A 125,612-nucleotide genomic window follows, 5' to 3' on the forward strand; every position below is an offset into this window, starting at 1 on the left:
TGGGAATCTAATATAAGACGAGGCAATGGGAAGTCCTAGGACAATAGCTTTGTGGCAGACACGAGAGGTGACACAAGTGACTCCAGGAAAAAAAATATGTGATACATCATTCTCCAGGGTTAGCAATGTGGAAAAGAGGATTGATAGGCAATTTCTACAACACCTGTAAGATATTGGAAGACAAAATTGTGTTTTCAAAAATAAGCTAATAAAGAATAAGAAATTATTAAAAGTTTTGGAATACTACTGAAGATGGTAAGAATGAATTTGACCAAACACTCAGACATAATTATATTAGAAGGATGGGGAAAAGGAAGCATGGGTTTAACAAAGCTATCATGCTCCTCATCCATAATATGAACAGAACAACTAATGTCTGCATCTTGCCTATGATTCTAGGTGTCTCATAATTTTCCCCACTGAGCAGATGTTCTTGGCCACAAGAGAACAAGTCTATTACACACACATAATTTTCTCTGTGAAAAATGTCATTTTGGAAGATAGAAGGAGTATGAGCAGATAAAGAATTAACACGTGCTGGACTTTGGCAGTTTAAGTGGCCCAGAGGCTGCAATAGTAAATAAACCCCAATTTCAGAAAGGATTCAGAGATTTTAAGCACTAAGGTAATCTGTATAATTCTTTCTCTTTGCATTTCTGAAGTCATGTAAATGAAAAGACAAAGGTTTTCTTAAGTTTGCACTCGGTTCTAGCCCTTTTAGAACTGCCCATCTTGTTCTGTAAACAATATTTTCTTGTTTTTGCAACCAAATTTCCCATGGGACACTGGAACTTCATGCCAGTCTCAGCCTCTTAACCATAGTTATTGAACTCATGATGGCTCTGGGCTGTAGAAATGAGAGAGCGAGAGACTATGATTCTTTTGGGAATCTCAGAAAATATCCTCTAAGAGATGGTTTTAACACCTACAAACATAGTTTCTTACCCACCACACAAGAGGGGCCAAATAAAAACTGGAACACCAGCCTTATGGCAAGAAAAGGGTTTTTATTTTGGGTGACACCATCTGGGAGACGAGAGTGAGCCATCAAATTTGTCTTGTTTCCTCTGTCTCCCCAAAAGAGGGGAGGCAAGGGGTTTTAAAGGTTTGTGAAGAATGTGGCTACTTGTAGATGGTGGGAGGAGTCAGTGGCCTGGCTGGTTGGAGCTTTCCCACAGCCTGCGTTCAGCCTGGGGAGGCTGTCTGCAGGAAGGAGGAGGAGATGATAAGGAACCCAGGTGGCTGTCCTTGGCTGTGTTTGTCTCCATGGCGATAGAGCCAGGGAGCCAAGAGTAAGCAGGGAAAGAGTGCTTTGGTTTTAACCCCATATATGCTGGGTTTAATGTAGGGGAACTGATACCAGGGCCAGCATCAATGGCAACCTTCAATTTGTAACATGGAAATTTGTGCATCTTTATATCGCTACTCAAAATTGGGGCTCTCTGCCTGATGCGCTTAAACAAGCCAATTAATTATGGCATCGGCCTTTGAAGGGGAATCAGCTTTTATTCTGTGAGATTGATCTGCAGGGAGGTGGGGGCGTGGGGTAGTGTGCTCTCAGATCTGTCTCTCCAATTCAGGATTTGGGACAAAATTTAAGAGGTTAGGGAGAACAGGTTGGCACATGGAAACACCGGTGGGACAGGTTTTAACTGGTGGGTTTCAGACATTTATGGTCAAGTTTCAAACATTTATGATGAGGTTCTAAACATTTATAGTAGGGTTCTAAACATTTTTTGCATGAGATGAGGAAAGAATTTTAACACTGGATCTTCCTGAACGAGGCTACCCCTCGCTTCTGATAAGAATCCAGCTTTAAGATCTGGTCGTGTCTTAGTCCTTGCGTTCTGTGGGAAGGAAGATCTTAGATTCCGAGATCGTTTGAGGTCACAATTTCGTCTTTTGCGCATGCGTTGGCTGTGTGACTTTGCAGTTTTTCTGAAAGACAATCCTTAATCACTGTGTTGATAAGAGATGGAGGTCTGTTCGAGTTGGCTCTAAACGGGCCGATGGTTACATTTATTTTAAGTAAATTGAGCATTCAGTTTGAGAAAATAATTGTTCAGCTGGCATTTGAAAGCAAATTTCTTTTGAGTCTAGGGACATAAATCTAGGCTGTAACTGAAAGAAGAAAATTGCTTGTCAAAGAGGAAGCCAGATGGTGAGTGGATGAAAACTGTGCAAATACGTTGCAAGAAGGAGGAAACACATGTGCTGGGGAAGAAATGTTAGCTCTATTATCTCTTCCTTTCAGGCAGAGGCATGATTAAAACTCATCTTGATAATTTTGCCCCCACCAGGAAAAAAAGTCATTTTGTCGTATGTTTCAGTGTTCACTAACGTGAAAGATGAGAGAACGTGGCTGTAAGGACCCAAAGTGGGGGCACTGAAGATGACAAGCAAATCAGAAGGGGGTATGGAGAAGCTGGTGAAGATTGGAATATGAAACAATTTGGAGGTCAAAAGATATGTCTCAGTTTCTGATTTGCATTTTGCAAGGTTCTGTTGAAAATTCTCACAAAATAGCATAAGGTCCAAATAGCAAAGACCATCTTTCCTGTCTAAATTGCAAGTCTAACTTGTAATTATTTGCTACACACGCAATAAACTAGTATATACTCCCAGACAACACCATAAACAGTCATTTCTTCAGGCCCATTCCTAGCAGATGTGATGTAATTTCACTAAGGGAGAGGCAAGCAAATGAGGCTATGATTTTAAGTGCTGGCTCAAATGTTGTTTTCTCTGAAAATCTCTTTCTTCAATTCTAACATGCCCCTTATCAGGTAGAATTGTTCTATGCTCCTGTGTGTTCCTACAGCTTATGACGTATTGGTAATATTCTATCATTTATCTTTGTTCTAGTCTGCTAGACTGTGAGCTGGACAAGGGCTGGGACCACGGTGTTCATCTCTGTGTGCTCAGTGACAAGAGCAGTGCTTGACATGGAGCATTAAGTCCTTTTTGGATGAATGAAGTTTATTTCTTAATTTCAATAACATGTTGGTGAGGTCCACCAATTCCTGGAGACACAGTGGGAAGATGGCATGTAGATTAATAAATTTTTGTTACACAAGGTATGCTAATATATCTTTCAATGTCCTCTGTTCACACAAATGTCTTAGCTTCCCAGAGAACAAGAAGTTTTATCACATCCCAGAGAGACAACACAGGTGATTAGAGGTACGGTTTGTGGTATCTTACAGTTGACTGAAGAGTCGTTCAAGGTTATGTCTATAATTAAACTGAAATAAAAGAGATCCAAACCCATGAATCTCACCTGTATATTCATTTTGCTATGGTCTAGCTAGTTATGCTTTTTGATCATATCAGCTTAGCTCCAAAGCTAATTTGGGCATACTGCTTAGTCCAATGCTGCTTAGACCTACTCATAGGATTTGTCATCAAGTTCATGCTCCTCCATGTCTCCATTGTCCCATCCTTGCCATTACAAAAATCAAAGCAGCAGAGAGTCAATCTAATGGTTTAGCAGACAATGGAGTGTTTAGTGTGAAAACTTCTTAGCTTTCACACTCTATCAGGAATGGTTCATAGCAGTTAGAATTCTGGCTGTCCAGTTTCTGAGACCATCTGCTGCAGAGAGCCATATAAATACAGTCCAAAAGACCAGAAGACAGAGAGAGACAATAAATATTGAAGTCAGAGACAAATCCAGAGATTTAGAGACTTAGACACACTCATACTTGCAAACAGTACTTCAGCCCTAGATTACGTGTGAAGCCAAATATGCCTTAAACAGGGAAGACAGGCTTTTCAAATGTACAGTTGGAGAATTTCTGGCATATAAGTGGCTTAAGTGGGACACAAGTAGAGAAATCCCCAGAAGAGAAGAACATCTTTTTCTGTTTTGCAGTTCTTTCTCATCTTCTCAGTCTCTACTAAACTATCTCATTTTTAGTTTCTCTAAATTCTGCTGGTCTCAGGCAGAATTGTTCTCCAGGAATCTCAAATTTCCTCATTTCTTACTAGTCCCTATTTAGTAGCTTACTGAATTTTACTCTTCACTATAACAAGAAAAACCCTGCTGATCTTAACCAGTCAGGAAACTTATCTATCTGAACCAACGTCTTAAGTATGAAGATAGTCATCAATGTCATGAGTCAACCTATTGTAACTGCCCATCTGGAGCACACTGTGAGAGGAAGCCCACCAAGGCTCATTGTAACAAGATTCTTCACCAGTGGATAGATCAGTTAATGAAAAAATGGACCCAGAAAATAGGGCCAGAGCAGAACTCATTCTCCCAAACCCACAAGGGCCCTCCAGGTAGGTACAGATCATTATTATTCTTTTCTATTCCCAGTCACTTAGTGGGACAGAGATAGTTGAAGTGCTGGTGAAATTCCAATTCATGGACTTGGGCATGGACCCATGTAGTTTAAATAACATATTGAGTATAAAGAACCTATTTGTTATACTTTTCCAGTAGTTCTCTCTAGTTGATGGGGAGGTAGGTTTTCACTCAGCTTGTGAACTGGGAATGACTTAAGTTTTCTCACAGTAGAGGCTCATCTTCTGGTATGAGGTAAGGGAGTTTGTACGGTCAATATAGATCTCTTGCCTCTGTGTCTGATGTGTGTTAAGGGACAGAAGCTTTTCAAAATAACCTTGGGCTCCTTCTTGGTTAGTCTTTGTGAATCCCAAGCTGTGGGATTCTGCTCTGTTGTTTAGAGGAGAAGTGTCCTTGGACTCAAGGCTGGTAGAGGTACATAATTTAGTTTTCCTTTGAATAGCAAAGATGAACACATGTTAAAACTTTCCTTTTAATGATTTTAGGATAGGCCAGAGACAGAGCTTTGAAGATCAATATCAGATTGAATATCATTGCAAAATATTAAGTATATTCCAAAGCCTGGGAAGGGACAGTATTTCTAGTTAGCCTCCTCTGAGCATGAAAATAGGAATAGAGATTCAACTAACCTTTCAAAGCCATTCTTTTGTGCACATGAAATTGGGTGTGTCATTGATAAAATATATTCAGATACATCTCTATGTTAAAAAGATTGAGAGATGCATAGATAAATGCGTTTATTTGATTGCTTTCAGTTTTACTTATCCACATAGATTAATGGGAAACAACTTGGTAGTAACCCTGGATTAAGAATAAAAAAGACTTGGCATGGTTTTTGTTTCATTTTGTTCCATCTAATCATTGTTTAGATAGTAATCTCGACCACTAACTTGGACCCTCTGAGTCTCAGAGTTTCTTATATGTTACAATGAAGATTTTAATTCCAGGATTGTTTTGAAAAAATAAACAATCCAAAGTCTCCTTTCTGTCAGTTGAGAACTTTGCACAGGGAATTAAAGAATTTTTTCATCACTGAATTTCTGTTTAAATTTCAGAGTGTCTGAAATTGAACTTGCAGAAGTCTCTCTCCATGATACCACTTTACTGCGGAAGGGTGCCCAAATCCAACCACGCCCTACATGGCTGACATTTTTGAGGAAGGAGCTGGAATTCCTGGGGGTGAGTGAGCCTCCTGCAACCTCAACTAGAGTAAGGACTGGCTCTAGGAAAGAGTATTTGGTGGCATCAACAGTTTCCCCACTTGGATTCATGAAGAGTAGAAAAACCTGGTAGAGGAAGAGTTGACATTCACTGGGCCCTGTTGGGTAGAGCGAAGCATTTCCTCATGAAGGCTAGGATAAGAATGACACATGGGAGTTGCCAACACTGGTCAGTTGGTGCTGGATTAATGTAATATCTTGTAGTGAAGGATTTATAATCTTTATCTTCACGTAGATGGAGAGAACAATTATTGATGTCCATCATGAACTATGTAAATAAAGGCACATGAGAAATATATTTGCCAATCCCGCATTAGATCATGCCTGTATCAATTCTTAGAAGAGTCAGAGAATACTGGAAAATATCACATTTGGATCCTTTCTCAGGACTTCCTAAGACGTCAAAGCAATTTCTCATGCTTGGCCTCAATTATAAGGAAATGGATGCCATCTTGTGAAAATATCTTCTTATTCCACAAAACGTATACATTTTTTGACAGGTAACACAAATTCTGATTGGTTTGACATGCCTTTGGTTTGGAACATTTGTCTTCTCCATGCTCACAAAGTCAGACTTTGAGGAAAACATATTTTCATCATTTGAAGCAGGCTACCCATTCTGGGGAGCAATATTTGTGAGTATTCATCTACAATTGTCTCTGAAATAAAATTGCACATACATTTTCTCTTACCCAGATCAGATCTAACTGTTTATCTCCAGTATTTAGATTATATATACGTGTGTGTTTGTGCATATACACAAAGTACTTCAGATTAAACATGTTAGGATGCTTTTATCAGATGAGAAATTTGGGATTAACAGAAGTTAAATGAATTGTCAAAGGGATATTTAGTTAACAAAAATAGAACCTAAACTTTCAGAATTCAATTCCACAACACTGTCACTAGCACTGTTCAATGAAGTTATCTTAGTGAAAGGAGGGGAAAGAGATGACTGAAGTGAGGAGAACAAGGTCAAAGGCATTTGATGAACTTCTACTGGCCCTAGAAACTCTGTTAGGTGCATCCTCATTGTCTCTTTTAATCATTGTACAGTTTAGAAATTAGATGACTGGATGAGATCCCAAAGATATATAGCTTTATTGTGGTATAATTAACATAGAATACATTGCACTTATTTAAAGTGTACAATTTGATATGTTTTGACACATATACACACATGAAAACATTATGACATCAATATAATGAACATACCCATCACCTCCAAAGTTTTCCTTGTGTCCTTTGGTAATCCCTCCCTCCTTCCACTGCCTGTCTTCCCATCCTCAAGCAATCACTGATCTGCTTTCTGTCCTACAGATTAGTTTGCATTCTCTAGTTTTATATAAATGGAATGGTACAGCGTGTTCTCATTACTGTCCAACTTTCTTGACTTAGCATAATTATTTTTTATTAATCCATATTGCTTTTTGTATCCACACTTCATTCACAAAGATACATTTTAACTCTAAAAAATATCACTCTGTTAAATACTTAGGACTCAGATCACTTATTCAGGACTTTCTTTGAATCTCTGCCATAGTTTATCTGAAATTTCTCCCTATAGCCTTTTCGTTCCGAACACTTAGCTTACCAAGTGTCTCTCAACCCATCATAAATCTGAATCTTTGAAACCGTTTTGAATTTGTGCTATTTGTGTTTTCACTAAATCTTTCACGATGTACATTTTCACAATTACTGCATGTCTATATGATGTTTATTACCCTCTGGATATACACATGTCACAAACATGTTTTTTTTGCCCAAAGGAACAGACACTAACACACAGGATACTCATACAAACAAATAATTACAGTAAAATGAGAGGAGTATTATAGTAGAGTCATGCACCAGGTGCTGCTAGACATTGTGACTCCAAAAGAGACCCATGGACTGTCAGCATCAGCATCACCTGGGGGTCTGGTGTAAATGAAGAATCTTAAGCCCCATCCAGGACCTACTGAATAAGAATCTGCGTTATAGACCCTCGCATAATTTGTATGCACATTTAATTTTGAGAAGCACTCTATAGGAAATAAGAATAAGAAAATAGCAAGCCCACAGGGAACATTAATGGGTAGCTTTATAGAGAACCCCAAACTTTACCTTATTTGCAGGATGGGGGTAAGAGGGTCATAGAGAAAGATAGAGACTCACTGTGCTTTTTCTCCCCCTCCCTTTTGGACAGTTTTTTATTTCCGGATTTTTGTCAATTATGTCTGAAGAGAAACGTGAAATATATCTGGTGAGTTGCAATTCTGTATTTGTCCATCCTTGAGAAGTTAATAAACATTGAATTTTAGGAGTCTTGAAGAAGACATGTCATTATCTCCTATATGATGAGTGAAGGTGGATATATAGTTTTTTCCAGTCTATTTTGTGTTGGATATCGTCCTTAAAGATATAACCATTAAAATATCAATTGTATCATTAAAAAAAATAAAGTGTAATTACCTTGACAATTGTTTAAAAAATACCCCTCCCACTGGCCTTGTCCTTTTAAGTATAGTTGTATGATCAAATAAAATGCTTCATTTCTAATTAAGGGGACTGCTTGAGAAGAGACTGTGTGTATCCATGTGGGTCTTCCTGAATGCAGTCCTGGCAAGAAAATTGTAGATGCTTATTGAGCAATGAGTATATTTTCAAGATTTTCCTTTTTAATCTATATTTTGAACCAATCCAGGGTTTACTGGATGCATCCAGCCCTGAAATGCAGAGAGCTTTGTTGAGTGAGCTTGTAGGTGCAGGTCCAGGTCTGAGTGTTGTTCTGTACCATCAGCTACAAGGAAGCCTGGGGGCAAACACTGTCAGCAGCATGGCTGCAGGAACAGGAATCATCATCCTGCTCATCAACCTGAAGACGAGCATGGCTTACATCTACAACTGCCAGGACACTTATGAGGAAGACTTCTGCCTTATCGTTTCTTTTTCCACTGTATGTATTTCCTGTGGGAAGGCTAAGATTCTGGGTCCTAATCTGGGTCCTTTTTCATGAACACAGTCCTTTTTGCAATCTCTATCACATAATGCAACGTTCTGTAGGTTCATGGCCAGAGATGTTGGCTGCCCCTTCTCTCCCCACCACCCCCCAACTGAATTCTGTAAGGTTGGAGTGATCTGCCTTGAGTTACTATTTCCTGGTTTTTCTTTGTGTGTGTGTGTATGTGTATGTGTGTGTGTGTGTGTGACTTTATAGGGACTGATCATGTCGCGGGTGATGAAAACAGAGTCTTCTGGAAGGCAACACACTTTTGGATACCTACCTTGTGACTCTACTTATCTTTTTGGTTGTTGTTCAACAGGAAATCGTGGCAGTGACCCTGTTTATCACCGTTCTGGGGTTTTGCAGTGCTGTGTCACTCACAATCTACGGAGTGGGAGAAATATTCGAAAGAAGTAAGGTAGGTAGAAGCCTGATCCTAGATCCTAAATGACAAGCTGAAGAATGTGAACTTTGTCACTTAAAATACCACCTGGCTTTCCTGGAACACTTCTTCCAGAAAATTATTTCTCCAAGTTTCAGTGTTTTGGTTTCCAAATCTCATACTTTAAATCACATTTTCCACTCATAAGTGGCACAAGTCTCTGTATATCCCCACCACAGAGGGTTAGGAAGGTAACATCTTCATCATTTCAGAAAATACAAATGCTACAAAGTGTGTTGACCATGAGAGATGAATGTGCAGGTAGCACGTAATGGGACCACTCAGATATCTGGGCTTATTTTCTGTTCCAGAATAGCTCCCTTGTACTTGTTCCTGCTCTCTCTCTTTTCTTGGCTTTTGCCTTCCCACTTGCTCTGAAGCCTCAATTTTCTTTCCTGCCTAACTCGTGACTACCAGCTGCATTTCCACTTGACTTACCTTACCCATCCATTACACCCTTGATGTATGAAAAAGAATCACCAATACTTGATATACGTATACTTACTCAAATATTCCAGATGAAATATGCTCTCTCCACCTGTCCACTTGCCAGAAACGTTCAAGTCTGGCTGCCTTTTTTGATCACTTTCCTCCAAAGCTATATGTGACAGCAGATATACCAAAGTTCAGACACGTAGTAGTCTCACCAACTTGCCATTGACTGACATCATTTCTCTTGGGCCCACTTGGCCAGTCAATCTGGCTTAGTTTGTTGGAAATGGAGGGAATAATTACAGCATCATGGGAAGAGTATGAGAGATTCAGAAAGACAAAAGGAGATGAGATATGCCTCTTGAACAAGACTTCTAGTGGTGGAAAATTCTTGGTGGTTGATTTTGAATGATATTTTTTCCCCATCAGATTCCAGAAGATCGTCTTTATGAAGAATTAAACATATATTCACCAATATACAGTGAGTTGGAAGAGAGAGGGGAGATATCTTCTCCCAGTGACTCATAAGAATGCTGTGCCCAGAACATTCTGATTCACAGCAAAGGGTCCAGAAAGCAAGCTCTTTGTTTAAGGGGCTACAGGCAAAATTTATATTCTCTCTATAATCTGCTGATTTTACATTATGATTTATTTTCCAGATGGCAATATTTTGTTTTTGTTGTTTCTATTCACCTAAACATCCCTCCCCACCATTTGTAGATATGATAGACTCTTATTTTCCTTATTTTCTCTCACTATCTCACACCCATCCCTTCTGAGAAGTCAACATGTAATAAGTAAAATTTATAGTGTACCTATAACTGTGCAAATAGGGAAAATAAGAGGAAGCCTGGTTGAGAGTTGAGTTAAACTTTAACACTTCGATAATAGTTGATTCTTAGCCCTTTCTAGAGTTCATAAGAGCTACAGATGTGCATGACATATGTCTCCCTACTAGACTGTGAGCACCTTGAGGGCAAAGTCCAATTCAGAAAACATATGCTGAGAACAGTTAAGTGTTTGAAGTTTTCCACACTTGTCTGTTTCACAGTATGTATCCAAGTATTTCACAATAGTGGATGCTCAGTGTGTATTTATGGAGTAGATGGGTGAGGGTGAGGATGGGTGAGGAGTCAGGGAGGATATACCACCAGGTCAGGCCGGAGGGAGAGGAGAAAAGGAAAAAGAAATGATTCTGAAGTGAGTTTGGAGGTGATAAGGAGACCATATTGGTGTGTATTAAGAATAGAGTAAGGAGGAGAGTTAGATGGAGACTTGAATAGAGATTTTGCAGGCTTGTATTAAACACGTTGCTGGATCCATATCAGGTTAGCAATGGATTCTTCCTGCTTATGTTTGATTGTATCATATGGAGAAAACAACATGGTATTTTAGAAGGATCACTGATCTTATCAAATGCAGAGAGTCTGCAATGGAATCCCAGGCCTATTGCTTACTTATTGAGTGAGTTGTGGCAAATCCTTTAACCTTTTCCTCAATCTGGGTTTCCTCATCTGTAAAATTAAGATATTAGGAATAATTTATCTGCCAGCACTAAATGTCTGTGAAAATACACACACACACACACACACATGCACAGTATAAATTAAAAGTGCTCTAAAAAAGAAAGGGATTATTACATAAATTATTTAATTCAGATGTATATAAAAGTAATCTGCAAATTTTACTGATCTCTAATGATATACATTTTAGTCTATTTTATTCTAACTTTAAAGGTCTCACTCTCTAATCCCACTTCAACTTTCTCTTTAATATGCTTTGTGCTTGACCACCTTCCATCAGTTCCCTGGCTTGAACTGTTCTGCCCTCTCTTCTGTGCCTGCTTGAATTTCTTCTTTCTTTAATGCCTATCTTAAATCCGAGCTCACTCTTTAAGATTTTCCAGTCGCGATTGCTCTTCTCTAGATGATGAGCTTTTCAAACTAAATACTCACAGACACAACTTACACTATATATAACTTTCCATTTGCAAATATTTTATGTCCCCTCAATGATAATACATTTTTTCGAAGACACAAAGTCTCATAAAAATCTGTATGTTGCCCGAATCACCAGTGCCTTCATCAACACAATATTGTTCAATTATGTTTGCAGATTGATGAATGGACAGTACGAAGTTTTATTAAATTACTCAGTATCTGGCGAGATGGAAACTATAAATGCAAAGATCATTTAATGAGGAATTTGAAATGAAAGAAGAATCAGTTTGTGAAGATCTGAGCTAAAATGAAGTCAGTGGGAATAGAGAGAAATGGTTATATCTAAAACAGGGAGAGAAAGAGCAATTGGTCTTCTTGTTAGTTGAATTAAAGGACAAAGTTAAAAAAGTAATTGGTTGATTAATACATTAAGTGTTTGAGTTTAAGGTCTAAGGAGAACAGTTTGGAAGGATCATCGATCCATGTGGGTGATGTTGAAAGAAACAATAGGAAGTCAGAAATATGGCTTGATAGATGAGGAGTACAGACAGACCTAAATTAAGCTTAATTTCAGATGGTCAGTTTTAGGAGAATGAAAAGAAATGCAGCTGGAGAGGGCCTCACAGCATCCAACACGGAGTTCTGGTAAAGATGAAATTGATGGTAGAGATTTGGTGTCATTATAAGCGAGGTCACTATTAAATGAAGCAGATTAACACTCTAAGAGAATTATTTTGAGACAAAAGTAAAGCAAAATTAACCTTCACATGCCTATAATTAGAAGGAAAAAGGAAGGAAAAAAACCCTGAGGGTAGAAGACACAAGAATTAGTCAAAAAAGTGCATCATGAAACGGTAGACAGAACACAGCCCAAAGCAGAGAGAGGTTAGAAAAAGAGAGAATGATTAACCGTCTGAGACAGTATCTGCTAGCTTAGGCAAGAGAAAAGTCTACAATGATCAATCAACTCCAGGTAGGGCGTGGAGATGGGGCAGAGAATATAGCATTGGTGAACAGATGCAAAAGGTGCAGAGAAACTGAAAACAGGGTTATGGAGATGAGCAAACGAATCAAACATTTGCAGAGGTGTTTAGAGGAAGAGGATGGGGGTATATGTGATGTGAGAAATACGAGAGTAGATTGTGAATTGAAAATAGCAAAGAAAAATTACAACAAGCAAACTGATTTTGTTGCTATTGATGTTTTTAGTTTTATTAAAGGAAAAAGTATTTCATGTCTTTAGCCTAAATAGAAGAGACCTGTGAAGGGACTGAAATATCACTTTGGGGGGATTAGCCACAATTTGTTAATAAAATAATTATGTTTTATGTATTTAGAATACCAAAATGAAAAATTGGCAGGTAGATACTAATTTCTCCAGACTATAAAGGTGATCACACAACCACACAAGAGACAATTAAGTGACAGTATGCTTATCTAACCTCAGGCCCTCAGGTTTTCTATTTTCTCTTTTCTGAAATAAAATTGTGTTTCTCAAAATTTGCAGCCTTTCACTGTGTAGCTTGTTAAGCTGTATCTCCATTCTTGATCATCCATAGGTATTAATCCCATCACTTCCATGGCATATATATTCACAGCCAAACTCCTCAATCTGTCCTACCAGGACCTCTAGAAGTGGATCCAGTCTATCTCTACAATTGTGGAATACTTTACACCACTCTTCCTCCCACTGAATTCTTATTTTAACCACACAGTTGACTGTATATTTCCAAGGTCCATAACACAACTTTTGTCTCAAGACCATTCTAATGGTTGTCCTGTCCCTGCCTGCCTTTTATCACATACCCATTTCAGGCATACACTGAGCACACAACTGGCGTGTTCTTCACACATTTGTCACTCCAAATTAGTTGTCTAAAAATTTCAACTTAAAGGTCATCTTCTCCATGAAGACTGCCTAAGGCACACCTATTCATCCAGCCTTAATTTCTTGATTCATAACCACTTTACCCCATACTGTAGTATATTATCATTTATTATTCATGTACTTGTGATATTGTTGATGTATTCTCAATTACTAGCATTTGCGCAATAAATTGGCATCCTTTAACTTGATTTCTTGTCTGTGTTTGTGTTTGTATATGAGAGTGAGGGACTGATCAAGGATAATGGAGAATCAAAGCATCAATTCAATGATGCCAAGGACCAGGAACAGTTCCTGGAGTCCTCCTTTTTATCCATGCTATATCAAATGGGACAATCTATAAATAACCCCATAGACAGAAAACTGTTATAAGAATGATCGTCAACTATCACTTGTCAATAAATTGTGGGGTAAAGTTGAAAGGAAACTGTTATCATGAGTCACATTTTACTAGATAGTCCTGACTCTAATTTATTTGCTGTGCTACATGAACTTGGGACAGGCTTTTCCCTTTGTGGACCTCAGATTTTCCATCTGAAAACTAGCAGTTTGCAACTAAAGATTTCCAACTGATCTTTCTGTTTCTGTATTCTGCACTTTTGGTAATCATGGTCATTAAGTGTATGGTTGAGATGGCAAGAGCAATCAGAGCTAGTTGATGTTACTTGATCTATTGTCCAGCAAGGCATCTGGGACAATGATATTTGTTCTAAATTCCTCTGACAAAAGCCAATCAAAGGTTTCTTTCTGAAAATTGTCTTAGAAATAAACTTTCCCAAATAATTCCCATTCTATGAAGCATGAGTCTACCTACAAAAAAACACTGATACAATAGGGTACCATCTTCATAATTTCAGCTTGATTTAGAGTATTAAGGTAAATTTAAACATGCAAGAGGGTGAGAATCCATCGGCAGTCACCATGTGTGTTTCACGACTATTTCCCTCCACTGGAAACCCTCTGCTCACTCCACAAACAGTCAAGTAGGCTCAATTTATGTCTTCCAAACAGCTTCTATCTGCAATTTCTTGCATAGGGTTTTGTTGAGTAACATTGACAAGAAGTGATTGTTTAGAATGTGGACTTTGGAATATAAAATACTCAGAAGCAAATTGCAATAGCTACATTAGATACTAGCCCTATGGTCTTGGGTAACGTTTTTTATTTTATCTTAGTTTCTTCTTCTTCTCTCTTAAATGAATATATTAAACACAATTACTTCAAATACATATGTATGTTCAAAGATCATGTAGCCAAGTGCTTAGAATGGTGTCTGGAACATATTTTTGCATTTATAAATGCTTAAGTTTAATCCTGAACCTGAAATTAGAAAAAGAGACTGCCCCAACTTCTCAGGAGCCTTTGACAAAATTCACCAATACTTTGTTATTTCTAGTTGGAGAAAGTGGGTATGGGAACCTAGAAAACACAAGGGAAGGTAATTATTAGTAGCCTCTGCATAGAATATTTCCAGGTAAATTGAAGTGCAAGAAATAGACATCACAAGGATATATTGTCTTAGTCCTATACAAGCAAAGAAGTAGATGGAAAGAGGCTATAGGGAAAAGGCTATCAGATGAGCTTTGGGAAACCTCTAAAAACATATATCTTCTCTTCAGCAATAAGAAATAGCTAAACTCATAATATCAACCTATTGGGAATGAGCTGCTAGAGAACCACAGTGCAAGATCCTCAACTTACAACAAACACAAGGAACAGAGAGAGAATCAAGGGTAATTCTTGGCTCTAATAAAAGCTGTGTCAAAAAGGAGCCCAGACAGAACAACTCATCTCCTGTTCTTGTTCTTTGGGGCCCCGGATAACATTTCTGGGTTGGATTCTGGCTTGTGGTTCTGTAAGGTTTTGGTATTGGGATAAATTTAGCCTGAACAGAAGGAAGGTTGGCAATTACTCTAAGCGAGAAAGTTAGGAATGGTTTTTTCCATGGTATAGTAGCTTTCAATGGTTTTTTTTCTTTTCATGAGACAATTGTCCTAGGCTAGACACTATGCCTCTAGCTATATCTTTTGCCATTTGTAAATAAATTGATATTGCCTCCAATTCAGCTTACAAGGGCCCCCATAGCCCAGGCACTCATACCCCTCCACCAGATCCCTTCTTAGAGACCAAGCACAGGGCTAAGATGAAAAATTGTTTCTTCCTACCTTTATAACTCCTCAGAGCAGACAAATGAGAATTACTGTCCTTTCTGGTGTGTCATCTCTAATTCACAGCCCTCAAAAAGAATGACCTCAGGCCAGCTGCATGGCCAAGTGGTTAAGTTCATGGCTCCACTTTGGCGTCCCAGGGTTTCACCACTTTGGATCCTGGGTATGGACATGCCACCGCTCCTCAGGCCATGTTGAGGTGGTGTCCCACAACCAGAAGGACCTACAACTAGAATATACAACTATGTACTGGGCAGGAGGGGGGACACTTTGGGGAGAAGAGCAAGAAGAAGAAGAAGGAGGAGGAGGAGGAGGAGGAGGAGAGAAAGAACGACCTGCTCTGATGCATGATGTGTGATGAAAACATTGCCAGGAGTCCTGTTGGCCATTTGTTTCCTGTGATTTATCTCACTCAACTTGCCAGATGAGTATCTATAATGTTTTCAAGCTTTGTGATATGTCTCTAAGATGATAATCTCACTCCACTTCTCAAATACTAAAGACTGTGTCACAGCAAGAATGTCTTCTCAACACTAGCTCCTCCCCAATGCTGTGTTCCTCCCGAGTACTACATGTAAGTCTGGCTTGCAAGAACCACAATTAACTGGGCACGGTTAAATGTCTCTCTGGCTTTATGTATAAAATATATTCTTCTTTATACGTTCCTTGATAACACTCTCAGACAACGGGCAGTGTGGTATTCAGAATAATAGTCCTACAAAGATCTCCACATCTGAGTCCCAGAACTGTTGAATGTATTAATTGGCAAATCAGAGTCAAAAGTTGTAGAAAGAATTAAGATTGCTAATCCTGGGTTGTCTCTTCGGCCCAATATAATCATAGGTTCTTAAAAGTAAAGAATTTTTCCCAGTTGTGGTCATAGAGAATTATGCGACAATGGAAGGAGAGTCAGAGAGATGAAATGTGAGAAGGACCCAACCCGCCACTGCTGGCTTTGAAGGACCTGGAGCCAAGAAATGTGGTTATATTGAGCTCCAGAGACACGCCAGGATCATCTCCCTATTTTAAGGTTATGTGTAAACAATCCCTTAAGAAGCAATCCTCACATATCCTGTTTGAGTGTGCCACTGGTTTTCTTTCAGGTTAATAAATGACAGATGACACTGATGTAAACTGAGGAGAAAATATAATCACTTAAATAAATGATGCTGGACCAATAATCTTAAGTAACTTTAAGAAGGAAAAAAGGTGAAATTAGACTCATAACTTACCTCATAGAGAAGGCAATTCCACATGAATGATGGATTAATTTTGAAAAGAAAACCATTACAAAGTCTATAAGGCAATATTGAATCATATATTACCAAGTTGAGGAACAGAAAAATTTCTTAAACAAGGTGCATAAAATTTGACTGAAAAGCATATTTTACATGGTCTGTGTAAAATTAATTTTTTAATCAAGAAGAAACATAGAGTGAAAAATCAAGAAATAACTTTCTAGAGCATAATTGCGATACAAAAAATGTCAACAAGATTAATATGCAGAATCTTTACAGACTGCAACAAATCAATTTTCTAAAAAAGATATAGAAAAGGGCAAAAAATATTAACAGAGATTTCACAGAAGAGAACATGCAAATAACAAAGAGACACAAGAAAGATAATCAGCCTTACTAGTATTCAGGGAAATATAAATTAGGTCCACAGTGTGATAGGAATGGACACCAACCAGGGAATCTGATAATGCCAAGTGTTGGCTAAGACGTAGAACAATGTAAACATTTACTCTTATTTTGGGGGAGAAATTTGATTTAAAAAGTCACTTTGTAAAACATTTTAACTTTTCTCATAAATTTACATACTAAATTTCTTATGAACCAATTATTCCACTCCTAGATATATACACAAGAGTAAACTTGAACATATGTAGACTAGGACTCATGACAAAAAGGTATTTTAAAGCAAGGATGGTGATAGCAAACAACTGAAGCAATCCAAACATCCATCTATATAGTATGTTGGATAAAACACACACATGCATGCACGCACTCTTAGGAACATTATAAAGCAGTGAAAAATGAATGAACCACAGCTGCATGTGACAACCTCAATGAATCTGCAGAATGCCACTAGTGGAAAAGCATGAGACTGTCTTCATTATAATTCCACCCCCCTCCTGAAAGTTTATGTTGGGAATATACATGTATATATACACCCACTAATATTTTATACAAAACCAATAAACAATTAAGAACGGCAGTTATCTGACAATCAAGTTACCTCTCTAACCTTGCCTCTGTCACCTCTCACAGAGTCACCACTTCTAGCCACAGCTTTCTCACGGTGAACAAGTTATGCTCACTGCACTGTTACCTCTTCCTAGAAGACTCTTTCTCATTCCTCAACTATTTCAGAAATGAGGCCTTTTTAGGGAAACTTGCTCTGACTATTCTACTTAAAATTGCAACCCAACCATAGCACTTCCAATCCCTTTAAACTTCAAAATTTGATCCATAGCATTTATTGCACTCTAACATAACGAAAAAATGTGCTTACTTTGCTTGTTATTTATTAATATCCACTAGGACATGTGCTTCAGGAGCGATTTTTATGTTTTATTCACTGATTTTTCCCCATTTGCCTAGACCAGTGTTTGCCACATAAAGAATTCTCAAATTTTCCTTGAGTAGGAGATTAACCAACTCTATAGAGCAAATAGCCCATATGATGCCCTTCAGATCTTTTTAAAGTTCTGAGAGAGCATACGCCTGAGGGTTTAAACAAAGCATATCTCAACGTGTTTGGATTGTCTCAGGAGGGGTGTAATCAAAACTACAGGGCCTGACGAAGGAATTCAAATTCACAACCAACTTTTGTGACTTCTGGAAGGATAACCATAGTGACTTCCTGTAATAAAATCAGCCCCTGACCACCAAGAGAAGCCTGTGGAACCCCGAGACTTCAAGCCTGTAGGGACAGCTTCAGCCAGTCCCTTATCATTTAGTAGAAAACCCCTTAGAAGCTTCAGACATGTACTAGGACTTTTGGCCAATCTATATACTGACTAGAAAACTTATGCATAAGTTCAGCACAACTATTGTTCTTGATATTTAGAGGGTCCTCAGGAAGGCCATGTGCTGGAAACAGAGTATGGCTAGGAAAGTTCTTTGGAGGGAAGGTGGACTTTCCACCCCCTGCTCAGGGGCAGTGTTCTCTGTTCCTATAACTGTGGAGCAGGTATGCTTAGCCTGCTGATGGTGTGGAAGGTTGGCACTCAGACTGTGGAACAGGCCTGATGGGGAAGCTCTGACCTTAGAAACTCAGCATGTTTGTTCCTAGGGAAGAAGTTTTGGAGGCAGATGCCCAATTTACCTATTAAATATTCTGTTCTATGTGGGGTGTGAGAAGGATATAAACCTAGTCTAAACCCAAGGAAAGTATGTGTCCTATTTTCACAAAGCAGGCCTGGGGATAAAAACAAATTAGGTTTTACTACAGGAAACCAACCCCAGAGTTAGATAAACACTTTACACTGGGATGTGTGCATAGTTGGATCAGAACGACTGTTCCTTATTCAGGAAAATGGCACTAAGAATGTGTCATTTCCTATGTGAGCAAAGTTGGCATCTTAGATAACTCCAGAAAGAGGACCCTGTGCCCTCTTATAAGCATGTTGTCTGTTGACCTCTGCTGCAGTCCCTGTATTTACAGGGTAAACAGTGAGTCAAGACAGACTGACTCTGGGGGAAAGAGAAAGATGGATTTCACCAGAGTTTCTGGTTGATTTTCTTCTCCAGGAGAAAGGAATCTAGACGCCAATTCCTCAGTGTTCCTAAAGGGAGCATCCTTGGAAACCTCTACCTGTCCCCCACTTCTTCCACTTTGGCTGCATCCTTGAGCATGTAAGCAATCTAAAGGACGTCAGTAATTAAATTTGAAACAAGTCCTGATTCTGCCCTGAAATCTCATGAGACACAGTCTTCTTCTCTTCAGGCAGAAGTCAATGCTAGAAGAAAAGGAAGAATCACACTGAGAAACAGAGATGGGATTAATGTCTCTCCCCTAAGCCCTTATAGGACCTTAAAGTAAACATAAAAGTGCTGCCACATTTACCAAATCACCACAGAATTCCTTCCACACGTCTTTGTAAAAGGGTCTTAAATTATTAGTGTCACCAGTTGCTACTAGTCATCATAGAATTCTTGGAATCTTATGTTAGAAAAGCATCAGAGGGGCCAGCCCGGTGGCCTAGTTCAGCACTCTCCACCTGAGTGGCCCTGGTTGGGTTCCCGGGAGTGGACCTCCACCACTCATGGTTGGCCATGTTGTGATGGTGACCTATATACAAAATAGAGGAAGATTGGCACAGATGCCAGCTCAGGGCAAAATCTTCCTCAAGCGAAAAAGAAAACCAGGGAAGATTGGCAATGGATGTTAGCTCAGAGTGAATCTTCCCTGGGAAAAAAAAAAGAGGAATGGCATCAGAAATCAGCATGCACAAACCTGCCGGATGCAGATGTTCCATCTAGTAATATCCCTGTGACCTCAGGAGGATTTTTTAATTTTTCTTTTTATTTATTTATTTATTTATTTATTATTTTCTCTTCTTTTTTTTTGCTGAGGAAGATTCACCCTAAGCTAACATCTATGCCAGTTTTCCTTTATTTTGTATGTGGGTCGCTACTACAGCATGGCCACTGACAAGTGGTATAGGTCCATGCCCAGGAATTAAACCCAGGCTGCTGAAGCAGAGCACATAGAACATAACCACTAGGCCACAGGGCCAGCACCTTAGGAGGACTTTTGAATAAAGGCCAGACCTGGGGGCAATTTCAAAGGGCTGAGATACATGATCTCAGGTAGAAAATAGGCTTGCTCCTGTCTGGGCCCTTCTCCACCATGTATTTCCTAGGAATACCTTTACCTCTCTGCTTCTGCCTCTACTTTTGGCTAGGCTGTAGGAGTGAAAGTGTTCTCCTACAGCAATAGAAGAAAATTAGTATGGTGGGTGGGAGTAGGGGATTAACACACGTCATAGTTTCCTGAGGTCGCCCAATGCTGAGAGTCTATTGAGTTGAGGAATGGGGGCCCTAAGTGGGCCAAGGAAAGACATGCCAGTCAAAGGAGGAAGAGCAATGGTGCGTGTGGTCTATTAGTGTGGGGAGATGCTCAGACCAAGCAGAAAGGGGATTTTGATTATTTCTGAAAGTGATAATTAGGCCTAAACTATGTGTAATTAACATTTAAGACTTCCTCATTCTTTTTCTTTGTTTTTTTTGTTTTGTTTCCTTCAGTTAATCCAGTTATAACAATCTTTCTCTAAACTACCAGACCATTGTCTTTATTAGAACGAAAGTGGGTACTTGCAATGCTGCCTCCTTGAATCCTTCAGCCCACATTTCATTTGCATAAAGTGTGTAAAAAGGGGTTCTCTATTTCCTCTGAAAAAGGAGTGTTATTTTGTAAAGAATAGTACATGGATAGATTTCCCCAAATAGATGGACTTGGATTTGAACTATAGTCAAACTATTTGTTAGTGGGGTCACCTACAGCAGCAGATCTTATCTTTGTTAAACTTGAATTTCCCTATCTACAAAACAGTGATAACTATTAGGTGTTGTGGGGTGGTGAGAGGGCTGCTTTTCCCCCCAGTGGTGTTTCCTTTCATGGGGAGGAAGCTCCACCAGAGCAACTCTCCCGGCCTCTTTCTTAGCCATCGCTTACTACTTCCGCAGAAAGGAGGAAGTGATCTGATACATTTGGGAGGAAGAATTAGGCGTAATGTAGAGAGTCACTGTTCCCTCTGTGAGAATGGGCTGGCTGCAAAGCTTGAAATGGAGCATGTGACAGCGTGCTAATCCTGTGTGGGTCCAGCCCTGCCATGACTTTGCACAGCTGTGTCATTCTGAGGCCCACCGTTGGGAAATCTAGAAGCCACCAGGTATAAGCCGCATCTGCCAGTATCAGACTTACCGATCTATGGGGGATGCATTTAACCTTTAGCTGTCCTGTAGATGGGCCTTGTGGGGTTTCTACTTTGATGGTCATTTAACTTCAAATAGCATGGTCCCTAGGTGAATAATTATTTCTATAAAGACAGGGCTGTGGACGTTAATTTAAACAGAAGAGTTCTCCAGAGAAACAGGACCAATAGGAGATATCTATATCTATCTCTCTATCTATCTAGAGGTTTATTTTAAAGAATTGCCTCAGACAATTATGGAGGCTCGCAAATCCAAAATCTGCAGGGTGGGCTAGCAGATTAGAGACCCACCCCAGGGATGTTGCAGTTCAAGTCCAAACACAGTCTGCTGGCAGAATTCCCTTTCTTACGGGAAATGTCTTTTTTCTATTAAGGTCTTCAACTCTTTGGATAAGGCCCACCCCCATTACAGAGAATAATCTGCTTTACTCAAAATCCACTAATTTAAATGTTAATCTCACCTAAAAAACACTTTCAGAGAAACTCCTAGAATAATAGTTTGATCAACTGTTTAGGTACTGTGGCCCAGCCAAGTTGACACATAAATTAATCCTCACAGTAAACATGTGGGAACAGTTTCTCAGCAAAGGTACTGGTAAAGATGTTAACAAAGGCAGTAGGGTATCAGCTGCTGCAGGAAAAAGTATTCCCATAGTAGATTTTTACATATTAAGAAGCATAAAATTATTATTATTTTATTTTTATTTTTTGTGGGTGAGGAGGCTTGGCCCTGAGCTATCTTCCTCTTTTTGCTTGAGGAAGATTGTTGCTATGCTAACATCTGTGCTGCCACAGTGTGGCTTAATGAGTGGTATGTAGGTCTGTTCCCGGGATCCGACCCCACGAACCCCAGGCCACCAAAGTTGAGCATGCAAACTTAACCACTATGCCACCGGGCTGGCCCCAGTAGAAAAGTATTTTATCCTGCAGCTCAGGAGATTCTTCTGTGTCTTTAAAGCACTAATGAGCTTGTAATTCAAACTGGCAGGTTCAGGTCTGGGAAGGCAGTCTGAGGCAGGCACCCCTGAGAGTAATCTGCAAAGTGAGAAGCAAACAGTAAAAGGCAGACCTATTGACCTTGAAACCCTGAGGCTTATACAGAGGCTCAAAAGTCATGCTCAAAGATTATGACTGTGCATTTCCAAAGAGTATACATGTTGTAGATAGGCTGGAAGGCATTTAATGTTTCCTGAATAAATATGCCAGAGAAATGTTGGCATTAACCTCTAAGGTAAGGCATTCTGACTAACACATCCTCCTAGCCTACGTGTTAGAGAAGAGAAGGCCCAACTCTGGAACCTGTCAAACTACTACAAATTTGGTTGTGCCTTTCTAAAAAGGAGAAGAATTTAGATAGGTACAAATCACTATAGCATATGCCACTTTGGAAAGAAATATAGGAAGAAAATGCTTCTCAAAGCCTGGGACATTCACGAGTTAAGAAAGGCAATGTCTTGAAGAAGTCATGGCAGAAGCCTCAGGGACTTATTAGGCTCTTAACCTAAATGTTAAACAAGTGTTTCAATTTAGGAATCTGTTCAGTGTGATTCTCCAGCCGAAACAAATGATGCAATCAGGGAGCTACCGTCCATGTGGGTAGGTTTCGTGGACCTAAATAGTTCCTAGTTAGACAAATGAAAGCATTTATTGTGGCATAGAATTAAAAATTGCAGTTCAGAAGAGGTAGGAGAGTTCCTGCCACTGTGCAGAACCCACAGACCACATAGCATGGGGGAAACAGAAGCTAGAAGTTTATGCTAATAAGCCTAGAACACATGCAGTGAAAGAATGGGAAGCTATTATATTAACCCGAATTGTCTTTGACCCAAGGCTTTTGTTTTCATCCAGATTCTCTGCTCAAAAAAAAAAAAAGAAAATTTCGTATAGCCTGAGCTAACAACTTCGGTAGTAGGATGGCATGAATGGGACCATATCAGAAGCTAAGCCTTGGTCAGGGAGAAGGATGCATAAACAAGAATGGAAAGCACAAAGGATGATAGCTGAGGTAAGATAGAGAATTCAAGACAGAAAGAGAGAGAATGAAATGACAAAATCAAGAAATTCACATTGGGAGAAACTAGAGGAAGAGATTTGAGCACTGCCTTGTCTTTTTTATGCTGACTTGGAGCAGTGATGTAAGAACCCTATTACTATGTGTTAATCTTTAAGTATGACTTCAAATGCTTAGACTCCCATAGTAGGAGGAAATGGCCATCTTCCAGGAAGAGGCTAGTCGCCGGTCAATGTCTCTTTTCACATCCTCCTCCCATAACAAATCCAAGAGAAATTTCAAACCAAGCTCATACTGTATTTTGTTTTTCAGTGTTTTGAGGTGAAACTCACATAAAATAAAATTAGCTATTTTAAATTGGAAAATTCACTGGCATTTAGTACATTCACAATGTTGGGCAACCATCACCTCTATCTGGTTACATCACTCCAAAATAAAACCCTGTACCCAATAAGCAGTTTCTCCCCATTACTCCCTCCCCCAGGCCCTGACAACCACCAATCTGCATGCTGTCTCTATGGATTTACCTATTCTGTAAATTTCATATGCATGGAACTGTACAACATGTGACCTTTTGTGTCTGTTTTTTTTTTTTTTTTTTTTTTACTTAGCATGTTTTCAGCCCATGCTGTACTTTAAAAGGAATTTAAATAAAGCAGAGAACAGGGCAAAATAGGAAGTTAGTATCAGGCCTGATAGAATATTGGCTAATATTTGTTGAGCTTTTAGCATATGCCAGCCTTCATATATGTATAACATATATTTTAGATAAAATGTACATTTGCTAATTTAGATATGAAATTAATAAAAATGGGCTGTAACTGACCAGAATCTTTGATTAATGGTGTGTTTTACTTTTAATGGAGTTGCTGTTCGATCTTTTAAACTCTACAAAAGATCAGATTTCTCGATGACCAAGGCTGCAAACAGGCCCTGGTTAGTTATTCAGGCCCTCATTCAAAGATAGAAGATATCTAAGAAGATTAGGATCTTTGTCTATAGTTCATTCCTTTTCATTGCTCCGTGATAGTATTCCATTGTATGGATATGTCAAAATTTGTTTATTAATTTATTTGTTAACAGACATGGAAGTGTTTCCAGGTGAGGGCTATTACAAATAAAACTGCTATGAACATTTGTGTACAAATCTTTTTATTAACACATACATTTATTTCTCTTGGGTAAATACCCAAGAGTGGAATGGCTGGGTGATAAGTATATATGTAAATTTTTAAGAAACTGCCAAAATATTTTCCAGTGTGATTGGGTCATTTCATATTCCCACCAGCTGTGTCTGGGAGTTTCTGTTCTCCACATCCTTGCCAATATGCGTTATGATCAGTCTTATTTTATTCAGTTTAATAAAAGCATAGAGGCTTCTCATTATGCTCTTAATTTGCATTTCCTAACAACTAACGATGTTGAGCATCTTGTCATGTACTTATTTGCAATCTCTGTATCTTCTCTGGTAAAGTGTCTGTTCAATTATTTTCCACATTTTTTACTTGCGTTGTTTGCTTTCTCATTATTGAGTCTTGGGAGTTTTTTTATATAATCTAGATACATGACTATTATCAAATACATGCCTTACAAATATTTTCTACCAGTCACTGTCCTTTGTTTTCATTGTCCCAAGGGCAGAAGTTCTTTTTTTAAAAAATTATTTTATTGAGGTCGTATTGGCTTACAACATTGTGTAAATTTGAGGTGTATATCACTATATTTCAGTTTCTGTATAGACTGCATCATATTCACCACCAATAGTCCAGTTTTTATTCGTCACCATAATATGCGCCCCTTTACCTCTTGTGCCCCCCTCAATTCTCCTCTCGTAACCACAAATCTGTTCTTATCTATGAGTTTATCTTCCACATATGAGTGAAATCATATGGTATTTGTCTTTCTCTATCTGACATTTCACTTAGCATAATACCCTTGAGGTCCATTCTCATTGTTACAAATGGCACAATTTTGTCCTTTTTTATGGCCGAGTAGTAGTCCACTGTATAGATATACCACCTCTTCTTTATCTATTCATCCATCGATGGGTACTTGGGTTGCTTCCACATCTTGGCTATTGTGAATAATGCTGTGATGAACATAGGGGTACATAAATCTTTTTGACTTATTGATTTCATGTTCTTTGGATAAACATCCAATAGTGGAATAGGTGGATCATACGGTATTTCTATTTTTAATTTTTTGAGAAATTTCCATACTGTTTTCCATATTGGCTGCCCCAGTTTGTGTTCCCATCAGCAGTGTATGAAGGTTCCCTTTTCTCTAATCCTCTCCAACATTTGTTATTTCTTGTCCTGTTAAAAGTTCTTAATTTTGATGAAGCCCATGTCTCTTCTTGATAGAATTCTGGAATGACTTCTTAAATATGTATCTAAGTTACCTGCATATTCTGTGGATTTGGGGCTTTGTCCTTTAGACTACTAAATGTATCTTTGAGCCAGTGCCTATTATGTGTTGCTATAATCCTAATGGGTAGAATACGATGACTTCTCTCATGAAATATCCCAGCGACCCACTTACAGAGTTTATGTTTTTGTCCCCGGAAGTTTAATCTCTGCTGAACTTGGGGCTCTGGTTCCTGCAGGGCAGGGGTGGGGCATTCATCCAGAGACATGGTAAGGGTTCCACCAAAACTAGTAACAGTAAGTCATTTTGGAATCTTCAAACCAGTGAATCAGAAGAAAATATAAGACAGTACTCTACTCTACAGAATTCACTTTTTCCTGAGGAAATGGTATATTCTTAAATAACAGAGTCATAAGGATTATGTCTGGAACTCATAAACTTCACTGGGTTGCCTCTTGGTGCATCCATGTCTGATAATAACTATAAATGGGTAAATGAAACAACCATAGCCTGGCAAAGGCATGAAACTAGAGGCTCAGACCTCTCAAGGAGAAACATCTGGGTTACCCCAATGGAAAAGAAACTGAGACAAGCAGAAGTACTGGGTGAGGGTTAGTAGAGTCTAACATGGAGCTTTAAAGAAGGAATTGATGGATATTATCGAAGCTGCAGAATAACTGTAGCTGTGGGTACTATAGCTTGTTCCACTACTGTAAATATTTTTTTTAAAAGAAGTTCTGATGAGAAAAAAGAATCTAGTGTGGGAAGTGAGTGGAGTTGAGCAGTACATGGTTTGGCCAACACAGTCAGTGCCCCATCCATGTCTCACAGGCCTTATTTCTACAGTGCCCTCTGGATTCTGTGTCTGAGGCCTTTCTCCAAACCCACAGAATGATGCTTTGCCCATGTACATGGCAGGAAGACATTGCCAGGGAATTAACACCCCCTTGGAACTGCCTTCAAATAGTGATTACTATGAGTTGATATATAAATACAGTTTCCAGAATTTTCCTTCCAGACAAAGATCCACTTTGCATACAGTTTAAACTAGCTCAATAATATATATTTTGTTGGTTGCATTTCCTTCTGTTATGGGCTGAATTATATTCCTCCAATTCATATATTGAAAACCTGATCCTCAGCACTTCAGAAGGTGACTGTATTTAGAGAAAGGGTCTTTAAATAGGCAATTAATGTAAAATGAAGTCGTATTTCACCCAACCCAATATAACTGGTGCCCCTATAAAAAGAGATTAGAACACAGACACACACAGAGGAGAGACTGTGTAAGCACTCATGGGCAGGCTACAATCTGCAAGCCAGGAAGAGAGACTTCAGAAGAAACCAACCCTGCTGACATCTTGATTTTGGACTTTCAGCCTCCAGAACCATGAGTAAATAAATTTCTGTTGTTTAAGCCACCCGGTTGGAGGTATTTTGTTAAGACAGCCCTAGCAAACTAATGCACCTCATCTGACTCTCTATCTTCTCTTCTCCCCTACTCATGTATTTATTCACTTCTCAAAAAATATATATTCAAATCTTGGTCTCAAAACTTGTCTCTAGGGAACCAAACCTTAGATAGTGCCTTATAAAAAACACTGTGATACATAATCACCAAGAATAAAGCAATATTATTTTTATAAGAACATAATTGGGTGGCAGGATGATTAAGCTGACATTTAGACAATAATGATGTTGTGGGGCTGGCCCTGTGGCCAAGTCACACACTCAGCGTCGGTGACCTGGAGTTTACTGGTTTGGATCCTGGAAGTGGACCTGCATATCGCTCATCAAGCCATGCTGTGGTGGCATCTCATATAGAAGAACAAGAATGACTCACAAATAGGATTTACAACTATGTACTGGGGCTTTGGGGAGAAAAAAATTAAAATGTAATTATGCTGCATTAGATTTTTACTACATCCCATACATTAGAATGTGGTAACATACATTTTGTATCCCATTATATTTTTTCAAGATCACCTTGACACAAGCAGAGAAGGGCTGGTACATTAAACAGTTGGAGGAACTTGGATTGGACCCAATGTCAGATGGTATAGCACTGCTTATTCCAAACTATTTTTATAAAGACTTCAGTGAACTGTCAACCAAGAAGGAAGAACAGTTTCTAGGAAGCAGTAAGGGGACAAGACAAATTCCTCTGTGAGAGCTAAGAACTAAAATTTTCCTAGAAATGGTAACAGATTATCCAAATTAAAAGAGATCTATTAAGCTATGGAGTGTAAATACTAGTATTTGCTGGTCAACCATAAAATAAAGCACATATATGGGCTAATTGTGCATGTGTGTGAAACTGCATAATGAAAGACATGGGGAGGAGGGTATTTACAGAAGATTCCTATCAAAAAAATCTGTCTTTTGGTTGCCATCAAGGATCCAAGATGCATCAAGATGGTAAAAAAATGTCATAATGGTGCCTCATGGATCATAGTTAACAGTATCTATACCTTGCAGCACTAAGTCTTCGTAATTTTCAGGTTGAGTCAAAGTCTTGATAAGAATCTTCAGAATCTATCTGATCAAGTAACTTAGTACAGAAACCTGGAAATATGACATCATAACATCCACAATTATTTCACCTAAATCTTCAGAGATTTTTGTCCTGTCTTGTCAATTTATCTCTGCAGTGCTCTATCTAGCCCACTGTTTCTCAATGAAATAGAGTGGAATATCCAAATTTTGCGTCGGTTTGACTTTGTGTAGAGTCAGAGTCAACCGTTCTTATTTAACCATTAACTGAGCAAAAAGGAAAATGATACTCACCAGAAATTTTGTGGTTTTTTGTACCTAAGACAAAAATCCAGAAATGATGAACTGTTATAAGACAGAAAAGACATCAGTGAGGGAGAGCTCTTTCCCATCTACCTCACCCACCTCCACCCTAGATGACCCAACCTAAACCCCATATCTCTCCCAGTCAGTATGTATATTATGATGAAATATTCCTAAAGAACAAATCATTGAATTGAACTGAACTGAATATGCATCTATTTTGGCTCTTCTCAGGTTACCGGGAAGACATGGAAGCATTGTTGGAACAGAGACTTCTTGAAGTGAGAGTGAACATAGAAAGATAGATGGAAGGGTTAACTAAAACAAAAGAAATATCTTCCATTGCAGCTAAAAATCAAAGCAAAGCCATAAGAAAGACAAGCATATGGACAGAAGAATGTTGATGTGGAGAGAAGGTGAGGCAAGAACTCAAGGTAGATGCTATTGATTGTGATAAAGTTAAATGGGAAGAATGATTCGTTCTTACACACCCCTATGCTAACCTATCCAAATATATGTCAACTTGAAAATTCACTTGCTCTCTAAAATGTACCCGGATTATCTCCTTATGGATGATGTCTCCACTCAAAGGAGGAAGCATGTGATTCAAGAGCATTTTTTTGCCAAACACTTATTGGTCCCCAGGCTACTTTTGTCTTCTCTCCTACAAATTCCCTAAGTACTCGGCTCAGTGCCTCTGCTAAAAAGTCTCAGCTGTTGTCTGTGAAAAGAGTAGCTAGACTAATTAAACGTATTTTTTTCTTTAACTTATTTATAGTTTCTATATAGCTTCTTTGATTTCCAAGGTGCTTCAAACAGGAATACTTAGAGACATTGCAGAGCAGAATGAGTAGCCAACATAAAAACAGAATAAAATATTCCTGATGTTGAAGGACTAGTAAAAACAAAAATCTCAATTATTCCCAATAGGAAAGGTTTCAGGCCAATCATTATCTGAGCTACTGAAGGAAGGGAAATAGAACATAGGGATGAAGTAGAAACTCTCTACATTAGAGACATCTTTCCCTCACTCTCAAGATTACATAGGAATCCCATTTTATCTTTTCAACCTTCAGTGTCTCTTAAAAATAATCTTTAGAAGAGTGAAATCCAAGAAATTTGTATTAGTTTACCAAGATCTGTGGATGGATATTGCCTCAGGGGGATATAATATTGGGGAAAACTCACATTTTGTATCTAGGAGCCCAGAACACCGTCAAACCAAAACATTTGACTTAAATTATTCTCAGACATATTTTCTTGGCCTATTTTTATCTAATTTTATAAACTGGCATAGCATAATTCATCGCAAATAAAATTACAGACAATTTAATTTTCCATACTCACCCCCAAATGTATACAGGACTAAAGATAACTTATGCCCAGGGATTGTAGATTCTTTTTAAGGAAATTATGCAGCTTGCTGTGTAGATATTGAGCGGATTCAGACATGTCTGCTTGTCCCATCTGAATGCTTTGAATCTTGTTTGTTGGAATGCCCTCAACAATCCCGCTGGTACTCAGAACATTGCTCATTCTGAAAAAGACCACATGCAGTCAAAATTTGTAGTTAAGACCCGCCACCTTCAATGTTCAAAATACTGTGAACATTTCTGAGAGGCATTTCCAAAAATGCAGCCACCATGCTTCTTAGTACTGAAAGGATTGTATTCAACAGCGTTGTATTTGCACTGGCAAAATGTGTCATGTGTAAAACTTGTTAACCCATCTCTCAACAAATCCATAGGAAGGAGATGATAAGCAATCCTTACTCAAGGTCTGGAAGGGCTGGTTCTAAGGTCCTGCAAGATGGGATCCATGGAATATGGAATTCTGGAGTGCAGTACTGGGAGACAGTAAGGAACAATTAGGTGGAGTATGCTGGGGTTTGAACCAGCCTCATTACTACATCCAGAAATTAAGGATGCTCACCATTGTAAATGGACATAGCTATTTAGTTTCTCACATATCTGAAAAAGACAGTGGATTTAGTTGAAACAAGGGATACCTTAAAGTCAGGCAAACCCAGGTGTAAATCCCAACTCGCTCACTTACTTGTTCTGTGACTTCAGACAATTCACTTATATTTTCTGATTTCCCATTTCTTCAGCTGTGATTTGGCAATAGCAATGCTTATCTCACCTCATAAGGATTTTCTGATATAATATAATTGAGATAATTCATCAAAGTTATTTGATAATCTGTCGGAAACATGATGAGTATTTCTAGTTAATTTCCTTTTTCCTCAGAGCAAGAGCAATTTGAGTTTTCTTATTAATTTTCTGCATCACTGTCTAAAATTTCAATATCATCAATTTTTAGAAAAGAACAGAATGGAACTCATTTATTGGCCTTTCTAAGCCTGTGTTTTTTTTTTTCTTTCGAAAGCTATGCTATTTTTTAGATATTTAATATGCTAAATGCATGATAAGGTTACAGGAATTTAGAAAATTAGAGAAAAATTCACCTATAGTTGCATTAAAAAAACATAATTGGTAGCATTTGTCACTATTCCGTTCCAATATTTTGATATACATAAATGATCTTTGAGAGTTTAGTTATGGCTTATGTGCATATTTCTATCTAGATTTTTTACACTTAGCATTATATGTTTGAAGTCTTTCTATTTCTCTCTCTCTCTCTTTTTTGCTGAGGAAGATTAGCCCTGAGCTAACATCTGTTGCCAATCTTCCTCTTTTTTTAATTTTCTTTTTTGCTTGAGGAAGATGAAGCAACATCTGTGCCCATCTTCTTCTACTTTATATGTGGGTCACCACCCCAGCACGGCCGATGAGTGGTGTAGGTCCATGCCTAGGATCTGAACCTACAAATCTGGGCTGCTGAAGTGGAGCACACTGAATGTAAACACTATGCCGTGGGGCTGACTCCTCTGTGTTGCTTCTTAATTATCGTTTTTATGTCTGGAGAATATTTTTTATAAAGGATAAAAGTCTAATTTATTAACCATTCTCAAGATGTCATATATTTAAGTGGCATCTTTGTTATTGTAAATTAATATCCATTTAACATTTATAAATGTATTATATGTATTTATAAATTTCCATGTGTGGGAATACTGGATCAAAGCATAAGGATATTATTGTAATGTATTACTCATTCCAAATTGTATGCCAAAAAGGTTTTATCTTTTTACACTGTCACTAGAAATGCTTGGATTATCAGATTATGACACCCTCACTGAAAACCTTCTCTTGTGAAGATTAAATCAGATATTTAAAAATATCTCAAATTAAATATAAAAAGTGGTAGCAACATTTTTCTTTTTCTGCCTGCAACATCTTAGTAATAAAAGACTTTCTTGATCTCTATCTCTTTAGCATCTAGAACATCACTTGGCTTATAATGAGAGAACAACCTTTACTTATTAAATGAATTCATCTTAAGGAATGAAAAAAAAGGTTTGAATTTATTGCTGAAATCTTAAAACAAAAACAAGCAATACCTTTATGGGTAAATTATGAATTTTTATGCAAAGAACAGACAGAATTAATGGTGACACCTGTGGCTCTAGAAATTTCCTGAATTACTTTTGACTACATATCACACACTTGCCTCTGTGAAAAACCTTTCTATCTATGCATTTCAGAATTTAAGAAAATGGCATATTGAGCTTCTGGTTAAGAAAATAATCTTATTTTTCAAAACTATTTCATTTAAAAAGGAAGCACTACTGGGGCCGAGTGGTTAAGTTCATGCACTCCACTTCGACGCCCAAGGGTTTTGCCTGTTTGGATCCTGGACGCAGACATTGCACTGCTCATCAGGCCATGCTGAGGCAGTGTCCCATATAGCACAGCCAGAAGGACCTATAGCTAGAATATACAACTATGTACTGGGGGGCTTTGGGGAGAAGAAGAAGAAAAAAGAAAAAGAATGTAGGCAACAGATGTTACCTCAGGTGCCAATGTTTAAAAAGCAAAACAAAACAAAACAAAAAAACCCCACTACCCTATCATGTGTATGAGCACATAATCATGTGGTAAAAATTTTATATGGACGGGACGGAAACAAATGAAGCTCAAAAGAACGATTGTCTCTGAGTTAAGAAGGGAGGAAAGTAGGATGGAGGCTCAGGGCTGAGTCTTCAACTCTACCTGCAAAGATTTATTTATTTTTATTTTGTAACATTGAAGCAAATATGGCAGAAAAAACTAAGTCTGTTGACTCTGGGCAGTAGGAAATGTATTTGTAACAGTATTGTCTGTACATACGTCATTACTAAACAAACAACATCAAGAGAAAATCCTGACAGAACAACTGCCTTGTTGGCAGAGAAAGAAGTTTTTGCTTCACCTCCAGTCCTCACCCCTCGAGCTTGGATCTGCTCCAAATCCAGGGGTTTTGCATATACCCAGCCCAGACTCACACACAGAATCATTGCTAAGTTCCACCACAATATATAAAACCGAAATGGAGCTGTGCTGACCTTGTTGTCTACATAAGGCTGCTCAGGTTGTAGGTTGAAAACTATCCTAGTTTGCAACATTGTGATACCTGCCCTGATATCAGTTTCCCTACATTGAACCCAGCATATATGGGGTTGAAACCAAAGCATTCATTCCCTGCTTACTCCCTGGCTTCCTGGCTCCAGAATCCACTATCCCCCATGGAGACAGACACAGCCAAGGTCAAGCACCTGGATGTGTTATCTCCTCCTCCTCCCTGCCAAGGAGCTACAGGCTGGTGGAAAAGCTGCTGACCAGCAAGGTCACAGGCTCCCTCCTCTCTGCAAGTAGTCTCAAGGCCAAACACAGGCTGGTGGGAAAGCTCTGACCAGCAAGGCCATATGCTCCCCCCTCCTACCTAAAACCCCAAATAAAAACCCTTACTTTTAGCTTTTTGGGGAGTTTGGGATTTCAGCATTAGCTGCCCTCTCTCCTTGCTCAGCACTGTGCGATAATAAAATTCCTGCTTTCTTCCACTACACCCGGTGTCAGAGATTGGCTTGCTGCACAATGGGTGAGCGAACTCACTTCAGGTTCGACATCAACTTGCATCTGCTTATCTTCCACTGAGTTGCCCTACCCTCTGCAGGAGAGGATTGTTACCGTAGGATTTTTGCTCCAGGGTTCTTCATTTCCAACTTTAGGCTAGGTATAGGGGCAGCAGAGATAAGCTAACCCTGATATAACCAGAAGATAATCAACGTCTACAGTGCTCAGAAATACAGATACTTTAACAGCTTCCTGAACTCCTCTGATGGTCCATATTCCACTGTATTTTTGTTTTCATTTCATTCTTTTATTTAGACTCAAACTCTTGAATTGTATTTCTATTAAATAATTCTGGTTATGTTCTTAAGGTGTTCCTATCAAAAAAGAGACTTCAAACCCTGGCCTCTTCCTTCTGTCAAACCCTTTTTGTCCTGGCAGAGAGTACACTTCTGAAAGGTTAGAACAATGTTTCCTTTTCTGTATCTCAAACCAAACAATAGAGAGTGACATACGTGGAAATTAATAAAAGAAACTTTAACTAAATTGGAGTTGGGAAGGCCTGTAGGGAGAGGTCTCATGCCCAATCATACATATCAACTACACCAAACAGGAGGAGACCTCTGCTTGCATTTTCCACGGTAAGTAAAACTGCTTTATGACTGGAGGAAGATTTCTCTCCCTACCCAGCAACAGCCCAGCCCATGAGAAGCCGTTGCTGCCCTGAACTATTTTCCCCAAATGGACATTCGTTTAGAACAGTTCCTCTCTATTCACCCTTTTTCTCTACAAAAGCAGTTCCCCTCCTTCTTTTGCAGATTTGCCTATGGTTTGCCACAGCATGCACATCCTGAATTACAATTCTTTTGGCTATTCCCAAATAAACTCATTTTGAGATGCAATATCAGGCAAATTTTGCTCTTAAGTTGACACATGTATATAACCAATGTCTAATAAACCAGGTGTAGTGAATGGTGCTCAGCATTTCTTCTTCCAATCCTTATAAGACACAGTGATATACTTGTTATATGTATTTTATAATTTTAAAAATATGGAAGTTGAGAAGTGATCCAAGATCACACAAGTGGTAATTAGTCAAACCATGAATATCAAAACTGTGTTGTTAGAGTTAACTTCAGCAATCCTAAAATTGGCCTGAGCTGTTTTCCTGAAGCACCTGCACAGCACTGACTCTTGGTCAAGGCATGAACCCACTGATTCACAGCATTGCTTTGTAGCCATGGGTGTGAGGAGTTTCTGGGTGGTTTGTAGCAGCTTGTCAACATTATTTATTGATAACAATGTGACTGGTGATTTGCACATGGCTTCAGTGAGACCACAGAATGATTTGCCATTGGGGCTGGTTACATAACAAGAAATATGCCCACATGACCAGCCAGCTATAAAAAGCCCCAACCACCACTAAAATTTGGGGATCCCTGGTTCTGAGTTGTCCTGTTGGGGTTCCTTATCAAAAACAGAACACGCATCACAGAGAGAGAGGAGGACAACTGGAACTTAAGCCTGGCCTTCTGGACCCCTCGCTGTGAGGCAGTCTTCAACTGGAATGCATATCCTTAGTTTAATGCTGTTGCTGCATTCTGTGTATCCCTGCAAGTGACCCTAACGTTGTAAGCATTGTCCGATCGGATCCTGTGAGTCTTCTTTAGAAATTGGACCCTGTCTATCTGCCACCTTTAGAGCTTTTTGCATCAGAAGCGACACTGCGTTCAAGATCCAGACTCATCTCTAACTAAAAATATTGCTAAGGATTTCCCTATAAAGTAAAAGGATGGTTCTGATAAAGGGGCTATTGAGGTGGTTACTGATCCACTCTGGTTTGAAGCAGAACAGGCTTTGAAATAAGTGACTGAAAATAAAACTTCTCAGGATAATATGGAAATAATAGAAAGCTAATCACAGGATCTAGCGAAAGGGAAGAGTCAGGAACTGCAAAAGTGTGGCAGGTCAGCCAAAAATTCATGTTTAGTGTTCTGCTTAGCAAAAGCAAAAGTGAGCTTTGCCCTTTATGGCCAGCAGGTGGAGCTCCAACCTGAGGAACCTGGGCAACCAAAACTGATAAATTGGTTACACCTGTTAAAACGGCGCTGGCGCATTCAGAATTTACCAGAACGTATGGGTACATCATACATACTCAAAAAAGGACAAATGCCTTGCTGCTCCTCCTTTGTCATATGAACAGTCAATGCCTATTTTGCCATAGAAACACTGCAGGTGCTGGCAGGATCAGAATGGCTATACTAAGACCAAAACAAGCTCCCAAATGGGATGCCTCTCACCTAGGGTTGTACTTGACACTGAGATAAAAGAGGCACCACCAGAATGAGCATCTTATCTGGCTTTGACCTTCTGACCTCAGGAGGATGTAAAATGACAGTCATGAGGCATATTTTTCTGTAGCTTTCTTTTCTTCTAACGTCTTTGTCTGGCTTTGGTTTCAGAGTAATACTGGCCTCATGTTCTAGGTTGGGAGTGTCCCCTCCTCCTTTCTTTTGTGAACAAGTCTGTAATGGATTGGTATTATTTTTTCTTTAAATATTTGATAGAATTCAAAAGAGAAATTATTTGGGTCTGAGCTTTTCTTGGTAGGAAAGTGTTTGAATATTATTTCAATTTCTCTACTTATTATATATTCAAGTTCTTTAATTCTTCTGGGGTCAGTTTGACTTGTTGGTCAGTCTAGCTAAAGTTTGTTAATTTTGTTATTTTCAAAGAACCAACTTTGGCTTCATTGATTTTTTTTTAAATGATATTTTTGTTTTCTCATCCTTGATTGTCACTTTAATTTTATTTCCTTATTTCTGCTTACTTACGATATAGTTTGCTCTCCTTTTTCTAGTTTCATAGGGAGAAAGCTTAGGTTATTGATTTGAGGCCTTTTTGCGTTTCTGATACAGGCATTTAAAGCCATAAATTTTCATTTGAACCCTACTTTAGCTATATCCCATAAATTTTGATATGCTGCGTTTTCTTTTTTATTCTGTTCAAAATATTTCTGTATTTCCTTTTTGATTTCTTTGATCCATGGTCAATTGAGAAGTGAGTGATTTAAATTCCAGTTATTTAGAGATTCTTACAATTTCTTTCTCCTGTTAATTTCTAATTTAATTCTGTTTTGTTCAGAGAACATACTTTTTATTATTTCAATCTTTTAAAATGTATTGAGTATTGTTTTAAGACCTAGCATATGATCCGTATTAGTTTTCTATTGCTGTATAACAAATAAATTGCCACAAACTTAGTGTCCTAACACAATCCAAATTTACCATCTCACAGTGTCCGTGGGTCAAGAGTTGGGCATGGTGCAGATGGTTCTCTGTTCGGGGTCTCACATAGGTGAACTCAAGTGTGGACAGGCTTCAATATCATCTTGGGTATAGAGTCCTCTTCCAAGCTCATTCAGGGTGTTGGCAGCAGTCAGTTCTTTGCAACTCTGAGAATGAGGTCCCATTTCTTGCTGGCCGTCAACTGGGAGCCTTCAAGAGACTATAGACTGTTCATTGCCACATGACTCACCCCAAGACATGGCACCACTTCATGGCCAGCAGGAGAATGTCTCTGCTGCTTTGAAGCTCTGACTTTCTGTCTCTGACCTCCAGACCCAGATTTGAAGGACTCATGTGAATAGATCAGGCTGCCCAGATAATCTCCCTTTGACTAATCCAAATTCAACTTAGCAACTTTATCTTCAAAAGCCCCGTTGCCATGTAACATAATATAATTCTGGGAGTGAGATTTCATGATAGTTACAGTTTCATTCAAACTCTGGAAGGAGATTATACAAGAGTGAGGATCATCGATAGCCATTTTATAATTCTGTGTACAACACGGTCAATGCTGGGGAATGCTCCATGTGTGCACTTGAAAAGTATGGATGTTCTGCAGTCAATGAGCGGAGTGTTTTAATATATAAATATATAAATGTTAATAAATATATGTAGTTATATTAATATATGTATATGCAGTATATATATAACTGATATACATTTCATTTGTTGTCTTATTTTAAGATCTAGCATTTGATCTGTATTAGTTTTCTATTGCTGTACAGCAATATACATATGCATATCAGTTATATATACAAATATAAATAGACGTATCTATCAGTTAGGTTACATTGGTTGACAGTATTGTTCAAGACTTTTAATTCCTTCCTGATCTTTTGCGTAGTTTTTATCAATGACCAAGAGGCTCTTGAAACTCAATGATAGCTAGTGAGTTTTCTAATTCTCCTTTCAATTCTATCAGTTTTTGCTTTATATATTGTGGGGTTTTGCTGTTAGGTACACATTCATTTACACTCTTATCTTCTTGCTATAGTGACCCTTTTATCATTATAAAATACCCTTCTTTCTCTCTAATAGTGTTTCTTATATTAAAATATATTTTATACTCTCTTATGGTTATGGTTCGTTTGGTATATCTTTTTGCAGATGCAAATAACAAATAATTTCTGAAAGATGAGTAGTCCCCTCACTGATGACACACAGACACAGGTTGCAGGCACGAATTCCCGTTGTTAAGTGACCTGCTTCCAGTGCACTTATCTGGGGAGACACAGTTAGTATACTGACCTGCCTTTTCGATTTACATGGGGGAAAAATTACTCCTCATTATCACCACTGGATTATCACCACTGGATGCCAGTAGAGTCACCTGTGCGGAAGCTCTGAGAAGACCATTAATTCCAAAATCTTTCTCTGCAGCAAAGGGGAGAGAAAATACATTTACCACACAGTCTGACACTCTCTGTTTAGAGCACTCTACAGACTTTCCTTGAAGAAATGAAAGATTTTATGAGAATAATCAGGTGCAAAATCCTGAAGGTGGATTGAGATTAAAATTGATTTTAGTCATAGAGGATCAAATTGGGGGAGGAGAGGTGTAAGAAAATAGAGGATAAAACTAAAGTTCACTGAGTATCTTCTATGTGCCAGATGTAATGGTAAGTGCTTTACAAATGCAGTTTCAATAAATCTTCGTATCTCAAGGTAGACATCAATCTTGTTTCATTAAGGCTAGAGGAACATTGCTGCTTAACAGAAAAGATAGGGATGGCTGACTTGACAATTAGGTTGAACCTGTAAGTATTGGCTTCAAGTGTTGCCTAAAGGGCTGGCTGCCTTCTCGGAGAAAGAAGTCAAAGCTGAAGAGAGGCCCCGGGGAAACTGTGGGTACTGGACAGTTTTTTGGATAATCACGATGGAAGTGGTGGTGTGGTGGTGAAGATATGGTAGCAGGGATGAGGAAAGAGAGCTAGAGTGAGAGGACAGTGGGTAGAATACACTGATTGTGGGGTCTGGGTCATATTCCTCCCCTGTGGAAGGATGTGGCACCATGTAAATGACAAACCCACTGGGATAATGTCCACTGGGAAGGTGGAGTTCTCAAAGGAAGAAATCTGTGTGTATGTGTGTGTGTCTCTTTCTCATGCGTGTGTGCACACACACACGTTTATCGTCTACATTCTTTTAGGGAGCAGAGCGTATTCTTTATTCTGTGCTCAAGCAGCACCATAGTGCATGTGTAACAAACAGCACATTAGTGCCTTGTACAATCTTTCTCTAATTTTGTCATCTCTATTTTGTCATTACAATCCCAACAGATGGTGAATTCCTTGAGGCTAAGGAGTGTATCTATCTTTTTCACCTTTGTAACCCTGGCATCAAGCATAGTAATGGGTACCCAAAAAGTGTCAATAAATGTTGAATGCCCATAATTAGGCAAATAAATAAGAGGAATGGTGTGCATATGCGTGTGTGTGTGTGTGTGTGTGTGTGTTTGTGTATGTGTGTAGGGGGATGCAGAAGAAAAGGAGGAGACATAATGAGGAGAGAGTTTGAAGACAGAGCTAAAACCAAAGGAAGCACCATCTCACTCTCAGATTGGAAAACAGGACAGGGAAAACGTTGCAGCATCAGATCTGATACAGTGGGACGACCTTGATACAGTGGGTCACGTCGGGAAAACATGAAAAGATCTTTCAAAGGACTGGAGCTCGTATAAAATTGAGGATCTCTTTCCCCACCTGTGTGTGTGTATGCGCACAGGTGTAGTTGTGTGTGTTGAGGCTTAACCTTTACACTTGAACAATTGTTCTTTCTTATTTTGAAATCAGAAAAAAAATGAACTGGTTGTCTCTTAATAACAGTACGCACTCAATTAACTTTTGTTTGCTTGTTTGTTTTGTTTGCCTATTTGATGAGGGGAAGGGGAGTTCAAATTTAGGTTTATATCCATCTTTGTTGACTTATTTTGTGTTTACAAGGAAAAGTAGCAAAACGAGTTTTCAAAAAAAATATGTAATTGTGGTGTTGTGATTTATGATAAGAAATATATATTTGATCTTCCTCCCAGGTCCTGGCACAAAGCTCTCAAAATTCATGGAATTTCCTAAGTGAAAGAGTGGTAAAGATATCTTTTATTATGTTAATGAGGTGACTTTGGGAAGCTCCTAGGTAACCAAAAGATGGTGGCTGGTTGCCAGGGCAACCAACCTGGATTAGAGGGTTGGAACTTTCAGTTCTACCCCTGGACCTCCTGGGAGGGGAGAGGGGCTGGAAATTGAGGCCAATCATCACTATATAATGAAGCCTCTAGAAAAACCCAAAAGGACAGGACTGGGAGAGCTTCTGGATTGGTGAAAGTGTGTAGATTTGGGGAGAGTGATGTACCCAGAGAGAAGATAGAAGCTCCACCTCTTCCCCTTCTTTACCCTACACATCTCCTCCATCTAGCTGTTTCTGTTATATCCTTTTAGAATTAACAGGTAGTCTATTAAGTAAATGTTTTCCTGAGTTCTGTGAACTGCTCCAGCAAATTAATTGAATTGAAGAGGGGGTCTTGGGAACCTCCCAGCTCCAGCCGGTTGGTCAGAAGCACTGGTAACAACCTGGGCTCGTGATTGGTGTCTGAAGTGTAGGTGGGGGGGGGGGAGGGGGGGCAGTCTATTGGAACTGAGGCCTTAACCTGTGAGATTTGACGCTATCTCCAGGTAGTGTCAGAATTGACTCAATTGCTTGGGGGCATTGGAAAAACACATGTCATAGTAATCAAATAAAGATTTTATTTCAAAGCCGATTACTTATGTAGTTCCTGAGGCTTAATTGTAGCTGGCTGGTCTGCATGGACTAATGAATGAAATACATGTGATGAAACACTAGCGTCTACTGTAAAAGAGTTTGAACACCTCAATAAATCAGTTAACTCTCACTGGCAATTAAGGGGTACAAGAAAAAGGTGTCTCCTTTACTTAAATCACCATGATCCACTGAATCACGTTCTGCCTGGTTTTCTGGGAAAGGTCTGACTATTCGGCCAGTCTAGTCAGTGGTAATTTACAGTTCTGTACTTTGACTGAAGCCAATATCAGGCAAATGAAGAGACCCCCATTGAACACATATACTCAATGACAAGAAAACAAATATTGGTTGATTTTTTTTAATGTTCATTATATAAAAGCCTACGTTTCAGGGAACTCAAACTTTGCTTTCTTAAGTTGAGTCTCTTTGGGTGGTTTCCATATATCATCATAAAACCAAATTTCCGATGGATATTTTCCTTTTTTTTCCCTAAAAAGTCATTAATTCTTCATATCCAGAGTCAGAAGGTGCTCTTGGGGGCATGCTGGATTTATCCTTATAACTCTGAGGCAGGAAGAGCACACTCTAGAAGAAACAGAATATGTCAGTTCTTCAGACATCACTCAGGTTCAACCATATATATCTTGATGCCATTTCCACCAAACCTCATACTTGGAACTCTTAGCTATTCCAAGATGAATATTATATGTCATTAAGTTCTTTAAATAATTACTATTTATTAGCCTTGTATTCAGTCTGCTAACTCTAATAAAATTTTGGATAAATCAAAACTTTTTAATTTTTGAAGACATGAGTCCATGATGCTGGTAAGGTGGTGTCTCATGGACTTTTAGTCAACATTTTTAAAAGTGTTTTTTAAGAGTAAAAAAAATTTAAGATCACAAGAAGGGAAAATCAGAGAATAGGATATTTATCAAATCCAATCACATTTGCGAATGCCCTTCACCAAGTCAAGACTGTAAGGAAACTAGTGGCTGTAGTAGACAGTGTTCCTGCCTAGAAGAGAGGCAAACCAAGTTCCACTGAGCTGAGCACAGGCAAACTCATAGCATAATTCTGGACAAGTCATTTAACTTCCTAGGTTTCTGCATTTACAAAAATGGGAAGATTGAACCAGCTGATTTCTCAGATTCAACTATCTTCCCACTCAGTGAATCTTCAGCTGGTCAGCTACTCAATTGCCATCTGTTCTTCCTCATCCAACTGTCTTCCACCACCACCAAACCACCTCCTATGTATATCTCATGACACACATTTGACGGTCCCTTCTGCCACTCTTGATGACATGGCTCAACACAGACTAGAAATGGAGACACACCAGGTAAGACTCAGGAGCCTGTTCATACACTCACCCCAGGGAAGTCAGAGTGAGCCTGCTTCCAGCAAACCACAGCAGCGAGCACAGCTAGGCAGAATTCTAGCACTGTACAAATCAGCATTATAGACATGGTTCCCTGAAATGTAGGAAATATGAGGTTGGTGGTGCTTGAGTCAACTGAAGCCTTCAGGCCTTGTTGAGAGGTGATGGTAGAGATGAAGACTGTCTCAACCATCAGAGAATGAAGTAAGGACACAATGAGGAAGAGAACACTGCTCCTTCCAAGACTAGCAATTGGCTTAAATGAATTCCTTTTTCTCATTTATTTCCTTGAGAGGAAGAGGAGGGATGAGCAGTAACTAAATCACTAGCCCCCTTTATACACCGTGTTCTTACCTCTCTGAGGTATAGCTAAATCTGATCACGTTGTCCACTCAGTGAGGAAGCAGAGTGGTGTAATAATACCCAGAACTGAGAAGCAACAGCTCCCATTCTAGTTTCACCTTTATTGCTTAGTGCTGTGTGAACCTGAGCAGGTCTCTACTTCTCTAGCTTCTATGTTCTCATTTATCAAACGTGCATAATGATATTTCCTTCTCAGAGATTTGTGAGAATCAATGAGATTTTAACTGTGAAAGTTCGTTATAAAATTCAAAATGAACATCCAATTCTGTATATCCGAACTCCTTTGGATGGGCTTCTATTAGCCAAACTCCACAGTTTTCCTTCCTCCAATAACGATAGTCATAATCAGTTAACATTCTCCATCTTCCTATATTTCCAATTTAATAAATCAACCTCTGTAAGTTATAATGAAAACAACACAATGTTGCTTTCGTGCCTGATCTATACTGCGCATCACTTTGGTAACTGGAAGGAGAAACCCTGACCTTCAAATCTCATATTTCCTAGTCTCCATTTCTCAGTGCTGGGCCTGATGTCTGCTCAGACCAAATTAATTCCCCACCGCACATACATGCATGTTTCCTTGTTGACATTTCCTGATCACTTGGGTCTTCCTGCCATCTGCGTCTTTCTTAATTCACTACTCCATGTACCAAGATTGTCAGTTTGACAACCTCATATTTTATGCCTCTAATAATAGAATCAATTTGATTAGTAAGAAACTCTATCAATGAGTTTCAGTTTTTCATCATCAACCTTGCTTGACATTTACTCTTCCATTCCACCCAATTAGTAATTATGTAATCCCATAGCCTAACCCCTTTATCTCAGTTGTGTAGCCCCCTCTCCTTTACATAGCCTTGGCCTTCTCCCAGATGCTCAAGCCAGAAAGAATAAGAGAGGTTTTCAAGAGAAGGGAATATAAGTAGTCACAGCTTTCAGAAACCTTATAAGATTGGAATGTCCTTTATAAAAATACTTACAGCCAGAATAGTTTTGGCCTTGAGGCAGTCATCATTTTCATATAAGCTATGATAGTAAGAATAATCCCGTTCAGTTGGTATATGCTGTTTGTCCAAGACACACGTCCAAAAGGCAGGACCCAAAGAAGCCAGTATGACAGAAAGGAGGATGAAACCCACCAGAGCTGATAGAGAGCTCAGAATGTTTGCAGCTAGGCTGCTCTGAACCTGAAAAAGAAATGTTGCGTAACGATCACTCTTAATGAGCAACACATGTCTCAACCTCTTTGCCAGTGCATTGCAAAAATTTATTTTCTTATCTCTATCTCTTAGGAAGTCTAGGATTGATAGACCTAAACCCAGTGCCTACTAACGTCTCTGAACTTAAAAGGTAAATCTTGGCTAAGTGAAAGAATAAGTGAAGTGTTCCCCCCTATGCAGGACTTCAGTAGAGTAACAGAGAATATTGCTTTTCCTAAATTCTTTATCCTGGACTGACAGCAGGGGTCCATGAAGCTATGCCTGCAAAATCCCCAAGAGAGTGTGACCAAAGGCAGGTGTGGTTTCTCTCTCCCCAGACTCATTCAGAAACCCCTCGTGGAAGTATGGGCCACACAGAGAAGTCAGGCAAATCAAGTCACACCTCCTTGCACACAACCTCTCTTATAATCACACACACCTAAAAATAAGTATGGAGACACAGTTCTCAGTCTCAGGAGGGCCCTAGAGTCTGGACAGATACATGGTTGGCCACATCCAGGGCCATCTAGGTATGGATGGCTGTAGGCGGAGTTCTAGACTCAGGCCCAAGGATGGTGTAACGTGTGAGCAGAAGTGTGAGGTAGAAGAAAGAGTTTGGACTGGATGTCAGGAGAGGTCACAGTGATAGTTTTGCCTCTGACTTTCCCAGCTTTCTTGAATATTCAGCTCCTCAGTTTCATTTCCCACTCTGGGTCTCATTTCTACATTTAAGAAGGGAGGGGAATAAATATACTGATCTCAGAAATGGCTTCCCTTCTACCCCAACTCACAGAGGGGGAATTGAGCCAGGACCATTCTGAAAGCTGTAGTTATAGATAGATGTGGTCCAGGACACACCCAATAGCCATAAATTGGAATATTAGTTAATCCCATCTAGTCCCCTCTTCTTTTAAGCACTCAGTAATTGTAGCTTTGGGGGCACAGTAGAGGATAGGTGGGGCATTTTTCTTCTTCAAACACCAGTTCTCCAAAATAATGACTAAAGCATGTTTCTGGGCCTTCTGATAGCCAGCAACATCCATGATGCCTGGAGTGTATATTTCTTCAAATAATTTAGGTTTGTTCTGGGAGAGCCCTCTTCTTCAACCTCAAAAAGGGCTGGTATAACGAGTGACAACAGTAGAATTCAATACAAAATGGATGACTCTGGTGAGCCTGAGCTTGCCCTAAGATCTCATCTTGTATCCTTGTGCTTGCTGCCATATTCACTGTGATATCGTTCTTTTCTAGAGTAAGAGCCCTATATGCTTCCCCTAGAAACATTATTCTCATACTGTGCTATTCCATATGGTTTTCACTGGCCACACAGGCTACTTATATTTAAAATAAACTTAAATGAAAGTTAAAATTCAGTTCCTCAATTGCACTAGCCACCTTTCAAGTTATTAATAGCCATGTGGGACTATCATATTGGACAGGATGGCTATTGTATTTCCATCCTCACAGAAAGTTCTATTGGACAGCACTGGTCTAGTTGTTTTGAGTGTAAGGGAGGGTTCCAAATAATCACCTCTAATTGTAATGAAAGAAAGAGAGAGATTGTCATTGTTCAGAGCATTCTTCCTAACTTCTTGCTGCCTTTGAGAGAGATTTATAGCCAGAGCTTCCAAATTGAGTTTCTCTGCTACTATGTTAAATGGCATTCTCACACATGACACCCAACATCAAACTACTCCAGGGATATAAGATTGAGTGGAGACTTGGTGAACCTTTACAGATTAGAAAAGCTTCTCCCTATAATCCAGCTTTCCTCTCCCTGCCACTTCCAATTTGATTTTCCCTGGAAAGCGTTAAAGCAGGCAAAGACATTTTCTTAGCCAATACAATTGACTAATGACAACTTTCAAGATTCAAGAGTTCATACTCAAATCTAACAAAGCATTAGCTTTCAGATCAGATAGATAAAAGAAGGAGAGATAATTCCTCACACTAATGACATTTTGACTGGGTTTTCTCAAAGGTTTTGACAGACAGGTTTAAACAGTGACTCTATAACAAATAAACCTCTTTATAACACTGTCAGCTTCTTCATCCTTGAAGACCTAAATTTAAAGGACAGTTACTACCAAAAGGGCATCACATGGAGGCAGAATTTTTCTAGACTGGATTCCTGAGCACTGGTCTAGGATATAATACAATACCCCAAATGTGGACTGTGATTTAAGGTACAGAGGTTGGAGAAACGTGAACTGGGCAGGAATATAGATGAACCCAACTCAACTCCTAACCCTGCCTAATATCTACTCTGAAACTTGGTTTCTGACTCTCCCAAGTGGAGAGATTGACCTTGAAGAGTTCTCCCCAAGTTTCACTTCCTTCCATCAAGTTGTGGGTTATGGTTCTCATACTCACCAAAGGCTTAGTGGACTTTTTCTCTGTGATGATTGATAGAGATCCAGAGATGACAAACTGCTCAGAATAGAGAGAAAATGACCCGGTAATTTTCCATACACAGATATAGCTACAATGTTATTATCATAGTATTTATGGAAAACTCCTATGGGAAAAGCCCTGAGACTCAATGACCAATGATGAAAGACCCAAGTAAATACTTAGATACAGCCTTTTGCCCATAGAGTATTCAGAAAAGCACAAGGAAAGGCAGATATGAGTAGGAATCTATCCCAATAAAAAAAAAAAAGGGCCTTGGAAACCAGGAAAGAAGTTTCTTTTCAAATGAGAGAAGAAAGTTTTGGAGTCAGATGTTATCTAGAAAAGAACACGAAAGCAATGGTATGGAAAAAGAGAAGAATAGGGGAAGCTGACAAATATGGGAGGACAGAGATGTACATTTTAAATTAGTGGCTCCAGTGACTAGGGTATAATGGTAATTGAGAAAAGAGAAAGTGTGAGGCTGGATGGCAGAAAACCTTTACGGCTACATCCAGAAAATCAAACATATGGTTTTCACTCTCTAGAGTATTCAAAAGCTAATAGATTTGGGGCAGCTAAGTAACAGAAAATCTTTTGACAATGGAAAAATGGCACGGAACAAAGAGAAGAGAAAATTTGTAGTTCCAGTGGTCCCAGCATTAAGGGGGACATTTAGGTCTTCCTAAACAAATCCTGGGTCTTCAAAATTGGACAAATGCTTCTCCAAATATGGACTCAGTGACTTAGTGCTTAGTGATTTGCTTCCAAAAGCAGAGTATGAAAAGAGGAGGGAGGAAAGTAACTTTACAGTGGAGAAGACTGGCAAACACTGTCTCAGCCACATGATCAAGGTTAACTTCATCAGTGACAAATCATGTTGATAGTGCGTACCCTTGAAATGAATTGATGATAATGACACTTCACCTCTGTCGTCTTCCACCTAAAAATCCATCACCATAGTCTAAACATGAGAGAAACATCAGATGGACCAAAATTTAAGGATATTCTACAAAAATCATGTCAGTGCTACTCAAAACTATCAAAGTCATCAAGGACAAGGAAAGTCTGAGAAAGTCTAGAGGAACCTGTGGAGATATAATGACTAAATGTAGTATCTTTGACAGGATCATAGAACAGAATAAAGACCTTTGGGAAAAAGTTGTGAAATCCAAATAAAGTGTTGACTTTAGTTAATAAAAGAAGACAAAAGGACCAGTTAAAGAAAAAGGTGGACTTTGGGATGTATCAGATAGAGAAACAAGTGTAGAAAGGCAAATGATAGCTACTAAGTTGTGAGAAGCTGACAGAAAAACTGTGAAAGAAAAAGTTAATTGTGAGAAAGACTCATCCACTTTAATCTAGAAGAAATATGTTCTGTGAGAAAAGAACCACTGAGGTCCTCTTGATGCCACAGATTTGAAGCTATTTCAGAGGAATTTCCAGGCCATCACTAAAGCAGAGACATTGGCTCAGTATGCCCTGGGTGCCCCTAAATGCAACAAAAAGCATTTTCAAAGTGTTTGGAGATGAAAATGCTCCTTCCTCCATGATTCCCACAGATACGTGTGGGTTTCTCTGTAAGTGCGCGATGTCTTTCATTGGTGCTCAGTTTACTGTATAGAAAGTTCCTGCCCAACTTTACTTTACTTCACAGATTTTTACCTAAACCTGGAGAGAAGCCACCTGCCTCATCATAGCTCAAGATGATGGAGTGAAAAGTAAGATGATCTCCAAAAGAAATGATTATTTTGAGTCAGCTATGAACTAGATTTAAAATCAGGTGACTTCTGCCCTCCCACCACACTCAATTCTTCCCTGGACTACACACAGAAGAAAAGAAGTTCTACCATTGACCCCTTGCTCCTGGCAGACAGAAACACAGCAAGGTGACGTGAAGAGCCTAAACTACTGGCTTCGTCCTCCCACTTCCATCCCAGGTTGCCCTCCTAAGGATCTCTACTCACACACAAGGCTCCTATGAATGGGTAAGCAGCCTTCAACAGAATAGAAAACGCTTGGGTAAAATGCTGAGAGAAGGAAGCCGATGCCAAAATAATTCCCAAACTCAACACCATCATCCCACACAGGATCTGGATAGCCTGTTGGAAGAAGTGAGATGGAAGATTAAAATCAGCACTTGTAAAGATCTCTTCATTTCTTCCACGGTGCTCACCTTCTGCAGGATCCCAGCGAGGATAATGTCACTGTAAAAGTTCTGGAGTGAGAACTGTGAAAAGATATTTTGGAGTAGATGCCGTTGTGCCACAGAAAACTACTGCCTTGGACCATCTGGCAGGTACTCAGCGAGCCTTCAGGCGTTTCTGCCTCTCTGCCCTTGTCTGCTCACGACCCTTCTCTCAGCTCATAATGAGTGTTAGAATCTGTTTTCCCTAGCTCTCCAATTCCATTGGTACTAACTTTCCTTCTACCTCTTACAGGAACAGGGAACATCTGAATGCCCTCACACTCTCTTGAGCACTGGCGAGGGAGGAAGCTCCTCCTTACATCCCCCAGACCCCACTGGACACAACAACATAGAGTCTTGTCCTCTTTAGTTTGCATTCCTATAGCTGAGGATTCTGAAGTTCTATATTATGAGGTAAAGTTTTCTTCCTTGACATCCACCTCAGACATTTATAGCTCTATAAATATTTACCAAGCAATTTTCTAAACCATAAGTCATATGAGCCTCACAGTAGCCACATGATTGTATATTTTAGGCAAGGCAATCAGTCCTACTAGATTCTGAAACCTGGTCAAATGGGTTGCCTCACCTCAGATCATACACCTGCAGAGACAAGTCTAGGAAGCAGAACTCTATATTTTCTTCCCAGTCCTAGATATACCCTTTCCTTCCCTCCTCCCTTCACTCTTAAAGAATTTCTTTAATAAATCATGCATGAAATGAGGGAAACAAACAAGAAGTAAATATCATTTCTGTTCTCAAAAGGGAAGGAGAAAAGAGGAGAAGGAAGTTCATTTTTTCCTGTAAGTTGTAGTGAGGGGAAAACTCCCTTCAAAAAATCAGTCAGATTATTAAGCATGCAATAGGTGAACACACAGAAAAAAATGTATATAAAATACATAATTATTTATCACCGTTTCTTTTATAAAATATATATAGATGGGCAGCTTTTTGTATGCCAATTACACCTCAATAAAGTGTTCTTTTGGGGCCGGCCCGGTAGCACAGCAAAGTTCTAACATTCCACTTCTGCGGCCCAGGGTTCGCTGGTTTGGTTCCAGGTGTGTGTGGACCTACTCACTGCTTGTCAAGCCATGCTGCGGCAGGCATCCCACATATAAAGTAGAGGAAGTTAGCTCAGGGCCAATCTTCCTCAGCAAAAAGAGGAAGATTAGCAGCAGACGTTAGCTCAGGGCTACACTTCCTGAAAAAAAAAAAAAAAGAAAGTGCTTTTTTAAAAAATTTCTTTTTCTATGCGGTGGGCTGGCCCCATGGCCGAATGGTTGGGATTCTGTGGGCTCCACTTTGGCAGCCCGGATTGGTGGGTTCAGATCCCGAGTGTGGACCTGCTCCATTCATCAGCTATGCTGTGGAGGCATCCCACATACAAAGTAGAGGAAGACTGGCACAGATTTTAGCTCAGGGAAAATCTTTCTCACAAAAATAAAAAAAGAAAGAAAATGTAGAGAAATATTTTATTACTAAAATACAGAAGCAACAACAAAAATCCTCAATTTCTCATATTCAGAACGGGGAAAAAACATTTTTAATACTATCTTATAGGGAAAAGTTCTGGGGAAGGTTCAGATGGCTCTCTAAGTGGCTTCCTTTGGTCTTCAGATCAACCTGGAGTCCCTCTGGCATAACTTAAGGGTCTTCACACTCACAAGGGATCTCTGTTCCCAAGATATACACAGTTTCTTCCCGTTCTCACTCCTCCATCCCACTCCAACATGTTCTGAATTGGGCTTACCCCGAGAACTTTGACCTCTGCCTTTAGATGTTTCTTCAGGCTGTCCTGCCTCTTGTTGGTAAGTCTGGGATCCTCTGTTTGGAGGAAGCTGATGCCATTTGGTGTGAGAGCTATGAAGGTCTCATTGGTCTTGGGTTGTGACATCATGATGGTGATGCCAAGGCTGGAAGAGAAAATAAACTCTGCACTTACAAAATACAGAGCACCAAGGTTTGACTCCTAAAACTGCAAGCCAGTATTTTCCCATTAGCCCAGACTTGACTTGTCCTTTAAGGAAGGAAACTGGTAGTATGGAGTTGTAAAAACCACAAAATCTTGGTTTCATGAATATTTTTCCATAATGTTTGGCACAGTCCATTGATTTTAGGTAATAAACACATCACAGAGAGGCAGCAACATGAATATTGAGAAGCCTTAATGTTCAGAGGCAAGTGGTCACACAAAAATTGCAATATATAGAAATTTCTCTTTCCCCTAATCCTACCTACATCAATTGAATTGCCATATATCTGATGAATTTCACCCTCAAACTCCCCTACCAGTCATGAGATGTAATAAGGGTTCTATTTGCCAACCTTTTCCAGTTCAGTTCTGTACTGCTCAGACTCTCTAATTCTGCTCATTTTCTTTGGTCTAATAATAATAATATTTATTAGCATTAATCCTAGATATTTTTATCATATTTTACTAGACGTTATCCTGCAGTGTCTTCAATCCTTACAACAACCTGTGTGTTTGTTAGTTAGTTAGTTAATTAGCAAGACCACGTAATATCTAGGGAGACTCAGAATCAAAACATTTACTAGGAACAGAAGTAATACACATTTTGCATATATGCATGGCATAGAGTTAATGTTGAAGAAATATTTGCAGTTATAGTTATGACTCAGGGCTGTTCACACAACTGGGAAGTCGTACAGCCAGTGTTGGACCCTAGCTATCCCTGAAACTGGAGCCTTTGCACAATTCACTAGATCATGCTGCCTCTTCCTCCTTTCCACTTGGCAACAACAGACTGTGTCAGGGTTTACTCAGTGTGGAGAAGCAGCTGTATGCAGTGGTTTGAGAACAGAATTGGAGTCGTAAAACCTAGTTTCAAGGCCTGGATCTTCTACTTGTCAGCCTTAATGAGCAAGATCCAAGATCAGCTTGGATCTCTCTTCACTGCACCATTCTCAGCGTCTGGACTGCAGAGTTTGCCCATGGCCTGAGAACATCTGAAGAGGCAAGAGCTGCCCTCCCATTAATTACACGACCTCAGAGTAGGGCCTCACCAAGACCGTCAGAACACAGCAGAAATGCTTACAACCTGATACGCCTTCCCTTTGCCCATTCTATTTCCAAAATACTCCAGTGTCTCTTAACTTCTCTCAAGGAGCTTCAAATCAAATATCCCCTCTACAGGAATCACAGCAGGGGACTGGTGAGTGAGAAGTCTCCCAGCATTGCCTACCTGTGCCCAAGGATCAGCCCGTTGGTTCCAGCTAAGCTCTCCAAAGCTTCCAGCAAGTTTTAACTCTGGGTTCCTATACAGACCTTTCAGAATTTCTTACTTGTCTTTATCTTTTGAAAGGCACCAGTCCTTCCTTAGTCCAGTGTTTACAGCTACACAGGATGTGATACTTAGAGACTGTCGATTTGTGAAATGTACCCACACTTCCTTTTTTTCTAAACTCCTAGCATCTTCAGAAAAATCACAAGTATAACCAGCTAATGATTGGGAAGATATGGGAGTCATGGAGCTCTATGTGTGAATTGCCACCCCAATACTTACTAGCTCCTTGTGTTAGACAGGGTGTTTTCTTCTCTCAGCTTCAGGTTTCTGATCTGTTAAATAGGGGAATAACATCAACACTGGAGATTTGTTATGAAGATTAGAGAAAGTGTTTACAAAAGGCTTACTGCTTCCAAGGAACATTCAATAATATGTAACTAATAATAGTAATGTTGATTGTAATAGGAATATTGACAAATAATAATATTCAATAATATATAGCTAACCATAGTAAGAATGACTAATGCTTTCCAGGAGCATTCAATAATATATAGCTGATGATAATAATAGAACACAGAAATATATTTGTTATTTATATATATATTTTCTTTTTTTCCAATTCTTTCGGCTCTGGGCAGGTCAAATATGGCCTTCCAGCACCCACTGCCCCCTAAAGAGTCACCTTCTTCTCTGATCTCTCTCTTCCTCTAGCAATAGCTCACCGCCTTCCGGAAAAGTTGGGCACCTTCAGGGAAGTGGTGAAACTGGGTAGGGACATAGATGGGGAAGATTCAGCAGGACCTTGCTAAATTCAACAAACTCAACTTGGGACAGTTTTGTGAAACAGAGGTTCCTGTGCCCCTTCAAGCCCTTAGGTGGGTGTTCTTTCGAAGCTGATTTTGATGTATGGGGCAAGAGCACCGGAGTGAGAGCCAGTCACAGCGGCTGAACCACCCCACTCCACAAGCTCCTTCCTTTCCTCGGGGGATGCCAGAAGGAACCTAGGAACAGAGCCTGAACCATCACTGTCACCTCAGGAGGCCATGCTTCTGCACTTAACTCCATACATTAACTCATCTGGTAAAGAAAGGAGTTAAGAAACACCATGAAGGTTGGCTTAATTCTCAGGACCAGAATGACACAGATTACTAAATGCAATCCACTTGTTTTAAACTTTAGAGATGAGTCTGAAGAGGAAACAAACTTACTCAGAAAGCTGTGGAAGAGCAACAGAAGAACCTCCACCCCCTCTCTCTTGGGTTCTGGCGCCCCCTCTCGTCTCCCAAGTCACTTGCTGGTATTTTCCCATCATGCCTTGGCCCTGATCACCATCCCAGCACTCAGTGAAATAGTGAGGTACAGCTCTCCTCCTGGGCTTTGACAAAGAAGGAACCAGCCCTTTAAGGGACAACCACAACCACTTTCTATAACCAATTAAATCTATCAAACCAAGCCAAGATTCCCTATCCAGTCTATTTTTCTGTCTGTACTATAATAATTTTACATGATTTCAGAGAAGTTACAAGGATTGCATGAGATAACACATGTAAGGTACTTAGTACAGAACCCTACAGAGCCGTGACCCACTAGTGGTCTGTTTAATGTCTTTCCTTTACACTTTCCTCATCCAAACTCCCAATACCAATCTCCGCCTTACAAAGCTTCATCTCCCTCCTCCTTTCTTATTTTTATTTTCTTTTCTCGTGGGTTTCAGTAATGTCTGAACAAGAGACTCCTCTCTCTATGCTCTCAGCTTAGACCCTTCCTGCCTCGACCATTTCTTGCTCCCAGAGCCTGAATTCTGCTAACCCAGCTTGGAAGGAAAAGACGAACACAACAATGACACATGCTGATTAATAATTTAGGACAGGGCTTCTCAAAAGAAGCACTAATGACATTTTGGACTGGATAATCCTTTGTAGTAGGATGGCGGGGGGAGGGAAGGGGTGCTGTCCTGTGAACTGTAGGATGTTTAACAGGATCTCTGGCCTCCACTCACTAGATTCCAGTAACAAGCCCCAACCCAGATATGACAACCAGAAATGTCACCAGATATTGCCAAATGTCCCCTGATGGAAGAGGAACAAAATCTCCTCACCCTCAAAGTGAGAACCACTGATCTAGAAGCACAAGGGTTTTCTGTGACTTTTGTGTAAAGGTATGTGTGCAAGAAACAAGGCATTGTTTTTGTTTAACTCAAGTTAATTTCTTTACTCTTAATTGTGTTTAAAAACATATAAGATAAAATTCACCATCTTAACTGTTTTTAAGCCTACAGTTCAATAGTGTTAATTATATTCACATTGTTGTACAACAGAGCTCTAGAACTTTTTACTTTCTTCTAAAACTGAAGCTCTATACCCATCGAAAGGCAACTTCCTATTTTCTCCACCCTCAGCCCCTGGCAACTATCATTCTACTTTCTGTTTCTATGAATTTGACTACTTTAGAGACCTCGCATCAGTGGAATCACACAATATTTGTCTTTTTTTGACTGGCATATTTCACTTAGTGTAATGGCCTCAAGTTTCATCCATGTGGTAGTGTTTGACAGGATTTCCTTCTTTTTTAAGGCTGACTAATATTCCATTGTATGTCTTTTGTTTATCCATTCATCTGTCACTGGGCATTTGTGTTGCCTCCACCTCTTGGCTGTTGCAAATAATGCTACAATGATTGTGAGTATCTTTGAATCTTTTTGATATCAGGTAATTCATAGATCTCTTTTTCTCTAAGGTCAACTTCTAGAGATTTTCTTTTGGTTTGGATGGGCCATGTTTTCTTGTTTCTCTGTATATCTTGTGATCTTTTGTTGAGCTTTTGGCAATTGAAAAAAAAGCTACCTCCTCCTGTCTCTACAAACTAGCTTTGTAATGGGGAAGATCATCACCAATCGGCATGGCTAGAGATTCTGGAGACCTCTCAAACTTTTTCTGGGGATGCACCTTCTCTGAGCTTGTGCATGTAAGCCTCCCAGTTAAAGAGCTTTGCCTGTTTTTTCCTCTGGAGCCTATACTCTCTTTCTTCCTCTGGTGTGTGTCTGAAGTACTACAGTCTCTGTGGTGCTGTAACAGCCATGGTGTTTGCCTTTGTTCTCAGCGACTCCCAACCTCACATCCAAACTATGCTGATTCCCATCAACACTCCGAGTCAGGCGAGACAATAAACCAATCCTTCTGGCAGGCCCTTGAAAAACCTGAAAGTTGGACACATGGTCCACTTGTCTGTCCCTCCTGAGGAAGAAGCCTAGAGTTGGGAATTTTCTCTCAAATGCACCACCCTGTGCCAGGGTGGGAGTGTGGCTAGAGTGGGTAAAATGCGACATATTTTCCTATCCACTTTGATGCATCTCTTCTTGGTTTTGTGCTTGCTTGGGGTGCTGCATCCTCTTAACTGGTTTCTGGAGGTCTCACAAAGGCAATTTGGTCCACACATTGTTGTTAATTTGGTGTCTCCATGGGTTCATGAGGCCCTGGGGCTTCCTAATCCACCATATTGCTGATGTCACTGAAGTTAATATCTTACAAAATCTTATTTTGCTGAGAGATGAAAAGTCGTCCCTTATACCTGTGGCAGAGCCCCCAGGGCAGGTGTTTATATAGTGACAAAGAGTTGTGATTGGGTATCAGTTTTGGTGTTCATCTAACAATGCAGGTCCTCGTCCCAAGGATCTGTACCTGCCCAGTAAGAAGACCCAAACTCTTTGGACCCAAAAGAACTATCCGGGCCTATGTTTCCTCAGCCAGGTCCCATTTCCTGAGTGCCCTCTGTATGTCATCTCTTATTACTTACCCTGCATCCCTCTTTCCTTCAGGACCAGAGGAATGTTTTTCAAGTCTCCAACGGCTTCTGTTATTCTCTTAATCATGGTTGCTCCTTCCATTTCAAGTCCCCGCTTGTACCCTATACACCAGGAACTCTTCTGTCTTGGTATTTCTTTCTGAAGTACTTATCATAACGTTTTCAATAGTATCTTATTCTTTGGACTTATGGAAAAGAAAAGCTATAAACTAGTAAGAAGCATAACCTTTCCCTTCCCACATTTGTATATTCCTCTACTTACCCCCACCCATTTCTTCACCCCTAATTAATACGTTAACTTAAGGAAAAGACTAAGAAAGCCCTAAATGCTTGGAATGGAAAATAAAAAAATATGATTTTGCAAGAATGTTAGTCTCGTGCAAAGTCTGTGGATAAATGACTATTGGGCAACAGGAAGCCTGCAGTTGAAAATACCATCTAGCCATCTGCTCCAGCCTCAAGGGATCTGGAGAAGGAAGGACTGGAGTTCAGCATGACCTGTTTCATGACAGTAACTGAGACATCTCGTAAATAAATGAGAAGTCTCTTCTTATAATAGCCAAGAAGAGGGAAATGTGACAGGAAACCAGGGGAACGCATTGCCCTTCAAACTGAGAACTGAGCACACTAAAGTGTGCAGGATCCTTGTGAGCTGAGAAATCAACTGCTGGAAATAGGCCTCTAGCTCTGTTCTCTGTGGACATTTGGATATTTCTAATATGATAAAACCTTGCTTGTTATATCTAAGTAATAGCCTCAGGTCAATTGCTTTCTATTTGTGTCTCACATATATTACTTGGTGTTTTTGTTAAATAGTTTGTATCTGAAAATGTCTTAAAATATCCCTGCTCAAATTATTAATTTGGGCCAATTGATAAAGAGAGAGCAGTTTTATGGTTTTGACAAGTTTTATGGTTCTGTGAATAAATCAATATCTGCATTTAGCATCCCAGCTATTTGGGGAAACATTGCCTTCCCCGGAATATATAAATAGGTCAAAGTGTGCTATGTCACACTAACACAAGATCTACAAGAGCTCTCATGAATAATAAACATTGGTGCATAATTAAGGTCCACTTATCGAAGAGATCTTGCTACAATTATGTCTTTCCAAGAAATGTGCAACATGTATAGCTTGATCTCAGTGTTTCTGAGGAACTGTATATTGGGTTATTATATGAATAAATTTTGGGATATAATAATAGTATTGAGGTTATATAGGAGAACGTTATTCTTAGCAGGTGTATCCTGAGTATTTAAAAACCAAGTATTACAATGTCAAGTAATTAACTTTCAAATGATTCAGCAACATAGGCATATACGTGTGAGTCTGTAAAATGGTTTTGCCCTTCAATCCCAACATGTGTGTTTTAGGGGAGCAGGGTTTCCACATCACCAAGCAATTCTCAGACACCAGCAGGGCGTCCTACAATTCAACTCAATTCTGACACTATCTACTCAGAGACAGCAGTGGATTCCACAGATTAAGGGCTCAGTTCCAAAAGACTGTCTCCCCCCACCCACTTCAGATGCCTGTCACAATTCCAGGTTGTTGCCCATGCTTCTGACCAAACAGCTATAGATTGGAGGTTCCAACAACCCCTTCCTTAGTTCAAGTAATTTGATAGAGCAGCTCAGAACTCAGAGAAACAATTTATTACTAGCTTACCAGTTTATTATAAAATGATGTAACTCAGGAACAGGCAGATGGGAGAGATGCACAGGGCAAGGGGAAAGGGCTCAGAGACCCCATGTTCTCTGGGCACAACACTCTCCCTGAATCTCCATGCATTCACCAATCCGGAAGCTCTTGGAACCCTGTCCTTTTGGGTTTTATGGAGGCTTCATTAGGTAGATGTGATTGATTAAACCATTTGTTACTGGTGATCGGTTCAACCTCCAACCCTTCTCCCTTCCCTGGAGTTAAGGTTTGGGACTAAAAGTTGTGTAGGGGAGGAAGAAATATTCCTCTATCCTCTAGGTCTTCTTGCTGGTCTAAGAATTAAATTGACATGAGACAGAGTACGAGGAGAAAATCAAGCAAATTTAATATGGTGCTGGCACAGTGGCACAGAAGTTAAGTGCACACGTTCTGCTTCGGCAGCCCAGGGTTCGCTGGTTCGGATCCCAGGTGCGGACATGGCACTGCTTGGCATGCCATGCTGTGGTAGGTGTCCATGTTTAGAGTGGAGGAAGATGGGCATGGATGTTAGCTCAGGGCCAGTTTTCCTCAGTGAAAAGAGGAGGATTGGCAGCAGTTAGCGCAGGGCTAATCTTCCTCAAAAAAACAAACAGCAACAACAAAGAACAAATTTAATACTACGTATAAATGGGAGAAACCCAGGAAAACTGAGTAACTCACCAAAATGGCTGAAGCTATCACCTTAAATACTATCTTTAATTAAAGACAAAGGAGGATGGTAGGGGTAGTGGCTTGGGACTTCAAAGAGGAGAAAGGCAATTCACATGGAGATGGAAAAGTAAATGTTTGGTAAACAAATGTTGCTGGGCTGTCTATGGACAAGGGGACCTGAGAGAGAACTTTGATAAAATGAGCCTTGCTAGGTGCCTTCCTGTCTACCACACCCAGCATTATCTATGGTGATAGTTCCTTCCTGGGACAGGCCTTCTATCTTAAATTCTTTTAGGCAGTTAGGGAGAAGGTCAAAGTTTCTTTCTGAGTCTTTTGTTCTTATAAATAATCAGACAAAAGAAGTACATCTTGGGGTGGCAATTCCTGATCCCCCACAGTTCCAACCCTCTAATCACATGGTTGTTTCCTCTGGTGACCAGCCCCAAACCTTAGGTGCTTTCCAAAAGTCACATCATTAGCGTAAACCCAGTTGTGGTGGGAAATGGGCTTATTCTGAATAACAAGGCACCCATTTCACCTTCATGGCTATGAAGCAATTTCAGGAACTGAGGACAAGAGACCAAATATTACAACAAAAGACGGTCCCATTGCTCTTATCACAAAAGAAATTCCAAAGGTTTTGGGAGCTGTGAGGCAAGATGTGAGCTTGGATGAAGACCAAATATATATGATAAATATATTTTGGTCATCTGAATGGCCAGATATGTACTTCTTATAAATCACAATCTCACAGTGTATGTGTATGTGTATTCAGCAATATAAAATATTATCCACAGACAGGTAGATAATGCCCATCTAACAAACACCACCAGGGACAAATATATAGTCCAACAAAATATGTTCATTGATTTGTTGCTAAAAGTGACAGTGCACGCCAGAAGAACTGTGAGATGTCTAATCACACAAAAGGAGAGAGAGAATTAGTTTAGGATTTGGGGGGAGGGTGGTGTTTAGGTAAGCTTTAAATGTAGCTGTGTTTTCATTGGCTTAAAGCAAAGCAGAGCTGCGTATAAAGGGGTTACCACAAACTTGGGCTTATTTGTTTGTTTATTTTTTAGGAAGATTAGCCCTGAGCTAACATCTGCTGCTAATCCTCCTCTTTTTTCCGAGGAAGACTGGCCAAGAGCTCACATCCGTGCCCATCTTCCTCCACTTTATATGCGGGACGCCTACCACAGCATGGCTTGCCAAGCGGTGCCGTGTCTGCACCCAGGATCTGAACTCGTGAACCCTGGGCTGCCGAGGCAGAATGTGCGCACCTAACCGCTGAGCCACCGGGCCAGCCCCCCCAAACTTTGGCTCATTAAAAAACGAAATTCAACCAAGTAAATTTGAAAATCTAATCAGCTTTGTTAGACAATTCGTGAATCAGCAGGATCCCATGTAGCAACTAGAAGGGCACGGGGAGAGGTTGTACAAAATGTACTGTTTTTATAGGAAGAAGGGTGGGGCAAGGAAGCTATAAGCAAAAGAAAAGAAAGGATTATTTTTAGGCCAGGACATCTTTCTTGGGGGGAAGGGACCGGAATGTAGATTGCCCCCCTTCCCCCGGGGGCTAGAGAGGGCCTACATGACAGATTACCTCATTGATGCTGACCAGAAAATTCCAGACAGGTTGATTAAGATTTACATTTCTGGGAGAGGTTGAAACTTCAGTTAGGTTAGGTATTAAACCTAGGTTTGGTATTGTGGGCTGTAGCATGGCTGATGCCATTTTGGGCTTGTGATTTTTCTCTTTAACAGGGTAGAAGTGGATTCAGAGACCTGTTTGCTTGGAAACTACAAAGTTAAGAAAAAGCGCGTAATGTTGAATCCCCAAACCACTTATATGAAGCTCTGCATTGGTGATTGTTCTATTTTTTTTTCTTTTCTTTTTAACTAGGAATAAACACTTAAATGCAGGTGTAAGTTTTTGTCCCTGCATAGACAGCCTGGAGAATGATTAACGCATAGACAAATTTGTGTATATCTTATATATCAATAAATCTCTTCATGTGTAATGTATCTGCACAAGGATGTGGAGGGACCGGCCCGGTGCTGCAGCGATTAAGTGCACGCATTCCGCTTCTGTGGCCCGGGGTTCGCCGGTTCACATCCCGGGTGCGGACACGGCACTGCTTGGTAAGCCATGCTGTGGTAGGCGTCTCACATATAAAGTAGAGGAAGATGGGCATGGATGTTAGCTCAGGGCCAGTCTTCCTCAGCGAAAAGAGGAGGATTGGCAGCAGTTAGCTCAGGGCTAATCTTCCTCAAAAAAAAAAAAGGATGTGGAACGTCTCTTTTAAAATTAACTTTTTATTGTCTTAGCCCAGGTTCTCCACAAAACAGAGCCCAAGACAGGGATTTAGTACTCAAATTTTAGTTGAAAGAACATAAAAAGTGCATAAATCATAAGTATACAGCTTAATGAGTGATGACAAAGTGAACACATCTGTGTTACTCCCTTCCAGATCAAAAAGTAGAGGGGTCAGCCCAGTGGTGTAGTAGTTAAATCTGCGTGCTCCACTTTGGTGGCCTGGGGTTCGTGGGTTTAGACCCCAGGTGCAGACCTGGCGCCACTCATCAAGCCATGCTGTGGCAGCATCCCACACACAAAATAGAGGAAGATCGGCAACAGATGTTAGCTCAGGGACCATCTTCCTCACCAAAAAGAAATTAGGAAAGTGACAGAACTTGGAGGCACATAGTTCTTGTGTTCCCTTTATCACTGACTAATTGCCCTGAGCAACTCAAGGGAGGTTTGGGAAGTGTTTAACTGTTTCTCGAAATTGGTTTTTCTTTTTTTGTTGTGTTAAGAGATGCAATCACCAACCACCCTGAATCAGTCCAGACCACCTCAAGGCTGGCCAAAAAGTGCCCAAGAGCTGACCTTTGCTTCATTTTAATGTTAAGATCTCTGCCTCAGGAGGACCTTGGGCCTTATTACCATAACACACGATGTGTGTGGGAGCATGTTTTCCAACTGAGCCTGCGCAAGCGAATGTCCACTGGTCCCTTTTGAATATTCATTCCCCATCCAAAATAAAAGGTCCCTGCTTTCCTGTGCTCTGGGTACGTCAGCATGGGAAATAATTCCCATGGGCTCTTTATTTGTGGCAAATAAACTTTGTATGACAACCACTTCTGGTGAAGCCTCTGATTTCAACTTACCAAGAAGCAGATCCACTTTGGTTCAGTAACACCTTCCAGACACTACACCCCCAAGGGTAACCACTCTATTGACTTCTAATACTAGTGGTTAGTTTTTCCTGGTTTGGTGTTTTACTCAACAAAATCATACAGCCTGTATTTTTTTTGAGTTAGGCTTGTCTTCAGTCTTATTGTATTGTACTATTGGGTAACCTATAACCACAAAACTGAGGGGGTTCAATTAAATGTGTATTATCTGTCTCAAGTCTGTGGGTTTTAGTATGGTGAACGGAGGCTAATTATAAGGAAAAAATGAAATTTAAAGATTATGGCAGGTTTCTGTTGTCATTTTCAGCTGAGAATTCTGCATCGAATGTATTAAATTGACTGCTGAAGAGTAACTCTAGAATATGACTACAGTGTGAGCCCCATGAGGTCATAGACAGCTGGGGTAGTTCACTGCTAAGCACTTGGCATGTAGTAGATGGCCAATAAATATTTATTGAATAAAGATATTGTGCAGAATGAGTTAATGTACAGCTGTGCTGGAAAAGCTCTGTCTTTACTTCTGGTGATGGCTGAATATCTGGATTTTGACTCTTGGTTGAGATAAGAACATTGCCCCCCCCCTCTTTCTCTTGCTGCCTCACATCCTTTGCCTTTAGATAAGAGCCTTATATAAGCATACTCTGTGGAGTCTGCTGAGCCCTTTCAAAGACCCAAATCGGTGAAAATAAGACTGATTTGGGCAATCCAATTAGAAACAGAGAAGATACAATATTTGCAAACAGAGACTTTGAATCAATTTTCTTTGTGGAATAGATGTCTTTCAGATTGAAAAATCAAAAACATTTGAAATATGAAACCATTTACTAGATCAACTAAAGCAAATTTCTTATAAAAACTTCTGATAATATTCAATTGAGTGATGAATACTTGGATTGTATACACATGATAAATTTATACACAAATTTATATCATCAAGAGCTCATTCATAGTTCCCATTTGGGGACCATGGTATGGACACAACTTCAGTGGCTTCAGAACTGGAGGAAAATGTGAAAATTTTCACTACTCTCCATTATATTTAGTCAAATTTAGGAGAGAAGGAACACTACATAGAAAAAACAATTCAAGGAAAAAATAAATTTTGAAAGGTAATCAATATAGGTCAAGGCACTCTGTTGCTGGTAGCAGGAGAAAGGAACCACCTAGATGATTGCTGGGCTACAAGCCCAGTGAGGTGCCTGACCCCCAGTCAGATTGTGACATTACTCCTTTTGATGGTCAGCCCCACTTGGCCAAGCTGAGGGAGTTCGTTCAAGAGGTAGGAGCAAGTTAAAGAGTGATTTTGGTGAAGCTGCATCTGGTATCTGAGAAAGATTAGAATAAACTGTCTTGACCTTTTCACCGGGGGCAAAAAAACCACGCTTTGCTTAGACTGACAATAAAAACAGCCAGGGGATAACTGCAAGGGACTCTGAGAACTTATTCCTCTGCCTGAATGTATATACTTATTGGACATGAAAATTAAAAATGTCGAAGTGGCCGGCCCCGTGGCCAAGTGGTTAAGTTCGCGCACTCTGCTTTGGAAGCCCAGGGTTTCGGCGGTTCGGATCCTGGGCAGGGACATGGCACTGCTCATCAGGCCATGCTGAGGCAGCATGCCACATACCACAACTAGAAGGACCCACAACTAAAAAATACACAAGTATGTACCGGGGGGCTTTGGAGAGAAAAAGGAAAAATAAAATCTTAAAAAAAAAGTCTAATATCATCTACCTTACACAATTGATCAAAATTAGTTAAGTCCTGGGGATCACATGAGTGGAAGTAATCCCAACAAATCTCAGTCATTAAAAAATAAATTGCTGACCTTAAGAGGTTCAAAAAGGAAGGCAAATGTACGTCAGCTTTGTTGAAACCATATCTCAAGTTTAGAAGTTGGTTATCTCTTTTTCCCTATCCACTCAGCAATCAAAAGCAAGTGACTTTATATATCTTTTCTGCATTTATTGTACATTAAATTAAAACATCAAATCAAAGGACATATTTTAATTAATTCTAAAATTTAAATACTTGCCTTGAAATTTGCATAGCTTTTTCTCATTGTGTCATGAGTATTTGTGTTGTGTGAAAGCAAAAACCTCGGAGCATGGATTAAAACTGTCCAGATATTACTACACAAAGACATTGGAAAATATCAGAATTTAATTTAAATATAAAATAACAACTGAAGTGTGCAAGTATCTTTTATGAATTGCTTCTTAAGGAACCTAAACAAAGCGGCTTTAAGAAAATCAGCATATGAAAATTATTACACTTGAACTGGATGGTTGAAGATTCTGAATTATCAAGTAGTATTAATTTACTTAAATTACATATTTTGACATTCTTAAATTAATTTTAAATATTAGAAAATGAAATAAAAATGCAGACATCTATGTTTACACGCATTTTTTAAAAATGAAAGCTCAGTTGTTCCAATCCTAATGGAACCCACTCTGTATAATTAGAAAACTGGAAAAAATTTTTAACAGCTCTTTTCAACATTGGACTGTAGTCAATGCTGGGCTTTCAACATTGCGAAAATGGGCACAAATATGAATATAAGAATTGCTCTGATTTTCTGCATGAAGGAACTTTCCAGACCATGATCAAGGAGATGGATTCTGGCTGATCTGACTGTATTGAGAAGATAGAAATCAGAGTTTCAGGGAGCTCAGGCAGCTAGTGGGTAGAGAACCATGAAGGAAATAGCCATACAGAGACAGAGATACTGAAATCTGTAAGAGAGTCCCCTTAAATTTGTTGTCAAATAGTGAGTTATACATTTACAGGCTGAAATTCCAAAATACCAATCAAAGAATAACCAGATAGTCAAGTAATTGGAAGCTAAATGCTTACTAGAACTCACACAAAGCTGGGAGACATTCAGGTTCCAAACAGTTGGAATGCAGAGACTTCCGTGAATATCCTGGGTATAGATTAAAGACCTCCAGGAAAGTTATGCCATAATAACAAATCTACATGAGCCCAGAGTAATAACAACTCTAAACCCTCCCTATAAAGCCTTTAAAAAGTCTCAAAAGAATCATATTGGACTTCAAGTTTAACCACCTGCCAGAAATAAAGTGCAATACTCTTTGAAAAAGGAAAATTTTAGCACTCAACCATGTGAAAATGATAATATCCAGCATCCTGTCAAAAATCATCATACATGCCAAGCAGCAGAAAAATGACAACTAGGAGAAAAATCAATCAGTAAAAACAGACCAATTTATTCCTGAGAAGTTTAAAAGGCCATGATGTGAAATGCAGGCAGTCTTCTTTAAAAGTTAGAATCATAGCATCTTGCTCTAACAGCCTGGATAGTCACATAAACTTTTTACAACTAAAAATGCACTGTTCTTAGATTGCGTATATAGATGTGAACACAAAAAGTTTAATGTATGCAAAAATTTTCACCAAAGGAAGGCATTCTAGGCCATTTAAAATGAACCCAAAACAACAGCTCAGCAAATCTGAGTGTAGGGTGTTTCACAAAATCCAAGAGATAGAAAAGAATCAAGTGATGTAGAGTCACATAGAGCTTAGTAGGAGTTTTGGCTTTTATTCTGAATTAAAGAGGAAATTTTTGGAGGATTTTGCCCAGTTATTGCACTACTTAAATAGTTCTATTTTAATTTCTTCATATATTTCAAATTTCAGGGATTGACCCAACTCCAAGTGTTGGCCCAACTCCAGGTACACCTTGACTCAGAAACTCAACTGACGTTCTTGGAAATTGATGTTTTCCTTGGAACCTCTCAGTTCTGCTCTCCTCTGTAAGCATTTGTCTCTGATAGGATTCATATAGTAGCATGAAGGCTGCTAATAGCAGCAGATTTACATTCTCGCAGCTCAGCATCCTCACAAGCCCAAGAGGAAAGAGAAAAGAGGCAGACTCTCTTTCCTGGTCAGTGAAGCAAAAATGCCAGGATGAGCTTTGATTGGAAATGTCAGTCATTCATACAGTTGTTCACAAGGCTAAGTGACACAAGAACCAGTCACTCTAGTTGAGTTGATGTAATTCTGCTATTGCCCAGATCTAGGAGAAGTTGGGGGTAAAGTCAGAATAAATTGGGAGAATAGGAATGGAGGTTTCTTAGAGGAAATTCAGGCTATGATTATCAGAAAAATTGGGAATAAATTATGTGTACCAAGAGCTGTAAAATATAAAGGAAGTACTGGAGGGAAAAATTATAAGTGAAGACTGGAAAATGGGCAAAGGACCTGAATAGACATTTCTCCAAAGAAGACATAACAATGGCCAACAGGTGTGTGAAAAGTTGCTCAACATCACTAATCATCGGAGACATGCAAATAAACCACATCAACATATCACTTCATACCTGTTAGAATGGCTGTTATCCAAAGGATAAGAGACAACAAGTGTTGGCCAGGATATGAAGAAAGGAGAAGATTTGCACACTATTATTGGGAATGTAAATTGGTACAGCCATAATGGAAAAGAGTATGTAGGTTCCTCAAAAAATTAAAAATAGAACTACCATCTGATCCAGCAATCTGGGTATATATTCCAGGGAAATGAAATCACTATTTAGAAGAGATAGCTGCATTTCCATATTCATTGTATCATTTTTCACAATAGCCAAGATGTAGGAACAACCTAAGTGTCCATTGCTGGATAAATGGGTGAAGAAAATGTGACATATGTACACATAAATGTATAAATATTTTCAGCCTTAAAAAAGAAGGAAATCCTGCCATTCAGAACAACGTGGTTGAAACGAGAGGAAATTATGCTAGGTGAAATAAGCCAGACACAGAAAGACAAATACTGTATGATCTTACTAATGTGTGGAATCTAAAAAAGTAAAACTCACGCAAGCAGAGAGTAGAATGGTGGTTGCCAGGGGCTGAGGGGTGAGGGAAATGGGGAGATGTTGGTCAAAGGGTATGAAATTTCACTTGAGTAGGATAAATAAGTTCTTGAAATGTAATGTGCAGCATGGTGACTATAGTTAATAATACTATATTGTATACTTGAAATTTGCTGAAAGACTTTATCTTAAGTGTTCTCACCAAAACAAGTGAAAGCTAACTGTGTGAGGTAGGGGATATGCGGTGACCATTTCACAATGTATGCATACATCCAAACATCATTTTGTACACCATAAATACACACAACTTTTATTGGTGTATTATACTTCAATAAAGCTTGAAAAAATTGAAATTTTGAAAAAGAAGAAAATGTCTGGAAAAATGCAACGATTGTTTTTCCCCCTATCATAATGAAACTAACACTTCCTCAGCAACAACTTTCCTGGTTACATTTTCTAATGTCCCACACCCCCACCACTACCACAGGCCATTGTGTAGCCCAGTACCTTGCACATAGCTTCCATGTAGCTTCTAACAACAAATGAAAATGTTAATTGATTGTTTATATGTTTGATTATGTCTTGCCCTATATGTTTAACCTACATAAAAGGAAGGATGTCATCTCTCTTGTTTATCACTATATTCTCATATCCTTAAAAAATACTTGCCCATCATTGGCACCTTATAAACATGTGTTGAATAAAATGATAATGAATTGGTATTACATATATACAAATACGTATACATGTACATATATTCATGTATGTGTATAAATTAAACCTCTTAAGGTTCAGTATGTGCCAATCAGAGCAGCATTTGCTCTTCCTATATTGTATCAAGTAACCATCACAGGACTAGCAGTCTGGTGATATCACTATTTTACTGAAGAGAAATATGAAGTACAGAGAAATGTTATGCTATGACCATGGCCACACAGGTAGCAAGTGAAAGAAATGGAATTTTTGAGACAAAAACTCAGGTTTGTCTGATTAAAAAGCCCACATTCTTCACCACCGTACTGTATTTCCTGATATCAAGACTTTGTCTCTTTCCACCATATCACATCTGAATAGGAAGCAGGAAATACATTAACTTATTCTTTCTAATTTTATTTAATTTATTGTTGCTCTGTAATAAATCAAAGTATTTAACAGACATTAACTAAGTCCCATGTGTTGCTCAATCACCTATATGGCACTGGATACAAATTTGATTAAGATATAACGCTGCCCTGTAGGAGAGAGATTGAGAGAGAACGGGAAGAAGAGGAAGGTGAAGAGAGAGAGACAGAGAAAATATAAGTTGAATCTGACTATTATGTGATTTTGACTCTGTTGTATTTACATTCAAATAATGGTTTGTGCACATAAGAGGACCCACTGTGCTATTTGAAGGGAGAAGGAAAGCAGGAAAAAGAAAGACAGGGAAAAGCCACACATCTCCACTTTCTAAAGGTAAAAACACTGCGTTCCCAAAGGCGGGAAAAGAAAGTCAAACAAGTGGGAGGAGTATTGGCCAGGGAAGCAGAAATATGTAGTCTGCATGGAGGCCTCACTTCAACAATAGTTTTTTGCCCTTCTTCTACCAAATCTTCTTTACCACCTTCATGTCCTTTTATAAAGTCCCAAAGATCGATGAAAAACTTTTGAGGGCTATTTACTCATAATATGCATGATGTATTTATTTACTTTTTGCTATTGTGGATAAAGAATCAGTGAAATGAGTTGTTGAGTACTTGGGGGAAAATGAGAACATAGTTATGAACTAAATATACATATATATTAAAATCAGTTTGAGTCTGGTACTTTTCCAAGTGGGGTTCTTGCATAACTGTCAAGAAAGTTTTCTGAAACCTTTTGCTATTGATCTGCAGGTGGCCTTATATCTCTTGCAACTGGTACAGGAGTTGCTGTTTCTGCCATGTGAGGATTTGATGGCACCAGGAACACAACCTGTGAAATCAATCAGAATGCCATAGGTGAGTCAATCAAATAACCTCAGGGTTTCCCTTTCCTGTCCACACAATGTCACCATCATCAGAGTCTACCCTTTCTTCCCTGAATTCAGTCTCAACATCAGTTTGGTGGGGTTTCTCAGGCATTCTTTAGAGCAAACTAGATCTACGAAAAACACTCAGCCATAGCTCTTGGCATGAGATGCTGATAGCTGGGGCTGTGGTCCTGCAAGTGGATTGATCTTCCATGTGGATGATGGTGCCCAACAAGTTAGGTAAACCAGGGTGTCATGGAAAATATAGACTCTTGTGCCAAAACTGGTTGTTCATACTGATGGCAACAGCATACCCAAATCATTGATTTGCTGGCCATGACTAAAGCATTGCAAAAACCACAGTGATCCAACAAGGCAGAAATCATTAGGAAACTAAGGAAATGCTGGTCATTCTTCTAAAACTTCAATGTGAAATGGAGTGGATGTTGGAGGAGATCCAGGAAGAGATAAAGACTTAGGCATTATATGGCCCAAAGCCATTGCTTTTCTTGATTCACGCTTCCCAGTTCTGTAACCAGTGGAATCAGGGAGAGAAAAACTCAGCTCTGTAACTAATCTAGGAGCAGAAGAGAACACAGGCCTGGATATTATGATATGAATATTACTAAGGAGTTTGCTCCCTGGTTCAAATGTTTCACTTAATGAAATTACAAAATCACTGGGAATTGCTGAGAAACTCTAGCTTCTAGGGTCTTATAATTCAAGAGTCCACTAATAGAGTTAACATGATTTAATCAATCTCTCTGCTATGGGCAAGGGCTGTGGGAGTGGGGATGTGGTGTAGCACGGGCCCCCCAAAAGAAAGTAAAGAGGCACCAAATGGGGGAGAACAGCACCAGAAAAGTAATCTCGTCAAACTATTCTTATTTTATGATTTGGTTTTGGCCTTTGTTTGACTAGGCCTTTGCGTAATGAAACTAATGAGCATCTCCCAGGTTTTAATATCGATTTTCTCACCCTGGAACCCTCAGTTCTTGGAAGATATCCTGTTCTATTCTTCCTAGTTCCTCTTGGTCTCTTGTCTCCTCCCACTACCCAGTCATCTCCAGGAGACATCCTTTCTGCTCAGCAGGCAGGAGGATCTGCTGCAAGTCTCAGGGTGAGAGGATGGGCCGGTGTGCACACTCACAGACAAGTGTGAAAGCCTGACTTTCTTCAACAGCCCAGGGAATCACGCAATAAAAGAATAATGGAGTAACATCTGGCACTCTCCAGGGACCTCTCCATAGTGAAGTATTCTTTGATCTGGACTAAGAAGGGAGGCCCTTTGAAGGATTAAGGATGAAGAAAAATAGCTTTTCTTTATCCATTGTGATAGGCAGAATTGTAAGATGATACCCAGTCACCTATGCCCATGTATGATTCCCTCCCCTGCAGTTTGGGTGGGACCTGTGTATATGATGGAATAGCAAAGTTGTGAATAGGTTACTAACCAGTTGACTTTGAGTTTATCCAAAAGGAAATTATTCTGGATGGACTTGATTTAATTATTCGAGCCCTTTAAAAGAGGCTTAAATCACCAAAGACTTTTGCTCTCCTGTGGGCCTCAAAGGAGAATTAAGTTGTGATGAGTTCCACAGCTGAGAGGAAATAAATTCTGCCATGCGAGCGTGGAAGGGGACCAGAGGCTTCAGTTGAGACCACAGCCCCAGCCAACTCCTCGATTAGAGCCTTTTAAATTCTGAGCAGAGAATGCAGATAAGCTGTGCCCAGACTCTTGACCATGGAAACTCAAAGGTAATAAACGTGGGTTGTTTTATGCCTTTAAGTTTGTGTAATTTATTACACAGCAATAGAAAACTAATGCAGATATCTTCAAGGTAAACCTGATACTCACCCGACCAGGATTACAACAGGTTACTTTACATCCAAAGGCAGAGAGGGACACAGCAATGCAGAACTCCAGCACACTTGAAACGAGCACCATAGCATCCATACCCTAAGAACAAATTCATAACAAAGGAACATGAGGAATAGAGTTGACAAGTTCAGAACACTGACCACTGATTACAACATCAAAAGAGAAGAAGCATGGGCGAGAGGTCAGGAAAACTGGCTCCTAAATTGCAGCCATACTCTTATCTAGTTCTTATCCTGTTGAATGTCAATTATCCTCTCACTTTTTTTTTTTTTTTTTTTTTTTTTTTTAAGATTTTATTTTTTCCTTTTTCTCCCCAAAGCCCCCCGGTACATAGTTGTGTATTCTTCGTTGTGGGTTCTTCTAGTTGTGGCATGTGGGACGCTGCCTCAGCATGGTCTGATGAGCAGTGCCATGTCCGCGCCCAGGATTCGAACTAACGAAACACTGGGCCGCCTGCAGCGGAGCACGCGAACTCAACCACTCGGCCACGGGGCCAGCCCCGATCCTCTCACTTTTTCACTAATGAAATAATCATGTTCTCCCCCACCCTCTACTTTCTAGTGTTATTGCAGATACAGAATGTGAAAATGCTATAAAGGAGGGGGGAAGAGATCATCAAGATAATAATCAACTTTGTTCTTTGAAACACTAGGAAATCCACATAGTTGACACAACAATATGATCTCATAACTTAGTAATTGTGGGCAGAATAATAATAGCAGGTAGAATAGTAACAGACCAAAGAGGTCAACACCCTAATCCCCAGAACCTATGAATGTGACAAGTTACGTGACAAAGGAGAATTAAGTTTGTCGGTAGAATTAAGATTAATAGCTGATCATGAGATGGAGGGGTTATCTTGGATTGTCCAGTGAGCCCTAAATGATTACAGAACCCTTATAAGTGGAAACAGGAGACAGAGGAGTTGAAGTCCAAGAGAGATTTGAAGATGTTGTACTGCTTGCTTCGAAGATAGAGGATGGGACGACAGGCCCAGGAATGTAGGCAGCCTCCAGAAGCCAGAAAAAGCAAACAAACTGATTCTCTCTTACAGCGTCCCAAGAGGAATACAACCCTGACCACTCTTTATTTTAGCCCAGTGAGACTCATTCCAAACTTTTGACCTTCAGAACTATAAAATAATACATTTATGTTGTCTTAAGTCACTAAGTTTGTAGCAATTTGTTACAGCTACGATAAGAAACTAATGCAAGAATGACCATCAAGTTAGTTGGTCCTAATCCATCTCCCCAGGGAATTGGCTTAGGTCTAGTGTTTATCCAAAACACATAGTCAGATTTGAGAGACATTGGGCAGTACTCTTATTCCACAAAGTAGAATTAGATGCTTGAATTGATGCCTAGGATTCTTTGGTCTAAATATGCTCTCTTTTTTCTCCATGGATAGGGATAGTAACTCTGCTGTGGAAGAACCAAAAATCAAGACCCCAGAACACAAGTGACACTGACTCAAGTGAACCTTGAGAATATTTGCATTCATTGTTTCTTTATCTATTTACACATCTCTTCAACATACTCAGTAGCCTCTACATTTTAGGACTTGTAGGTACAGATGATAGAGCAGCAAACAAAACAGACAATTTCCCTAACTTCAAGGATTTTATCACCTAGCAGGGCAGACCAGGAGTTAACAAACTTTCTGTCAGGGGGCAGCTAGCAAATACTTTAGATTTTGCAGGACATATGATTACAAACACTCAACTCTGCTGTTACAGTGCAAAAGCAGCCATGGACAAATTTGTAAACAAATGAGTGTGGCTGTGCTCCAATGAAACTTCATCTATGAAAACAAGTGTCAGGTTGGATTTCCAACAAAAAGAAGAAAAAATACGTATAATATACATAGTTTGAGCCATATGAAACCACTGTAATTCTAGATCAAGTAGACTTGATCATTGGCAATTTCACCTGCTCCTGCTAATGATTCCATGATGTGTACGCTCCACCTTTCCTAGAAAGAGCTCACCTCTTTCTAACCTCTTTTTATAATTGTATTCAAAAGTAGGCCCTTGTGCCTTTGTCAACCTCTAACTGCCCTCCAATATTTCTATCTTTTCCTCCCAGAAGGACTGGAGCTTCCTAAAGGTGGAGGCTGGTCTTCTTATTCCTCCCAGTGTGCCAACCCTGGGACTGGGCATAATGTGTGGGCTCATAGACCACTGGACTGACTGTGCAGATACCCAGGTAGGAATAGATCTGATGCTCCAGATTCCAGGAAACTCTTATGGATGCACTCTGCTATAGGGCAGGCAGAAAAAATGCAGACAGAATAGGAATTTACGGCGGTCTCTGGGAGAAGGTGATTGAGATGAAGGCAGGACTGGCTACAGCATTTACAGGGCCTCTTGTTAAAAAAGTGTTAAGAACTTCAAAGCAGGAAGAGCAGAGCAGCAAACCAAGTGTAGAGCTCTTCTACCTGCAAAGGTCCCGTACCAGGGAAGCCAGCCCTATAAGCTGGTCCATTGTAGATTATATGCCTATCATTGTGCCCTTAAAGTCTATGAACAGAGAGAACTTCTGACACTGGAAGTAAGATTCTTCTTCAGCATACCTAAACAAAAATTATTAAAGAATAGGAGGATGAGAGGCAGGAAGTTACAGCATCGAATCTTGCTTTTGCCAATTTCTAACTGCGTGAACTTGAAAAAAAGTTTTAAGTTCTACGAATAAACTCTTTTCTGATTTTGAGAGAGCGGTAAGAAATAAAATTGCTTACTGTAAGAACTGTTAGAAATCTCAAGGAGAGTAGATTATTATAGCAAAGACACTGAAGGGTTTGTTTTGGGGTGAATATATAGCACTCAAGACTCACCTAGGGCTAGCCAGGAATGAAGAAAAGGTAACGTGATTGACCTGCATAAGAAGTTAGGAAGAATGCAGAGTTTCCAAATTTAGATGAAGAAAGGAGACAATAAGAGAAAGAACTAAGCAGTACAGTGAAGGACTGGAAGCTCAAATGGAGGGGAGATAACAGAAAACTCAGTAGTATTGAGAATGGTTGATAGACATTTTTTTTCTTTCCCAAAGATTGCCACCTGAGCTAACAACCGTTGCCAGTCTTCCCTGGTTTTTTTTCCTGCTTTTTCTCTACAAATCCCCCCAATACATAGTTGTATATTTTAGTTGTGGGTCCTTCTATTTGTAGCACATGGGATGCCACCTCACTGTGGCCTGACAAGTGGTGCCATGTCCGAGACCAGGATCTGAACCAGCGAAACCCTGGGCCGCCGCAGTGGAGCACGCAAACTTTACCACTCGGCCATGGGGCTGGTCCCATGACTTTTTAATAATAAAGATTTCATTGCATTTTAGTCTGCTGTGGTGTGGGATCCTCCCCACGCTTATGCAAAACTTCTAAAAGTCTTTTTTTAATTAAAAGACTTTATTTATTTTTTGTGAATATTCTTTTTTCTGCGAAGATTTGCCTGAGCTAACATCCACCACCAATCCTCTTCTTTTTGCTGAGGAAGATTGGCCCTGAGCTAACATCTGTGCTCATCTTCCTCTATTTTATATGTGGGACACCTGCCACAGCATGGCTTGATCAGTGGTGCATAGATCCACGCCTGGGATCTGAATCAGCAAACCCTGAGCCACAGAAGCAGAGTGAGAACTTAACCCCTACGCCACTGGACTGGCCCCTAGAAGTTTCACTACCTACAAAATCTTGTTTAAGTGGTAATTTGAAGAAAAAGGAATTACAATAATGTCTTGATGAGGGCAACTGGTACAGAATACAGAGTAGAGATTGAGAATTTACCAGGAACTGGATTTTGAGGCAAAAAGTGCTTCATCTTGCAAGGACATCCAAAAATGGTGGGAGCGATAATGGGTTATTCACCACTTATAGGATAAAGTTCAAAAGAATTTTAATTTATAATTAGAGAACCTGGTAATTACATCAGGTTCTATCAGGAAGATTTGGGACATACAGAGAGTGACACTTGGGCTCGAGTTTTAGAATAGATAATAGGACATACTTAACAGTGTTTTGAAATTGAACAGGAAAAATTATGCAAATTGCTTAGCACACTAATTATTGCAGAGTGAGTTTTCTATAACTATGAGCTTTCTTCCCACTTTCCCTCATCACATTTAGAGAAGGAACAAAGAGAGAGATGAGACATGAGCCTGACTCCTAAATAAAAGATTGCCCTAATTCTCAATCACTTCTAACTTCCCAAAGTGATTCATCAACTAGGGAACACTGATGGTTACTTTTGCCAGAGCCCGGGATCCTGTGACTTACTTCCACCAAAGTATGCCACGAAAAGAGGAAGCACTAACCATTAAAACAGATTGGACTATGGAACCATTCGCCAACTTCCGATCATAGTAAAAGTAAGGGTAATGGAAATAAGAATTAATCATGCTCATGATAGTGATTAAGATCCCTGATGCAGCAAAGATAGAGCTGGTGATGTTCACTCCTAGGCTACCTTGGACCTAGAAAGGAAGGAAAATCAATTAAACCATCCAACATCATCCTCAGATATGTCTCTATCAATCACTTTACACCCACCACTTCTTGCCCAACCCAGGCCATCTTCTCTGTCTTGATTAGTACAATAATCTCCTAACTTGTCTCTTTCTTTACAGTATTTTCAGTTCTAATCTTCTGCCCAAACACAAATATGATCCTGTTATTCCCACACTTAAATCCTTCAGAAGTCTCCCGTGAGCACATGGGATCAACTCCAATCTCCTTAGCAGGGCTTTCAAAACCCTTTAAACTTTAGCTGGACAGTCCTGTCTGCGTCCATCTCCTACCACGTACTGTTTCAGGTGCCTGACTTCTAATTATTTTCTAAATACTGCTTGCCTCTCACGCCTACATGCCTTTTGTGTATTCTCTCCCTTTGCTGTCTATTCATTTTCCTACATTGTTTTCTCTCAGTGAAGTTATGGAGGCTTTTTACAAGAAGTAAAATTCCTCAAGAAAGTATGAGAGATTTAGCGTGCCTGTAACATGAGGTAGATTTTAACCGGTATGGTTATATCTGGAAGAGATACTAGAGAGAGATTGAGGTCAGATGTGGAAAAACCATAAGTGATCATCTCCATAGTTTTATATTTATTCTTTGAGCGAAGAAAACTTAAATACAGTCTTTAGCGAGGGAAAACGTTTATTGAGATCTGGGCTTTTACCTTTTATTGACTTTGTGAGATGCATATTGGCATGAAAGCTTTGTTTTAAATCTGCTTCTTCATTTCTAACAGGCTTATTGTGAATTTCTTTCATTGCAACCTGAATCAAAATCCTTTGTGAGCAGAGTTGGAATACATATTTTCATCAATAAGTCAATAAACATGATGCCACACCAACAATTGGCGTCACTGTCATGGGGGCTGCATCTCAATTTAGAGGGTTTGTATGACCCATCCAATTGACTTTATTCTCAGAAATTCCCTATATTTTCATAAAGATTCTCTCAGCAAGTGTCTTCCCAAACTGTTCATTCTCATGTCGGTAATTCTCCAAATTCTTCATCTGCCCTTTTGTTCACGTAGGACGAGGCCTTTACTACGGCTCCTACACCTTTCTAGAAACTTGAAACATTGGAATCACTCTACTTTTTACAGTAATAGCTACAGCATTCATAAGTTATGTCCTACCTCGAGGCCAAATATGTTTCTGAGGAGCAACAGTCATCCCCAACCTTCCGTCAGCCATCCCTACATTGGCACCAACCTCGTCGAGTGAATCTGAGGTGGATTCTCCATAGACAAAGCCACCCTCACCCGATTCTTCGCCTTCATATCAGCACTTCACATCAGCAGCCAAATTTTACTGCCATTTTGAGAGACTGATCCAACTAGGTAAAACTTACAATCTCTCCTGATGTTTTAAAAACAAACAAAATTTGTTTTCTCTTCTGGCAGAATACATATGTGGTTAATCCTTCTTCTTTTCGAGCAAAAATGAGGAAGCATTACTCACCAGACCTCTTGTAGTTCTAGTTCCTGCTGCAGTTGACAAGGAGCCTGAAATAAGAAACTAATGAAAAGAAAAATACGGTAAAAAAAAAAAACTTTAAATAAATATTTGAAGTCGTAACTTACCTAAACTTATGCCAAAATGTGATAAATATGTTAAACAGACAAATTATATTGGAAGAAACACAAAAATTTGTAAATAACTGTTCCCCTTTCCCAGAAACAAGAGAGAAATTCCACTGGATGAATTCACAAGAGAGTTTATCAAGCCTTTCAGAAAATGCCCAAGTGTGATGGTATTTAAACTGAGGGGACTGAAATATAAAGAAAGCTTCTCAATTTCTGATATGAATTAACGACAATATGGTGCCAAAATTTAATAAGATATTGCAAAAGAAAAAAACCTAATGATTATTTTCGTTTAAAAATGACTATTAAAAGTTGTAAATAAAATAGTAGCAAAGAAAAATTTTAAATTCTATATTAAATGATGATTAGAATATATTATTTCATTTGACTCCATCAATTGGGTATTATTTTCCATCTAGCTAAAATGACTGGAGTCAAGTTGATGGGACGCCCTGTCTTAAACTATTTAACTGTTTGAGTTTCTGGGTTTGCTTTCAATATTTTATTTCAGAAGTTTCAAAAATTCTATCTTAATACCAAAAATCACTGATCTAAGGAACCACTTTGATAAATTTCCTCAACAAATATCTAATTATGAAGACATAGAGATGATTAACATAAACTAAGTCTCCTCTGGAAAAAAGTAGCAGAGAGTCTCATCTATCAAATTATATGAAATGAAACTTGAATATGTGGAGTATTTCTTCAAAAGTCTAAATTTTTTTAATATTGAAATATTCTTCTAACTTATGAGATTAATGGATTTAAGGAGAAAACATTAATTGCTATTCATGTTTACAATATTGATAAGACACTCTATAGTATTCAAAATTATTATTGACTTAAACATTATTTATAAATATGAAGTATTGCATTTTCCATAACATGATAGAACATCTGTCTCAGTCTTAAAGTCGTTATTATGTTTAATGGGAAACACTGGGGCCATCTCATACAGCCAAATCAAGAAGAAGATGGAGACTCTTATGTACTACTATTCTTAGTATATTAACCAAAATAATTATATGAGAAAAATATTTGAAGCAAATGGTTAACATTAGAGTAATTTAAATATGAATAATATTATACTGCAAACACCCAATATTATCAACTAAAAAGTACTATAAACTCCAAGAAAATTCAGTAAAGCACATGAGAACATCTTTATATACAGAAATTATATATACATGTTATAAATATGTGCATGTTTGTGTGTTTGATGATAGGATTTGGTAAAAGAACCTACATATTTACATAGCAAAAAATATATAAGATTTCTGAGAGAAACGAACTTTATATAGAATGTGAAAGACATATAGAAATGAAACTTTAAAATGTTCCAAAAGTACACAAAAGAAAACTGGAACAAATAGACTAATGTGGGGATAATTTTAAAGCATTGTGATAAAGGAAATATAGCTCTACTGGAGACTAAAGGGCCAAATAGAAGAGAAATTTGTGGCTGGTTCTTGGTGTTGGTTCTTGTACTGTATAAGGGAGAAAAAGAAGGCACTTCACAGGTGGACATAAAGTTGGAAGAATAACTGAAAATAGAAAAAAATGTTCCCACAATTAAGCAACGGCTCATCTAGTGGGACATCTACAAGAGTCTGAGTGATGCCTCAGTTGACAAACGCAGCTCGTGCAGCTCCTGGTAATCTACCGAACATGTGTAAAGGTATAAATTATGAAAACTGATTTCCAAAGTGGTGTTGAAAAGGAAATGAAAGGGGAAGCAGAAAACTAGAGTGGTTAGATGCATGGAATACTGGAATCGGACTGGCCTGATTTGAACCCTGATTCCCAGACCATATAATTGTGTGAGTTACTTAATCTCTCTAAGTCCCAATTTCTTCATCCATAGAATGGGGACAATGACAAATCCTTTCTCAGAAGTTTGGGATGATTGCTTGAAATGGAATTGCACATGTAAAGCACTTAGCAGAGTGCCTAGACCATAGGAAGAGTTTAATAAAAGCTACTACTGACATCAGTGTGATCAGATACATGAAGCATTGCACAACTGCCCAGAAGGAGAACAGCCTTTTCTGTTTTTCGAAGCTTGCATTTTTCTCTATAAACTGATGAAGGGGCACAAAAAGTTAGCTCCTTATAGACTTTAAATGATCTCATCCTGAACTTTGTAGATAAATGGAAACTGCAACACTTGAATAGGTTCCGTAATTCTAACACAAACCCAGTTTCTGAATGTATTTTCCTCTTGTCAGTAAGTAAAATGTGACACTGGATACTCTTTTTACACTCTCACATTGCAGAGAAACTCTTCCATTTTGTTCTGGGGGGAAATTTGTTAACTCAAATTTTAATTTAACTTAAATTATAACTATTGTTGTTATACTTATGAGACAAAATATATCTAATAGCAGTTGCATTTGCTAAGCTAACCATTTGCTACAATTTGATACTTGACTATAAATTGCCTGGATACCAGCCATGTCTCTTTTGGTGACTGCTAAAAAAATTCTCATTTTGTTGAGTCTCCCTTGAGTTTCAATAAACCCTTCCCAGCCATTGAGGCGACTCTTGAGTAGTCCAAGGCAATATTGGCAAATTGATGACCTTTGCCCATAGTTGGCTTGGGGATATAAAACATTTATGCACTACATAACATTTATGAACAATGACGTGTGCCAACAGGTATGATATGTTGTGCCAGCAGTCCTCAACGAGGTTACCTCAATGGGGTAACTCTGGAATTAATCACCTGCTGGACATGACTACCTACTGGGCTTCTTGTTGTGAAATAATCAATGCTTTCAATGTTTAATCCATTCTGGTTTGAATTTTTTGCTACATGGTGCTGTAATGCAGCCTAACTGATACACATTAAATATTTAACCTGCCTAGCTTTCTTTGAGTTTTATATTATTTTATATTATTATTCCCACTTTATATATGAGAAAATTGAATCAAAAAGAGGTTAGAGATTCTTCTCAAAGTTATAGAACTACAAGATAGGGTTGAGACATGACTCTAAAGCTCAGGAAATTAACAACCATGCTATGTTGTCTCCAACTAAACCAGAGGGTATTCTGCTTACCATCACTGACCCCCAAACTGTGTACCCCGAGTGCACTGATAAGGGGCATTCATAAGGAGCTGACTCAAATTCCAACGTGACAGTAATCATTACTATTCCCAAGCTTAAGTTCATCAGGGCAATCAGGATCTGCACAACCTAGAAATGATGAATAAAGTAAAAACACATTACCTACCACAAAAATGGTGCCCAAGCCACCCCCTTTCCAACCACTAAGTTACCCTCATTCTCTATCTTTTGAAATAGTCAGATGGTCTTCTTGATATTCTTCTGTCACTTTTCTTTCACATAAAGAACTGTGGATATGTTAACTTACTAAAATGACCTCTTAGGACATTTAGCCCAATTGCCTCAGTAATTTCAGGATAAAAAAGATTGTATCAGGACATACCCAAAGGTGCTTTACTGATCCCTACCTGTGATGCTACTCCTACCACAACTGTTGCTCTCCTTCACACATGTTCAAATAGAAGTGACCCAGAAATTATGAAGCAAATATTCTAGCAAGGAGAAGAAATCTAAGGCAAGAAAGAATGTACAGCGGAAGACAAAGAGAAGAGCAATATGCCATTCTCCAGGGGTCTGGGGCCTGAGGACATGAGTGAGTACAGGGGTATAAAATAGAGAAGTTGGGGTACATTACCCCATGCCACTCGAAAGGATCCAAAGTGTCACCGTGACTTTGTCCCATTGGTTTAAAGCTTGGGCTAAAGATAAACCTCTATGTTCACTGTCCTCCCACCTGCACTAGCCTGTCTTTCTTTAAACCTTCCATTTCTTTTAGGCACATCCACCTGTGACTCCAGACATAGATGCACTGAGGGTGGAAGAAGGCTAAGAAAATTTTGCAGAGGAGATAGTAACAATATGGGGCTGTCAGCTATCAGGAAGGTCTTTGGATGGGACACCACCTGGTGTACATGTGTCCTTTTCTTTCTCTAATCTTCCACGCTGAAGTTAAATATAGTTATCAGGGATGACCCACAACCCGAGAGTAGATCTGAAGTCACTATGTTTTAAATACAACTTAATCAGAAGCATGATGTAATAGAATACTGTATCATTTCACAAGTGATAGGGCTTGAAGACAAAATACTGATGTTCTTAGGGCTGGCTGATGTATTATGACACTAGTGGGGCAAAGTATTTGGTGTTAGATCTGATCCATTGTGATTCTACAACACGATTTGTCTTCTCCCAGATCTGCAACTGACTTACCCCAAGAACTTTGGGTTCCCCCTTCAAGAACTTCTCTGTCATCCCTTTCCACAGATATGAGTTTAGAGAAACATGATGTCCCGGCTGGTACATGCCAGGGCCAGCCCCTGGTGTGGTCTGTTCCATTCCTTGTATGGTTGCCGTAGCTGCAGAAAAGGTGCTACAATGAGAAATGTAATACAGGATGAGGCTGTGGAAACGTTACAACAACCTCTGGTCTACATGCCCTTCATCTATTATAATGGCTATTAGTCATCTTCGCAAAATGTCATCATTTCACAGTCCAGCCAGGAAAGTAGGACAAGGAGAGAGAGAGAGAGAGAGAGATTGGGAAACGCCATGTGGCATCAAGATGCTAGAAAGTATTGAAGAGATAGAAATATGAATAGAATTGATGTGAGTATTCTGGGCTCTGCAAATTAGGGAAATGTCTTCCAGGTCATATATCAAGACTGCACTCAGACTTTATCTCTATCCCTATTATGGGATATTCCCTTGATTACAAACATTTCCTATTTGAAAGATAACTTCTAAAATAGTAATAAACTGCACAGAATCATCTACATTTCAATTTACTGTATTTTGTAGTCTTCCTTTTCTAATCAGAGTACTGTGACTCAGAGCACTCTTAGAACCAGACGTCTTCCTCACGCTCATCTTTACTAAATACCATTTGCGTAACCTTGTATTTTACCCTATAAACTCTGGACTTTGGGGATTTAATTTATGATCCTGAGTCATATCCCTGGCACCAGGAACTTAAATCTCTTTTCCCATTAAAATGCTTTGAATCTCAACTTTGCAATGCATAGCAAGGACATATAAAATTATCTTTCCGAATCTCAAAACACCAACGTGATACTCTTTATGCCACTTTGTCTCCTCAATACAGTAACCCCAATCAAGTTATGTGGAGATAAGTTGAAGTCACATGAACATTTTTATCTACTCATTTGATTCCATATTTAGATGTTGCATGGCTCATTTCTATAAATTTTGAAGGAAGTAAAACTTGTTAAGACTCTGCAAAGCCACAATCAATTCTGATACCATTTATGCTTCATTGGTGCTCTGTGAAAGTCTCAAGATTGGACGTGTGTGCCCTTTTATTGGTGGCACAAAGTAAAAGAATGTTCTAGTAGCACAAATTTTCTATGTACTGGAGAAGAATTCAGATTTCTCTGGAAAGAATTATTAACTTATGTTTATACTCAGATGGCCCACAGAACTACATTATTAGTTATCTAGCAATAACACTGATGGAAATCAGCAAAAAAATGAGTGAACTTTAAAGACAGTGAAAAAAAGTCCTAATGAAAAGAAAAGATTAATCATTTAAGACATTAATTTAATTTGGTTAAATATACATTCGAAGTTATGTAAAGCAGTAAAATGAAAAGTACAAAATAAGAAATCATTAAATAAAAAGTTAAATTAAAAAATTAAAAAATAAGACAGAAAACTGTAATTAATAATTCATAAGCAATACATAATGTGAAACAGATTAAAATAGTTAAGATCAAGAAGTACATAAGAGGATGTAACCCAAAATTCAGCGTTTCTTCTTCTATTCTAGAAAATTTCCTAAATCAATATAGAGAAATAAATTTGGAACTCCATTTTGAAGCTGAGAAACAACTAAAATCCCCATAACTCAGATGAAAAGACTGTAAAAAGCAACCAAGATTGCATGAGGATGAAATTAGGGGAAATGTAGGGAGAGTGTCAAAGAAACAGGACCCTACGGCCACAGATTTTGAGAGTACACTTCTCAAAGATAAGAGGCTCACTGAACCTCTACATGTGTTTTCTACAAACATATATTCTTGTTTATAATCCTGAGAATGAAGGCACCATTTGATAGCTGTAACTCTCTGCACAAGTATAGTTCTGAGAAGTAAAAGGCAGAAATAAAAGAGAAATCACATGAAAAAGCCCCTTTTGTAGAAAGCCATCTGTCTCTAAATAAGTCTTACATTGGAGTCCACAAAGAAGGGAGCATGCGTTCCTAGTGTAAGTCCCCAAGAAATCACACAGATTAGGATCATTGTAATATATCATCACGATCACAGATCATCAAATGCACAAAAACCAAGATACCATAAGATTTATCAATGAGAAACACCAAATGCATCAGATATTAGCATAATCAAACACAGACTATGTAATAAATGTGGATAAAACATTCAAAAGAAAATGGAATCACAAAAGCTAAAATCTACAAAGTGCAAAAAAGTGATATGACAAATTTAAAATGTGAACAAAGATAATGTTGACATTTAAAATAAATTAGTCAATGTGTTAAATAGCAAGGAACAACTGAAAAGAGAATTAGTGAACTGGAAGGTAAAGCTGAAGAAATCGACCAGAAGCCATGTAGAGAGACAAGGAAATATTCATGATAGAATACAGGTTAAAAGATAAGAAGTGAAGAATGAAAAGCTCTAGAATATGTATAAGTAGAGTACTATAAAGAGAAAAAAAATGTAGGATAGGCCAAATTGGCAACATTTGGAATGATAACTGTATATTTTCTTTAACTGGTGCAATACTTAAACCCACAGACACAGGTCATGTAACATACACCAAGCAGTATCTTTAACAGATCTATACTGAAACACAATATAAAGAATTTAAAGATAGCAAAGAACAAAGATGATCTTCAAAGTAGTAGAAAAGTCAGATCACACGCAAAGTAAGGGCAATTAGATTGATAACAATGCAAGCCAGAAAACCACAGAAAAATATGTTTGAAACAACTATAGACCTAGAGTTCGTTATGCACCAAAGCTGTACTTTAAGAACAAGGGTAAGGGGCCCATCCAGTGGGGCAGTTGTTAAGTTCAGACTTTCCGCTTCTTGGCAGCCCAGGGTTCCCTGGTTCGGATCCCAGGTGTGGACATGGCACAACTTGGCAAAAAGCCATGCTGTTGTAGGCGTCCCACATATAAAGTCGAGGAAGAGGGGCACAGATGTTAGCTCAGGGCCAGTCTTCCTCAGTGAAAAGAGGAGGATTGGCAGTAGTTAGCTCAGGGATAATCTTCCTCAAAAAAAGAAAAAAAAGATCAAGGGTAAAATAAAGACATCTTCAGATAAGTAAACACCTGACAGAGTTTGCCAGCACATTTACTAAACAGAACTTCTACATGATGTGCTTCGAAAGTAAGGCATATGAAACCCAGAAGGATGTTCCACGATACAAGAAGGAACGGTGAGCAAAGAAACTGGTGAACTTGCGTGTACACAAATTGTTTGTACAAAATAAGAACAACAATATCTAATGTATTAGGTTAAAAATTAAGACAAAACATAAAATACTAGATCTTCCTTTCCATTTGGATATCTTTTATTCCTGTTTCTTGCCTAATTGCTCTGGCCAAAGACTCCAGTACTATAATTTTTAAAGAAATCACCATACTGGTTTCCGCAGCGGTGGCACTATGTTACATTCCCACCAACACCACACAAGGCTCCAATTTCTCCACCTCCTTGCCAAACTTCGTAGTGTCTGTTTTTTTGAAAATAGACTTCTAAGTGGGTATGAAGTGGTATCTCATTGTGGTTTTGATTTTCATTTTCCTAATGACTAGTGATGCTGAGCCTCTTTTCACCTGATTATTGCCGATTTGTATATCTTATCGGAGAAATGTCTATTCAAGTATTTTGCCCATTGTTGAAAGAAGTTTTTTGTTTCTTTGTTGTGGAGTTCTTTATATATTCTGGATATCAATCCCTTATCAGATAACTGATTTGCAAATATTTTCTCCATTCCATGGATTGCCTTTTCACTCTGTTGATAGTCTCCTTTTATGAACAAAAGTTTTTAATTTTGATAAAGTCCAACTTATCTATTTTTTGTTGTTGTTGCCCATGCTTTGCTTTTTGTGTCATATCCAAGAAATCATTGCCAAATTTAATGTCATGAAAATTTCAATCTATGTTTTTTCTATGACTTTTATAATTTATCTCTTAAATTTGGGTCTTTGATCTATTTTGAACTAACTTTTGTACATATATGGTGTAAAGTAAGGGTCAACTTCAATTTTTTGTTCTTGATGTTGAGGCAGATTCGCCCTGAGCTAACATGTCTGCCAATCCTCCTCTATTTTGTATGTGGGTCACCAGGACAGCATGGCTGACAAGTGGTATAGGTCCATGTCCAGGATCCAAACACATGAAACTGGCCCACTGAATTGGAGCGTGCTGGACTTAAGTAGTACGCCACAGGGCCAGACCATCAACTTCATTCATTTGCATATGGATATCTAGTTTTCCCAAGACTATTTTTTGAAAAGCGTGTCCTTTCCCCATTTAAAGGTCTTGGCACCCTTGTTAAATATCACTTGACCATATATGTGAGGATTTATATCTGGGCTATTTTATTCCATTGATCTATATGTCTATTTTTATACTAGTACCACACTGTTTTGATTACCATGGATTTGTAGTTAGTTTTTAAATCAAGAAGTGTGAGACCTCCAAAATTGTTCTTAGTTTTCAAAATTGTTTTGGCTATTCAGATTCCCTTGAGATTCCATATGAATTTTAGGATGGAATTTTCTATTTCTTTGAGAAAATGTGTCATTGGGATTTTGATAGGTACTGCATTGAATCTTTTCAATACTTCAATCTTAACAGTATTAAGTTTTCCAGGCCATGAACACGGGGTGTCTCTCCATTTATTTGTGTCATCTTCAATTTCTTTCAACAATGTTTTTGTAGTCTTTGCTGTGAAGGTCTCCCCTCCATTAGTTAAGTTTATGCCTAAATATTTTTTGATGCTATTGTAAATGGAATCATTTTCTTAATTTCCTTTTCAGATGGTTCCTTGTTATTGTATAGAAAAGCAACTAATTTTTGTGTGCTGATTCTGTATCCTGAAACTTGGTTGAATTCATTTCTTACTTCTACGACTGTTTTGTGTATGGAATCTTTAGAGTTTTCTACATATAAGAGCATGTCATGCCTTTTATTTCTTTTTGTTGTCTAATTGATCTGACCAGGATTTCTATTTTTATCTTGAATAAATTGGCAAAAGCAGGCATCCTTGTCTTATTCCTGATCTTAGAGGAAAGCTTTCATTCTTTTACCATTGGGTATGATGTTGACTGTGTGTTTTTCATATATGGTCTCTACTATGTTGAGGTAGTGTCCTTCCATTGCTAGTTTTCTGGATGTTTTATTCACGAGAGGATGTTGAATTTTTCCAATGCTTTTTCTACATTAATTCAGATCATGTATTGTGTCATTCTGTTAATATGATATATTACATTGATCCATTTGCATATGTTGAACTATCCTTCCATTCTAGGTATAAGTCCCACTTGATCATAGAATGTAATCTTTTTAGTATGCTGTTGAATTTGATTTGCTAGTACTTTGTTGAGGATATTTGTATCAATAATCAAAAGGGATAGTGGTCTGTAGTTTTCTTTTCTTGTAATGTCTTTATTTGGCTTTGGTATTAGGGTAATACCAGCCTCAGAGAATGACTTAGGAGTTGCTCCTTCCTCTTGAATTTTTTGTAAGAGTTTGATAAAGATTGATGTTAATTCTTCTTTAAATGTTTAGTAGATTTCACCAGTGAAGGTTTCTTGTCCTTGACTTTTCTCTTTTGGAGAAGTTTTTAACTATTCATTCAATCTCCTTACTAGCTATAGTGCTCTCCCCATTTTCTATTTCTTTATGATTCAGTCTAGGTAGGTTGTATGTTTCTAGAAGTTTGTCCATTTCATTTAGGTTAACCCATTTTCTTGAGTACAATTTTTCATGGTACTCTCTTATAATCATTTTATTATTTCTGTAAAATTGGTAAAAATGTCTTCTCTTTTATTTCTAATTTTTCTTATTCGAGTCTTCTATCTTTTTGTCTTAGTTAATCTAGCTAAGTTTTTGTCAATTGTGTTGATCTTTTGAAGAACCGACTCTTGGTTTCATTGATTCTCTCTACTAGCTTTTGTTTTTTTTTTGAGCTGTTTCATGTTTTAACTTATCCAAGTCTCATTCCTCTCTGCCAACTCTGTGCTCTGTGTTATCCCTGAAAAGCAGAAGCCTTAGAACCAAGGCAGCTGTAAAAACCAGTAGCCTAACAGCCTATGAGAGAGTTAGAACAGGATTGGAAACCCCTAAAATGCCCCATCCCCAGAGAATTGCCACTATTTGATCTGTTTGACAACTATCTGTAAAAGCTCCATTCATGCATCTTGGCTTTATTTGAGCTTACTTAGGGTTCCTTCGGTGAGTGAAGCCCTCACCTCAAGGTGTTTGTCAAAAACAATCACCAGAAATTGTTTAATTCACAGTTTCCTGAGGCAGTGATAGGTCTTGGGGCAAAGAAAAAGCTGGATAAAAATTAAAAACTTAGGGGCTGGCCTGGTGGCACAACAGTTAAGTTGGCATGTTCCATTTTGGTGGCCTGGGGTTCACCGGTTTGGAGCCCGGGTGTGGACCTACACACCACTTGTCAAGTCATGTTATGGCATGCGTCCCACATATAAAGTAGAGGAAGATGGGTACGGATGTTAGCTCAGGGCCAGTCTTCCTCATCAAAAAGAGGAAGATTGGCAGAAGATATTAGCTCAGGGCTAATTCCCCCCCAAAACAATTAAAAACTTAAAATAATAAATAACAGGAATGAGATACATGCAGGGAGCTTTGAAAAAATCATGATATATCCCTTGGAATCTAGAAAGCCATGTACATGTGAAGGGTTGTGTGCAAGGCCAGGAAAGACTTGAGAATTCTCTAATTCTTCAACTATGACTGATCTTTAAGTTCTGTGCAAATAAGAAGGAAAGGCAAAGACAGAGTTGTAAACTACTGGAGCATTGAAGTTGTCCCAATACATAAACACTCACAGCCTAACAGAAAAGAATGGGAGGCAAACTATTTTAAGGCTCCTAAGGATATCTGTTAAGTCATTACCTGACCGTTAAGCCAATCAAGCAGAAACTTCAATGTCAACAGATTGCAAAAAATACAGACTTCACAAGAGAGATCAAGGAGTCATTAAACAAACAAACAAAAAATAGCAACAGACAAGCAAAAAAAAAAAAAACAGTAGCCACAACAAAAATGAATTCTTGGGATGGGATAGTCTTTGAAAGGATCAACAAAGTTGGAAAACCTGTAACTAGATTGAACAAGAAAAAGTATGAGAAGAAATTTCTAAAATCAGGAATGAAAAAGGGAGCATGATTACCATCCTAACGGAAATAAAAAAATATAAGGAAATATTAGGAACAATTGTATACCAATAAATTAGATAACTTTGATGAAATGGTCAAATTCCTATAGAGAGACTAACTAGCAAAACTGACTTATGGTGAAATACAAAGGCTATGTAGGTCTATAACAGGAAATTACATTAGTAATTAAAAAATTCCCACAAAGAAAAGCCCAGGCTCATATGATTTCAATGGTGAATTCAGTTAAGCATTTTAAAAAGAATTAATAACCTTTCTTCAAAAGCTCTTTAAAAAATGAGAAAGACACAACCCAATTCATTGTAAAAGAATGTTAAAGAACAAAGTCAGACCATTCCTCACACAAAATAAAAAAATTAACTCTAAATGTATTAAAAACCTAAATATAAGAGCTAAAAATATAAAACTATTAGAAGAAAACATAAGAGTTAGTCTTTGTGAAGTTGGGTTAGACAATGGTTTCTTAGCTGTAAAAATAAAAGCTCAATCAACCAAAAAGAAAAAAAAACAGATACATTAGACATCTTCAAAATTAGAAATTTTCCTACTTCCAAGGGCACCATGAAAACAGTGCAAAAACAACTCACAGAATGAGAGAAGATATTTTCAAATCCTTTATCTGATGAAGGACTTGGATCCAGACTATATAAAGAATTCTTACAATTCAATGATAACAAAAGCAGAAAAAAACCCAACTTAAAAATGGGCAAAGAATTTGAATAGGTATTTCTCCAAAGAAAATATGCAAATGGCTGACAAGCACAGGAAAAAAAATGCTCAACATCATTTGTCATTTAGGAAATGTAAATCAAGGGCCCAGCCCCCGTGGCCGAGTTGTTGAATTTCTGTGAGCTCTGCTTTGGCGGGGGTTCAGATCCTGGGTGCGGACCTACTCCATTCACCAGCCATGCTGTGGAAGTATCCCACATACAAAAAATAGAGGAAGATCGGCACAGATGTTAGCTCAGGGCAAATATTCCTTATCAAAAAAAATGTAAATCAAAACCGCAGTAAGATAGCACTTCACACCTACTAGGATGGAAAAAATAGAGACACAGTAATAAGTGATATTGAGAATGTGGAGAAATTGGAGCCATCAAACATTGATGTTGAGATTGAAAATCAGTGCATCCACTTGGGAAAAGAGTTTGGAAGTAAGTACCTCAAAACGTTAAGAGCAGACTTAGCATATGACCCACAATTCCACTCCCAGGCATATACGAGAGAGAAACGAAAACGTATCAAGTCCACATAAAAACTTGTATATGCATTTTTTTAGTGGTGTTATCCAGGATGGCCAAAAGAAGGAAACACACCAAATGTCCATGAACTGATGCGTGGACAAATGTGCAAACAAAATAGTTCTCGCATTCACCAGACTAGTAGAGTGGATCTTCTTAAGTGAAGATGTTCTGGAATTATACCACCTAGATTTAAATTCCAGCTCTGTCACTCTTTAATCAAGTTGCTTAATCTTGTGTTTCTATAACTCTGTACTGTAAATAATAGTGCCTACCTCTTGTGGGAATTTAGTAATGAGATCATGCATTTAAACCAGTGCACGTCATGTAACGAATACTAAATACATGCTATTATTATTCCTGTTACTACTGTTATTTACCCATTTTTTGGCTATCCATATAAAACAAACTTCTTCTCACACTTCCTGCCATTCAAGGACATGCTAGAGAGGGATTTTAGTTCCTGACATCCTCCTGCTCCCACTTGCTCCTGTCATAGAGGATGTGGAGAGGCAGAGGAGAGGGGCTTATATGATTTGTTAGAGTATGTTATCCAGTGTGCCACGTGGTCAGTGGTTGAGGCTTCCTCTCTTTTGCAGTTTGTCTCAAAGATTGTTCAAAAAGGTCAGGATTGTCCTCTGTGTTCTGCTCTCATGGAATAAGCTACATACAAGACTACGTAGAGGCAGGCCATTAAACTCTCCTCTTTATCTTGCAGTCTGTCCCAATGATAACTGAGTTTGTGAGATGGGTTACATATTACATGTTATTGAGTGGGTATGTTCAGACTTTTCTGTATACATGAGCATCCCCTGAGCAGAACCCAAGATCTCAATTTAGAGCTAAGAGCATAAAATAGGTAGCTTTCTTCTTGGCCTTCAATCGAATCCACATCCTCTAATCCAGTTTTTCTTGGCAGATATACCCCTCTGAACTTAATTTAAAGTCATTATAATAAAACCCATAATTTGATCTTCATTTAACAACTTGTTCCAGAGGGGAATAGGGAGAATTTTAACTTTGAACCTTAGAAGACCTAAACAGAAGATATCCAGTCTTCCTCGACATTTTTCTTTCAAAAAATTAATGGTGCAATGAAAAGTATGTAGAGGAGATTATTTTGAAGTTCCTAACATCAAACAGCAAAAGCTACAGGTAACAAGAACTATAAGAGGATTGTGGGATTCCAAGTGTTTTCCTTAATGGAAGATCCAACAATTCACTCAGGTTTTCATGTTAAACAACATGGTAGTTTTCCACTGATGCCTTCTTTTATCCACCCTCCATGTCCAAATGAGTCATGTTCTTCTCACCCTACACAACCTTTTCTCCCACATCCTCAGGCTTAGCTATCTTCCGATTTTCATGAGGAACGTTGTCAAAGCCACTTAATGTTCTCCCGTGTCCTCTTGTGACCCCATATGTCCAGTTCATTCTCCACTTTGTAGCCAGAATGATCATGTTAAAGTACAAAAACAATTTTGTCAGTCTCCTCCCTAAAATCCTTCCTTGGCATCCCAGTACCCTTACTCTAAAGCTTAAATGGGTAATGTTGTTGATAGGAGCAGCTCTGCTGCTTCAGCTCCTATCTATTATCCTAACCTTACCTTGGATCGCTCTCTTTCTATTTTTGGACTATATTTTGGACAAAAATATATTGGACTTATTTTAATACTTCCAGAGAAACATTTTCATTCTTATAAGGGGGTATTTGCACAAGTTGAACCGATTTCAAGAATGTTCCGCCCCTCCAACAGACACCCCACAACAACAATCCCCAAGGATTTGATCTCGTCACACACTGACAGTACTTTACAATCTCTGCCTTCTCTCAGGTACAGCTCCCCAGCTCCTCCATTCCCCAAACAGGGCTTACTCAACCTACTATGGCAACGAGGGGTTTAAGAAATCTTAGTCATTTCTTTCATACATTATAGAGACCAAAAGTGTTGTAAAGGTCAGTACCAATGATTCTTCTTCATCCAACTGAATGTGTACCTGAGCTTACCTCTCTGTAATGCAAAGGAACCTCTGCATTGATCTCTCAGACATACATTCAGACTCAGTATTTAGGAAACTTAGGTTCAGTCTTAGCAAACATTGTTTCTCCCTCTCTATATAATAAGACTGTGAGTATACCCAGAGCAGACATTATGTTAAAATAAGGCTTTCAAATGACATTTGTGTTCTTTCCATAGTTCTGTGGCAACACAAGTCAGGTCTTGGTCACCAGGCCCAGTGCTCTGTCTTTCCAAATACTCTGGCTATAAGTTCATATAACCACTCCTACCTTCATCCCATAGAAATCCATGTTTTAATTATCTAGGAAGGTGAATTCCTCAAGGGCAAAAATTTGTGGATATCCTCCAGGGCTCAAGTTTCCTGTATACATATAGCTAGGAAGCTAAAACAGCAGAGAATATTGGATAGAGATGAGAGACAATTCTTCCAGATTGGGGAAGATGCTGAATCCTGGTCTTGCCACATCACCTGTGACATATATTGGGCCATTGACAACTACAGCGTCTTTTTTTTATTGTTGTCCCTGTTACAGATGTGGAGAAACTAGAAAACACCTCTCTTCTTCTACTGGCTCCAATCTCCTTATGGATCAGCAGCAACATCAATCTTTGGTTTCCTTATTTTTATGTCACCATCCCCCACATGGGTCACCATTGCCAAGGAGGGAGCATGAGGAGGACCTGCCTTTTCTTCCTTCTCAAATTTATGAAATAGAAGACAGGCCCAAAGGAAGACCTGAACTTGGATGGTTTGATGGAAGATGATGACGGTAATGTAGAAATTGTTACCTGAGCAGAGAAAAGGCCTGTACTAGTAATTGAGAAGTCTGGGTTCTACTCCTCGCTCTTTTACTAACTCGTGTGACTCTAGGCAAGTTACATCCTTTCTCCAGCTTTCATTTACTTCATCCAAGGAAAGAATGCATTGTGCACAACTGCCTTCAAGCCTTTCTGATCCCCAGAATGCTAAGAATCTACAAATCCTCTTTCATTAGAAAACTTCCTCATGAGCAGCCTCAGTTTATGGCTTGGGTGTCTCATGAATGGTGTCAAAGATAGTTGGAGAACTAAAGCAGGGCACCGTTTATCTCAGGGCCTGCATAAGACTGGGGAATCTACCTTTGCCTTACAACATCTCCACCAAATTCTGCAGGTGGCAGATCATTTCTTAAATGTCAAATATAAAAAAAAAAAGTCAAGAAAGAGAAGAAAGACCATGGAAGAAGGGACATCAAGAGTACATGAAATAATTAGTTAAAAGTGTAAAATGTTGATTTCAAGTTTCCTGAGAGCCTGGGGGTTTATAGAACAAAAGTAACTAAAACCAGTTCATCCAGCATCATCCATTAGGAGGCTGTCCTTATCCCCATCTTCTGCAGCAAATATCATTCCCCAAACCCCCAAAATGTACATTTAAAGTTGCACTCAACCCTCCCCAACTTGGAATACCACCTTGTACCATGGGAGGTAACCTTATCTTCTCTCATTCCTCTCCCAGGAGTCTTAGAACCAGTGGATGAGGAAACCATCAGTCCCAAAGCCTAGGAATGCTTGTCCCTGGACCTACCTTTCTTCAATCCAGTAACATATGCGTGTGTCTTAAGAGTGCTGGAGACTCTGGTAACGTGTCTTCAGTTCAGATTACAATCACTCGCCCCAACTTCACATCTCAGTTTAGATCTGAATTCCTCTCCTAGCAATTTTTCTAAATCCCAAAGGCGGTGTAAAGTATTTCTGACAATCAGAGCTAGTTCCTTTTTTACATCGGAAGTGATAAATGAGCCTGTGTTCCTAATATGGATGTGGAAGTCTATTGTGAAATTTGCTAAACAAGCAGTGACTGCCTCATAGAGTCTTTTACAGGAAAATAATAGTGGTTATTACCACTATTAGTGGTATATCCGTGTATATAGTGTTTATCAGTGGAGATCAGTGGTTGAGGATTTACTGTATGTCAGACTCTGCTCAAGGCCTTTATATCCATATACTAATTTAATGGCATTTGAAAATCATTTGGAAAGCCCCTTTTCACAATTTCACACATTTGCCCTGTCTCCTAGAGAACTGTGTGTTGCCATTCTAGACACAACTTAAAAGTATTGTTTATGTGAAATTCCACCATTAGAGATGAATGTCTATAAAGTGTCGACAAATTGTTTGCATAGCAATAATTAATGTGGCACTTTCCTATATCAAAGAGGAAGTTGGTATCATAGAAAGAGCCTGCCCTTTGACAAAGACAAACTCAATACCAATCATTTATTGCATGACTTTGTTATTTCTCTAAACCTAAGATTCCCCATTTGTAATATAAAATCAATAGTTAGTTTACATGGAGGAGGAATGCAGAGTGGTGTTCAGTTCTCATTCATTCAACATTTTCTTAGAGAAGATTACTATGAGCCTAACAGTACATAATATGCTGCAGATAAAATGGTGGAAAATGATAGAGATCCTGACCTCAATGAGCTAATAGATTATGGGGCATCCGGAGAAGTAAACATACCATCGAAATCCAGGATAATCAGTTCTCTGCAACTTAAAGAAGAGAATTCTAAGAGACCTCATAGGAGGATCATTTAATCCAATCTTGGTGAAGCAGAGGAGAATTCCTGGAGGAGGGGCCATCTAACCGGAGACTTGTTGAACGAGGAGAAGACAGACAAATGAAAGGAGAGCTGCGTCAAGGAGAGTAAGGGGTTGCCAGACAGAGTCAACAGAATGAAGAAAAGTCATCTCTGTTTATAGATATCACTTTAAAATTAAAGCACAATTCTTCCAGTCATAAAGGAACCAGACTTACTTTCGCACTCCTCTGTACAATTATAAAATCGGAAAATATTTTAAACAATGCTTGCGGACATTGGACAGTAGTCAACACAGGGCTTTCTACATTGAGAAAATGGAAACAAATGTGAATATAACAATTGCTCTGATTTTCTGCATAAAGAAACTTTCCAGACCATAGTCAAGGAGATGGATTCCAATGGATCTTTCAGTACTGAGAAGATAGAAATCAGAGGTTGAGGGAGCTGAGACAGCTAGAATTAGTGAGTAGAGAACCACAAAGGAGGTAACTATGCAGAGACAGAGTTCCTGAAACCTTCAAGAGAATCCTTTTAAATTTATTGTTAGATAATAAAAATTTACAGGCTGAAATTCCAAAAGTCCAATCAAAGAATAACCATATAGTTTGGTAGTTCTAAGCTGAATGATTACCAGAACTCATGCAGAGCTGGGAGACTTTCAAGTCCCAATCGGTTGGAATGCAGAATCTTCCATGAACACTCTGTGTGTTGGATAAAGGCCTCCAGGAAAGTTGGACTTGAAGTTTAACTTCCCGCCAGAAATAAAGTGCAATATTCTTTTTAAAAAGGCAATTTGAGTGCCTAATGACATAAAAATGACAACATCCAGCATCCATTCACTTTTATTCACAATTATTCACATTATTCACAATTATTATATATGCCAAGAAGCAGAAAAATGACAATAACCAGGAGAAAAATCAATTAGAAAAAACAGATGAAAAAATACCTAAGTTTAAAAGTACATGAGATGAAATAGAGGCAGTCTTCTTTTGTTTTTCTTCTTTATAGTTTTGAGGAAGATTAGCCCTGAGCTAACATCCACTGCCAATACTCCTCCTTTTTTTTGCTGAGGAAGACTGGCCCTGGGCTAACATCCGCGCCCATCTTCCTCTACTTTGTATGTGGGATGCCTATCACAGCATGGGTTGGTAAGTGATGTGTAGGTCCACGCCCAGAACGGAACCTGTGAACCCCAGGTCACCAAAGTGGAACGTGCAAACTTAGCCGCTGCACCACAAGGCTGGCCCTAGGCAGTCTTCTTTGAACGTCAGAACCATAACATCTTGCTCTTATAACCTGGGTGTTCATATAAACTTTTTACAGTTGAAAATGCACTAGTCTTAAATTGCTCATATAAATATGAACACAGAAAGGTTCATGTGTCCAAAACTTTTCACCAAAGGGAGGCATTCTCTGGCCATTTTAAATAAACCCAAAGCAACAGCTCAGGAAAAATGAAAGTAAGATATTTTACAAAATCCAAGAGATAGCAAAGAATCAAGTGATGTTGGGTCTTAAGGGCTTGGTATGAGCTCTGGCTTCTATTCTGAATTAGACAGGAAGCCATTTGAGGATTTTGCCAATTATTACACTACCTGAATAGTTCTACTTTACTTTCTTTATATATTTAAATGTTCATGGATTGGCTCAATTCCAGAGATTGGCACAACTCCAGGTACATGTTCACTCAGAGCCTGGAAGGACATCGTTAGGGGGTGATCTTTCACTTGGAACCTCTCGGTGCTGCATTCCTCTGTAAGCATTTGTCTCTGACACGATTCATATAGTAGCATAATGGCTGCTGATAGCCGCAGGTTTACATTGTCACAGCTCAACATCCTCACAAGCCCAATAGGAAAGAGAAAAGAGTCAGGCACTCTTTCCTGGTCAGTGAAGCAGAAATGCTGGGATTAGCTTTGGTTAGAAATGTCACTCATTCATACAATTGAACTTTCTTAGATCACAAGGCTAAGTGACACAAAAATCAGTCATTCTAGTTGGGTTGATGTAATTCTGCCATTGCCTAGATCTGGGATAACTTGAGCGTAGATCAACATAAATTGGGAATAAGAGAATGGTGATTCCTTAGAGGAAATTCAGGCCATGATTATCAGAACAAATGGGAATAAATGCTTTGCACCAAAAGCTGTAAAATATAAATGATGTATTGGAAAAAAAAAAAAGTGGGAGAGGGGAAATGGGCAAAGGACCTGACTAGACATTTCTCCAAAGAAGATGAAAAATGCCCAAGAATGTATGAAAACGTGCTCAGCGTCACTAATCATCAGAGATATGCAAATCAAAACCACAATGAAATATCACCTCGTATCTATTAGAGTGGCTATTATCAAAAAGAAAAGAGATAACAAGTGTTGATGGGGATGTGAAGAAAAGGGAATATGTGTAGACTGTTGCTGGGAATGTAAGTTGGTACAGCCATTGCAGAAAAGAGTATGTAGGCTCCTCAGATGTTAAAAGTAGAACTACCGTATGATCCTGCAATCCCGCTTCTGGGAATATTCAAGGGAAATGAAATCACTATCTTCAAGAGATGTCTGCATTCCCAAGTTCATTGTAGTATTATTCACAATAGCCAAGATATGGAATCAACCTAAGTATCTGTCAACTGCTGAGTGGACAAAGAAAATATTATACACATATAACTTCTATGTATATATGTACATACATGTATAGCCACATAAATATTTTCAGCCTTAAGAAAGAAGGAAATCTTGCCATTCACAACAACACGGTTGAAACTGCAGGGCAGTATGCTAAGTGAAATAAGCCAGACACAGAAAGAGAAACACTATGATGATTTTACTTAAATGTGGAATCTAAAAAAGTCATACTCATAAAAACAGAGAGTAGAATGGTGGTTGCCCGGGGGCTGGGGAGCAGTGAGGGAAATGGGGAGATGTCGGTCAAAGGGTATCACATTTCAATTGAGTAGGATGCATAAGTTCTAGAGATCTAAAGTACAGCATGGTGACTATAGTTAATAATACTGTATTTTATACTTGAAATTTGCTAAAAGAGTTTATCTTAAGTGTTCTCACCAAAACAAATAAAAGCTATCTATATGAGGTGATGGATATGTGGTAATCATTTCACAATGTATACATATATCAAAACATCACATTGTACATCTCAAATATATACAATTTTTATTGGTCTATTATACCTCAATAAAGCTGGAAAAAATTTTGAAACCAAAAAATGTCTGTAAAAAGGCAATGATCATTTTTCTCCTATCACAATGAAACTATCACCTCTTCAGAAAAAACTTTCCTGGTTACTGTTTCTATCGTGCCACACTCCCCCACCACTACCACCAGCCATTCTCTAGACCATTAACTGTGTGTTGAGTAAAATTATAATGAATTGATATATATGTGTGTGTGTGTATATATACACACACATCCACACAAACAGCTGTACCTGTACATATATTCACTTAAGTGAACATATTAAAACTCTTAAGGCTCAGTATCTGCCAACTAGAGTAGTGGTTGCCCTACCTGTATTGTTTCAAGTAACTATCATGGGTCTATGAGCCAAGTAATATTATCACTATTTTACTGAACAGAAATATGAACTACAGAGAAGTTTTGTGGAATATCCATGGCCACACAGGTAGCAATGGAGAACAATGGAATTTTTGAGACGAAAACCCAGGGTTGCCTGATTAAAAAGCCCACATTCTTCACCACCATACTGTATTTCTTTATGTCAAGACTTAGTTACTCTCCACTATATCTCATCTGAATGGGAGGTAGGTAGTACATGAACTCATTGTTTCTAATTTTATTTAATTTATTTTTGCTCTGTAATAAATCAAATGTATTTAATGAACATCCAGTAAATACCACGTGTTTCTCAATTCCATGTGTGGCACTGGGTACAAATTTGATTAGGATATAAGCCTGCCCTGTAGGAAAGAGAATGAGAGAGACAGGGAAGGAGAGGAAGGAGAAGAGACAGAGAGAGAAAATATAAGTGGACTTTGATCCATTGTTTGATTATTACTCTATGTGTATTTACACTCAAATAATGGTTTGTGCACATGCAAAGACTGACTGTGCTATTCAAAGGTATTTCCTGTGGAAGAAGGAAAGCAGGAAAAGGAAAGAGAGGAAAAAAACATACATCTCAACTTTCTGAAGGTAAAAACACCTTGCATTCCCAAAGGCAGGAAAGGAAAGTTAAACAAGTGGGAAGAGTATTGGCCAAAGAAGCAGAAATATGTAGTCTGCACGGAGGCCACACTTCAGCAATAGCTTTTTGCCCTTATTCTGCCAAATCTTATTTACTACATTCATGTCCTTTTATACAGTCCTGAAGGTGGATGAAAAACTTTGAAACACTATTGACTCATTAAATGTGTGACATATTTGTTTAACTTCTGCTATTGTTGGTAAAGAGCCAACAAAATGCGTTGTTGAGTTCTTGGGGGAAAATAAGAAGATTGTTCTGAATTTTATATATATCTGTATTAAAGTCAGAGTTGAATTCTGGTACTTTCCCAAGGGGGATTCTTGCATAACTATCAAGAAATGTTTTCCGGAAGATTTTTCTGTTGGTCAGCTGGTGGCATCAAATCTCCTGTAACTGGTGCAGGAGATGCTGTTTCTGCCATGTGAGGATTCGACGGCACCAGGAACACAACCTGTGAATCAATCAAAATGCGATAGGTAAGTCAAGCAAACAACCTTGGGGTTTCCCTTTCCTGTCCACACAATGTCATCCTTATCAGAGTCTACCATTTCTTCTTTGAATTCAGTCTCAACATCAGTTTGGTGGAGCTTCTCAAGAATTCTTTACAACAGACTGGATCTAGGAAAAACATTGAGTGATAACTCTTGGCATGAGATACTGATAGGTGTTGCTGTGGTCTTGAAAGTGTATCTATCGCACATGTGGATGATGGTGCCCCACAATGTGGACAAACCAAGGTGTCATGGAAAATATACAGCTCTTCTTCCAAAAAAGGCTGTTGATGCTGATGGCAAGAGAATACCCAAATCATTGATTTCCTGGACATGTCAATAGCATTGCAAAACCCATACTGACCCTAAAAGGCAAGAATAATTAGGAATCTAAGGAAAATGGAGGCCCTTCTTCCACAAATTCAATGTGAAATGGAATGTGTGTAGGGGGAGATCCAGAAAGAGACAAAGCCTTAAGCATTATAAGCCCCCAAACCACTGCTTTTCTTGATTCATACTTCCCAGCCCTGTAACCAGTGGAATTAGGGGGAGCAACATTTCTTGGCTCTGTAACTACTCTAGGAGCAGAAGTGAACACTGGCCTAGACATTACAATATGAACATTGCTAAGGACATTACTCCCTTGTTCACATGCTTCACTTAATGAAATTACAAAATCACTTGGCATTGCTGAGAAACTCTAGCTTCTAGGGTCTTATAATGCAAGAGTCCACTAACAAATCTAATGTGATTTAGTCAATGTCTCTTGTGTGGGGAATGCCTGTGGGGTGGGGGATGTGGTAGAGCATGGGAGCCCCAAAAGAAAGTAAAGAGGCACCAAATGGGGGAGAAGAGCACCAGAAAATAATCTCATCAAACTATTATTATTTGATGAATTGGTTTTGGCCGTTGTCTGACCAGGCCTTTGGGTAATGAAACTAATGAGCATCTCCTGGGTTTTGATATCCATTTTCTCACCCTGGAACCCTCAAGTGTTGGAAGATATCTTTGTTTTATTCTTCCTAGTGCCTCTGGGTCTCTTGTCTCCTTCCATTTCCCAATACTCTCCAGGTGACATTCTTTCTGCTCAGCAGGCAGGAGGATCTGCTGCAGGTCTCAGGGTGAGAGAATGGGCAGGTGTTCACACACTCACATAGAAATGTGAAACCCTGGCTTTCTTCAGCAGCCCAGGGAAGACTGCAATAATAGGATAATGGATTAACATCTGGCACCCTCAGGTAACCTCTCCAGTGCGAAGTGTGCCCTTATCTGGACTAGAAGGGGAGCTCTTTAAGGTAGTAAGGATGAAGAAAAATAGCTTTTCTTTATCCATTGTGGTAGGCATAAATCTAAGACTACACCCAGTCACCCATGCCCCTGTATGATTCCTTTCCCTGGATTATGGGTGGGACCTGTGGATATGATGGGATATCAATTTTGCGAGTAGGTTACTGATCAGTTCACTTTGAGTTTATCAAAGAGCACATTATTCTGAGTGGACTTGATCTAATCATGCGAACCCTTTAAAAGAGGCTTAAATCACCAAGGACTTTTGCTGTACTTTAGGCCTCAAGGTAGCAATAAGTTGTCGTGAGTTTCACAGCTGAGAGGAAATAAATTCTGCCATGTGAGCCTGGAAGAGGACCAGAGGCTTCAGCTGAGATCACAGCCCCAGCCAACTCCTTCATCACAGCCTTATAAACCCTGAGCAGAGAACCCAGCTAAGCTGTGCCCAGACTCTTGGCCATGAAAACTCACAGATAATTAATGAGTGTTGTTTTATGACTCTAAGTTTGGGTAATTTATTACACAGCAGTAGAAAACGAATGCAGCTATCTTCAGGGTAAACCCAATACTCACCCGACCAGGATTACAACAGGTTACTTTGCATCCAAAGACAGAGAGGCACACAGCAATGCAGAACTCCAGCACACTTAAAATGAGCACCATAGCATCCATACCCTAAGAACAAATTCATAACATGGAAGCTTGACAAACAGAGATGATAAGTCCAAATCATTGACCACTGATTACAATACCAAAAGAGAATAACCATTGGCCAGAGTTCAGAAAAACTGGCTCCTAATTTCAGCCATACCCTTATCTAGTCCTGAGCCTGCTGAAGGTCACTTATCCTCTCACTTTTTCACTAATGAAATAGTCATGTTTTCCCCCACCATTCTACTTTCTAGTGTTATTGTAGCTACAGAATGTGAAAATGCTGTAAAAGGGGGGAGGGGATCATCAAGATAACTATCAACTTAGTTCTTTCAAACACTAGGAATTCCGTATAGTTGACACAATAATATGATCTCATATCTTAGCAAATGAAGGCAGAGTAATACTTCTAGGCAGAATAATAACAAACCAGTGAGGTCCACATCTTAATCCCGAGAGCCTATGAACATGACAAGTTAAGTGCCGAAGGAGAAATAAGTTTGCAGATGGAATCAAGGTTAAAAGCTGACCACGAAATGGAAGGTTTATCCTGGATTATCCACTGAGCCCAATATAGTTACAGAACCCTTATAAGTGGAAGCAGGAGGCAGAAGAGTCAAAGTCCAAGAGAGATTTGAAAATGTTACACTGCTTGCTTTGAAGATGGAGGATGTGATGGCAAGCCCAGGAATGTAGGCAGCCTCCAGAAGCCGGCAAAGGCAAAAAACTGATTCTCCCTTACAGCCTCCAGAGACGAATACAGCCCTGACAATTTGATTTAGCCCAGTGAGACTCGTTCTAACTTTTTGGCCTTCAGAACTGTAAAATAATAAATTTATCTTGCCTCAAGTCACTATGTTTGCAGTAATTTGTTATAGCAACTATAAAAAACTAATGCAACAAAGAACACCAAGTTAGTTGGTCTTTAATCCTTTTCCACAGAGAATAGGCTTTCAGTCTAATCCTTAGCCAAACTACATGGTCAGATTTGAGAGACATTGGGCAGTACTCTTATTCCTAAAACTTTGAATTGGATGCCTGAATTGATGCCAGGATTCTTTCGTCTAAATATTCTCTTTTTCTCTCCGTGGATAGGGATAGTATCTCCTCTGTGGAAGAGCCAGTAGATCAACAGCCCAGGACATGAGTGACACTGACGCAAGTGAACCTTGAGAATATTTGCATTCATCGTTTCTTTATCTAGTGACTCATCTCTTCAACATATTCAGTAGCCTCTATGTTTTAGGAATTGTAGGCACAGAAGACAGAGCAGCAAACAAAGCAGACAATTTCCCTAACCTCAAGGATTTTACCATCTAGTAGCGTAGATGAGGAGTTAACAAACTTTCCATCAGGGTCCAGCTGGCATATATGTTTGGTTTTGCAGACCATAGGGTCACAAACACTCAACTCTGCTGTTACAGCACAAAAGCAGCCATGGACAATATGTAAACAAACGAGTGTGGCTATGTTCCAATAAAACTTTATTTGCAAAAACAGGTGACAGCCTGGATTTCCAACTAAAAGTAGAAAAACCGTATGTAATATATATGTTTTCAGCCATATGAAACTATTGTATTTTTCGATCAAGGAGAGTTGATGATTGGCAGTTTCATCTGGTTCTGCCTCATGATCCCAGACAGTGGGTGCTCTGTCTTTCCTACAAAGAGCTCACCTTATTCTAACCTCTTTTTATAATTATACTCCAGAGTAAGCCCTTGGACCTTTGTCAACCTCTAGCTGCTTTCCAATAATTCTGTCTTTTCCTCTCAGGAGGACTGGAGCTTTCTGAAGGTAGGGGCCTGGTCTTCTTACATCTTTCAGAGTGTCAATCCTAGAACAGGGCATAAAGTGTGGGCTTGTAGACCTCTGGACTGAGGTGCCCACATAGGAATTGACCTGATTCTTCAGATCCCAGGAAGCCCTTGTGCATGTGCTCTGCTCTAAGGGCAGGCAGAAAAAATGCGGACAGGATAAGAATTTGTGACAGTCTCTGGAAGAAGGTGATTGAGATGAAGTTAGGACACTTACAGGGCCTCTTGTTAAAAAAGTATTAAGAACTTCAAGGCAGCAACAGCAGAGCAGTAAACCAAGTGGAGAGCTCTTGTCACTGCAAATCCCTGTGTGACGGCACAGGTCCAGGGCCCAGGAAGCCGGCCCTATGAAGCTGGTCCATTGTAGACTTTGTCCCTGTCATTGTACCCTTAAAGTCTGAGTGGTAAGAACTTCAGATATGGGAAGTATGATTCTTATTCAGATAATACTTGAACAAAATTAAATCAAAGGAGGATGAGATGCAGGAAGTTCCAGAATCTAATATTGCTTTTATCAATTTCTAACTGTATGAATTTGAAAAAAAATTTAAGTTCCCTAAAGAAACTCTTCTTATTTTGAGTGAGTGGCATGAAATAAAATTGCTTACCGCAAGAGCAGGTAGAAATCTCAAGGGGAGTAAATTATTTTAGCGAGGACATTGAAGGGATTCTTTCAGTGTGAATATGTGGCACTCAAGGCTCAGCTAGGGTTAGCAAGGAGTGAAGAAAAGGTAATGCGATTGATCTGCATAAGAAATTAGGAGGAATGCTGAGTTTCCAAATTTGGGTTTGGAAAGGAGACAATGAGAGAAAGAGACAAGCAGCACCCCGAAAGGCTGAAGCTCATATGAAGGGGAGATAACAGAAAACTCAGTGGTGTTGAGAATGGCTAATAGACATTTTAATGATAAAGATTTCATTGCATTTTAGTCTGCTATGAGTGCAGCAATAAGTCTTCCTCGCCACACTTACCTAAAACCTTAAGAGATTTTACTACCCTGAAAGTCTTGTGTAAGCAGTAATTTGGAGAATAAAGCAATAAGTATCATATGTAGATGATGGCAAGTGGTACGGAAAAGTAGTAAAATATACATTGGAGATTGAGCATTTGCCAGGAGCTGGATGTTGAGGCCAAATTGCTTAATGTTGCAAGAACTTCCAGAGATGTTGGGAGGGATACTGGATTATTCAACATTTGTAGGATAATATTCAATACAATTTTAATGTATATTTAGAGAACTAAGTAATTGCATTAGGCTCCATCAGAGAGCCCTGGGACATATAGATACTGACATCTGGACTCCACTTTTAGAGCGGATAACAGTACATACTTACCGATGATTTGAAATTAAACAGGAAAAATTAAACTAAATGCTTAGCACACTAATTTTTACAGAGTAGGTGAGCTTTATTCCCATTTTCCCTCATCACATTTGGAGAAGGAACAAAGAGCTAGATGAGATGTGGGCCTGACTCCTATATAAAAGATCGCCCTATTTCTCAATCACTTCTAACTTCCCAAAACAATTTATCAACTAAGGAATACTGATTGTTACTTTTGCCAGAGCCTGGGCTCCTGTGACTTACTTCCACCACAGTAATCCATGAAAAGAGAAAACACTAACCATTAAAATGCATAGGAGCATGGAGCAATTGTCCGACCTCTGATCATAGTTACTGAAAAAGTAACTGGATGAAAAAATAATCATGCTGATCACAGTGGTGAAGATCCCTGATGCAGCAAAGATAGAGCTGGTGATGTTCAGTCCTAGGCTATCTTGGACCTAGAAAGGAAGGAAAATCAATTAAACAATCCAACAACACCCTCAGATGTGTCTCCATCAATCACTTTACACCCACCACTTCTTGCCCAACTCAGGCCATCTTCTCTGTCTTGATTATTGCAATAGTCTCCTAACTTGTGTCTTCTTTTTTTAATAGTAGTTTCAACTCTAATCTCCTGCCAAAACACAAATATAGACCCTGTTATTTCCACACTTAAATCCTTCAGGTGGCTCTCATGGGCACATGAGATTAACTCAAATCTCCTTAGCAGGGCTTTCCATACCCTTCACACTTTAGCTGGGCAGTCCTGTCTGTGTCCATCTCCTACCATGTTCTGTTTCAGATGCCTGACATTATTTTCCAAATACTGCTTTCCTCTCATGCCTATATGTCTTTTGTGTATTATCTCCCTTTGCTGTCTATTCCTTTTCCTACATTGTCTTCTCTCAGGGAAGTTATGGAGGCTTTTTATAAGAACCAAAATTCCTCAAGAAAGTATGAGAGGTTTCGTGTGGCTGTAGCACGAGGTAGATTTTAATGGGTATGGTTATATCTGGGGGAAATACTAGAGAGAGATTGAGGTCAGATTTGGAAAAACCATATTTATCATCTCCATATTTATCCTTTGAGTGAAGAAAACTCAAATATGGTCTTCAGCCAGGAAAAACATGTATTGAGATCTAGGCTTTTGCTTTTTACTGGCTTTGTGAAACGCATATTGGCATGAAAGCTTTGTTTTAAATTTACTTCTTTTTTTAACAGCTTTATTGTGAATTCCTTTCATTGCAAACTGAATCAAAATCCTTTCCGCACAGAGTTGGAATACACATTTTCGTCCAAATGGATAAATATGATGCCACACCAACAATTGGTGTCACTGTCATAGTGGGCTGGATCTCAATTTAGAGAGTTTGCATGACCCATCCATTTGACTTTTTCCTCAGAAATTCTCTATATTTTCATAAAGATTCTCTCAGCAACTATCTTCCCAAACTGTTCATTCTCATGTCAGTAATTCTATTATAAGCCAAATTTTATTGCAATTTTTGAAAGACTGATCCAACTAGGTAAAACTTACAATCTCTCCTGATTTTTTAAAAACAAACAAAATTTGTTTTCTCTTCTGGCAGAATATATACATGGTTAATCCTTCTTTGAGAACAAAAAAGAGGAAATATTACTAATCAGACCTCTTGTAGTTCTAGTTCCTGCTGCAATGGACAAGGACCCTGAAATAAGAAACTAACAGGAAGAAAAGTACAGGTAAAAAACTTTAAACAAATATTGAAGTCATAACTCACTAAAAGTTATTCCAAAATGTGATAAATATGTCAAACAGACCAATTACATGGGAAGAAACATAGAAGTTTGTAAATAACTGTCCCCTTTCCTCAGAAACAAGAGAGAAATTCCACCCAATGGATTAACAGGAGAATTTGTCAAGCCTTTCAGAAAGTATCTAACGTGATGGTATTTAAACTGTTTGAGGGCATTGAAATATAAAGAAAGCTTCTCAATTCCCGAGATGAAGTAACCCTAATATGGCACCAAAATATAATAATGTTTTACAAAAGAAAAAGCCTAAAGATTATCTTCATTTAAAATGACTATTAAAAATTGTAAATAAAACAGTAGCAAAGAAAATTTTTAAATTCTATATTAGACAATAATTAGAATATATTATTTCATTTGACTCCATCAATTGGGTATTATTTTTCATTTTGCTAAAATGCCTAGAGTCAAGTCGATTGGACTCTCTGCCTTAAAATGTTTGAGTTTCTGGGTTTTCTCTCCATATTTGATTTCAGAAGTTTCAAAAATTCTATCTCAATATCAAAAAAGACTGATCTAATGAACCACCTTGATAAATTTCCTGAACAAATTTCCAATTTCCAAGACACAGAGATAATTAACATAAACTAAGTCTCCTCTGGAAGGAAATAGCAGGGAGAATCATCCATCATATTATATGGAACAAATCATGAACATGTGGTGTAGTTCTTCAAAGGTCTAGATTTTTTTAGTATTGAAATATTCTTATAACATGAAATTAATGGATTTGAGGAAACACATGCTAATTGCTGTTCACGTTTATAATGTTGATAAGACATTTATTAGAATTCAAAATTATTATTGACAAACATTGCTTATAAAATATGAAAAGTTGCATTTTCCATAACATGATGATGGAAAATATGTCTCAGTCTTAAAATCTTTTATCATGTTTAATGGGAAACACTAGGGCCATCTCATACAGCCAAATCAAGATAAAGATGGAGACTCTTATGTACTACTATTCTTAGTATATTAACCAATATAATTATAAGAGAAAACTTTCTGAAGCACATGGTTAACATTGAAGTACTTTAAATATGAATACTACTATACTTCAAACACCCAATATTCTCAACTACAAAGTACTATAAACTACAATTCACTAAGGAACACGGGAACATCTTTATACAAAGAAATTATATATACATATTATAAATATGTGCGTGTTTGTGTGTTTGATGATAGGATTTCATAAAAGAACTTAATTTACATTGAAAAAAATACATAAAGTCTCTGAGAGAAACAAAGTTAACAAGGAATGTGAAAGACATACAGAAATAAAGCTTTATAGTGTTCCAAAAGTACGCAAAAGAAAACTTGAACAAATAGACTAATGTGGGGACAATTTTGTAGGATTGTAATAAAGAACATATAGCTCATCTGAAGACTAAAGGGCCAAAGAAAAGAGAAATTTGTAGATGGTTCTTGGTGTTGGGTCTTGTACTACGTAAGGGAGAGAAGGAGACACTTCACAGGTGAGGTTTGGAAATACGATTGAAAGAATACCTGAAGGTAGCAGCAAAAATTGATCACCCAATTAAGCAAAGGCTCATCTAGTGGGATACCTGCAAGAGTCTGAGTGAAGTCTCCATTGAACAAACACAGCTCCTGCAGCTCCTGGTAATCTACTGAACATGTATAGAAGATATAAATTATGAAAACTGGCTTCCAAAATGGTCTTGAAAAGGAAGTGAAAGGGGAAGAGAAAAACTACAGTGGTTAGATGCATGAAATACTGGAATGGAACTGACCCTATTTGAACCCTCATTCCCGTACCAAAAAACTGTGTGATCTTGGGTGGCTCACTTAATCTCTCCAAGTTCCAATTTCTGTATCAGTAAAAATGAGGACAATGGTAAATCCTTTCTCAGAAGTTTGGGATGATTGTTTGAAATGGAGTTGCACATATAAAGCACTTGATAGAGTGCCTAGAGCTAGTAAGAGTTTGACAAAGCCACTATTGACATGAATATGATCAGATATATAAAGCATTGCACAACTGCCCAGAAGGAGACTAGCATTTGCTGTTCTTCAAAGCTTGCAACAGGCATGGGGGCGCACAAAGCCAGCTCATTATAGACTTTAATCTCTAAACTGTCTCATTCTCAACTTTGTAGATAAATGGAATCTCTGCAGACTTGAATAGATTCCCTGAGTCTAACACAAACCCAGTGTATAAATGTATTTTCCTCTTGTCAGTAAGTAAAACTTGATACTTTATACTCTATTTACACTCTCAACTTGCAGAGAAACTCTCTGTCATTTTGTTCTGGGGGGAAATTTTTAAACTCTCTTGAAAGTTAATTTAATTTCAATTATAGCTATTATTAAACTTAGGAGACGAAATTTATCTAATAGCAGTGGCATTTGCTAAGCTAACAGTTTGCTAAGATTTGATAGTTGACTATTAATCGCCTGCATACCAGCTATGTCTCTTCTTCTCCCTCGCTAACAGAATCCTCATTTTGTTCAGTCTCCAACGAGCTTCAGTAAACCCTTCCCTGCCACAGAGGTGAATCTTGATCGGTACAAAGTCAATAATGGTAAATCGATGACCTTTGCCCACGGTTGGCTTGGGACTATAAAACATTTATGTATTATAAAACATTTATGAACAATGAAACTTGCCAAAAAGTCTGCTATGGTCTGCCAGCAGTCCTCAGAGAGGTTACCTCAATGAGGTAACTCCTGAATTTACCAACCCTGGAAATGACTAACTACCAGGGCATATTCTTGTGAAATAATCAGTGCTTTCAATGTTTAATCCATTCTGCTGTGGAATTTTTGCTACATGGTGCTGTAATACACCCTAACTGATACACACTAAATGTTTAATCTGATAGCTTTCTATGAGTTTTATATTATTATTCCCACTTTAAATATGAGAAAATTGACTTAAAAAGACATTAGAGATCTTTCTCAAAGTTATAGAACCAAACGATAGGGTTAGGACATGACTCCAAAGCTCAGGATATTCACAACAATTTTATGTTGCCTCCAACTAAACCAGAGGATATTCTGCTCACCATCACCGAACCCCACACTGTGTACCCCGTGTACACTGACAAGGGACGTTCATAATAAGCTGACTCAAATGACAACGTGACAGTAACCATTTTTACTCCCAAGCTGAAATTCATCAGGGCAATCAGGATCTGCACAACCTAGAAATGATGAAGAAAGTAAAACATATTATCTACCACAAAAATGGTGCCCAAGCCACCCCCTTTCCAACCACTAAGTTACCCTCATTTTCCATCTTTTGAAATAGTCAGATGGTCTTCTTGATATTCTCCTGTCATTTTTATTTCATATAAAGAACTGTGGATATATTAACTTACTAAAATTATTTCTTGGTACACCTATGCCAATTGCTTCACTAATTTCTGGATAAAAAAGAGTGTGCCAGGACTTTCCCAGAGTTGTTTTACTGATAATTACCTATGATGCTAATCTTACCACAATTGTTGATCTTTGCACATGCTCAAATAAGAATGATCCAGAAATTAGGAAGCAAATATTCTAGCAAGGAGAAGTAATCTAAGGAAGGAGAGTATGTACAAGGGAAGACAAAAAGAAGAGCAATATGCCATTTTCTTGGGGTCTAGGACATGAGGACATGAGTGAGCACAGGGGTCTACAATAAAGAAGTTGGAGTACGTTACCCCATGGTATTCAAAAGGATCCAAAGTGTCATAATGACTTTGTCTCATTGGTTTAAAGCTTGGGCTAGAGATAAACCCCTCCATTCACTGTCCTTTCACTTGCAATAACCAGTCTTTCTATAAATCACCAATTTCTTTTAGGTACAGCCACCTGTGACTCCAGACAGAAAGGCACAGAGCAGAGAAGAAGGCTAAGAAAATTCCCCACAGAGAGATAGCAATATGGGGCCATCAGCTTTCAGGAACATCTGTGGATGTAACACCAGCTGGTGCACATGTGTCCTTTCATTCTCTACTCTTCCATGCTAAAGTTAAATATAATTATCAGGGATGACCCACAACCCTAGATAGATCGGAAGCCACTGTGTTTTAAATACAACTAAATCAGAAGCATGATGTAACAGAATATTGTATCATTTTTCAAGTGATAGGGCCTGAACACAAAATACTGATGTTCTTAGGGCTGGCTGGTGTATTATGAGGCTATTGGGACAGAGTATTTGGTGTTAGATCTGATCCATTGTGATTCTACAACATGATTTGTCTTCTCCCAGATCTGCAACTGACTTACCCTGAGAACTTTGGGATCTCCCTTCAAGATCTTCTCTGGCATCCCTTTCCACAGACATGTGTTTAGAGAAGCATGATGTCCCGGCTGGTACACCACAGGGCCAGCCCCTGGTGTGTCTGTTCCATTCCTTGCATGGTTGCCGTAGCAGCAGAAAAGGTGCTACAAGAAATGTAATTCAGGATTAAGTCTTGGAAATTTTACAAAAATCTCTGGTCTACTTGCCCTCCATGTTTTATAACAGCTATTAAAACATCTTCACAAAATATCATCATTTCTTAGGCCCACCAGGAAAGTAGAACAAGGAGAGAGGGAGAGAGAGAGTGGGAAATGCCAGGTGATGTCAAGATGCTAGAAAGTATTGGAGAGATGGAAATATGGATAGAATTGAGGCCTATATACAGGACCCCTCAAATTAGGGAAATGTGTTCCAGATCATACATTAAGTCTGCATTTAGATTTTATCTCTCTCCTTATTACTGCATATTTCTTTGAATACTGCCATTTCTCCTTTGAAAGATCACTTTTTAAAAAATCTTTTTCTTTCAAGGGAAATATTCCCTCCTGAACTGAAACCTGCTGTCAGTCTTCCTCTCCTACCTGCCAAAGTCCCAGTACATAGTTGTATATCCTAGTTCTAAGTCATTCAAATTCTTCCAAGTGATCCGCCACCATAGCATAGCAAGTGACAGATGGGTGGTGCAGTTCTGTGACCAGGAAATGAATCTGGGCTGCCGAAGTGGTGAGCACCAACTTTAATCACTAGTCCACTAGGGTGAGCTCGAAAGATAACTTTTATAATAGTGATAAACTGCACAGAATCATCTGCATTGCAATTAACTGTATTTTACAGTCTTCTTTTTCTAATCAAAGCATGGTGACTTTCTCAAGTTGGAAACCTTTACCACGTTCATCTATACTAAATACAATTTGTGTGATCTTAAATTTTACCTTAGAAACTCAGGACTTTTGAGATGGAGTTTATGATTCCTAGTTATATCTTTGGAACCAAGAATTTAAATCTCTTGTCCCATTACAATGCTTTAAATCCCAACTTGCCAATGCATAGCAAGGACATATAAAATTATCTTCTTGAACCTCAAAGCACCACATGACACTCTTATGTCACTTTCTCTCCTCAATATAGTAACTCGAATCAGGTTTATGTCACATGAACGTTTTTATTTACTCATTTGAATCCATATTCAGATGTTGCATGACTCACTTCCATAAATTTTGAGGAAGTAAAACTTGTTAAAAGTCTACAAAACCGCAAACAATTCTTATACCATTTATGCTTCATTGGTGCTCTGTAAAAGTCTGAAGTTTGGAGATGTGTGCAATTTATTGATAGCACAAAGTAAAAGAACATTCTAGTAGCACAGATTTTCTATGTACTGGAAAATAATTCAGATTTCTCTGGAAAGGATTATTAACATACGCTTATATTCAGTAGACCAGAGTAACTACATTATTACTTATCTAGCAATAAAACTGATGGAAATCATCAAAAAATGAGTCAATTTTAAAGATAGAGAAAAAAACCCAAATGAAAATAAAGGACTAATCATTTAAAATATTAATTTCATTTTGATTAAATATACATTCTAAGTTATGGAAAGCAGTAAAGTCAAAAATACAAAATAAGCAAATCATAAAATAATAAGTACAGTAAAAATTTAAAAAATAAAGAAGACACAAAATAATCAATAATTCATATGCAATACACAATATGAAGGGGATTCAAATAGTTAAGATCAAGAAGTAAATAAGAGAATGTAATCAAAAAGTCAATGTTTTTTCTCCTGTTCTAAAAAATTTCAAAAAGCAACATGGAGAAAGGAATTTGGAACTCCATTTTGAAAATGGGAAACAATTAAAATCCCCATGACTTAGGTGAAATGATTGTCAAAAACACCGAAGACTCCATGAGGATGAATTCTGGCAAAATCTAGAGAGAGTATCAAAGAAACAGGACCCTCTGGCCACAGATTTTCAGAGTATACTTCTCAAAGATAAGAAGCTCACTGAGGTATAAAACCTATAATATTGTTTATAATCCTGAGAATGAACATACCAGTTGATAGCAGTAGCTTCTCTGGGCAAGTATAGTTCTGAGAAGTAAAAGACAGGAATAAAAGAAATCACATCAAAAAGGCACTTTTGAATAAAACCGTCTGTCTCTGAATAAGTCTTATACTGGAATCCCCAAGAAGGAAGCAAGCATTCTTGGCCTGAGTCTCCAAGAAATCACACAGATTAGGATTATCTGAATATATCATCACAACCACAGATCATCAAATGCACAAAAACCAAGATACCATGAGATTTAGTGATGAGAAACATGAAGTGCTTCAGATATTAGCATTATCAACTACAGAATGTGTAATAAATATGGATAAAATATTCTTAAAAAATGGAATCACAAAAGAGAGAAAACACAGATAAAGTGCAAAAACTGACATGACACATTTCAAATGTGAAAAAAGATAATGTTGACATTTAAACAAAGTTTGTCAATATGTTAAATAGCAGGGAACAACTGAAAAGAGAATTAGTGAACTAGAAGGTAAACCTGAAGAAATCACCCAGAAGCCACATAGAGAGACAAGGAAATGGGCATAACAGAATACAAGTTAAAAGATTAGAAGTAAAGATTAAAAATTGTAGAATATGTATAATTAGAGTACTAGAAAGATGAAAAAATATTAAACGGAGGATATGCAAAATAGGCAACATTTGAAATGATAGTAATTGTACGTTTTCTTTAACTGATGCAATACTTAAACCCACAGACACAGGTCACGTAACATACACCAAAACAGTATCTTTAACGGAGCTATATTGAAACACATTATAGCGAATTTACAAGATAACAAAGGACAAAGATGATCTTCAAAGTAATAGAAAGGAAAAGTCAGATCACGTGTAAAATAACGGCAATTAGATTGAGAACAATGCAAGCCAGAAAACCACAGAAAAATATTTTTGAAACAACTGTAGACCTAGAGTTTGTTCTGCACCAAAACTGTACTTCAAGATCAAGGGTAAGATAAACACATTTTCAGATAAGTAAACACCTGACAGAGTTTGCCAACACAGACATTTACTGAATAGAACCTCTAAATGACGTGCTTCAAAAGTAAGGCATGTAAAACCCTGACGGATGTTCCACGATGCAAGAAGGAACAGTGAGCAAAGAAACTGGTAAACTTGTGTCTACACACTTTGTTTGTACAAAATAAAAACAATAATATCTAACTTATTAGGTTAAACCTGAGGACAAAAAAGAAAATACTAGATCCCCCAAAAGCAAAATTTGGGATTGGAATGACGGGAGGTTGGTCTTCTAATGTCCTTGCCCTCTCTGGGAGATGGGTGGAGGGAGTAACTTTAGATTTTGAATAAGAATGAAAAAGATCAAGACTTACCAATAAAGATAAGAAGAGAGTTGTGTAATTTTTCAGTAACGAAGGGAAAATGTTATGAGAAAACAAATGAATGATAATTAAAAAAATAAATTTAATTCATCAACTAAAAAGCAAGAAAGGCAATAAAATGAGCAGAAAAATAAGTGAGATAAACAGAAAGCAAAAATATCCTGGAGGGCAAAGCATCTCCAGACTTGCTGAGTGAGGGCATCTGAGGGTCCCCTCCTTCTTAAAAGCGATGGGAACACTGCAAAAATTGTCAACATCAACTTTTCCAGAGCTATGGACATTAACCAAGATCTTGCAATGATCCTAGGAGCATTTATTCAAAGAAAATAGCTGAATCTCAACAAGAATGTTGAGCTGTGTCAATTTTTTTTTGTGGCAAAATATTCACAGCCTACAATTTACCATTTCAACAATGTTCTATAGTGTTAAGTACATCGACATTGCTATGCAAACATTAGCACCTCCATCTCCAAAATTTTTTAACTTCCTCAGGTAACAGGATACCCATTAAATCCTAACTCCACGTGTCCACCTCCCCACAGCCCTTGGCAACCACCATTCTATTTTTCATCTCTATGAATTGAACACTCTAGGAACCTCATATAAGTGGACACATGCAATATTCGTTCTTCTGCGACTAGCTTATTTCACTTAACAAAATGTTGTGAAATTTCACCATGTTTTAGCCATGTGGCAAAATTTATTTTTTAAGGCTCAATAAGTTTCCATTGTATGTATAAACCACATTTGTTTATCCTGTCATCAGTCCATGGACACTCAGGTTGCATCCACTTTTTGGCTATTGTGAGTAATATTGCTTTGTACATGGGTATACAATTATCTGTTCAAGTCCCTGCTTTCACCTTTTTAAGAATATATATCCAAAAGTAGAATTGTTGGATCTTATTCCCATAAGGTAATTCTAAGATTAATTTTTTAGAAATCACCGTACTATTTTCCACAGTGGTGGCTCTATTTTACATTCCCACCAGTTTGCACAAGGGTTCCAATTTCTCCACATCCTTGCCAAACTTGTTAGAGTCTGGGGTTTTTGTTGTTGTTGTTTTGGGGGCGTTGTTTTGACAATAGCCTTCCTAGTGGGTGTGAAGTGGTATCTCATTGTGGTTTTGAGTTGCAGTTTCCTAGTGATTAATGATGTTGAGCATCTTTTCATGTGATTCTTGGCCATTTGTGTATCTTCTGTGGAGAAAAGTCTTTTCAAGTATTTTGTCCATTTTTGAATCACTTTTTTGATTTCTTGCTGTTGAATTCTTTGTGTATTCTGGATATCAATTCCTTACCAGATATACGATTTGCAAATATTTTCTCCATTCCATGGGCTGCCTTTTCACTCTATTGATAGTCTCCTTTTATGAACAAACGTTTTTGATCTTGATGAAATCCAATTGTCTATTTTTTCTTGTTGTCACCATGCTTTTGGTGTCATATCCAAGAAATCATTGCCAAATTTAAAGTCATGAAAGTTTCACCTATGTTTTTTCTAAGAGTTTTACAATTTAGCTCTTATAACTGGGTCTTTGAACTATTTTGAATTAATTTTTGTATGTATATGGTGTAAGGTGAGAGTCCAACTTCATTTTTGCTTATAGATATCAGTTTCGCCAAAACTATTTGTTGAAAAGACTGTCTTTTCCCCACTTAATGGTCTTGGTAACTTTGTTGAATATCATTTGACCCTGTATGTGAGAGTTTATCTCTGGGCTATTTCATTTCATTGATTTATATGTCTATTTTTATGCTAGTACCACGCTGTTTCATTACCATGGATTTGTTGTGAGTTTTTAAATCAGGACTTGTGAGACCTCCAATTTTGTTTTTATTTTTCAAGATTATTTTGGCTACTCAGATTCCCTTCAGATTCTATTTAAATTTTAGTATGGATTTTCGATTTCTTCAAAAAATATGAGTCATTTGAACTTTTTACATATTGCATTGAATCTATTCAATATTTACACATTAACAATATTAAATCTTCCTGTCCATGAACACAGGGTGTCTTTCCACTTATTTGTGTCATCTTCAATTTCTTTCAGGAATCTTTTGTACTTTTCAGTGTGAAAGTCTCACCTCTATAGTTAAGCTTATGCTTAAAAATTTTATTTTTTGATGCTATTATAAATGAAATTGTTTTCTTAATTTCCTTTTCAGATTGTTCATTGTAAGGTTATGGAAATGAAACTGATTTTTGTGTGTGGATTTTGTATTCTGCAATTTTGCTGAATTCATTTCTTAGTTCTGTTTCTATATGGAATATTTGGGGTTTTCTACATACAAAAGCATCTCATCTGTGAACATAGATAATTTTACTTCTTTCTTTCCAATGTGGAAGAATTTTTATCTCTCTTGTTGCCTAAATGCTCTTCCATTTCTGTGTTGAATATGGGTGGCAAAGCAGGCATCCTTGTCTTGTATCTTGATCTTAGAGGAAAAGCTTTCATTCTTTCACTATTGGGGATGATGTTGACTGTGGGTTTGTCATAGATAGACTTTATTATGTTGAGGTAGTTTCCTTCTATTGCTAGTTTTCTGAAGGTATTTACCATGAAAGGATGTGTTGAATTTTGTCCAATGCTTTTTTAGCATCAATTGAGATGATCATGTGTTATGGCTTATGTCATTCTCTTAATGTGGTATATTGCACCGGCACATTTGCACATCTTGGACTATCCTTGCAATCTAGGTAGAAGTCCCACTTGGCCAGGGAATATAATCCTTTTAATATGCTGTTGAATTTGGTTTGCTGGTACTTTGTTGAGGATATTTGCATTAATAATCACAAGGAATAATGGTCTGTAGATTTCCTTCCTTGTAGTGTCTTTCTCTGGCTTTGGTATCAGGGTGATGCTGACCTCAGAGAATGACTTAGGAAGTATTCCCACTTGAAATTTTTGGAAGAGTTTGATAAAGATTGAGGTTAATTCTTCTTTAAATATTTAGTAAATTTCACCAGTCAAGCTATTTCATCCTTGGCTTTTCATTTTTCGGAGGTTTCTAATTATTCATTCAATCTCCTTACTAGTTATAGGACTCATCCAATTTTCTATTAATTTATGATTCTGTCTAGGTAGGTTGTGTTTTCTAGAAGTGTGTTCATTTCATTTTGATTATCCAGTTTTTTTTGGAGAACAACTGTTCATAGTACTCTCTTATAATCATTTTATTATTTCTGAAAAATTGGTAAGAATGTCCTCTCTTTCATTTCTAATTTTAGTTATTTGAGTCTTCTATCTTTTTGTCTTAGCTAACCTAAATTTTTCACTTTTTTTTTTAAATCTCTTGAGGAACCAAGTCTGGGTTTCATTGATTCTCCCTATTGGTTTTTTTTTTCCTTGAGCTTTGTCATCTTTTAACTTGTCCTATCCCCATTCCTCTCTCCCAACTCCATGCTCTGTGGTATCCATGAAAACCAGAAGCCTTAGAACCATGGCAGCTGTAAAAACCAGTAGCCTAACAGTCTATGGAGAGGTTAGAACAGGATTATAAATCCCTAAAAAGCCTCATTCACATGGAATTACCACAATTTGATCTGCTTGGCAACTATCTAGAAGAGCCCCACTAATAGGTATTGTCTTTATTTGATCTGACCAAGGATTCATTCAGTGAGGGAAGGCCTAACCACAAGGCATTTGTTGAAAACAATCAGAAATTGCTTAATTCACAGCTTCCTGAGGCAGTGATAACAGTTGGGGCAAAGAAAAAGTTTGATAAAAAGATTATAAAAAAGAAAAACAGGAATGAGGTACATTCAGGGAGCTTTGAAAAATTTCTGTTATATTCCTGGGACGTTAGAAGGTCATGCACATGTGGAGGGTTATGTGCCTGTCAAAGAAAGACCTGAGAAGTTCCTAATTCCTCATTTATGGGTGGTCTTAAAACTCTGTGCAAGTTGAAGGAAAGGCTAAGAAAGAGTTGCAAACTACTGGAGCATTGAAGTTGCCCCAGTGCATGAACACACACAGCCTAACAGAAAAGAATAAGAGACTCACTATTTTAAGGCTCCTAAGGAGATCTGTTAAATCATTAGCTGGCCATTGAGCCAATCAAGCAGAAAATTCAATGTTCACAGATTACAGAAAACACCAACTTCACAGAAGAGATCAAGGAGTCACTAAACAAAGACAAAATAACCACAGACAAACAAAAACCAGACAACAACCACAGCAATAATGAACCCTTGGATGGAGTTTTCTTTGAAAATATCAACAAAATTGGAAAACCTTTAGCTAGACTGAACAAGAAAAATTGCGAGAAGAAATTACTAAAATCAGGAATGAAAAAGGGAACATGATTACCAATCTTACAGACATAAAAATGTTATAAGGGAATACTAGGAAGAACTGTATGCCATTAAATTAGATAATTTGTATGAAATAGTCAAATTCCTATAGAGACACTAACTAGTGAAACTGAATCAAGAAGAAATACAAAAGCTACAAAGATCTATATATAACAAGAAATTAAAGTAGCAATTTAAAAAATTCTCGCAAAGAAAACCCCAGGCCAATATGGTTTCATTGGTGAAATCTATTAAGCATTTTAAAAAGAATTAATAACCCTTCTTCAAAAACTCTTCGAAAAGTGAGAAGAGGAAGAATACTTCCCAATGGATTGTGAAAGAATGTAAAAGAACAAAGTTAAACCCTTCTTCACACCAAACAAAAAAATTATCTCAAAATAGATCAAAGGCATAAATATAAGAGGTAAAAACATGAAGCTATTAGACGAAAACATAGAAGTTAGTTTTTATGGACTTGGGTTAGGCAATGGTTTCTTAGCTATAAAAATAAAAGCTGAAGCAACTAAAAAAAACAGATAAATTAGACTTCTTCAAAATCAGAAATTTTCCTACTTCAAAGGGCATCATGAAGAAAGTGAAAAGAAAACTCACAGAATGGGAGAAGATGTTTGCAAATCCTATATCTGATACAGGACTTGTACCCCGAATATACAAAGAAATCTTACAATTCAACTACAAAAAAAGAAAAAGAATCCAAGTTAAACTTAAAAATACTCCAAGTTAAAAATGGACAAAGAATTTGAATAGGCATCTCATCAAAGAAAATAGGCAAATGGCCAAAGCACATGAAGAAATGCTCAACATCCTCTGTCATGAAAGAAATGTAAATCAAAACTACAATGAGACACCACTTTACACCAACCAGGAAGGGGAAAATAAAGACAGACAGTAACAAGTGTTGGTGAGAATGTGGAGAAATTGGAACCCTCAAACATTGATGCTGAGATTGAACATTGGAGCATCCACTTTGGAAAACAGTGTGGCAGTACCTCAAAATGTGAAAGGGAGACATCATATGAGCCAACCATTCCACTCTCAGGTACATACCAAAGAGATACGAAAACATAAGTCCACACAGAAACTTGCATACGCATTTTGTTAGCGGCATTATCCATAATAGCCAAAAGTTGGAGCACACCCAATGTTCTTCCACTCACCAGACTAATATAATGGATCTTCTTAAGCAAAAAGGCTCTGCAGTTATACTACTTGGGTTTAAATTCCAGCTTTGCCACTCTTTACTCAAGTTACTTAATCTTGTGTTTCTAGAACTCTATGCTGTGAATAATAGTCCCTACCTTTTGTGGAAATTTAATAATGAGATAATGCATTTAAACCATGCATGTCACATACCTAATATTAAATATATATTACTATTACTATTGTTGCTACTAGTTATTTACCCATTTCTTGATTTACATATAAAACATAAACTTCTTCAAACACTTCCTACTACTCAAGGACATGCTAGAGAGACACTTTATTCCTGACATCCTCTTGCTGCAACTTGCGTCTGTCTTAGGGCATGTGGAGAGGCAGAAGAGAGAGGCTTATATGACTGGTCAGAGCATGTTATTCATCCTGCCATATGGTCAATGGTTGAGTCTTCCTCTCTTTTGCAGTTTGTCTCAAAGATTGGTTAGAAAGGTCAAGGTTGTCCTCTATTTTCTGCTCTCATGGAATAAGCTACATATAAGACCACATAGAGGCAGGCCAGGAGACTCCACTTTTTATCTTGCAGTCTGTCCCAATGATAACTGAGTTTGTGAGATGGGTCACATATTACATGTTGAGTAGGTGTGTTCAGACTTTTCTGCATACTTGAGCATTCCCTGAACAGAACCCAATATCTCAATTTAGAGAAAAGAGAATAAAATAGATAGCTTTCTTTTTAGCCTTCAATCTAATCCACCTCCTCTAATCCAATTTTTCCCGGGTGATCTGCCCCTCTGTGCAGAATTTAAAGTAATTATAATAAAGCCCATAATGTGATCCTCACTTAGAAACTTGTCCCAGAGAAGAATAGGGAGAATTTTCACTTTGAACATTAGAAGACCAAAACAGAAGATATCCAGTCTTCCTCAACATTTTTCTTTCAAAAAATTAATGGTGCAATGAAAAGTATGTAGAGGAGATTATTTTAGAGTGTTACAATTAGTTCCTAATACAGAATGACGAAAGCTAAAGAGAACAAAAACCGTAAGAGGATTATGGGATTCCAGGTGGTTTTCTTAAAGGAGGGCCCAACAATTAACTCAGTGGTCCATGTTAAGAAACCTGTTAGTTTGTCATTGATGCCTTCTCTTACCCACCTGCGATGTCCAAATCCATCATGATCTTCTGACCCCAGACAACCATTTCAACTCTGGGTGCTTCTCCCAAATCCTCAGACCAAGCTATCATACAGTTTTTATCATGAATATTTTCAAAACCTCTTAATGTTCTCCTGTGTCCGCTTGTCAGCATGTATGTCCATTTCATTTTCCACTTTGTAAACAGAACTATCACGTAAAAGTGAAAAAACAATTCTGTTACCCTCTTCTCTAAAATCCTTCCTTGGCTTCCCCGAACCCTCACTGTAAAGTTAAAATAGGTAATGTGATTGACAGGAGAGGCTCTGCTACTTCCGCCCACATCTATTATCCTACCCTTACCTTGAATCTCTCCTTTTATTTCTAAAGCCACAAATATATTTGACTTATTTTAATACTTCCAGAGCAGCAGTTACATTCCTATAAGGGCGCATTTGCACGTGTTGAACCGATCGTCAAGAATGTTCCACCCCTCCAACAGACACCCTGCAACAACGATCCCCAAGGATTTGATCTCGTCACACTGACAGGATTGCACAGTCTCTGCCATCTCTCAGGTACAACTCCCCATATCCACCATTCCCCACACAGGGCTTACTCAATCTATGATGAGGAGGAGGGGTTTAAGAAATCTGAGTTGTTTCTCTCTTATATCATAGAGACCAAAATTATTGTAAAGGTCACTACCAATGATTTTTCTTAATCTGGCTGAATGTTTACCTGAGCTTACTTCTCTTTAAAGCAAAGGAACCTCTGCGTTGATGTCTCTCACACTTACCTTCAGACGGAAGGTTTAGGAAATGTAGGTTCAGTCTGACCAAACATCGCTGCTGGTTCTCCCTCTGTATTGAATAAGGCTGTGAGTCTGCCCAGAGCAGATACTATATTAAAATAATGCTTTCAAATGACTCTTACGTTCTTTCCATAGTTCTGTGGTAATACACATCAGGTCTTGGTCACTCAGGCCTGGTGCTCTGTCTTTCTAAAAACCCTGACTTTAAGTTCATATAACCGCTCTACCTTCATACCATAGAAATCCATGGATTACCTCCAGGATGTAAATTTTCTAAGGTCAAAAATTTGTGTTTATCCTCCCGGACTTAACTTTCCCATACTCATATATCAAGGAGACCAAAACAGCAGAGAAAATTGGATAGAGATGAGGGACATTTCTTCCAGATTGTGGAAGACTCTGAATCCTAGTGTTGTCACATCATCTGTGACATACATTGGGCCATTGACACTACAGTGACTTTTTTTAATTGTTGTTCCTGTTACAAACATGGAGAAACCTAGAAAACTCCCCTCTGTTCTTCTACTGGCTCCAATCTCCTTGTGGATCAGCACCGACAACAACGTTTGCTCCCTTATTTTTATGCCACCATCCCCTCATTTGTCACAATTGCTAAGGAGGAAGCATGAGAAGGATGGTCTGAAGGGGCTGCATCTCCTTCCTTGTCAAACTTAAGAAATAAAATAGAAGCCCAAAAGGAGACCTGAACTTGGATGTTTTTAAAAATGCTAATTACGGTAATGTAGAGATGGTGACTTGGGCAGGGAAAAGAGCTGTACCAGTAATCAAGAAGTCTCGGTTCTATTCCTAGCTCTTTTACTGACTAGCATGACTCCAGATACGTTCTTTTCTCTGTTTTTCATTTACCTCATCCAAGGAAAGAATACATTGTTCACAATTGCCTTCAAGCTTCTTTCTGATCCCAAGAATGCTAGGAATCTACAAAATCTCTTTCATTAGCAGACTTCCTATGAGCAGCCTCAGTTTATGCCTTGCATTCTCACGAATGGTACCAAAGATAGTAGGAGAACTAGGTAAGGCCACAGTCTATCTCAGGGCCTGCATAAGACTGGGGACCCCATCTTTGCCCTACGACATCTCCAACAACTTCTGCAAATGGCAGACTTCTTTCTTCAATGTTTAATATAAAACTAAGAAGTCATGGGCCAGCCTGCTGGCGTAGCAGTTAAGGTTGCGTGCTCCACTTCAGCTGCCTGGGGTTTGATGGTTTGGATCCCCTGTGTGGATCTATGCACTGCTCATCAAGCCATGCTGTGGTAGGATTCCCATGTATAAAATAGAGGAGGATGGGCACAGATGGGCCACTCTCCCTGAGCAAAAAGAAGAGGATTGATGGGAGATGTTAGCTCAGGGCCAATTTTCCTCAAAAAAGAAAAGTAACAAAATAACATGTCAGAGACAGAGAATAAAGACCATGGAAGGAGGGCGTGAAGAGTACACAAAATAATTAGCCAAAAGTGTAAAACATTGATTTCAGTTTCCTGATAGCCTGGGGATTTAGAGAACAAAAGCAACTAAAACAATCTCATTCAGCAAAAGCCATCAGGTGCCTGTCCTTACCATCATCCTCTACAGCAAGATTGTTCCCCAAACATCTCAAACGTACATTTAAAGGTGCACTCGACCCACCCCAACATGGAATACCAGCTTGTGCCATGGGAGGTGACCTCATCCTCTCTCATTCCATTTTCAGGGACCTTAGAACCAGTGGATGAGGAAACCATCAGCCCAAAAGCCTAGGAAGGCATGTCCTTGGACTTACCTTTCTTCAAGCCAGCAACGTCTGTGTGTGTCTGTCTTTTGAGTGCTGGAGATTCTGGGCAAATACCTTCATTCTAGATACAATCACTTGCCCCAACTCCAAATCTCACTAGTTCAGATCCGAATTCCTCTCCTAGCAGTGTTTCTAAATCTCAAAAGCAGTACTAAGTATTTCTGACATGCACAGCTAGTTCCTTTTTTATGTCAGAAGCACTAACTTTGTGTCCCTCATCTGGGTGTGGATAGCTATTGTGAAATTTACTGAACAAGCAGTGATGGCCTCACAGAGTCTTTTACAGGAAAATAATGGTGGTTATTACCACTGTCAGTGGTATATCAGTGTATAGAGTGCATATCAGTGGAGATCAGTGGTTGAGGATTTACTGCACATCAGACTCTGCTTAAGGTCTTTATATACATAAACTATTTTAAAGGCATTTAAGATCATTTGAAAAGCCCTTTTTCACAATTTCACACATTTTCACTTGTTCCTCTTGCCTCCCTAGAGAACTGTGTGTTGCCATTCTATGCACAATTTAAATGTATTGTTTACATGAAATTCCCCCATTAGAGAGGAATGTCTGTAAAATGGCAAGAAGTTGGTTACATAGCAATAATTAATATGGCACTTTCCATATGAAAGAGGAATCTGGTATCATAGAAAGAGCAGAGCCTGTGACTAAGACATACTCAATACCAATCATTTTTTTGCATGACTTTGTTATTTCTCTGAACCTAGGATTCCTCATTTGTAATATAAAATCAATACTTATGTTATATGGAGGAGGAAAGCAAAGTCATTTTCAGTTCTCTTTCATTCAATGTTTTCTTAGAAAAATTTACTATGAACCAAGCAGTGTGCTATGCTGCAGATAAAACTGTAAAAAGTGATAGAGAGCCTGCCTTCAATGAGCTAATAGATTATGAAGCATACAGACAAGTAAACATACCATCATAATCCAGGATAGTCAGTTTTCTGCAAGGTAATGAAGAGTATTCTAAGAGAGCTCATAGGAGGATCAATTAATCCAATCTTGGTGATGCAAAGGAAACTTTCTGGAGCAGGGGACGTCTAACTGGAGACTTGTTGAATGTGTAAGAGACAGACAAATGAAAGGAGAGTTATTGAAAGGAGAATAAAAAGTTTCCAGAAAGAGTCAACAGAATGGGCGAAGTTAAAACTCAGATCCACTTCCTCGAAGACAAAAAGGTAAATGTTTTTATCTGGGATTTTAGGCAGAGGAGGGGCTGCATTTGGTCTTGGGGGCTGAGGTTTTGAGAATCTTCTGCGTGGGCGCGACTGTCTTTCATATTTCTTTATGGATCACATGCAAGTTCGGGGGGTGCTATGTGTTTCATGTGATGAATTTTTAGTCAGTGATGTCAAAAGTTTACAATCTGACATTTTAGCTTCTCAATGCTCCTGTGCGATGTGCGATGCTTAGTCAGATGTGGGGTGCTGTCAGCATGAGCAGCCCTCCTGCTGTTCTGAAAAGCGAGGTCTGAAACTTTGGTAATTTTGTTTCCCATTTTAACCTGTGTGTACAAGGCAGGACTGCACCCTAATCCAGGGAAATTGTCACTCTTTCATCCTCAGTTTCATTATGCTTTAATAATAAATCTAAACTAGCTAAGAGTAATAACAAGTCTAAACGCTCCTTTTGAAGACTTTAAAAAGTCTCAAAAGAATCAACCTGGATGTCATATTTAAATACCTGCCAGAAATAAAGTGCAATATACTTCGAAGAAAGACAATTTGAGTACTCAACTGATAAAAATGGCAATATCCAGCATGCAATCAAAAATTATTATACACGCCAAGCACCAGAAAAATGGCAATAACCAGAAGAAAAATCAATCAATACAAACAGACCAATAAATTACTGAGAAATTTCAAAGGACATGATCTGAAATGCAGGCCATCTGCTTTAAAAGTTAGAATCATCACACCTTACTCAAATAGCCTGGATGTTCACATAAATTGTTACATCTAAAAACGCACTACTCTTAGATTGCTTATGTAAATATGAAGACAAAAAGGTTCATGGATGCAAAAATTTTCACCCAAAGATGACATTCTCTGGCCATTTAAAATAAATCCAAAGTAACAGCTCAGCAAATATGAGTGCAGGGTATTTTACAAAATCCAAGAGATAACAAAGGATCAGGTGATGTAGGGTGTAGTAGGGCTTAGTATCAGCTTTGGCTTTTATTCTGAATTAGAGAATAAGCCACTGGAGGATTTTTTCCAGTCATTGAACTACCTGAATAGTTCTATTTTAATTTCTTTATATATTTAAAACTCCAGGGGTTGGCCCAACTCCAGGTACACCTTGACTCAGAGATTCAACTGACGTTGTTAGGAACACATCTTTCCTTTGGAACCTCTCAGTTCTGCTCTCCTCTGTAAGCATTTGTCTCTGATAGAATTCAAATAGTAGCATGAAGTCTGCTTATAGCAGCAGATTTACGTTTGCACAAGCCCAACTGCAAAGAGAAAAGAGGCAGACTTTCTTTCCTGGTCAGTGAAGCAGAAATGCTGGGATTAGCTTTGACTGGAAATGTCAGTCATTCATATAATTTTCTTAATTCACAAGGCTAAGTGATATAAAAACCAGTCACTCTAGGTGGGTTAATGTAATTTTGTCATTGCCCAGATCTAGGAGAAGTTGGGGGTAGAGTCAACATAAATTGGGAGTATGGGAGTGGTGGTTTCTTAGAGAAAATTCAGGCCACGACTATCAGAAAAAATGGCAATAAATGCTATGTACCAAAAGCTGTAAAATACAAATGAAGTATTGGAGAAAAAATAATAAGTAAGGAAGGGAAAATGGGCAAATTACCTGATTACACATTTCTTCAAAGAAGATGAAAAATGGCCAACAGATATATGAAGAGGCACTCAACATCACTAATCATCAGAGATACGCAGATCAAAACCACAATGGAGGGGCCAGCTTGGTGGCCAAGCCGTTAAGTTCACTTGCTCCCCTTGGGTGGCCTGGGGTTTTACTGGTTCAGATCCCGGGCACAGACATGGCACTGCTGGTCAGGCTACATTGAGGTGGCATCCCACATACCACAACAAGAAGGACCCACAACTAGAAAAATATACAACTGCATACTGGTGCGATTTGGTGAGAAAAAGCAGGGGAAAAAAAGAAGATTGGCAACCGTTGTTAGCTCAGGTGCCAATCTTTAAAAAAAAAACACACAATAAAATATCACCTCATACCTGCTGGAGTGGCTGTTGTCAAAAAGACAAGAGAGGGGGCCAGCCCTGTGGCACGGTGGTTAAGTCTGCAAACTCTGCTTCGGCCGCCCAGGTTTGTGGGTTGGGATCCCAGACATGGACCTACACCACTCCTCAGCCTTGCTGTGATGGTGACACACATACAAAGTAGAGGAATATTGGCACAGATGTTAGCTCAGGGCTAGACTTCCCCAAGCAAGCAACAAAAAAGAAAGAGAGCGAGAAAGATTGGCTACGGTTGTCAGCACAGGGAAAATCTCTCCTCAGGACAAAAAACAAAGACAAGAGATACTAAGTTTTGATGAGGTTGCGAAGAAGAGGGAACATTTGTACACTATTGTTGGGAATGTAAATTGGTACAGCCGTTAGAGAAAAGTGTATGTTCATTCTCAAATAATTAAAAATAGAGCTACCATATGATCCAGCAATCTCAATTCTTGGTACATATTCAAAGGAAATGAAATCACTATCTAGAAGAGATATCAGCATTCCCATGTTCAGTGTAGTCTTATTCACAATAGCCAAGATATGGAATCAACCCAAGGGTCTGTCAACTGATGAATGCATAAAGAAAATTTTTATGTATATAACTTACATACATATGTATACATGCACACACACGTATGTATAGACATAAATATTTTCAACCTTAAAAGGAAAGGAAATCCTGCCATTCACAACAACGTGGTTGAACCTGGAGGATAGTACTCTAAGTGAAATAAACCAGACACAGAAAGACAAATACTCTACGATCTCATTTAAATGTGGAATCTAAAGAAGTCATACTCATAAAAGCAGAGAGTAGAATGGTAGTTCCCAGGGGCTGGGGGGTGAGGGAAATGGAGAGATGTTGGTCAGTTCAGTCAGAAGAATAAGTTCTAGAGATCTAATGTACAGCGTGTTGGCTATAGTTAATAATACTGTATTTTATACTTGAAATTTGCTAAGAGAGTTTATCTTAAGTGTTTTCATCAAAACAATAAAAGCTAATTATGTGAGGTGATGGATATGTGGTAATCATTTCACAATGAACACCTACATCAAAACATCATGTTGTATACCTTAAATACTTACAATTTTTATT

At 38.6% G+C, this 125,612-nt stretch overlaps 3 protein-coding genes and 1 pseudogene across 5 annotated transcripts; 1 reads left to right on the plus strand and 3 right to left on the minus strand.

The window, feature by feature from the left end:
* The first annotated feature begins 4,118 nt into the window (after positions 1-4,118).
* On the plus strand, positions 4,119-13,407 carry MS4A2 (membrane spanning 4-domains A2). The gene is made up of 7 exons (XM_014861808.3): positions 4,119-4,287; positions 5,368-5,491; positions 6,033-6,167; positions 7,721-7,777; positions 8,315-8,470; positions 8,838-8,936; positions 9,822-13,407. Exons 1-7 carry the CDS (start codon positions 4,226-4,228, stop codon positions 9,918-9,920), a joined length of 732 nt encoding a protein of 243 aa, XP_014717294.1. The 5' UTR covers positions 4,119-4,225; the 3' UTR covers positions 9,921-13,407.
* A 27,493-nt stretch (positions 13,408-40,900) lies between these two features.
* On the minus strand, positions 40,901-51,485 carry MS4A6A (membrane spanning 4-domains A6A). Its single transcript, XM_014861805.3, has 7 exons — positions 51,290-51,485; positions 49,837-49,999; positions 47,863-47,997; positions 45,878-45,934; positions 43,286-43,492; positions 41,932-42,033; positions 40,901-41,143 (listed from the first exon to the last, which is right to left on the minus strand). Exons 2-7 carry the CDS (start codon positions 49,981-49,983, stop codon positions 41,048-41,050), a joined length of 744 nt encoding a protein of 247 aa, XP_014717291.2. The 5' UTR covers positions 49,984-49,999; positions 51,290-51,485; the 3' UTR covers positions 40,901-41,047.
* Positions 51,486-62,830: 11,345 nt separating this feature from the next.
* Positions 62,831-91,994, minus strand: LOC106844393 (membrane-spanning 4-domains subfamily A member 4A). 3 transcript variants are annotated; one of them, XM_014861801.3, is made up of 7 exons: positions 91,793-91,991; positions 79,759-79,918; positions 78,541-78,678; positions 75,355-75,411; positions 73,701-73,859; positions 69,370-69,471; positions 66,387-67,474 (listed from the first exon to the last, which is right to left on the minus strand). In XM_014861801.3, the coding sequence occupies exons 2-7, from the start codon at positions 79,882-79,884 to the stop codon at positions 67,382-67,384; spliced, it is 675 nt and encodes a 224-aa protein (XP_014717287.1). In that variant the 5' UTR covers positions 79,885-79,918; positions 91,793-91,991; the 3' UTR covers positions 66,387-67,381. The 3 variants fall into 3 exon arrangements, with proteins under 3 accessions (XP_070344009.1, XP_014717287.1, XP_014717289.1); XM_014861803.3 differs by having other exon boundaries at positions 66,619-67,474; positions 79,759-79,904; XM_070487908.1 differs by lacking the exon at positions 73,701-73,859 and having other exon boundaries at positions 62,831-67,474; positions 91,793-91,994.
* Positions 91,995-93,639: 1,645 nt separating this feature from the next.
* On the minus strand, positions 93,640-121,502 carry LOC106844350 (membrane-spanning 4-domains subfamily A member 4A-like; annotated as a pseudogene).
* Between the last annotated feature and the right edge of the window lie 4,110 nt (positions 121,503-125,612).

The sequence above is a fragment of the Equus asinus genome, chromosome 17 (assembly GCF_041296235.1).
Source record: "Equus asinus isolate D_3611 breed Donkey chromosome 17, EquAss-T2T_v2, whole genome shotgun sequence".
NCBI classification, from domain to species: Eukaryota; Metazoa; Chordata; class Mammalia; order Perissodactyla; family Equidae; genus Equus; species Equus asinus.

Coding starts and splice junctions, on each gene's coding strand:
- MS4A2 (XM_014861808.3), top strand. CDS start 4,226: ATGGACCCAGAAAATAGGGCCAGAGCAGAACTCATTCTCCCAAACCCA. Junction 7,778..8,314: donor AGAAACGTGAAATATATCTG/GTGAGTTGCAAT, acceptor CTGTACCATCAG/CTACAAGGAAGCCTGGGGGC. Junction 8,471..8,837: donor TTATCGTTTCTTTTTCCACT/GTATGTATTTCC, acceptor GTTGTTCAACAG/GAAATCGTGGCAGTGACCCT.
- LOC106844393 (XM_014861801.3), bottom strand. CDS start 79,884: ATGGAACAGACCACACCAGGGGCTGGCCCTGGCATGTACCAGCCGGGA. Junction 78,679..79,758: donor GGGAACCCAAAGTTCTTGGG/GTAAGTCAGTTG, acceptor CATCATTTCTAG/GTTGTGCAGATCCTGATTGC. Junction 75,412..78,540: donor CAGTTTGGGGGTCAGTGATG/GTAAGCAGAATA, acceptor TCTTTTCATTAG/TTTCTTATTTCAGGCTCCTT.
- MS4A6A (XM_014861805.3), bottom strand. CDS start 49,983: ATGATGTCACAACCCAAGACCAATGAGACCTTCATAGCTCTCACACCA. Junction 45,935..47,862: donor CATTCATAGGAGCCTTGTGT/GTGAGTAGAGAT, acceptor TATTCTGAGCAG/TTTGTCATCTCTGGATCTCT. Junction 41,144..41,931: donor CTCACTCTGACTTCCCTGGG/GTGAGTGTATGA, acceptor TGTTTCTTCTAG/AGTGTGCTCTTCCTGCCTCA.